General features: G+C 58.9%; 5 protein-coding genes across 12 annotated transcripts; 4 read left to right on the top strand and 1 right to left on the bottom strand.

The window, feature by feature from the left end:
* Nucleotides 1–55,872: 55,872 nt before the first annotated feature.
* On the top strand, nucleotides 55,873–57,999 carry SYT8 (synaptotagmin 8; the record flags this gene model as incomplete). The annotated part of the gene is given in 9 exon segments (XM_082660143.1): nucleotides 55,873–55,966; nucleotides 56,082–56,248; nucleotides 56,636–56,728; nucleotides 56,853–57,020; nucleotides 57,089–57,256; nucleotides 57,341–57,446; nucleotides 57,541–57,674; nucleotides 57,776–57,914; nucleotides 57,917–57,999. Coding segments are annotated over 9 exon segments (1,152 nt in total).
* Nucleotides 58,000–60,722: 2,723 nt separating this feature from the next.
* On the top strand, nucleotides 60,723–61,940 carry TNNI2 (troponin I2, fast skeletal type). The gene is made up of 5 exons (XM_082660544.1): nucleotides 60,723–60,906; nucleotides 61,004–61,132; nucleotides 61,267–61,356; nucleotides 61,453–61,629; nucleotides 61,762–61,940. The coding sequence occupies exons 2-5, from the start codon at nucleotides 61,010–61,012 to the stop codon at nucleotides 61,855–61,857; spliced, it is 486 nt and encodes a 161-aa protein (XP_082516670.1). The 5' UTR covers nucleotides 60,723–60,906; nucleotides 61,004–61,009; the 3' UTR covers nucleotides 61,858–61,940.
* Nucleotides 61,941–70,049: 8,109 nt separating this feature from the next.
* Nucleotides 70,050–106,051, top strand: LSP1 (lymphocyte specific protein 1). Of its 4 annotated transcripts, none has more exons than XM_082659790.1 (11): nucleotides 70,050–70,142; nucleotides 95,906–96,043; nucleotides 97,068–97,235; nucleotides 98,936–99,134; nucleotides 99,464–99,553; nucleotides 99,799–99,842; nucleotides 100,011–100,092; nucleotides 100,807–100,941; nucleotides 101,280–101,357; nucleotides 101,508–101,610; nucleotides 105,616–106,051. In XM_082659790.1, exons 1-10 carry the CDS (start codon nucleotides 70,078–70,080, stop codon nucleotides 101,595–101,597), a joined length of 1,089 nt encoding a protein of 362 aa, XP_082515916.1. In that variant the 5' UTR covers nucleotides 70,050–70,077; the 3' UTR covers nucleotides 101,598–101,610; nucleotides 105,616–106,051. The 4 variants fall into 4 exon arrangements, with proteins under 4 accessions (XP_082515916.1, XP_082515917.1, XP_082515918.1 ...); XM_082659791.1 differs by lacking the exon at nucleotides 70,050–70,142 and adding an exon at nucleotides 82,566–83,051; XM_082659792.1 differs by lacking the exon at nucleotides 70,050–70,142 and adding an exon at nucleotides 87,864–87,983.
* Nucleotides 103,126–108,373, bottom strand: PRR33 (proline rich 33; the record flags this gene model as incomplete). Its single annotated transcript, XM_082660142.1, has 2 exons — nucleotides 108,322–108,373; nucleotides 103,126–104,490 (listed from the first exon to the last, which is right to left on the bottom strand). The coding sequence occupies exon 2, from the start codon at nucleotides 104,479–104,481 to the stop codon at nucleotides 103,126–103,128; it is 1,356 nt and encodes a 451-aa protein (XP_082516268.1). The 5' UTR covers nucleotides 104,482–104,490; nucleotides 108,322–108,373.
* Nucleotides 108,374–110,317: 1,944 nt separating this feature from the next.
* TNNT3 (troponin T3, fast skeletal type) lies at nucleotides 110,318–127,742 on the top strand. 5 transcript variants are annotated; one of them, XM_082659660.1, is made up of 16 exons: nucleotides 110,318–110,477; nucleotides 113,599–113,631; nucleotides 113,746–113,759; nucleotides 115,436–115,453; nucleotides 115,603–115,644; nucleotides 116,586–116,606; nucleotides 116,825–116,839; nucleotides 119,508–119,526; nucleotides 122,175–122,220; nucleotides 123,469–123,585; nucleotides 123,663–123,740; nucleotides 123,972–124,085; nucleotides 124,169–124,278; nucleotides 124,368–124,458; nucleotides 125,472–125,512; nucleotides 127,545–127,742. In XM_082659660.1, exons 2-16 carry the CDS (start codon nucleotides 113,615–113,617, stop codon nucleotides 127,597–127,599), a joined length of 798 nt encoding a protein of 265 aa, XP_082515786.1. In that variant the 5' UTR covers nucleotides 110,318–110,477; nucleotides 113,599–113,614; the 3' UTR covers nucleotides 127,600–127,742. The 5 variants fall into 5 exon arrangements, with proteins under 5 accessions (XP_082515786.1, XP_082515785.1, XP_082515787.1 ...); XM_082659659.1 differs by lacking the exon at nucleotides 125,472–125,512 and adding an exon at nucleotides 126,124–126,164 and having other exon boundaries at nucleotides 110,320–110,477; nucleotides 127,545–127,741; XM_082659661.1 differs by lacking the exons at nucleotides 116,586–116,606; nucleotides 125,472–125,512 and adding an exon at nucleotides 126,124–126,164 and having other exon boundaries at nucleotides 110,320–110,477; nucleotides 127,545–127,741.
* The last annotated feature ends 10,503 nt before the right edge of the window (nucleotides 127,743–138,245 follow it).

The following is a 138,245-nucleotide window of genomic DNA, read 5'->3' as shown; positions in this document are numbered from 1 at the left end:
GGATGGGGGGCGTCCATGCCCAGGCACAGGTGGAGGATGGGGGGGGTCCATGCCCGGGCACAGGTGGAGGATGGGTGGGTACATGCCCAGGCACAGGTGGAGGATGGGGGGGGTCCATGCCCGGGCACAGGTGGAGGATGGGTGGGTACATGCTTGGGCACAGGTGGAGGATGGGTGGGTACATGCTTGGGCACAGGTGGAGGATGGGTGGGTACATGCTTGGGCACAGGTGGAGGATGGGGGGGGTCCATGCCCAGGCACAGGTGGAGGATGTGGGGGGGCCCAGGCACAGGTGGAGGATGGGGGGGTACAGGCTTGGGCACAGGTACTCACATTTACCCCTGGTCCAGGGCCTAGGAACCCTTGGTGCCCTGAAGGGCAGGGACCTGGCATGGCTGAAGTGCTCTCGTCCACCCTGATGCCCGGACAGGGTCATTCAGTGCCTCCTTCCCTGGCCTCTGCCCCCTGCAGCTTAGTCCAGTTCTCCGCACGATGGAGAGAAACAGCTTCCAGGGCCCACAGTGGCTAAACGTTACCCTGGGAGTCCCCTCCCAGTGGGCTCCTGCTACGGCCCGCACCCCAGCCATGAGCATCCCCCAGTTCTGAGCCCAGCACGAGGCCTGGTTCTAGACCAGCAAGGAGCTGTGGGTGAGGCCTGGCTGCATGGGCAGGTGTCTTGGGGTGTCCAGATGGGCCCGTGCTACCAAGGATCGTGTGTGCATGAACGCTAGCTGGTTGACTGTGCTGAGCTTTGCGAAGTCCCAGATTCTGAGATGGAGACAGTACCCAGTGGTCTCTCAGGGCCTCAGTCCAGGCACTGGTGAAAAGGAGACCGGGGTCCCAGTGGCTCACAAGCCCTCTGGAGCAGGCATCCCAGCCCCAAGGGTTGAGCCCTGAGCCATGGCCTTCCTCCATCATGGTTTCTCTGGGGAGGGGGGATGGGGCGGGGGCTGGTAGCCACATGGGGCCCTTGGGACCCCAGGAGCCAACATGTTAGGGACCTGCCTGGGCAGAGTGCAGAGCCTGCTGTGGCCGGCGTCTGGAGTGGCGGCATGCTGACTCACCTCCCCCGTGTCCCCCCCTGACCCCGTTTGGTCAGGGACCCCTCCCCTCGTTCTCTAACAGAACCCACCTCACTCCCAGGTGCCAGCCTCTGAGCTGCACGCTGGGGACAAACAAGACAGAAGCAGACCTGCCTTCCTGGGGCAGCTAGACCCAAACCAAGTCCTCAAGCAGTGCATGGCCTGGTCACAGGCTATGGCTGATACTGAGGGGATGGCTGCGGTAAGGTGGCGACCACCATATGCCCTCCTGAACGGTGAATGGGAGCTGGACCGGGACGATGTGGGCCGCGGGTTGGGGGGGAAGAGGGCCTTTGGAGCTTGGGGAGCAGCATGTGCAAGGAGCCTGGGTGGGGGGCTTCCCTGGTGGCGCAGTGGTTAAGAATCCACCTGCCAGTGCACGGGACACGGGCTCGAGCCCTGGTCCAGGAGGATCCCACATGCCGCGGAGCAACTAAGCCCACGAGCCACAACTACTGAGCCCACGAGCCACAACTACTGAGCCCGTGAGCCACAACTACTGAGCCTGCGCTCTACAGCCTGAGAGCCACAACTACTGAGCCTGCAAGCCACAACTACTGAGCCCGTGAGCCACAACTACTGAGCCCATGAGCCACAACTACTGAGCCCGTGAGCCACAACTACTGAGCCCACGAGCCACAACTACTGAGCCCACGAGCCACAACTACTGAGCCCGCAAGCCACAACTACTGAGCCCGTGAGCCACAACTACTGAGCCTGCGCTCTAGAGCTTGTGAGCCACAACTACTGAGCCCATGAGCCACAACTACTGAGCCCGTGAGCCACAACTACTGAGCCCACGAGCCACAACTACTGAGCCCGTGAGCCACAACTACTGAGCCTGCGCTCTACAGCCTGCGAGCCACAGCTACTGAGCCCGTGAGCCACAACTACTGAGCCTGCAAGCCACAACTACTGAGCCTGCAAGCCACAACTACTGAGCCCGTGAGCCACAACTACTGAAGCCCGTGTGCCTAGAGCCCGTGCTCCACAACAAGAGAAGCCTCCACAGTGAGAAGCCCACGCACCGCAACTAAGAGTAGCCCCCGCTCGCCACAACTAGAGAAAAGCCCGCACGCAGCAGCAAAGACCCAACATAGCGGGGGGGGGGGGAAGCCTGGGTGGGATGGAGAGCAGTGAGCTCCAGGGATGCAGAGAAGCCCCCGATGGGAGGCGGGGAGAGTGGGGGTGTGGGCAGAGGGATGATGGGCTGTCTGGTCAGGCGGTGTTCCCAGTGGGAGCTCGGCCAGACTGTGGGAGGCCCCGGAGCAAGAGCCTTGCCTTCACTCACGGGGCAACGAGCACCCATGGAACAGTGGGAATCTGCCGTGCAGACCCCATGAGGCCGGCTCCCAGGACGGGCCTGAAGCCGTGAGAGCAGTGAGGACGTGCAAAGAGCAGAGGGCCCGGGAGTGACCTGACCACCAGCTCCTGCATGTGACAGTGGCCTGGGGGTTCTCCAGGCGGAGGGGATGGACCTGACTAGGATGGTGGCCTTAGGAATGGGACAAAGGGACTGACAACAGATACCGGGAGTGGTGGACGCAGGTGGGTGGGGAAGAGGGGGCAGGCTGCACGGACTGTTGCCCTGTCTGCTCCTCCTGAAAATAAGGGCACCCCTGGTTCTGGCGAGAGGCCCTGGGGAAGTGTTCCCTGTCAGTGTCCGGTGGCTGCCGTGACAGCCGCACAGACAGCACAGTCATTCCCCACCGCTCGCAAGACCTGACGTCTGAACTCAGCCACGATGGGCGAAAGTCAGAGTGTTGCAGGGCTGGTTCCTTCTGGAGAATCCAGGGGAGAATCTGTTCCTGCCTCTTCCAGCTTCTGGAGACGCCGCATCCTGGACTCGTGGTCCTTCCTCCATCCTCAGAGCCACTGGTGCAGCCTCTCCCTTCTCTCTCTTATAAAGACCCCCGTGATGACATTGGGCCCACCTGGGGACCCCAGGACCATGTCGCATCTCAAGATCTTCCGCTCGCTCACAACCTGCGGAGTCCCCTTTGCCGTGGAAGGTCACGCATTCACGGGTTTGGGGGACTGGGAGGGGGCGTTATTCTACCCCCCACACTGTCATTTGTTGAAAAGAGGAACATCGGGCTTCCCTGGTGGTCCAGTGGTTAAGACTCTGCACTCCCAATGCAGGGGGTGAGGGTTTGATCCCTGGTCTGTGAACCAAGATTCCACATGCCACGTGGTGGCCGAAAAAAAAAAAAAAGAAAGAAAGGAAGAGAGGAAGGAAGGAAGGAAGAAAGAAAGAAAACGGGAACGTTAAAGTGGTGACGAGGAGTTCAGTTTGGGGCCCAGAGGGTGTGCGGTGCCGGTGGGCTGGTCCTGCCAGGACAGGCGTCCCCAAGGCTCGTGGACATGTGGGGCAAGTTCAGAGCAAGGCCAGGAGAGGCGTGGAGCTGCGGCGGTCAGCCGGCGGGGGGGCTGGTGGAGCAGGATAGTGAGAGTAAGCGGGCAGGTGAGGGGGTGCGGGACGGATGCCCCGGAGAGGCTAAGTGGGATGGGCGGGTGGCTGGACCTGGGAGGCTTGCAGGACTGTGGGGCGGGTTGGTGCAGCTGGGGTGGTGGTCGCGCTGCTCTGCCCAGGTCTGCTGGGCCAGGCTGGGCCGGCCGGCTTGCTTGTTTTTCGGCGCCGGCTTTGTGAGTGTCGGGAAGAACTGTCTGCGGCTTCCCCGGAGCACTCTCGGGTCCTCCACGTGCCTGCAGAACGAAGGTGTGACTTGTGCCTTGGCTGGAGGCCGATGGAGCAGAGGCGCGCCACCCAAAGCTGCGTTCACATCCACCCCCAGATGTGGCCAGGGACCTGCGCCGGGCAGCTGACCTCCATCTACAGCCACGTGCTGGGCCAGCTGCTCCCAGGGAAGGCGCACTTCCCGACAAGAAGGGGGCCCAGGCTGTCTTGCCTCGATGCGCCCCAATCCACCCCAAGATGTCCTTAGAGCAGAGCAAGGGGCGTGCCCACATGGCTGTCCTCCTGAGGGCAGGGCCACGGTGACCCCGTCATGACCTCCCAGGTGTGGGTGCACAGGTGGGTGGGAGCCCATTGCAGTGGAGCCCAGGCATCGGCTCACCAGCCAGTCCCAGGGCCGGTCCTTCTTCCGGAACAGACCTGATCGCTCTTCCCGCAGCTCCCACCCACCCTCCGCCCACAGCCGGCAGTGCAGGGCCGGTTCCCAGGGGTGGGCAGGTGGCTGGCGGTCAATGCCCGCCTGCTCTCGGGACACCAGCTTCTCTGCAGCACCCAGCCCCTCCCAGGCAGCCTGACAGACGGGTCTGGGGCTGCAACACCCACTGTCTTTGGAGCAGTGACTCAGCAGAGCAGGGGAGGTGGGGTGGGGGGAGGCCTGTGTCCCGTGAACAATGCCCTGATTCTTCTGAGACCCGGCTTGGATTCTGTTGTAGCCAGTGCACGAGCTGAGGGGCGGGAGGGATGGGCCTCGGCCCACCTGGAGGCAAATACTGAGGCCTCGACTTTCAATCCTGGAGGGACCGGGAGCCACGGACTCAGACACCCCCGCCCCTCCCCCCCCCGACTCTGTGAGTGACCCAGGGCTGTCCCCTGCACTTCCCCCATTCCCTGCCAGCAGGGAGCATGGCCCTGGAGCAGACTTCTCCCCAGTGGCGAGCCCTCAGCCCTCTGGGGTGGGTTCTTCAGCTGCCCCATGCCTCAGTCTCTTGTCTGTAAGATGGGGTCGTGCTGTGGGATCTCTCCTGCAGGGAGAGAGCACAGGGGCAGGTGTGTGGGGCAGGGCAGCCAGTGCTCAGGTGCAGCCCGCCCCCTCTCTGTCCCCGCTGCAGAAGCCCCAGGGGCTTTGCCTTCTCTGGTCACAGACCCCCAGGCTGAAGGAAGGACCGCAGAGGCGGGAGGGGCGCGGGGCCTGGGCTGGAGTGCTCAGGGCCTCCGAGGCAGGGCTCCAGTGTCGTGGGGACTCCGCAGGGCCGAGAAGCAGAGGGGACTGGGTGCAGCCCGGTGGGGTCAGGGGGGAGAGGAGGGCAGAGGCTGGCATGGGGCTGGGAGGCAGTGGATGGGCTGGCCGAGGGGAAGAAAGAAGGGGCCAAGGACACCTCCAAGAAGACGCGGCCACAAGAGGAGCACGTCCGAGGGGCAGGCTGAGACGCTGCTGGGACCCCAGCGGGGGCTGAAGGGCAGCAGGTACAGGGTCTGGAAGCCGAGAGCAGGAGGTGGCCACCATGGAGCCGGCCGGTGGCCTGAGCGATGCTGTGATGCCTCCAGAGGGTGAGGCTGGGACCCTCCACCAGAGGCAGCCCTTGTGGCCCTGGGGACTTGCCGGGGGCAGCTCGAGTGGTCCGGTGGGGAGAGGAGATGCTGAGGTTGTGGTCCATCCCGGGGAGAGTGGCTACAAGGGAGGGGAGGGGGCAAAGGCCAGGAAGTGTCCTCTGGGAGAGCCTTTCAGGGACGACGGCCTCTCTACCGGCTTGGCCACAGGCAGCTGGAGGCCACTGCCCCCCAGAGCCTGCACCGAGTGCCCTCGGGGCCCCAGGCCTGCTAACCCAGGGCACATGACAGTGGCGGGAGGCTTTTTGCACGAGGATCGGCCCCGCCGGCAGCTTCCTTCCCTTTCTGGCTGGGGTTCTTGCTGTCTGTGTCAGGAGCCGCGGGAAGCTGCCTTGGCCTCAGGTTCCGTCCACTCCATCCCCAGGGGAGGCCGCCCCGCTTCTCAGTGCAGCTGCCCACCCAGCACACAGGCCCGGTCTCTCGGGTGGACAGAGGCTCTCGGAGGCCCTTCCAAAGCGGCCACTTCCCGTGGGTCCTGCAGCCCCTGCCAGGCCCCCCTGCCCTGCATGTGGTGCCCCTCCTCCCCCGGCTTAGACCACGTCAGGGGCAGCACCTCGGCCTGGGGCGTCCCCCTCCTGGGGTGCAGACAACACGTGGGCGCCCAGACACGGGAGCTGTTATTACCCTGGGGGCGGGGGGGCAGCAGGCCGGTGGTTTCCAGGGGGTGGGACTCCTGCTGACAACACGGGAAGCCTGGGGGCACGAGGGAGGGCCGTCAGGAGACCAAGCTGAGAATGGGGTCCCAGCACATGGCGGGGAGGTGCGGGGGTCCCAGAAGCATCTGCCTGCAGACTGGTGTCCAGCACCAGCAGCCCGCACATCGCTGCACCTGGCTTCACCCACAAGGCCTTCCTCACCCCGTCGGGGTGACAGTCTGGGTCGCCCCCCAGAAACTGTAGCCCCTCCTTCCCGTGTCCACGGGGAAAGAGCCCCCTCCTCTGTGGCCTGGACAGGGTCCCTGACGGGCAGAGGGCTTGGGTGCCCACTCCGAGCTCCCCGATGGCAGGATACTCTTCCAGCCCACCCTCCACCCCCTTCACCCCCACTCTCAACCGGCCAATGGCTCACATCTGGGCCGGCGAAGACCCCTCCCTCGGCTTCCAGGTCTGAGGCAGCAGAAACCCAAGCACACCATGGAGCCCTCAGATACACACTACTGACCCTCCCCCCGCCCCCCAGGAGAGGAAGCGTTACCCCAAGCCCCGGACAGAACTGCCAGGTGGTGAGCAGAGCCCAGGCTTCGAGCTCCAGCGAGACTGCCGCTGTGCCCCGTCCCGGCTCTGGGGGCTCTGCCCCACCTCTCTCCCACCTTCTTCCACCCCCTCCTGCCACTGAATCCCTTTATCCTCATGCTAGGTTGAATAGTATCCCCCAGGGAGATCCAGGTCTGTGAGGGTTAATTTCATGTGTCAACCTGACTGGGCCATGGGGATCCCAGATGTTCGGTCAAACACGAGTCTGGGCGTGTCTGGGAGGGTGTTTCTGGATGAGATGAACGTCCGAATTGGCGGACTCGGTAAAGCGGATGCTGGGACTTAGCCTCCATAATCACGGGATCAACACCTCATAAGACAGGAAGGTGGGGTACGGTAGCTAGACATCCTGTTGGTCCTGTTTCTCTGGAGAGCTCCCAGAACGTGTGGATATGTGACTTCACGTGGCAAAGGGACTTTGCGGATATAATTAAGGGAAGGATCTCAAGCTGGGACGATTCCCCTGGATTTTTGGGGTGGCCCCCAAATGTGGTCACGAGGGTCCTGACGAGAGGGAGGCAGGAGGGCCAGAGTCCGAGAGAGTCTGGAAGACGCGACGCTGCCACCTCTGAAGAGGGGCATCATCTCGCCTCGCTCCGAGAGGCGGAGCTGCGATTCCATTTCACAGGTGTTGGAAATTTCACCCTGCAGGCCTGCAAGCCCTGTACTTGCACGGCCTCGAGACCCAAGAAAGAGCCCGGAGTCAGCGACAGAGACAGCGACGGTTTAATGGACGGGGGATCTTCCACATCCGAAGTGGGGTCCTGGAGCGACACCCCACCGTGCGTGGCAGACGGCGGCGGGCAGGACGTGGTGGGGAGGTTACTGGCTGTGGGGGAGACTGACGTCAGTTTGGCTCATGGATTACAGGGAAACCAACAGAGGGGCGTGCCCCTCACTGCCCCTCAGATAAACTGTCATAGTGGAGATACCTCTGACCTGAAGATTGTAACAGTCATCACTAGCTGGGGCCAGGGGGCAAGTATGTAGGCATAGATTAGGCTCTATGACTAAGAGGGAAGGTGAGTCAGCTGAGTGGGGTGCAGGTGAGGTGGGGACCGGTCCAGCAGGGATGTACAGAGAGCAGCCACCTTGGGTGGCCTGACCGCACTCCAGGAGACAAGACAGCGGCTTGGACAGGTCGAGCGAGCAGCTATTAAGAAGTGGAGTCAGGCTTTTAACGCCAGGGTCTGGCTCCCAAGACTGAGCTTCCACCCACCACCCGAGGGGTACAGGCAGGATGGCCCCAGCAGTCTGCCTGGCCTCCCCGCCCTCCCCTCCCGCTGCAGGCCAGTGACAAAGGGGGGGCACCATCCCCCTCCTGCCACCGTCCCGCATCAGAAGCAGCCTCCCAGGGTCGGCGGGCCCTTCCCACGCCTTACTGGACAGACCCACGTTTTTGTTCTATCAGCCTTACACCCCTCGGTGATGGAGGCCAAGAACACTCAGAGGTTTGTTCAGAAAAGCAGAGTGTGGGTCAGCCGAGGTCACTGTAACAAAACCACAGCCCGGGCGGCTTAAACAGCAGACGTGTATGTCCCCCGTCCCGGAGGCTGGAATCTGAGACCCAGGTGTGGGCAGGGCTGGTCCTCCTGAGGCCTCTCTCCTCGGCGTGTAGACGGCCGTCTCCTCCCTGTGTCCTCACGGGGTCGTCCCTCCGTGTGTGTCTGTGTCGTGACCTCCTCTTCTTATAAGGACCCCAGTCCTGTGGGGTTAGGACCCACCCCAGTGACCTCATTTTACCGTCATCACCTCGTTAAAGGCCCAGCTCTGATACAGCCACATTCTGAGGTGCTGGGGGTCAGGACTTCAAAGTGTGAATTTGGGGGACACAGTTCAGCCGGTCGTAGGCAGCACCCCTCTGCTCTCCCTCCGTTTTCCCATCCCTCGACACCCCCTTCTGTCTTTCCGCAGCTTCTTCCCACGCTCACCTCCCTATTTCTAAATGAATGCCTTATTTCTCATAGCAGCTCTTTCTAAGTAGCGCGCTGCTCCGTGCTATTCCTGTCTCTGACATCTGCTGACTTCCCAGTACGGAAGACGGAGACGGCACGTGCTTCCTCAGCCCAGCGTTCATCCCTTCCCAGCCCCCTTTCTCCCAAACCCCTTCTCCGAGGCCCACCCTGGGCGGCCGGTGCCGTCTCCTTTGCTCCCTGGAGCCCCCAGACCCAGGGGCTTGTCAAGGGTGCATCTAACCCCTTTGGTCTCCGCCGGAGACTCCCCAATGACTCCCGGCGCACTTGGAAACAGGACCAAGTTCCACTTCGTTCTCCCCAGGCCTTAAGGCCCCACGCGGCCCATCCCTGCTGACCCCGCCCACCCCAGGGACCCTTCCCCAAGAAGCCCCTGTGCCTTCCCCTTGGGCCCTGTGGGTGCTGACACCCTGCCTCCCGCCCCGGTCTCCTGTCCTCAGGTCCTACCTCCAGTGTGCTGCTCTCCTAACCCTTAATGAGGTTGGTTTACCCTCAGCCCAAATCTACCGCCCACATTTCTTTTGAACCATCGGACACACCTCCACTGCCCCTGCTCCGTGACCTTTCAACAGGCTGCACCATTTTTTCACCATTTTATTTGGTGCACACGTGACCTGCAATGAACCACACGTCTTTAAAGTGCACACCTGAATGTTTCTATCCATGGCTGCCCCGTGGACACATCTCGGGGTCACAGGCAAGCTTACCCAGCGCAAAGGTTCCATTGCCCAGTGTCCCCCTGTTCCTCCACCCCCGCCAGTGCCAGGCATCCCTGGACCGGCTTCCTGGCCCTGCAGCCGAGCTCACGTCCCTGGAGGCTGGCAGGGCTGGAATCAGCAGGTGCCTGTCTTCGTCGGGTCTCTGTCACACGGCATCGTCACTTGGAGATTTAGCCACGCTCCTGCCTTAATCAAGGCGTGACGTTCCTGCTGCTGCTGTACGAGTCCCGCACGCTTAGTGGCTTGAAACAACCCAGATCTAGCATTTTATAATTCTGGAGGTCAGAGGCCTGAAACGGCTTTCACTGGGCCCGAATCCAGGTGTCGAGGGACCTCGCTCCCTCCGGGGACTCCCGGGGAACACCCGGGTCCTGACACTTAGCGGCTGCCAGAGACCCCCATTCCTTGGCTCGTGGCCCACCTGCAGAGCCAAAGCCACCGACAGCGGTGGTCAGTCCCCCGCCCTTCAGGGGCATCACACGCCCCCCAGACTCTCCTCTTCCCTCCCTCTCCCCCTTTGAAACACCTCGTGATGACCTTGCTCCCTCGGGTAATCCAGATAATCCCCCCATTTTAAGGTCAGCTGCCCAGTGAACCTAATTCCCCTTTGTAACCGAACCTAATCACGGGTTCCGGGGGTAGCACGTGTGCGTCTTTAGGGAGCATTGTTCTGCCCCCCACAATTGATCTCATTAGTTTTTAAAAAATTTTTATTGATTTTTATTGAATTTTTATTGATTATTTTTAAATTTTTATTGATTTTATTAATGTTTATTGAAACATAGTTGACTTACAGTGTTGTGTTAGTTTCAAGTGTACAGCAAAGTGATTCCGTTATACAAATCCTTTTCCATTATAGGTTATTACAAGATATTGAGAATAGTTCCTTGTGCTGTACAGTAGGTCTTTGTTGGTTATCTATTTTATATATAGTGGTGTGAATATTTTTTTAAATTAATTAATAAACATTTATTTTTGGCTGTGTTGGGTCTTCACTGCTGCGTGCGGGCTTTCTCTAGTTGTGGCGAGCAGGGGCTACTCTTCGTTGCGGTGCGCGGGCTTCTCATTGCCGTGTCTTCTCTTGTCGCGGAGCACGGGCTCTAGTCGCGCGGGCTTCAGTGGTTGTGGCACACGGGCTCAGTAGTTGTGGCTCACGGGCTCTAGAGCGCAGGCTTCAGTAGTTGTGGCGCACGGGCTTAGTTGCTCCGCAGCATGTGGGATCTTCCCAGACCAGGGCGGGAACCCATATCCCCTGCATTGGCAGGTGGATTCTTAACCACTGCACCACCAGGGAAGCCCAGTGTCTATATTTTAATACCAAACCCTAATTAATCTCTCCCCCATCCTTTCCCCTTTGGTAACCATAAGTTTGTTTTCCATGACTGTGAGTCTGTTTCTGTTTGGTAAATAAGTTCACTTGTTTCATTTTTTTAGATTCCACATATAAGAGATATCGTATATTTGTCTTTGTCTGACTTACTTCACTTAGTATAATAATCTCTAGGTCCATCCATGTTGCTGCAAATGGCATTATTTCACTCTTCTTTATGGCTGAGTAGTATTCCATTGTGTATATGTACCACATCTTCTTTATCCACTCATCTCCCGATGGACACTTAGTTTGCTTCCATGTCTTGACTGTTGTAAATAGTGCTGCTATTAAAATTGGGGTGCATATATCTTTTCAAATTAGAGTTTTGTCCAGATATATGCCCAGGAGTGGGATTGCTGGATCATATGGTAACTCTATTTATAGTTTTTAAAGGAACCTCCATACTGTTCTCCACAGTGGCTGCACAAAGTTACATTCCCACCAACCGTGTAGGAGGGTTCCTAGTTTTTATTGACGTGTACTGTCCCATAATGCACGTGTGCCACTACTTGTCTATTCATTTGCATGTTGATGGACATTTGGGTGGGCTCCAGCTTTGAGCCATTCCGCCTACAGCCGGCTGGAATGTTCGTGTGCAAGTCTTTGTGGGGATGTGCACTTTTGATCCTCCTGTGTAAATATCTAGGAGTGGGATTGCTGGGTCATATGGTAGAGGGGTGGGTATGTTTTAAGGATGTATCCAAACGGTGTTTGCAAAGTGCTTGTTTCATTTTCCACTCCCACTGGCAGTGCCTGAGGAGTCCCATGGCTCCATGCCCTCACCAGCACTTACTATGGTTGGCAGTCTTCATTTTAGCCATTCAAATAGGTGTTTGTGTTTTCTCACGTGGTTCTAATTTGCATTTCCCTGATGACTTAGGAACTAGGGCATCTTTTCATGTGCTCATTGACCATTTCTTCTCTGTGAGGTATTCATTCAAATCTTTTCCCTACGGGCTTCCCTGGTGGCGCAGTGGTTGAGAGTCCACCTGCCGATGCAGGGGACACGGGTTCGTGCCCCGGTCCGGGAAGATCCCACATGCCGCGGAGCGGCTAGGCCCATAAGCCATGGCCGCTGAGCCAGCACGTCCGGAGCCTGTGCTCCGCAACGAGAGAGGCCACGACAGTGAGAGGCCCACATAACGCAAAAAAAAAAAAAAAAAAAAAATCTTTTCCCCTTTTCTCTATTAGGTTGTCTTATTACTGAGTGGAAAGACTTCTTTATATATTCTAGATACAAGTCCTTTGTGTTTTTGCAAAAAACACATGCTTTGCAAATATTTTTTCCCTGCCTGTGGCTTGTCTTTTCATTTTTGGACAATGTCTTTCAAAGAGAAGTTTAAAAAACATTGATGAAGTCAAATTTATTGATTTTCTGTTTTTTAAAAGCTCTATTTAATAAATCTTTGCTAACCTCAAGGTCAGTAAGGTTTTCACCTATGCTTTTTTCCTACAAGTTTTACCATTTTCTCTCTTATTTTAGGTCTGTGACCCCTTTTGGATTAATTTTTGTTTACGATGTGAGGTAAGGTCGGTGTCCATCTTTAGGGTTATTCAGTTGTTCCAATACCTTTTGTTTACAAGAGAATCCATTCTCCATCGAATTGCCTTGTTGGCCATGTGTGTTTGGGTTTGGTTCTGGACATTATTCTGATCCATCTATCTGTCTATTTTTACACCAATACCACACAAGCTTGGTCTTTACTGCAGCTTTATAGTAAGTCAGGTGGGGTAAGCTGTTCATCAACATTCTTCTTTTTCAGAGTTATTTTAGTTATCTTTGGTCCTTTGCATTTTCATCTAAATTTTGGAATCGGCTTGTCATTTTCTACAAAAAAATTCTCCTGGAGTTTTGACTCAGATTGTGTTGAATCTATAGGCCACTTGGGGAACAACATAGATTTTTTTTTTCTATCCATGAACACTGTATGTCTCTCCATTTGTTCATTTTGTACTTTCTCTTAGTAATATTTTACAGTTTCAGAGTTCAAGTCTTAGGCATCTTTTGTCAAATTATATCTAAATAATTCCCATTTTTATTCCCTTGTAAATGGTGTTTTAAAAACTTTGGTTTCCAAGTGTTCACTACTAGAGAATGGAAATACAGTTGATTTTTGTCTAGTGACTTTCTGTCCTATGACCCTGCTAAATTCTCACATTAGTTCCAGTAACTCTTCTATAAGTTTTGTAGGATTTCCACAAGGATGGTCATGTCTTCCCCAGATAAAGCCAGTTTTATTTCCTTTCCAATCTGGATGCATTTTTCTCCTCTCGCTAACTGCACTGGCTGAAACCAGTGGTGATCAGCAGTGGTGAGAGCAGGCATCCTCACCTTCCTCCTGACCTCAGGAGAAAAGCATCCTCACCTTCCTCCTGACCTCAGGAGAAAAGCATTCAGTTTACATTTTTGGGCCACGCAGCTTGCGGGATCTTAGTCCTTGACCAGGGATTGAACCCAGCCACCGCAGTGAAAGAGCCAAGTCCTAACCACTGGACCACTAGGGAATTCCCTGTAAGTTTTTCATAGATGCCTTTTATGGAAATTCCATAATTCTGTGGTGGAAATTCCCTTTTATTCTGTTTTCTGGAAGCGTTTTATCAGGAATGGAAGTTGGATTTTGTGAAATGCCTCTTCTGCACTTTTGGAGACGGTTGTGTGATTTTTCCTGTTAGTCTGTTAATATGGTGAGTTAAACCCATTGATTTTATGTTTAAAGAATGTTTAAAGAACCTGGCATTCCTGGGATATACCCGACTTGGTCATAATATATTATCCTTTTTATATATTTTGGGATTTGATTTGCTAAACTTCTGTTAAGAATTTTGCTGTCATGTTCACGATCTGTTGTTTTCTTTTCTTCTAAAATCTTTGCCGGGTTTATGGTGTCAGGGCAACGCTGGCCTCAGAGGATGAGCCAGGAAGTGCTTTCTTCTCTTTAGTTCTCGTGTATAGTTGGTGTAGTATTAGTATTATTTCTTCTTTTAAGGTTTGGTAGAACCAGTGAAGACATCTGGTTCCAGAACTTTCTTTGAGGGAAGGTTTTAAACTACAGTTTCAATTTCTTTGACAGATAAGGGGCCATGAGGCATATCTGTCTCCTTCAGCGAGCTTTGGTGGTTGGTTCATTTCATCTTAGTGGCTGAACATATTGGCATAAAGTTGTTTGTTGTGTCCCCTTGTAAACAGATAGGGTAGGGGGTCCCTCAAGGAAAAGAACCAGATAGAGCTTTTTGACATAAGAGAAGCCATTTTTGGCCTTAGCCTGGCCACAGTGCTTGCCCCTGAACAGGTCTCAGTAATACTTAATGGTCTTAAGGGAACAAAAGAACAAACTGTAATCAGAGAATAGAAGTAGCAACAGCAAAGATAGTGTACCAGTTGCAAAGACTGCCGGTTCTGTTTCAATGGTGACAATTAGCCTGCAACCACCAGACCTACCGGAATCTAAGGGGTGAAGATGAATGACCTTTTCTGACCCTCCTGACTTCAATCAAATGAACCCTGGACTCTGTGGGGAGACACTGCTTTGGAGAAGGTCACCAGTGTTCCCCTTACTTGCAGCAAGAAATAAACCCTTCCTTTCCGGATCTGTGGCTTGGCTGTGTCTTTTGGCTCAACACTCACCAACAGGCAAACACAGTTTTTCAGGTACTTATTATTCTTTTCATTTGTGGAGGATCCCTTGTAATCACTGCTCATTCCTGATATTCCTGATAATTTGTACCGTCTCTCCTTTTCTGGATCAATATGCCTAGAGAGAATTTTATCCATTTTTAAAAAAATCTTCTAAAAATATCAGCTTGGGTCTCATTGATTTTCTGTTTCGTATTTCATAGATTTCTGCTCTTTTTTTGGTTCTTCTTTTCTTCTGCTTACTTTAAATTTAACATGTTTTTCTTTTTCTATGTTTTTTTTTTTTTTTTTTTTTTTTTTTTTGCAGTACACGGGCCTCTCACTGTTGTGGCCTCTCCCATTGCAGAGCACAGGCTCCGGACGCGCAGGCTCAGCGGCCATGGCTCACGGGCCCAGCCGCTCCACGGCATGTGGGATCTTCCCAGACCGGGGCATGAACCCGCGTCCCCTGCATCGGCAGGTGGACTCTCAACCACTGCGCCACCAAGGAAGCCTCCTTTTCTTTCTTTCTTTTTTTTAAAAATTAAATTAAATTTATTTTTTTAAACAGCAGGGTCTTATTAGTTATCTACTTTATACATATTAGTGTATATATGTCAACCCCAATCTCCCAATTCATCATGCCATCCCCCCAACCACCACCACTTGTTTTCTTCTGATAACTGTTAACATGGTGTATACTTTCCCAGTCATTTACTTTTAACCTACTAGTGTCTTTATGTTTTAAACAAGTTTCTTATATGTAGTATATAGTTGAGTCTTGCTTTTCTTTTTTTAACCAGTCTGACAATGTCTACCTTTTAATTAAGATTTTTAGGTCATTTACATTTAATGTGATTATTGATATGGTTGAATTTAAGTCTATCATCTTGCTATTGGTTTCCTATTTGTCCCGTATGTTCTTTGTTCTTTCTCTCTCTCTCTCTCTTTTTTTTTTTTCAGTTGATTCCATTTTATTTCCTTCAGTGGTTTCTTAGTTATAACTCTTTGTTTTGTTATTTTGCTGGTGAATTCAGGACTTATAGTGCATATCTTTAACTTTTCTCTGTCTACCTGCAAGTAACATTATGCTACTTCATGTAGAGTGTAAGAGCTTCACAATAGTATACTTCTCCTTGCCCCTCCCAGCTTTAGTGCTACGGTTACACATTTTACTTAGATCACATTATAGACCTTACAATACATTGTTCCAGCTTTTGCTTTGAACAACCAATTCCCTTTTAAAGATAGTTTTAATAGAAGTTTTTCTTTTTTGTTTATCTCCATGTATATCATCTCTGGTACACGTCATTGCTTTGTGTAGATCCAGATTTCCATCTGGTGTTACATTCTTCCTGCCTGAAGGATGTCCTTTAAGAATTTCTTAACGTGCAGGTCTCTGCTTAGTAATCCTTTCAGCTCTTTGATGTCTGAAAATGTTTTTCCTTTGCCTTCGTTTTAAAATAAATTCTTGCTGAATATAGAAATTCAGGTTTACAGCTTCTTTCAGAACTTGCTCTCTTGTATTCTAAATTGAATTGCCTCTGATAATGTCTACTGTCATTCTTATTTTATTCCTCTATAGGCAACATGCCTTTTTTTTTTTTTAACAGATGCTTTAAAAAATTTCCCTCTATTGCTGATTGCTGGCTTTAAGCAATTTAAGCATGATGTATCTTGGTGCAGTTTGTTTGTGTTTATTTGCTTGGGGGTCATTACAATGTCTGAATCTGTGGATTTATGAAATTTGGAAACATTCCAGTCGGTATTTCTTCAGATAATCTTTGTGTCCTCCCTCCTTGGCGGATTCTGATTCTGTGCTCGTTGTCCTGCTCGGAGTTTTCTCACAGCTCAGGGATGCTGTGCCTTTTTTTATTTTTCAGTCTTTTCTCTCTCTGACTTTCATTTGGATACTCAGTTCACTAATCTGCCGTTGATCTTATTCAGTGTGATTTTTGTCTCGGACACTGTCGTTTCATCTCTAGACATCTTTGGACCTTTTCCACGCCTCCCCATCTCTCTTTAATGTGCTTGTGCTTCGCTTTATACCTTCTTGAACGTATGGGATACGATTATAATAGCTGTTTTACTCTCCTACCTACAAATTCTTCCATTTTGTCATCGACGAGTCTGTATCTCTGGACTGATTTTTCTCCTCACTATGGACAACAGTTTCCTGCTTATTTGCACTCTGGTCATTTCTGATTGGATGCTGGGCATTGTGACTCTTGCCTCGTTGAGCGACGGATACTTTGTATTCCTACAAGGATTTTTGAGCTTCCTTCTGGGAACCGGTTGTGTTTGATTCTCTTGGGTCTTGGTGGAAAGACTTGTTAGGCAGAGCCAAAGCAGCATTTAGTCTAGAGCTAATTTTGCCCACTATTGAAGTAAGACCTCTCTGGGCACTACTGAATTCCCTTAATTCTTAATTCCTTAATTCTTAATTCTGGGCAGTACTGTGAATTATGAGGTGGCTCCGCTCCGGCTGGGGCGAACACCACCTCTGCCTGGTATCGTGTGAGCTCTGAGGTTTGCTCCATTTCCTTTGGGTTGGTTCTTTCCCCATTTGGGGGTGGTTTCCCTAAATGCATACACCGATCATAGTTAAAAACTTGAGAGAGATCCTTGCAGGCCTCTGGGGCTCTCCCCACGCTGCTGTCTCCTCTCTGGTACTTTGCTGTATGAACTTCAGCTGTTCTGACTCCCCTGACTCCACACGCATCTCCTCAGTGAGGTTGCCAGGCTCCACCCGGGTCCCATCACCACTGCAGCCTGGAAACTCTCTGCAGACGTTTGGCTGTTGCAACTCTTAGATCATCTGTCCGTCCCCATCAAGGACCCCAGCCTTGCACTGACAGATGCCCAACACCTGAAAAAATTTTGTTTCATATATTGTTTTCTATTTTTGTTTGTTTCACATTGGAGGGTAATCTGGTGCCTGCTACTCCATTGTGGCGGGAAGCAGGAGTCTCCCAGATGGGGGGTTGTTCTGTTTCTCTTTCCATTCTTTCTATTTCCTTAGAAAGTTTTGAAGTTTAGGCCAGAACTCTTTCCAGAGCAGGGAAGCCAGTTTTTGCTTCCTTTTGTCTTGGGATCTAATTGAGATGAGAAATGGAATATTGCCGGCCATATTGGTAAACAACGGGTGTCACAGTCATCAGCGATTGCAGCCCTCCAACATGGGCTGCTGAGCCCTGAGGAAACTCAGGATGTGAAAACACAGGATACTGGCCCCAGGTAGCTGAGGTACACATCAAAGGAATGATTTCAGTGGGCCCAGACTCTTGCACCTTCCCATACATAGAAAAGCCCTAAACTCCTTAACTTGGGATATCTGGTTTTCTTTAATTAACAATTACCTTTTGATGTTCAGACTACCTGCCCTTTGTTGCAAAACTTCTATATAACCTACCCTCACCCCCACCCCATCACCTCCTTGGACAAGTTCTTTCAGGGTTACCTTTTTTTTCTTTTGGCCGCACCTGCACTGCAGGATCTTAGTTCCCTGACCAGGGATCAAACCTGTGCCCCCTGCAGTGGAAGTGCAGAGTCTTAACCAATGGACCGCTAAGTTAGTCCCTTCTCAGGGTTCCTTGTGGTGCTGCCTCCTGGGCTTGAAGTCCTAAAAATTCCCGCTGAATAAAACATAACTCTCAACTTTTAGGCTGTGAGGGTTTTTTTTGTTTTTGTTTTTTTGTTTTTTTTTGGTACACGGGCCTCTCACTGCTGTGGCCTCTCCCATTGTGGAGCACAGGCTCCGGACGCGCATGCTCAGCGGCCATGGCTCACGGGCCCAGCCACTCCGTGGCATGTGGAATCTTCCCAGACCGGGGCACGAACCCGTGTCCCCTGCATCGGCAGGCGGATTCTCAACCACTGCGCCACCAGGGAAGCCCTGTGAGTTATTTTTTAATTGACAGAGATTTATAGCAAAACAACACAGAGAGATGAGTTTTTATAGATTAAATAGAAGGAAAATGGTTCTAGCAGATGGACATCGTGTTTCTGAGAAACAGGAGGAAGTTTGCCCGTGGCTTTCCTTGTGTTTGGAGAGGATTTCAACCTGCCAGTGGGCAGCCCCAGTTGTACATGCTGCATCCTCAGGACCTCAGCTCACCTGACTTGTCCTGCATGGGGTCATCCCCCCAACACACACGCCAGGACACCCCTGAGCCTCGGGGAAGATGACAGTCGGGGAGTCACACCCTGCCCTTGAGCACTAGATCCGAACTAGTTTGAAAGCCCCAGAACCAGAGCAGGATTCCAGGGCCCCTGGTACCTGCAGCAGCTTGGCTGGGCTGGGCATCTGCTTCCAATACAGGTGGCCTGGAGATGTAGGCAACCTCACCTGGGTCAAAGCCCCCCCCACCCCACCCCCCCGCCCCAGCTGTGTCTGGAAAATCGTTAAGTATGGACATAGGCTGAATGGAAAAATAGAGCAAGGGCATCAACTCACCTGGCCTGCAGGTGCTGAGGGTCCGCATTCCTCCCAGATCTCACTTAGGAATCTGGGGGAAGTGATGGAACACACAGCCCCTGCTGGGAGCGGTCATACTCTGGATCTATTTTGTGTGTTTTGAGTGAGACCTGCTGAGGGACTAGGAGTGGGTCTGAGGGGAGGAAGGGTCGAGGTATGCTGGCCTGCACGCCTGAAATAGTGGGACTTCCATCTGCTGAGCCGGGAGATCTGGGGGTCGAGGGAGGAAAGGTTTGGTGGTTGGGGGCACTTCGGGCTTGGAGGGGGGCATCCGAGGGGAGACGTTGAGCAGAGAACTGGATTCGTGGGTCCAGTTCAGGAAAGAGATCGGAGCTGGACTTCCCAATTTGGGAGCTGGTGTATTCGTGAAATTTGAATTAGCTCCCTGCGGACGGAGGCTTGTTGACTTTAAAAATAGGCACAACCTAAAAGTTGAGAGTTATATTTTATTAGGCAGGAATTTTTAGGACTTCAAGCCCAGGAGGCAGCATCCCAAGTAACCCTGAGAGAACTGCTCCCAGGAAGTGAGGCGGGGAGCTAGGTTATACAGAAGGTTTGCAACTAAGGGCAGGTAATTGGAATGTCAAAAGATTACTGTTCATTAAAGAAAACCAGATATCCCAAGTTAAGGAATGTAGCGCTTTTCTATGTATGGGAAGATACAAGAGTCTGGGCTCACTGAAATCATTCCTTTGATGTGCACGTCAGCTCCCTGGGGCCAGTGTCCTGGGCTTTCTCATCCTGAGTCCCCTCAGGGTGCCCCGTGGGGAGTGGCTGCAGTCTGATGGCTGCTAGATGACAGGTATTCTTTCCTTCCTGAGTTCCCTCAGGGCTCACTGGCTCAGACATCCCTTGTTTACTGATATGGCAGGAAATATTCCACGGCTCAGGGTGCCCAGAGCAGAGGTGGAGGCCGAGTTAAGGTGGAACTTCAAAGCAGGGGAGACGGAGTGTTGGAGAAAATGGCGAGGGTACCATTAGTTCACAGCTTGCGGGGGCCGGGGGCAGGAATGAGGGTGTATCTCACCCCCCCAATTAAATTCCAGACGGATCCATGATTTAACAATAAAAAGTGGAACTGTTACCAAGTCCAAGCTCGCCCTGCTCGCCACACGACAGGCCCATCCATCAGGAGACGAGGTGTTGAGCGAGGAGTACATTATTCAGAAAGCTGGCAGACCGAGACCATGGCAGAATAACGTCCTAGAGACCATCTTACTGGGGTCTGGCTGCTAGTTTCTTTTATAGAACAGAAAGGACGTGGAGGTGAGGAAGTAAAGTAAAAAGGTCATCAGTCTTGCAAAGCACCTGGTTTGGCCAGCATCGGAGAGGGGATGCGTTACTTTCTTCTTTCTTGCAGCCATCCACAGGTGGGCGGGGTCAGGATGTTTCCCTGTGAGCTGAACAGAGGCACTTTAGTTTAACATCCAGGCAGAGGGGCAGGGTTCCCCGAGGCAGGCCATTATGGGTGAGTACAGCTGTAGACAGATACTAACAAAGGCAAAGGAGAAAGAAGGCTAAAGCCAAAGAAACAGTCCCAGCACGGGGTCAGACTGCGTTCTTCCCTGTTACGGAACTACAGAAGAACACAGCAGATGAGGCGTGACAGCGGAACAGAGTGGATCAGAGGCTCTGAAGCCACAGAGTCCAGATGCCCATCCTGGCTCACACAGGTGTGACCTCCGTCCCTCCTTTCCTCATCTATAAGGTGCAGTAAGGCAGAGCCACCTTGTAGAATAAAAGAGCTAATAGGTGTTAAGCCCTTACAATGGCCCAGCACTTATGACTCACTAGGTGGGAGTGAGCTGTCATTATTATCATTATTGTCTTTTGTTATTGTTGTTTTAGCATCTTAGAGTGGGGAAGGCCTTTCTAAGCATGACACTAAACCCAGAAGCCAAAACCCTGAAGGACGGATGAATTTGGTTACCTACATTTAAAAAAATATATATTTTTAATTAGTTAAAAATTTTTTTTGATTAGTTAAAAATGTTTTTGAATGTTTAATGAGGTAAAACGCCAATAGGCAAAGTCAAAAGTCCTCGGACAAACTGAATAAGTAACAATCACAGAGAAAGACTCATTTCTCTAACATATGAGGAGCTCCTGTAAATAATAATTTAAAAAAAGAACACAACAGAAGCACAGGCAACTGAGAGCAGGAGAAATTCAGAGGAGAGGAAGTACAGTTGACCCTTGAACAATGAGGGAGTTGGGGTGCTGACCCCCGTGCAGTGGAAAATCCATGCATCGTATTTTATTCCCCTAATGAGTAGAATTAACTACTAATAACCTAATGTTGACCGGAAGCCTTACCGATAACATGGTCAGTCCCATATGGCAGGGATGGGGTGAAGAGTTTTCATTGTGTGCCCTTTTTAATTTACACCCATGTGAACCTATTACTTAGTCAGAAACAATAAATTAAAATCTAAGTAAGTTTCAAGAAACTCCACTAACAGCTACGATGGAAAACAGTATGGAGATGTCTCTAAAAATAGAGCTACTGTATAATCCAGCAATTCCACTCCTGGGTATTTATCTGAAGAAAATGAAAACACTAATTTGAAAAGGTATATGCACCCCTAAGTTCACTGCAGCATTATTTAGTGTCCATTGATAGATGAATGGATGAAGATGTGGCATGCACACACACACACACACACACACACACACGACAGAATACTATTCAGCCATAAAAAGAATGAAATCTTGCCATTTTCAACCACATGGATGGACTTGGAGGGCGTTATGCTAAGTTAAATAAGTCAGACAGAAAAAGACATACTGTAGGATTGCACTTATATGTGTGTTACCAAGTCCAAGCTCGCTCTGCTTGCCCCACGACAGGACCATGAATCGGGAGATGAGGTGTTGAGACAAGGAATACGACTTTATTCGGAAAGCCGGCAGACGGAGGAGATCGTGGACTAAAGTCTCCAAATAACCATCTTATCCGGGGTCTGGATGCCAGTCTGTTTCACAGAACAGAGAGGGGGAGGAGGTGAGGAAGTAAAGTAAAAAGGCCACTTATCTTGCAAAACATCTCCCCTGGCCAGCATCAGGGAGGGGATGTGTTAATTTCTTCCTCTCTGCAGCCATTCACAGGTGGGCAGGGTCAGATTGTCTCCCTGTGAGCTGAACAGAGGCACTTTAGTTTAACATTCAGGCAGAGGGGCAGGGTTCCCCGAGGCAGGCCATTATGGACGATTGGAATAATAAAAGCAAGGAAAAGCAAAGGTTAAAGTAAAAGAAAGAGATCCAAAGAGAAGTCAGATTTTGCCCTTCCCTGTTACAAGTGGGCTCTAAAAAACAAGACAAACGAACAAACCAGAAACAGAGGCATAGATACAGAGAACAAACAGGTGGCAGCCAGAGGGGGTGGGGCGGGGCCGGGAGAGGAATAGGCGGGAGATTAAAAGGCACAAAATAAGTGAGTCGAGGGCAGGGCTTTGTCCCACCTGACAGCAAGTTCACCCTGAAACTGCAAAGGGAGATACCATGTAACAGATATCTTTTATTTTTATCCAAAGCAGACAGCACACACAGCTGGTGTCTTAATATCTGCTGGTTCTATTTGCTGTCTCCCCGACTAGAATGGAGTCGGCGTTTTGTTTGGGTTTATTCACTGCTGAATCCCAGAGCCTCAGAGAGCTCACCTAGAAGATGCTACCAAGTATCACCTTGAATGAGGCATCGTCCCAAACTCCGTTTCATATATGACCTTACTTTTTAATAGAGCTTCTAATACGTCATCCTTACACTCTTGCTTTAAACGTGAGTTGGTCAGGAAAATTTGTCACATGTTTTAGGATGTGATTTGCTAACATGTTTATTTAGGATTTTTGCATTCAAATATGATTGGCCTGTAATTTCTTTTTCTCGACTGTCATCTGATTTAGGTATTGAAGTTACACTAGTCTCATAAAATAAACTTTAAAACCAACTTACTTTCATAGTCACATGTGTGTAAGGTTGGAACAGTTTGGTCTTTTATTCCCCACCTCTCACCTTCTTAGGGTTAAGTTATAACTTATTCTTTTTTTTTTTTTTTGCGGTACGCGGGCCTCTCACTGTTGTGGCCTCTCCCGTTGCGGAGCACAGGCTCCGGACGCGCAGGCTCAGCGGCCATGGCTCACGGGCCCAGCCGCTCCGCGGCATGTGGGATCTTCCCGGACCGGGGCACAAACCCGTGTCCCCTGCATCGGCAGGCGGACTTTCAACCATTGCGCCACCAGGGAAGCCCATACGTTATAACTTCTGATTTAACTGCTTCAGTGCTGTCGAGACAGATTGTCTTCTTCTTCTTGAGTCAGATTTGAGGCAGGAGATAGATGGGCCCCAGGCTGGGCAGCTGGAGTTTGTCCCCTGTGGACAGATAATGCAAGATGACGAGGAGGCGGAGCTGAGTCCTGCCCGGATAAGAGATAAAAGACCACATGTTCCTCATTCTCAAGGTCAAGGAGACCTTCCCGACTACATATGTGCAGAGAGGCTCCTCGGAGGTCAAAAAGAGAGTGATGTCAACCCACCCACAGGCCTCTGCGCCAGAATCGTCTTGGCCAGGAGATGTGCACACGTGGGAGGACCCTGAGATAAACCAAATACGGACTCAGAACCAGACAAAGCAAGATGATTGGCCAGAGGAAACCCGGAAGAAATGGCCCATAAGCGTGATTCAAACCACCACAAGGGTGCGACTCTCTCTCTCTGAGCCTGCCCTTGTGTCTATCCACATGCACTCTTTTTAATCCTAATAAACACTTTACTTGTTTCACAACTTTCCGTCTCTCTGTGGAAATTCATTTCTACACCGCTGACGGGCCAGGGCCTTGTCACTGCCCGCTGGTCCCTGGTGGTCTAGTGGCCCGGATTCAGCGATCTCACTGCCGTGGCCTGACTTCAGTCTCTGGCCGGGAAACCGAAACCCTGCTTCAAGCCGCTGCAGGCCGAGGCCACCCGAGATGAGTTTGACGTGATCTTTTGCTATGAACTTGATCATTTCAAATACAATTTCAAAGGACTTGGCCTGCAGTCGTTTGTAGCGTTCTCACATTATTTCTGAAACTTCGGGTGCATTCCTATTTGTAATTGTAGATTTCATGACCGGTATTGTAGATCTATTCCCTCTTTCTGTCTTCCTCTCTCTGATCTTGTGAGCACTTCTAACACATCTTTGTTTTCAATTTCATTAATTTCTACGGTATTTTTAGAATTTCTTTTCCTTCAGATTTAGGGGAGGGTCACCGTGCTCTTCCTCCTGACTTCATAAATTACACGATTACCTCCTGGATTTCAGTCTCGGTTCCTTTCCAATGGAGAGCTTTTGGTTTTCTTATAAGCACTGCTTTAGCAGCAATGCCGTCCTCCAACTCTGGCCTGTGGTGTCTTCTGTTTTCATCATTGCTCAGTTCCAAATTCTATCTAATTTCTATTATGACTTATTCTCAGCCCTCCAGCTAGTTTAGGATGTCTTTTATCTTTTAGGCTTAAAAACGCATGTTAGGTTATCTTGGTGGTGTTGTGGTTTTTAACCTACTTGCAATATGGTCAGAGAGTGGGGTCAGTATGACACAAATTCATCCTTTACGGACTTAAACGCAGTCAGGTGTCACAGACGTGAGCCTGAGGAAAAGGATGGTTCTCTGACTGTCAGATACAGGGAACTACGTCATTCTGTTGCATCAGACTTCCTAACCTGTCTTTAAATCATCTGCAGTTTGGGTTTCAGAAATTGCACGTAGCTCTCTGCCGAAAGCAATGATAATTCTGGACAAAATATTTAAAAAAAAAACTCTGTGGAGGGACTTGGGAACAGTCACAAGCAAGCAGAAGCGTGGTGGGGTTCGAGGTATGGGACAGACACGGCGGCGGGGGGCTTGGTCCCTCGGGTCCGCCAGTCAGTGCCAAGCAGGGAAGCTGGGGTGCAAGGAGGAAGTTCAAATCTTGGTGGATTCAGGTGTCAAAGGCTGGTTTGGGGGTGAAGGGGGAGACCCCAGATAGGAGGGAGCCCCAGAGAGGGGACCCCAAAATTCACACAAAACTCACCCCGACCCCTAAACCGGGCATGTGCAGGAGACAATCCAGGTGACTGCTTGAAGCTGGAAGGTGAGAGTTGAGCAGAGCTTTCAAAGGTTGATCCCAAAGAGATGGCGGAGCTTAGACTTCGAATCTCACTGCAGGAGAGAAGCTAGATACCCCGTGGGGCTTCCATCAAAACCCCAGAAGGACCATGGCTTCAGAGCAGACTGTGCCCCCAGAATAGGGATCTGCCCTAAGATGGAGGCCCGGGATGAAATGAACAGTTCTAACGAAGTGTGAGGTGAGTCTCTGCAAGTTCAAGGCGGCCACCTAGCAATTAACGGCCCTGCTAGCGGGAAAGTCAATGCCGGGCACGAAGGACACCTTTACACTCACAAATCTGACAAATTGAAAGAAGTGGGCCAGGGCTTCCCTGGTGGCACAGTGGTTAAGAATCCGCCTGCCAATGCAGGGGACGTGGGTTCGAGCCCTGGTCCGGGAAGATCCCACATGCCGCGGAGCAACTAAGCCCGTGTGCCACAACTGCTGAGCCTGTGCTCTAGAGCTTGCGTGCCACAACTACTGAGCCCACATGCTGCAACTACTGAAGCCCTCGCGCCTAGAGCCCGTGCTCCGCAACAAGAGAAGCCACCGCCATGAGAAGCCCGCGCACCACAACGAAGAGTAGCCCCTGCTCGCCACAACTAGAGAAAGCCCGCGCGCAGCAATGAAGACCCAACACAGCCAAAAATATAAATAAATAAATTTATTAAAAAAAAAACAAAAACGTTAAGAAGTGGACCAGCGCCTAAAAGCTAACTCAAACTCAACTGAGCTGACACAGGTCATCCGAAAACCCCCATAACTATTAAAGAAAATGAATTTGCAACTTAAAAGCTCCCAACAAAGAAACCTCCATGCCAGAAGGATTAGCCTCAATGTTACATAATCTCTTCCACAATATTGAAGAGGGCGGGACACTTCCCACTCATTTTGTGAAGCCAGCCCATCCCAATACAAAAACCAAGGACAGTGCATGTAAGTCCCCAAACTCTCCAAAGATTTGTCTCACAGAGTATATCATCTGAACCCAGGGGAAATTAGAAATCAACTTTTAAAAGATATCCAGAGAAGCCCCCAAAATATTTGGCAAAAAAAAAAAAAAAAAAAGAAAGAAAGAAAAGAAAAGAAACCACAAGAGAAATTTGAAAACATTTGATCTGAATAAAGATGAAAACTCAGCGCACCAAAAATCTGTGGAAGGCAGTAAATGCTGTGCTTAGAAGGAGATGTGCAGCTTCAAAGGATTATATTAGTAAAGAAGAGCGACTTCCCTGGCGGTCCAGTGGTTAGGACTCCGTGCTTTCACTGCTGAGGGCCCAGGTTCGATCCCTAGTCGGGGAACTAAGATCCCACAAGCTGCACGGCCAAGCCGAAAAAAAAGGAAAAAAAAAAAAGAGAGAAAGAAAGGTTTAATATTAGGCATTTAGGGTTCCACCTACCGAAGCTGAAAGAAAGAACCAATGAAGCTAAGTTTAGTAGAACTAAAACTAAGGGCGGAAATCGATAAAATAAAAGGCAGAAAAATAAGAGGGAGTAATTGAGAAATGGGTAAAACTGCAGCTAAATTAGTCAAGAAAAGAGAGAGAGAACACGTTACCAAGAGCTGGGATCTGGGAGGGGGCGTTGAGAGACCACCCTACATGGGTCTTCCCTCCTTGTGTTTTCCTTTTTCTCCTTCTTATCTTTTGGCTGCACAGCGAGAACGTGGAGTCCTGACCACTGGACCACCAGGGAATTCCCACAGGCCCTCCCTCCTCGGCACACTTGGTTCCAGACCATCTTTCTAAGAGCATCTGTAAAGCAAACAGCCTTGGAAGACAGTGCCTCCCTGTGGGGCAGGCGGCAGATCGTCCAGAATGACACAGATAACGTCTCCCTGGCCACAGCGGGGCTGGGCTTGGTAGCAGCCCCGTATAAAACACTGGGGTTTCCTAAGCTTAGGGGCCTCAGCTGGGACACACACCCTCTGGGTGTATGAAACAGTGGCAGGCAGGAAGGTGAAATCTGCCGGAGGAAATTAAAAACCTAAATGAGTGGAGAGAGAGACCATCTATCATGTTCAGTAGCTAAAAGTGTCGGTGTTGTTCAGATGTTCTCTTCAAACTCATCTACAGATTTAAGACAATTCCAATAAAAATAGCAGCAGGATTCCAAAACACGTGGAGAAAAACAGGAGTTAGAAGAGCCAAAATCACTTTGGAAAAGATCAGAGTCGGAGGAGTCTTACCACCCGGCGCCCAGACCCGCTCTGCGGCCCCAGCGATTGAGGCCACGTGGAGTTAGTTGGTGGACACGCCGGCTCCAGGGTCAGTGGGTTGGGAGGGTACGTCCAGAACAGACCTGCTCGGAGATGGTCGACTGAGTTCTGACAAAGACACAGAGTAAAGTCAGTGGAGAAAGGATCGTCTTTTCAACTAATGGTACTGGAAACACCAGACATCACCTTCTTTTTTTTGGCCACACGGCTTTCGGGATCTTAGATTCCTGACCAGGGATCGAACCCCGGGCCCCCTGAAGTGGAAGCACTGAGTCCTAACCACTGGACCACCAGGGACGTCCCCAGACATCACCTTCAGTCAAAGCAAATCAACAGCCTGGAGCCGCACCTCAACGTACACAACAATTAACTCAAAGTGCTCATGGACCGAAATGTAAAATGTGGCAAATGAAACTTTTCAAAGACAGCACAGGAGGGAGACCCGCATGAACTGGAGTTAGGCGGAGCTCTTAGATCTGAGAGTCAAAGCGTACTTTGTAAATGAAAGAATGCTTGTGCTGGACGTCAGTACGATGAAAACTTTGCTCTTCAAAAGACAGGGTTAAGAAAAAGAACCAACCAGCTGTGGACTTGGAGAAACTTTGCAGATCACGTATCCGACAGCGGATTTGTATCTAGAGTCCCCGAAAGCGCTCACGACTAAGTAAGAAAAAAACCCTGCTTCACCAAAGATACACGGGCCCGAGGACGCTCAACACCATTCCTGTCCTGAAGACCCAAGTTAAACCCCAGTGAGTTACCCCTGCACACCTGTGAGAGCAGGTGGAATAAAGCAATTATAAAACAGACGATGCCAAGTGCACTGGGAGCTCTCACGTGTTGCCAACGAGCCTGGACGCTCCGAGGCATCTGGAGTGAGATGAAAGCTCAGGTTCCCACAACAACCTGGACGGGAATGTTTACAGCAGCGTTTGTCATGTCATGGCCGTGAAATACTGTAAACCACCCAAATGTCCTTCAACATGTGAACGGATACTGAGATAAGCCCACAATGGGACCATCCACGGCACACAAGGAACCAGCTAGCGATCCGTAGATGAGCCTCGGATGCATGGGGCTGAGTGAGCAAACAGACGCAAACGCCTACATGTGCTGCACGATTCCATGAATAGAACATTCTGGAAGCGACAAACTCTGGGCCCGAAACCAGATCAGTGGTTGCCAGGGGTTAGGGGTGGAGGGTTGATGACACACAGGACGCTGGTGAGAGAGTTGTTCTGTCTCTTGATTTTGGTGGTGGTTAAATAACTCTTGGCAAAACTCATAGAACTGTACACAAAAAAGTGCAATTGGCCGTCTGTAAAATGTTAAATGCATTAAAATATAATATGTGTTCTCTACAATGTTTCCTGTTAGTCGGTCTCTCAACGGCCTTAAACCCCAATCTCTCTCTCCTACATGATGTGTTATCAGCAAATGTTCTACTTCTACTCTGTTCATTTATCCCTACAGATTAGTTATTTATTATTTTGAGATTTGCTTAGTTGTACCCCAATGTTCACCAGTTAAGTCACTCACCGTTTCTTCTTGCGTTTCCTCATTCCCGTGCGTCTCCACTGCGTCGCCCTCGTCACCGCGTCCATCTCGCGTGGACATCTGTCTCATTCCTGATCTGGGACCGTTATGAACACTGCCTCAATGGCCATTCACGAACTCAGGTGGTGTGATGCATGTTTACGTGAACCACCCAGGTCCTTGTAGTCAGGAGTGGAATTGCTAGATGGCCACGAGAAACATGGAAGTTCACTTTTCCCAGATAACGTCGAACTGGTTCTCAGGTGTCGTACCAGTTTCCATGGGAACAGCAGAGCAGGAGGGCTCTGATCTGCAGCCCCGACAAAGCTGGGTCCAGTCAGGCATCTAAATGCTAATAGCCTCTCCGGGACGTTGAAAGGGCAAGTCGGTGGGATTTTCTAACACAACTTGATCGAGGTATGATCCACATACCATACAATGCGCACTTCAGTGGTGCTTGATATATTGACAGAGTTGGGTGACTGTCACACGGCTCCAGGTACGTCCGGAATGCTGTCATCCCCCAGATCCCTTAGCTGTGACCCCCGTACCCCATCCCGCAGCCCCCGCCAAGCACTAATTTTGGACTCCATACCTTGGCCTATTCTGGACATTTCACATAAATGGACTCACACGAGACAAAGTCCTTGGTGACTGGTTCCTTTCACTGAGCGTGATGTTTCCAAGGTACATCCGCGTTGTTGTGTGTGGCAGTACTTAGTTATTTTGGTTACCATTGTCGGGATATGACACGTCTTGTTTATACATTCATCAGTTGGTGGACACTTAGGTTGTTTTCACCCTGCGGTTATTACGAGTTACACCTGCTATGAACACTCGTGTGTGCTTTTTGTGTGTGGACGCACGTTTTCATGTCTTGGGAATAGACCTAGGAGTAGAATTACTGGGTCATAAGGTCATTCTATGCTTAATCTTTTGAGGAATATTCCCACCAGCAGTCCACGAACATCCCGATTTCTTCACAGCCTCGCTAACGCTTGTTATTGTCTGACTTTTTGATTCTAGGCACCCTCGTAGGTGTGATGTCATATCTCTCTGTGGTTTGGGTTTGTGTTTGCCCGATGGCTGATGGGGTTGACCATCTTTTCATGTGCTTGTTGGCCATGTGTACGTCTTCTTTGGAGAACTGTCTACCCATCCCTGCAGTTTTAATTTGCATTCCTTGGTTATATATGAGGTAGAATATCTTTTTCACGCGTCTACTGGCCATTTGCGTGTCCACGCTGGTGAAATGGCTGTTTAAATATTTCGCCAATTTTTCTGTTGCATTGTCTGTTTTATTTTCTCAGTGATTTGCAGGCATGGATCATTTATTCTGTATACAACACGTTGGTATTTCATATGTCTTCCAAACGTATTCTCCCAATTTGTGACTTTTCCTTGAACTTTTTATGGTGTCTTTCGATGAACAGAACGTCGAGAGTTAACTATTGAACACATTTAAATGTAGTCAAATATGTTGATTCTATTTTCCTTTCAGATATGGTTTAAGATGCCTTTTCCTACCTTAGGTCATGAGAATATTCTCCTAGTGTTTCTTCTAAATGTCTTAGGATCGGTCCACATAACTAACATTGTGTGTTTCTTTTCGTCCACACGGGTGCCCTGTTGCTCCAACATCGAATTCTAAGGGACTGACCTTTGGTGCCAGCATTGCCACGTGCCAGTGGTCCAGACCCATCCGGATTGCTCCCTGGGGTTTGCATTCCATTCTATTCTTACTAGTTATCACTTAGCACACACAGTGAATACCATCCTCTCTCAATTGTTACAGTTCTGTGCTGCCCTGATGGCTGGTTGGGGAACTCTCCCGACTTCTTATTCTTCCAGAGTGTCTTACTCTTCTTGGCCCTTTGCATTTTTGTAACAAATGTTAGTGTCAGTTTATCAATTTCCACAAAACACCAGTGAAAATTTTGATCAAGATTGCATTTGATTTATAGACCATCTGGGGGATGATGGACATCTTTAGAATATTAAGGATGTAAAACAGATAGAGGTACCTTCATTCAGTCATTCATTTATTATTGTGAAATTCGCAGAAGGATGCATAAGCACATATCCACAGTTTAATAAATTACTGGAAAGCAAACATCCACGTAACCCCTGTGCAGGTCAAGAAACAGAATATTATTCCCTCTCCAGAGAGCTCTCACGTGTCCCTCCTCAATCCTAGTCTCTCCTGCTCACCTAGGAACCACTAGCTATGGGTGTGTTATCAGTTTTGATGTCAGTCCAACACTGTATGTGCCGAAATCTTGGCAAACATCCAAGTATCCCTCAATAGTAAAATGGATAAATAAATGTGGACATTCGTACAATGGATACAACATGGCAATGAAAATGGATGGATTACAGACGCAAACGGCATTATGGAAGATGCAAACAGGCATGCGTAGGTGCAGGACGTGTGATCTGTGTAGATGATGTATGTACGTGCACACACATGTATGCACATGTGCGCATATGACGTGTGCACGCGCATGCCCACGGTTATCTATTCATTGTATACGTGGACCCAGATGTGCACGTGCACATATAGGCATTCATGTATTTTGTACACATGCATGTGCATGTACACACGGGTGTATGTGTGTATATCTGTGCGCAGAGAGGCACATGTGTCTCGTGTGCCTGCATGCACATGTATGTGTGCACGTACACACGCACGTGTGTGCATTCATGTGTGTACACGTGTGTATGTGCACTGCATTGTGTATGTGTCTCTATTGATGGACACGTATGCTTGTGTGAATGTACATGCGTGTATACATGCATGCATGCGTGTGTGCCTAATGCATGCCTGTGCACGCATAGTGTATGCATGTGTGTATTGAAGTATACATGTATGTACACACCCATAAATGCACGTATATATGAAATAATCAATACTTGACAAAGTCTGATGTACACAGGTGGTAATTTTTTTAAAAAAAATTATCTGGCCCCAGCCTCCACCTTCTGCGAGTCCAATTACACACATTTTTTTTTTAAAATTTATTTATTTATTTTGGCTGCGCCGGCTCTTAGTTTTGGCATGTGGGATGTAGTTTCCCGACCAGGGATTGAACTTGGGCCCCTGCATTGGGAGCATGGAGTCTTACCCAACGGACCACCAGGGAAGTCCCCCCACAGATGGTAATTTAACAACGCCACCCGGCTTTCCCAAGTGGATGCACAAACTAACACACTCCCAGCCACGTGTGAGCATTTCTGAGGTTCCACATCCTTCCCAACACGTGGCATTTTCAGACTTAAATGATCGCCAGTCTGATGAGTGTGTGATAATTTATTACTGTAGTTGACATTTGCATTTCCCCCACTGGCGATGAGCACCTTTTCACGTGTTTTTTGGGAATCTGGATGTGCTATTTTGTGAAGTCAACAGTCTTTTTCAGAGTTACACGTGTGGAAAATACCTTCCCCAGCTGCATGCATTCTTTTTTCAGTGTCTATGGGAAATTATTGTATCAACTTCACTGAGATAGAATTAAAGACAATAAAATGAACATATTTTAAGTGTACAGTACAATTAGTTTTAGAAATGTATACACTCGTTGAACCCTGACTGCATTGGGACATAAAACGTCCCCATTTCTCTCTAAAATTCTTCATCTGTTGACGGACACCAAGGTCGCTTCTACGTCTTGGCTATCGTGGTTAGAGCTGCTGTCAACATGGGGTGCAGACGGCCTTTTGATGCCCCATTTTCATTTCCTTTGGATATATACTCAGAAGTGGACTTGCTGGGCCATATGGCCCTTTTATTCTTAATTTTTGGAGGGACATCCGTACTGTTTTTCCTAGTGGCTGCATCCATCTACATTCCCATATACATTGGGAATGTATAACGCTCTTATGTTCCTTTCTTTTAAATATTTGATCTTCCATTTTACTAATTCTCTTTTAAGCCGTGCCTAATGTATATTGCATCCATCTAACTACCACTGAGGTCTTTGTATTTCTAATTCTAGAATTTCCGTTCCATGCTTTTTTGCAATTTTTCTGCCAAATTCCTCTGTCTGGTTGTTTGATTTCTTAAAAATCATAATCAAGTTTCTATTAAAGAGATGCCTGACAATTCCGGCATCTGAGTCTTCTGCTGGTCTGTTCCTCTTGTCTATTTTTCGCCCCGTTTTGGTTCTCATGCTTCTCTAGGCTTGCTTGGTCCTGATTTAGGACCAGACCTGTTATATAAAAATCCCAGGAGATGATCAGAAGCTCTGAAGGATGTTATCACCCTCCAGAGAGGGTTTCCTTCATCATCTATCAGGTGATGGGGCTAAGAGGATGGTTGTAATTCACTCTAGAATAGAGTTGACTTAAAGTGGGTCTCAGTCTACGAGGCAGGTGGCTTTCGGCTCCCCTTTCCCCATGCGTGTGGCGCTCCGGGGTCCCAGCTCTGACCCTCGTGGTGCACTCAGTCCCTCCAGCCGTGGGAGACACAAAACTCCCCTCCCTTCCTCCAACTCTCAGCTGCTGAGATTGCTTTAGGAACGTGTAATCTCCCGAAGATTCTGGCCCCAGCACTCTTATCTTCTCTCTGAATCTTACACAAATAAATCCCGGCAGCCCTGTTAAACCTCCATTGTCTTCAAAAACTCTGTTTTGCTCTTTTGATGTTTTCTCTGGTTGTTGTCATCAGGAGAGGTCAAGCGGTGTAGTCCGTCATTCCCAGAAGCTGGATTCCTCCTCCCTTTTTTATGATCTGGGAACTACTGTTATTTTCTAGAAAGCTCAGCACTGTTTTAAAGGCTCATTGTTGAGCACGTCTGGCTGCTTTTACGGGGCAGATAGCGGGGCTTTCTATTCTCCGTGCTGCTGTAAATTACGTCTCCGCTTACTTTCTTAACCGCTTCCTGGAAGAATGTAGAAAAGATGTTTACACAGTGCCAGATCCTTCAGGAAAAGAGCAGTCACGGAGACGTGCCGTCGCGAGGGGTGTGGGTCTGTCTCGGTGAAGGATGGCATGTGTGCCAGGTGCCCCTGGGGCCATTAAAAGTAAAATTCTCCCTTTTCACGTTGACCAGACTGAGTCTGAACACAGCCCCGCCCTCTGCATGGGGTCTCCGAGAGGACACATGTCCCCCACCTGGGGATCTTCTCCAGCCTGGAAACTGGGGGACATGAGCCTGCCGGCTGTGAGTGGCACCCGAGTGGGAGGGGCAGGGGTCCCGGGTGCGGAGTGAGGAACCCTGACAGCTGAGCTCAGGGCCTGCAGACCCTGTGGTGCTGACGTGTCAGCTAAGGGCAAACACACGACGTGGAGCTCGTGGGAAGCGTCAGTGGGGACTCACGAGGCAAGCTCCCGGGACCGTGGAGCGAGGCCGTGCTGCCTGCCGCCCAGAGCTACATGCCTTTGGGTCAACAGCTCCTGCACATACCTGGGCCCTGCCCGCCATCCGTGCCCACGATGAGCTCAGTTCTGTGCATAGCAACTTGGAGGTGGTACTCCGAGACCAAGCCCAAGCGGGACCACGGTGCGCACATACGGTAAGTGACCAGCTAGTCCAGAGCCCCGAGTCCCCGGCCACAGGGCCCTCCCCCGCCGCGCCTATGGCCACAGGAGGGTCCCTTGGGACCAGGTGCAGGAAGGAAGAAGGCTCTGCGCTTAGTGTCCCGACAGGCTGTTCCACACGCAGGTGCGAGTCAAGAAGGATGGTGGCTGCGTCGCACCCGGTCTCAGGCGGCCTTGAAAGATGTTGGAGAAGGAAAGGCACCCCGATGGGTGGGGCTGAGCGCCGTGCACCTGACTGCCCACCTGTGTGGAAGGGGAAGTGGCCCAAGCTGAGAAAATACAGACTTCTGGGCAGGGACCAGTGGCTGGGCTCTCTGGTCGGGGGCCTGTAGGAAACGCACTGAAGGTGGGAGATGGGGAGAGTCTCACGTAGCAGAGCCTCCAGCTGGGGAGCCCCAAGGGGAGGATGCGGGGCAGGGCCCGTGAGCACGGGGTCCACCGGCCATGTCACACACCATGCCACACGGAGCACGGGGATGGTCCTCTGAAGGCATCACGGAAGCACCACATGGAGACGACGTGACGGAGGAAAGGGCTGTCATCCTTCGGCATTAGTGACGCACACCCAGTCCACCTCTACACTGCTCCCCGCAAAGAAGGACACTTGGGTCCAGGAGAAAGCGTGGGAGCGTGGCTTAGTCAGGGGCCTCTAGAGAAGCAGAACCAGTAGCTATAGACAGACCCGAGGAGATTTATGATAGGCACTGACTCAGGCCATCGTGGAGCCCCATGTGCAGGATGGGGAGCTAGGGCAGCTGGTGGTGGCACTCGGTCCACGTCCGAAGGCCTGAGAATGAGAAGGGCCAGTGTCCTAGGGCAGAAGACGACGGAGGCTCTCACTCAAGCAAGGAGCACATTCCCTTGTCCTATTCAGGCTCTCCGTGGGCTGGATGATGACCTCCTGCTTCGAGAAGGGCATGTATGAGGCCACCCGTCAAACGCTAATCTGGGAACGCCCTCACAGACCCCCGAAACCCGTGTGGTACCAGCAATCTGGGCCTCCCTCGGCCAGTCGAGCTGACGTGTGAAGCTGACTGTCACAGAGCAGAGGCAGCCGCTGGCCGTCACCCCCCAGGACACCCTGGGGGCCGTGTGCTTCCTGGCCCCACTGCCCTGGGCCCAGCACAGATGGAGGTTCCGGTCCCCGAAGGAGGCACGCTCTCCCAGGCACATCATTTGACCTCGCTGTATGACCTTCCCGTGCCGCCCGCCATGCCCAGCCCCACCTCCCACCCTCTGCAGCTGATGTGGTAAGGTGACTCAGTTCTGGCCAGCGGTTGCAAGCCCGTGTCCAGCAGCTTCTGGAACCTTCCCTGAGAGACAGCAGTTGTTTGGCCTTTGTCCTCTTCTTCCTTCCTCCATTCATCTGATGCTCCCTTCATCCAGAGCACGGCAACGGGCATCCTTGCCCACAATGTGAGGGCCACGGGCTGGGGACGATGGAGTGGTGAGCTGAGCGGATGCTGCCGTGTCTTAAGGAGAAACTCACTCCTAGTGCCAGCCAGAGACCCCCCCACTCACACCTGACCCTAACCTGTACCTGTGCCCTGGACTCAGGATGGGTGCCGCAGCCTGCCAGAGGCCCAGTGACATCGGCCAATGGAGCCCGTATCCCGCCTGAATGCTTTCACGCTTGCGTTGGTGAACTCAGGTGGCCAGAACAAAGTCCCACAGCCTGAAGCTTTAACCACATTCACTGTCACCCAGTCCTGGAGCAAAACCTCCTCTTCTTACAAGGACCCCAGTCACACTAGGTTAGGACCCACCCTGGTGACCTCACTTTTACCTTAATAACCTCTTTAAGGGCCCGACTCCAAAGGGTCACGATCTGGGAAGCTGGGGGTCAGGACTGCAGCGTGTGACTGTGGGGGACATAGACCAGCCCATCACATGGCGCGCAGCACACAGGCAGGTCCTCTACAGCCCGGGGCACGTGCAGAAGGACGCAGTGAGAAGGCTCGGCCAGGCCGGCCTACTGGAGGGCTGCAGCCGGCAGGAGGACGTCAGGGAGGGGTCCGACTCTAAGCCTCGGGCGGCCCCCGCCCCTGTCCACCCCCCAGCACTGGCCCGGCTGCGGGAAGAGGAGACCACAGAGCAGAAAAGGTGCTGCTGTTGAGTGCCGAGTGGAACCAGGGAGGCGTGGAGGTGGCCCGCGGGTGGCAACCATGCCAGGCGGCCAGGGGAGCCTCTGGGCACCTGCACTAGCCCCCCGCCCCAGCTTCTGGGAACAGAGACCTCCTTTCCCTGCAAGAAACAACCCCTCCTCCTCCGCTGCAGCCATCTCGGTGGGCCTGCGGAGCTCCCCCTACACGGGCCTTGAAGGAAGGATGGCAGGAAGGCCCCGGCGGGAGTGTCCACTTGTCCCCTGGCCAGGAATCCGCGTCCCCCGTCCAGCCTGGGCCTGGTCCTTCGGCTCCTTCTTGGCTTCTGCCCGCTACCCCTGCTCCTCCCCTGAAAACTCCTCTCCTTTTTCTTGGCTCGGGGTGGCCAGGGACCACCTGTTATTTGTCACTGGAGAGCCTCACCCGATGCCTGGGTCCTGCGATGATTACGCTGGAATTTCCTGAGGGCAGTGGGGCAGGGAAGGCGCTGACGCCTGGGGCTGCGGGCCAGTGGCCAGGCTGGGAGGCGTGGGCACAGGTGGCCTGGGCCTCAGCGAGCCCTGTCACCTCCTGGACGGCCAGCGCTTGGGGCAGCCCAGGACAGCCTTCCTCGTCGTGCGCGGTGCGGTGTCCCAGGAGAGAGGCCCAAACCCCACCGCGTGCGCTGCCTTCGGCGGGAAGGGCCCCGCAGTCCGCAGCAGTGTCTCCATCCACGAGCGGATCCGGAGTGTGTACCGTCCGGGCGCACTGAGGACCCGGGGCCTTCCAGAGGATAAGCCATCATCTGAAACGGCTGAGCTGCCCAAGCCGCGAGCGTGTTACTCCGTTATCAGTGACCTTTGTGTGACGCGGCCCTTGTCCCCCTGGGTGGGGACCAGCCACTGATCTCCGGGTCCGGGCACCGAAAGGGAGCAGCTGCAGAGCCACGTGGGTGCTTCCAGGACAGAGCTGCCTGGACGGGAGTTTCAGGAGGCAGCGGAGGACAGCTCCAAACTGCCCGGACATGTACAAGGTGGCGTGTGTCAGCCCACGCTCGACGCCCTCCCTGTGGGAGCAGGAAACTGGAGGTGCCCCACGGGTCCCCAAGTGGGGTCTGGTGGGACAAACCCTGGGGTGGCCGCTGGATGGTACGGGGTCCTGCGCGGGGGAGGAGGGGGCCCACAGGGCGAGGCTGGTCTGCAGGGCCGGAGTCGGGGGAAATGCAGGGGCAGACGGGGTGAGGACCTGGGTCGATTTTTTCAGAAAGGGTCTGGACGTGAATAAAGACATTTTAAACAGGTGGGAGAGTAAATCAAAGCTAACAAAAAAGGTAACCCAAGGGCACAGAGGAGACCACCCTGCGGAGCCTCCCGTGCCCTACAGCTGGGACTTCAAAATCACAGAAATGAGCCATGGAGTGTGAAACCCAGTGGGGTCAAAATGAAGGAACCAGCCGAAAGGGGAGAAGATGAAACAGAGAACTGACCGCATATGCGGAGGCGGTGACTTAAGCACCCGGAGGACTTTATTTCAATCCACTTTAAAGGACAGTCATCTGAAGACAACTGTCAAATGTGGTGGACTGTGTGTGTGTGTTTACATTTATATGCTGTGTGTGTGTGTAATTGTGTAAAATGCCCTTAGGAAACAGATTTTCAAGTTGGCAGATATAAATATACAATTGAAGGAGTCAAGAAAAAGGCTTGAAATTCTGCACTGGAATTGGAAATATCGGTCAGGGTATTCTTTATTTTTAAAAATTCCTACTTCCTAAGTCAGACACAGAAGGACAAATCCTGCACCATTTCACCTGAATAAGGTTCCTAGTGTAGTTCAATCCATAGAGACAGACAGTAACAGACAGTAGGATGGTGGGGCCTGGAGCTGGGGAGGGGGAGGGGGGATGAGAGTTTAAGGGGGACAGAGTGTCAGTTTGGGAAACGGAAAGTTCTGGAAGTGGGTGGTGTGATGGTTGCACAACAGTGGGAAGACACTTAATGCCACTGAACTGCGTACTTAAGGATGGCCAAGGCTCTGAATTTTCTATGTATTTTATTACAATAAAAATAATTGAAAAAATATGAATGTCCTCATTCTGTCCACTGAAAAGCCTGGAAGCAATGACCACACCAGCAGCAATGAGCACCCCAGAACCCAAAGTGGGACCCCTGAATACCCACTACAGTCCCTCCAGGAAGGAGCCCAGGATTCCTGGAGAAAAGGCTGGCACGGGGGCTCATATAAGGTGAATGGAGAGCCTCGGGTCCTGCTGAATGCATGGAAACGATCAAATCCTGCCGCATCGTTGCAAAATGACGCACTGGCGAACTTGGTCCAAGATTTGACCCCTTGGGCACTGGTCGGGATGGTAAGTGCAATGAGCTGAAATGCATCTCAGCCCGCACACCTGGTGTGACCCCATGAGTCCTGCTGTGACACAACCGACTCCCTCCCCTCAGCGTGGGTGGGGGTCTGTGACTAGCTTCTGACCTGCAGGCGAGGGCAAAGGTGCAGGGTTTTCGGAAGTGACGGGTCCTCTGAGTTAGTCAAGGGCAGCTTCTCCGGGTGGGTCTGACCTGATCAGGAAGGCCCTTTCTAAGAAGGTGGGGGCCTTCCCTGGAGTTAGAGGCTCAAGGGCGCAGACATGGGAGTGAACCCTGCTACGACCTGAGTGGGGCCTTCTCCAGCCTAGCCTCTGGATAAGCGCACCGCCCAGCACACGCCTCGGCCCGGTGAGGCCCCAGGCAGAGGACCTGGCCCAGTCACGGGTTACGCCAGGACTGCTGACCACAGAAATGCGAGGTCATAACGGCGTGCGATTTAAAACCTTGAAGCTTCTGGTGACTGTCACTCAGCGATGAAAACTACTACATGCGTGAAACGCATTTAAATACGTTCAAACTCATGAGTTCATAGGGTATACATGCATGTGCGTATGCATATATATGCATGTGCGCACCTGTATGTGTCTGTATGTACAATAATGAGTTCATAGGGTATACATGCATGTGCGTATGCATATATATGCATGTGCGCACCTGTATGTGTCTGTATGTACAATAATCAGTATCTCTGGACCTTTTCTGCCTTCCCTGTTTCAAATATGTGATGTGGGGAAATGTATCTTCATAGAAGAATTCTTACAAATAGTTGCTGGAGAAACGCTGGGCTTAGAAAACGGCCGCTTTGCAGCCCCTGATGAAAGAATGGATCCAGGCCTTCGATACTCAGGCTGGGGAGATTTTATCCCCCAGAGCACAGTTGGCAGCGCCTGGAGACAGTTTTGATCGAGGTGGAGGGGGTACCACTGGCATTTGGGGGAGCGGGGGTACTGATGGACGTCAAGGGAACAGCAAAGATGTGTCTGTGGTGGGCTGACCCTTCCTGCCCCTGCCCCCTGTTGTTCATGCCTTCATGCAACCCCACCACCTCACCGGAAGGGGACCCACGCCTTCTTCTTACAGAGAGTGGCTAAGGGGCGGGGTGTTACTCCTGGGACCGGGCCTCGCCACTGAAGATGCTGGGGTCACTCCCTCCTGCTGGCCTTGCAGAAGCACCATGTGGGAACAGCCCGTGGCGGGGCCCACGTGACGGGGACCCTGGGTGCCCAGAGGAGGTGAGGACCTCCTTCTATAACCACGGAGAAGTGAACTCTGCTCACCTGAGCGAGCTTGGAGGCACACCCTCCCCAGTCGGATCTTCAGATGAGAGTGCGGAACCCACACCCAGGTCGAGCCGAACCACAGCTCCCGTGAGAGAATAACAACTGTGTGTTCTTTTCAGTCTGTGGTGACTCGTTTCAGCACAGAAAATGCACACACTGGCCCCAAAGGCCAGCACTGCCAAGGCTGAGCAGCTGATCTCAATTATTTTTTTCTGTAAAGGGCCAGGTAGTAAATATTTTTGGCTTTTCTATCATCACACAACAAATGACTATGGACTTAGCAGCCGAAACCATACCCATCGACCAGCTTGTGGTTCGGAAGGACTGAGGTTCGGTTGGGTTCTGCCAGGTTCTCTGCTTAGGGCCTCATAGGCTGAGCTCAAGGAGGGCTCCCTCCTGCGGGCTGTGGGGGTGAATCCACCTCAGGGCACATCCCAGTGGTTGGCAGAGTTGTTCCTTGTGGCTGCAGGACTGAGGTCCCGTTTTCTGACCGAGTGTCAGCCAGGGGTCCTTTCAGCTTCTTCCACGGATCCCCCTCTGTCTCAGCCATGGAGAAACCTCCTTCCCGTCAACCTCTTGCTTTGACTTTCTCCGAATTCCCCTCTGATACCAGCTGACACACGTGGGATTAAATTGGGCCCACTTGGGTCATCCCTCTATTTTAAAGTCAAATGATAAGACCCTTAATTACATCCTCAAAAGTCCTTTTTGCCGGTAACATTACACAAGCACAGGAGGGATCTCTTATGTTACTCACAGTTCCTGGAATTAGGGCAGAAAATCTGGCCAGGAGTGGGATTCCTTAGAATCAGGCCCACCATAGCCAACGTGAAAGAAGCCATGGACAGTCTGTGAACAAACGGTCGTGGCTGTGTTTCAGTAAAACTTTATTTACAAAAACAGATGGCAGACTGGATTCCACCTGTGGCTACCGTTGTTTGCCAACCCCAGTCTAGCAAAGGTCACCAGTGGCTGCTAAGACCATGGGGACAGCTGACGGGGAGATGGACGGAGCTCTGGCTCACCACGCGCCGCCCTCCGATCAGTTTCACAGACGAGACACGCCGGCCACCGCACGCCTCCAGCGCCGGTGCAGCAGGATGTCTACCTTCGAAGTGGCCTTGCCCATAGATTTGACCTCAAACGGATCAGGGCTAACAAGAAATACAGAGCGTGGAAAAACACTACGGTGTGATCCATGAAATCCGGAATATTGGAAATTCCCTAAAACAGACGGCCTTGCTCCTTCACAAATAACTGCAAGAATGAAGGAGGGGATACTTCTGGATGAAAGGGGGGCTTTGGAGACACGGCAATAATGCCTGTGTGAGTTCTGTGTGGATTTTGACTTGAAGAAATCACCTGTGAAATCCATTTATGAGACTATTGGGAAAATTTGGACTTGTCCGCAGATTTGATGATATGAAAGAGTTATCGATGTATTTTTAAGTGTGATGACGCTATGGGGCCTTTTTTAGAAAAGAGTTCTTACCTTTCAGAGACATGAGAAGGGATGGGGCCCACAGACATTGAAGGATGAAGTGTTTATGGGTGAAATAATAGGGTGTCTGAGGTTTGCTTAAAAGTATCTGGAGAGTGAGGTAGGTGGGCGTCAAAGACACAAGCCTGGCCGTTGGTGGTCATTGTCAGGTCCGGGCAAGCGTTATAATGTTCTCTATGCTTTCGTACGTGTGTGGAATTCTCCCAACAAAGGCTTCTGATTGCAGCACAAGGTTTCCTAATGGACAGGCTGGTGGGTGGTGGGGAGCTCCTCGGAGCTGTGTGGGAGCCGGGACCCCTCTTGTCAAGGGACCCCAGGGGAAGGGGCCTTGATGCGGGGGTCAAGGGACCCCATGGACTTGCTGCGGGGGCCAGGCGCCAGGCGGCGGCCAGAGCTCCCCAGACACTTGTGGTGTAGCTGAGTGTTTACGAGTGTTTATGAGCGTGTGTCTCGGGACCATCGGTAGCCGTGACATCCTTCCCCTCCGTGTGACCCTGAGGGGCACTGTCCATGTTCCCAGAGGCCCAGTGGGCCTTGAAGCTTGCCACGGGACACGGGGGCTCAGAGCAGGGCTGAGAGCGAGACCATGCCTACACCAGGGGCAGCTTGAGGGAATGAGAGCAGACCAGGCAAGCCAGGACAAGAATTGGTGAGCAGTGCTTACCGTGGGGGCCTGCGGTCAGTGTCTACCTCCCTCACTGGCCTCCACCCAAGTACCATGTAGCAGGACCTGCCTCTGCTTCCGGTGGGGTCAGAGGCGGGGTCGCCCACCGACCACATCCCGGGTTGCAGGTGGCTCCGGCATCCTCTGCTCTCCCAGGGGCTTGCCCGCACACTCAAGAGATCTTGTCAGCTCCCAGCTGGGTCCCCTTTGGTGCAGAGCCCTCACCCAGCTCAGGTTGAGAGCCTGGACTGTGGGCAGAGCTGCCGTGGCCCGTAGATGCCAAGTCCCTCATCCCCTGTCTCGTGCTGTCCCCTCCAGGGATGGGGACTTGGTATTTCCTCTACCTTGTCCCTTGCTGAGCAGGCCAGGGTCCCAGGCTGGTCAGTGGTGCTCCCAAACCTCCTGGCTGGACCTCAGGGCCCCACATCCTGCATTCCCAGCCCTGCACACTCTCTGGAGGCTCTGCCTGCTCCAGCCTCAGTCCTCTAGAGGGACTTGGCGAGTCCTGCAGCTGTGGCTAGGTTGACCTCCGTGTTCCCCAGTGTTGGACACCTTCAGCTGATGAGGCCCAGATATTTTTACCCAACAAACTTGTGGGGGATCTGGGGCTTGAGGGGCCCCATTCCAGGTGTTGGAAGGCTTCTGGGAGAATTGCTTGTCAATGGTTACTTACATATGGACACCCCCACCCCAGACCATCAGAATCCTTGTGCACAAGCTCCCATGCCCCACCCTCAAGATGGACTCAGTGAGAAGGAAGGAGGGAGGGAAGGAGGAAAGGAGGAAAGGGAAGAATGGCAAAATGGATGGATGGATGGATGATGGACAGATGGATGACGGATGGAGGATGGATGGATGGATGGATGGATAGATGGATGGATGATGGATGGATGGAGGATGGATGGAGGATGGATGGAGGATGGATGGTTGGAGGATGGATGGATGGATGATGGATGGATGGAGGATGGAGGATGGAGGATGGATGGATGGATGGAGGATGGATGGAGGATGGATGAAGGATGGATGGATGGATGATGGATTGATGGATGGTTGGAGGATGGATGGATGGATGATGGATGGAGGATGGATGGATGATGGATGGATGGAGGATGGATGGATGGATGGATGGATGGATGGATGGATGATGGATGGATGGAGGATGGAGGATGGAGGATGGATGGATGATGGATGGAGGATGGATGGATGGATGGATGGAGGATGGAGGATGGAGGATGGATGGATGGATGGAGGATGGATGGAGGATGGATGAAGGATGGATGGATGGATGATGGATGGAGGATGGATGGATGATGGATGGATGGAGGATGGATGGAGGATGGATGGATGGAGGATGGATGGATGATGGATGGAGGATGGATGGATGGATGGATGATGGATGGATGGATGGATGGATGATGGATGGAGGATGGATGGAGGATGGATGGAAGATGGATGGATGGAGGATAGATGGATGTGTGGATGATGGATGGATGGAGGAATGGGTGAATGCATGGATGGATGGGTGAATGGCGGGATGGGTCGGTGGATGGATGAATAGATAGATGGGAAGGTGGGTAGGTGGGTGGGCGGGTGGATAGATGGAAGATGGTTGGAGGGATAGATACACACATGCATACAGAGAGTGTGGGGTGGGTGACTGATTGTTAAGGACCGACAGAGGATGGAGGAGATAACAGACATGAATACATAGGCAGACACAGCCCAGGGGTGTGGTGAATGTGCACCGGTAGGAACAGCCACTAAAGCTCCCACGACCATTCTCAGTTCTTCCCATGTGGTAACTCGTTCAGTTCCCAGCAGCCCTCAGAGGGGGCCTCTGCTATTCTTCCCAGTTACAGAGGAGGAAAGCGGGATGTGGAATGGCTACCCAGCTAGCTCAGGGTCACAGGCTATGGGGTGAGGAACCCGTACCAAGTGCTTCCAGGCACCGAGCTGAGACCCACAGAAGCACAGGGGTCACGCAGGCCCCCAGAGGTCAGATGGAGCCACAGACACGGGGATGGGGTCAGCCTGGGACAGACCCACAGTGCACAGAAGTAGCCCAACACACGTGGGAGCAGTCGGGGAGCCCACAGAGGGGCCCTGAAAATCAGGGCCCCCGGTGGGGGGCCCACACACGCAGACCATAGACCCCAGGTAGGTCAGTTCCCAGGATCCCAGGGCAGTGACTGAGCGGGTCTGTGGAGGTGCTCATTGGGGAACCTTTCCGGCCCCAGGCCCCTTGTCGTCTATCTCTGCCCACACCTAGGCCAGTGGGAGGTGGCCGAGAATGACCAGGGCTTCTGGTCCCCAAGAGCCGACTGAGCTGACCAGCAGCAGGTAACAAGTCTCACCTGAAAACCTCTGAAGCTAGCAGCCCCCAGCCCCCACTCCCACCCTCCCAGGTCTAGGAGCCACAGCCCTGGGCCCCTGCAGGGCGGGCGGGGTCTGAGGTCGGCCCCAAGCCCTCTCCGGGGGTCGGGCCTGAGCCTCAGGGCGGGGCGGGGCAGGGCTGGGGGGGGCGCGCCTGTGTTCCTGTACTTAGGTACCCTGTTTCCCAAACCTGCAGCCTCACCAGGAACCATCCCTGCTCCAGCTAATGCCACACCACTCCGTCCTGGGGCCACAGCCCTGCTGGATGTGTACTTCCTGCCTCTGTGCTGAGCATGTGAGGGTCCTTCTGCCAGGAATGCCCACCCCCCTCCCTAGGATGCCCACCAACTCCACCCCCAACTCCTTTCCCCCGGCACAGGGTAGGCCTCTCCTCCCTCCCGTGGGCAATCGGCACCCCTAGCCCAGCGCCCCTGACCCCACCTCTATCTGCGCCCCCAGGAGAGGACAAGCTGCCCTGTGGGGTGGGTCTGCTTAGATCCTGGGAGGCCCTTTCCCCAAGGTCAGGGTCAGTGTGGAGGCCCTTTTCCCTGTCTGGGTCCAGTCTAGGAGAGGGCAGCGAGGAGGGAGAGGCCCAAGGGGCGGGCATGGAAGGCTGCCCTGGAGGGGGCAGCACCCCTCCCCAGGCCAGGGACGCTCCAGGCCCTCAGCCTTCAGTGCAGTGGGCACAGGCCCTGTGGTCACAGGCAGAGAGCTAGGCCGCTGGGCCGGGTGGGGCTGGGCAGAGGGTGCCCGGCGGAGAAGCGTGCCCAGCCTCTGCCCCGCGCTGCTGGGCAAGGCTGGCTCTGGACCAGGGCTGGCCGCATCGGGCCCCACGTGCCCTGCTTGGGGCCCAGGGCCGTGGCCCAGTGGTTGGTTAAGAGCAGAGAGGGAGGCAGCCAGCCCCCAGCCCCCAGCCTGAGCCCTGCAGGGAAATGCTGGGCAGCCCGGCCAGTGTCCACTCGTGCCCAGGGCTGGGGCAGCACCTGCGGAGGACCCTGTGTGTGACAGCCCAGCAGGGCAGTGAGGGTGCTTGGGAGCCAGTGGCCACTGTGGAGCAAGACTCCCTCCCCCATGGCAGGTGTGGCTGAGACAGTGCGGGGCAGAGGGACACGCGGCCCCAGGCGTGCGGGGTCCCCAGGGGTGCTGATGTGGCCTCCTGAGAGCTCCTGGAGAGAGGGAGCGTGCATGTGTGTGCATGCGTGTGTTACGTGCATGCACGTGTGTACATGCATGTGCATGTGTGCCGGCGTGTGCACTCGCCCGCGCCCGCAGGTGCGGGGAGTCACCCTCACAGCCCGCCGGGAACCTGCAGGCTCCGAGGGCCCCGCCTGGGTGCGTGACGGCAGCTTCATGACCGGGGGAAGGGGGACCGTTCCGCCCCCCCAGGCCTGGTCCACAGGCAGCCCAAGGCCCACGCTCCCCTCCCACCTGGCCCCGCAGTTGCCCAGGCGCCCACCCGCACCTTTGTCCTCACAGCTCCTCCAGCCCCACCCATTGCTCTACCTCAGCCCTGACCCCGCGTCCCCAAGGCTGTGGGCTGATGGCCTTTGTACCCTGTTGGAAGGTCCTGGCTGCTCCCCAGCCTGTCCTGGGGCCCAGGTGCCGGGTGATGTCCTTGTGCATCCCCGGTTCCCTTCTCCTCTGTCCCGGCCACACAGCGACTCCACTGGTGGCCTTTGAGGCCTTGGTGTGACCCTCTGAGTGAGCGTCTGGGGTACGATCTGAGGTCAGGGAGCTAAAGCTCTTTCCCAGGTGATTGTGGGTCTCCCGGGGCCCCAGCAAGCCCTGGCCAGAGCTTGTCTGGGGAGGCGGGGGCCCCAGGGTGGAGAGCTGCTCGCAACGGGCCTCAGTTCGGGGGCTTCTGCGCAGACCAGGCCCTCAGGGTGGGGGGCCTTTTAGCCAGTAAGAGGGTCGCATCCTGGCGATTCTGTGGGGAGGGGCCCAGGATGGAGGGCCTTGAGCAGTTGGGGTCCCAGGACTGGCCTCTGGGAGAAGGGGGGTCAGACCTTGGACCGCGCGTGGAGGGGGCCCAACACGAGGCCTGTGTACGGAAGGGGGCGCCCAAACGCCTGTCAGGGCAGCTGGCAAGGGGCTGGGCAGGAGGCAGGCGGGTGGAGCCAGGCGGCGGGAGGGAGCCCGGGGTCCCCGGAGCAGGAGGTCAGGCCTCCTCCAGGAGCGGCCAGCGGACAGCAGGGGGAGCTTGGGACTGGCTGATCTTGGCTCTGACGGACCACCCGGCCACCTCGGCCCGGGCCTGCCACTCTGGCCTCCCAGGCGAAGTCGCTGATGGGCCGTTCAGTCCTCTCAGGCCACTCGTGGCCCTGGGGGTGACCGCCTAGAAGGCCGAGAAAGGCCCACGAGAGGGCACCTGCAGGGAACGGATCCTAGGTGGTCCAGGGCGTAACTCAGTCACCTGTAGAAGGACAGGGGGCCTGGTCAGGGCCCTGCAGAGACCAGCTGCACTCGGGAAGAGAGGGCAGGGACCTCACAGCAGCCTCACGGGCCCCTCAAACCCAAGTGGGGACGGGAGGGGCGTGCAGTAGGCTTCCGGGTGGCCGCGAGCCCCCAGACCTGGATCGGATGGCCTCTCTGGAGCTGCGGGGGGACTGGGGTGGGAGCAGGGGACCGCTGGGCGGCCCAGCTGTGCCCTAATTCTCTGTTGTGAGTCATCATGACATGGTGGGGTCCCCACAGAGAGATGTCCAGTTACCTCAGGCTCGGGGTCCCCTAGCCGCCGTGCCCATGTGGCAGGTGCCTCCCAGCGGCCCAGGGACCCGAGACGTGACCAAGAAGAGGGCCACTGGCTACAGAGCTGTCCCTGGCAGTGACGCATCCGCACACCCTCCTGGGCCCCATCTGCACTCACAGACCATGGCCCAGGCCCTGGTGTCCGGGCCTGTGGTGCCCACCAGGCCGGGTTCAGTGTGGCCCACCCGCCAGCCAACATGCAGGGAAGCCTCGGATGCCCCCACCAACCCCCAGGCCTGCTTGAAAGGGGCTCCCGTGCATCTTGCCAGAAAGCCCGGTGGGCCCAGGGCAGCCCTGGGGAGCCTGCGGAGGGGCGGGGTTGGAGGGCTGGCAGCTGGTCCCTGAGCTCCAAGTGAGCGGCCCCACGGAGAGCAGAACTGGCCTGGACTGCAGGGATCGGGGGAGCCAGGGGCCCTTCAACCCGGGGGGACGCCCGGACCTCTGGATCCTGAGAGAGGGGACCCTGCCCGGAAGGCCCTCCCAGAGAATACCCCAGCCCCCCACCTGGAGAGCCTGGACAGCCCCCCTCACAGGCGGAGAGCCTGCATGCCTTCCATCCCACCCTCGAGAGCCTGGACTGGGCCCCTCGCACGGGGCCCTAGAGGGCAGGGCTCAGGTCCTGGCACCCACAGGGACTTCTGGGAAGCTGTGGTGCTCCCTGACCCCCAGGAACCCCCTGGGCAGGAAGTGGTCACATCCTGATACGAGGTGGGGGACAGTGGAGCCAGCCCCAGCCAGAGTCTGACGGGGAAGGGGCGCTGGAGCCAGGGGCCCTTCCCCCGGGGCTTTCATAGAACCGAGGTGGCGAGGTAGTCAGCCAGCCCCCGGCGGGGGTCATGGCAGGGGGACAGGGGTCTGCAGCCACCAGAGGTGGCATTCCCCTCTGCCCGCCTCTGCTCCCCACTCTGGCCTGGGACCCTGGGACCCTGGGACCCTGCCCCAAGCTGATGTGGACTGTCTCGCAGCCAGGATGCCCCCACCCTTCCTGGCCGGGCAGCCGGCGGGTGGGCTGCAGGGCCGCCTGGGCAGGATCCGCCAGGCGCGGTGGAGGGGTCTGGAATGTGCAGTCCGCCGTTGGCAGCCTGTCCGGGACACGCACCGTGTAGGGAAGGCTTTGATCGCCGGCTCCCAAACCGAGGGTCCCCAGTCTCCCCTCTACATGTGCGACCCCGCCCCGGGTCATTCCCCAGCCCTGCCCCCACTTGCCGCTAGTGCCAGCAATCCCGGGGTTTGCGTTGGCTTTCAGCCAAACCCCGGAATGTGCCTCCTGGCTGCACGGCAGCTGTTCCTGGAACTGGGGTGACAAAGCGCAGACTGTCTTGGAGACGTGGGCGGACAGGGTTCAGCCTGCCCAGAGCCACGCATGAATAGGGCACAGAGACGCCGGGGCGAGGATGGATGGGCTCGCAGAGGCCCAGACACCCGTGAACGGGCACCGGGAGTCCAAAGACGCAGTGGAACTTGGAACTGGCCACGGGGGGCCCGAGACCTGGGCCGCGGGCCTACATGAGGTGTGGGATGTAAACCACCAAGGGTCTCTGCTGCTAAGATCCCCAATGAATGGAGAACAGAGCCCCAAAACTCAGACTCGAGGGCACACATGACTCAGGCACTCAGGAGTGGGGTGCAGGCTGCAAGGCCCAGAAAACCAGGTGAGCGCTGACATTCACAGTCAAAGGGCATCCCGGGGACTTGGAAGCGGGGGGCACGAGGCATCGGCTGTCCATCGTCACAGGTGTGCAAGGACCCAGAGCCTTCCACGAACGGGGTTCACATCCTTCAGAGGCTCCAGGGATCGGGGAGACTTCAGACGCCCAAGGAAGGGGTCTAGGACCCTTGGAACTTGCATGGCAAGGAGCAGCCTGCCTGGAGTCCCACGTGAGCCCAGTGGAGACGCCGGGGCGAGGACGGAGAGACTCACAGAGGCCCAGACACCCATGAACGGGCACCGCGCATCCAAAGATGCGGTGGAACTGGGAACCGGCCACCAGGGGCCCGAGACCTGCGATGTGGGCCTACGTGAGAGGCAGGCGGTGGGGTTCAGGCAGCTCAAGACCGTGATGAATGGGATTCAGGCAACTAGAGAAGAGAACGTGGGAACCGGAGGGTGCCCGTAGCCCGACACTCTGAAGGGTGGGGTACGCCGATGCCTGGAGGTTGGGGGGGTGGACCGCACAGAGGCCCTGGAAACTGGGGGGCAGGGTACCCGTCAGGTTGACAGCTGGAGTCCTTGTTACCGTGGTGACCAGAGGAGTGGGGTACAGGCTGCCCAGATACTCAGAAAACCGTGGGCCAGGACCTTACAACGGAGCCACGGGTTCCTGGGGCCTGAGGCTTTACGGGGAAAGGGTACAGACTGCAGCTAGACCCAGAGGGTGGGGGGCGAGCGGTCTGGACTCAAAACAGACGAAAGCGGGGACTCCAGAGCTGAGGGTGGTGGGTGCCTGGCCCCGTCTATTCAGATGAATGAGGTTAGAGTCGTCGGCCTCAGGGGAGCTGGGTGCAGAGACAGGGAGTTACCAGCCCCCCTGAGGATCTGCATACACAGAATTCGGGGGGTGGGGTACCAGCGGCACCAGCTGAGATTCCGAGACTGGGCTCCCAGACCCTCACGTGGAGGAGTGGGACTCAGCTCGTCTCATGGGGCTGGGCTGTCTCGGCCAGGGTTCCAGTGCCTGGGACCCCTGGCCCCCAGAAACTCAGATGCTGTGTCCACGTTGCCCTGACGCCCAGACAAGTGGGGGGCCAGGCCCCCAGTTTCTCAGTCAGATGGGCATAGATCATCAGGGTGACAGAAGGCAAAGACTGGATGACGAGGAAGCCACCCTCATTCTCCAGGGAATGGGGTACACGCCCCAGGGCCCCACGAGCAGAGCCTGCAAGGACTCGGTCACTGAGGTGCCCCTAGGCATCTTAAGGGGTTGTGGACTGGGCAATTCAACCCCCGAGCAGAGTGGGGTATGGGGCCTCAGACACTCCACTAGTGGGTCAGAGGACCCCGACACTCCAAATATTGGGGTCCAGGATCCAGACATTCACACTAATGGGTACAGAACCCAGACACTCCAACTATTGGGGTACTGGACCCAGGCACTTAGACTAATGGGGGTACAGGACACAGTCCAATTATTGGGGTATAGGACCCAGACACTTAGACTAATGGGAGGTATAGGACCTAGACACACTAATGGGTATAGGACCCAGACATTGCAATTAATGGGGTACAGGACTCAGACACTCCAACTATTGGAGTACAGGACCCTGACACTCAAACTACTGGGGTACAGGACCCAGACACTCACACTAATGGGTACAGGACCCAGATACTCCAACAATTGGGGTGCTGGACCCAGACACTCCAACTATTGGGGTACAGGACCCAGATACTCCACTAGTGGGGTACAGGACCCACACACCCAGACTCATCGGGTAGGACCCAGACATGTGTTGGGTGGGGGTCCAGCTCTTGGGAAGCATAGGTACAGCCCCAGACACCTGGCCGTAGGGCTGCAGGCGCCCAGCTTGGGAATGAATAGCACATAGAGCCAGAGACAAGGATGAACGGGACACACACGGGGGTGGGGGGGGGCCGGGAGGGGTGGATGGGGCACAGGACCTCCAAAACCACAGCAGCGAGGCCGCGGGCCCTGACCTGGCACTCAGGCCTATGTGAGACGTGTCGGGGGGCATTCAGCACCCAGGAGCCCCACAAATGGGTACAGACTTTCCAGGAACCAGGTGACCACAGAACAGAGTCCTGGTGTCCAGACTAGCGGGGAGCATGCCCCCGGCACCTGGGGTACGAGGCGAGAGGCTGCCGGAAGTTCAGATGGTCAGGTGTGTCTCCAGGTATCCGCAGGAGTGGGGAAGAGATGCTCTGACAGCAGGGGTGCCCCGATGAATAGATACCCCAAGAGAAGGTGAATGGGGCCCCAAAGGTGCAGAGGAACCAGGTCCTGGCCAGCAGGGTCCCAGAGGCCCTTGGGAGAGGCAGTCAAAGCGGGGAGGGTGCAAGCGGCCCCAGGAGGGACCCTGAGGCCTGGGTCACGGAGAACCCCAGGTCTCTGACGTGAGTGCTGGTGAATGGATTACACACTACACGTGCAGCCAGACGATGGGGAATGTGTTCCCCCAGTCTCCAGGCGAATGGGGTATAATTCACGCAGATACTCCGAGAAGAGGGAATTGCATCCCATGGAGATCCAGACTCACAGCCGCCAGGCAGACCTTCGGAAGATGGAGAGAAGCTCAGGGAACCAGCACTGCGATGCCGACACTCGGAGGAGGGTGCTCACGCGGGTGACAGGGCGCAGGCTCCTCAGAGGTTCACATGATGCGTACAGGTCCCCCAGCACGCCAACGATGGGGCACAGGTGCTCGGATGAAGAGGGTACGGTGAGCCTGAACCAAGGATGACTGGGGCACGCACAGGCTGGGACCCGGTGAGCGGGCATGGGGTGCCCCAGTCCTCGGAGACTGTGGCAAGCCGAGCGCCCGCTCCCGTCCTTGGCCCGGGCCCCGCTGCACGGGGCACCCCAGCTGAGCGGGAGGCGGCAGCCGGGTCAGCGCGGGCAGGGTGCATGCGTGCCGTCCCAGCACGTCTCACGGTTCCTTGCCAGCAGCTCCCGGCTCCCCCAAGCCGGCGACTGCCATGATTTCCAACCTCAAACATTCCCCAAGCAACCTCAAAGGAAGCATCCCTGTCCAGGAGCCCCGCCAGGGTCTCCATGTGACTCTTGGCTGCCAAGCCGCCGTCTCGGGGGCCGCAGGGCTGGCCTGGGGCTGCCAGCTCTGTTTGGTTTTCCCCTTCCTGCCCTGGAACCTCAGACGCCCGTCTCGCCACGGAGGCGCCCGGATCTGGGGAAAGGCACAAAGGCCCTACACAGTCAGGCTGGGGAGAGTCGCATGCAGGGCAAACGCGCTGCGGGCTGGATCCCGCCACCCGTGCGCCCCCATCACGCCCACCCACGCACCTCGCTCCCGCAGCACGGGAGCCTGCATGCCCGCTGCCCTGCCACAGGCCTCCTCTGCGCCCCAGAACTGTTTAGCTGCCTCTTCTAAACCCCCACCTCTGGGTGGGATGAGCAGAGGGACCCAGGCCCTTTTTAGGGGAACACGTGTCCCCAGAGCCACGTGTGACCAGCATGCACGCACGTCCCACCTGTCACGTCCCCAAAGCAGCCTCCACCTGGGCTGAGTCTCCCGGAGTCCTGCCCGACGAGCCCTGCGGGCTGGGTAAGCGTTAACCCTCTCCTCGGCGGGCCGTCCGTTGATAGTGGGTTTGGAGAGACACCCTGACCTGGGTGGGCCACTCAGAGCTGGGCCCCTCCAAACCCAGATGTCCCTGTGGCTCGGAACACCCCGCCTTGGGGTGTAGAACCTTCACGAACCGAGTCCAGCCCCACCTCCCTCCCTCTGCTTCACCCAAAGGTCAGCTCAGATGGGCCGGTACCTCCTCTGCTAAGGCCTCTAGGAGGGCTCCAGACGCCCCAGTCCCAGGGGACCCCTGCAGGGGGCCCCGGGCCGAGATGCCGGGGGCTTCGGTCTCGGGAGGGGCCCTCCTCCCAAGGGAGTTCCCCGACTCCTGATGGCCCGAAGCCCTGCCCCCCCTCCCCCCACCAAGGAGAGTTTCTCGGGTCACTAGAGGCCAAGCTCCGAGCACGGGATCCAGTGCCCAGTGTCCGAGAGGAAGGCCTGGAGGCCAGGGTGGGGGCACAGGAAGTGCAGGCATCAGGTGAGAGTGTGTGACACCTGCGGGGGGCTGCCACCCCCAACACTTGGGGGCATCTTGCTCTTTCAGAGGGAGGCCCCAAGAAACTTGGTCCTATCAAAGCATAAAAAATTCCAGTTAGACCAAAGGGGGAAGGGGTCAGTCAGCACAGCTTTGATAGGTGCCCAGCTGACAGGGAAGGCCCTCCCCCTGGGAGAGCTGGCATTCCTGACTCTGGGAGGGTGCAGGGTGGAATCCAGCATAACCCCGGCAGGTCGGTCGGAGGGCCAGGGCCCGGAGTGAGCAGGGAGGGCTTCCTGGAGAGGTGGAGCTCACTCAGGTCTCCAAGGCCAAGTAGGATGGGCAGGGGGTGGGAGGGGGTGAGAAGGAGGCCGTCCTGCCCAAAGCAGAGAGTGGAGCAGCTGGGAGGGAGCCCCGGAGGAGGTGGCTGGGGACTGGGGCTCCATTTAGGAAGGTTGCCTGTCCCCCTTTCCTGGGAAAAGCAGCCTTAGCACCTGGAGGTTTTCCCCCAGCTGGCCCACAGAAAGTAGACCCCAGGAGGGACCTCCTGCCTTCTGAGGGGTGGCCCAGGCCAGGAGAGCTTCCAGAGGCATGGCACGGGGACAGGGAGAACCGGTCAGCCCTCACAGGACCTGGAGGGCTGCCCCTGGGGCACCTGCCTGCCGGGGGCGGGGGCAGGGTGGGGGGCTCCTGCAAGTTTCCCCCAGGAGCCGGGGCCTGGAGGCTGGACGGTGGCGTAGCTGGGGCCAGTGGAGCAGACGGCGCCACCTGGTGGCTGTGTGCCTGCTGGAACCCTCACCACCACGGGGACAGGGCAGTCCTGAGGGACCCCGCACCTCCCCAGGCTTCAGGGCCCCCCACTGCTTGTGGCTGGTGTGCCTAGGGATCCAGGGTCCTCTCGGGTCAGCTCCCAGGCACCCCGTGTTTCTGGGGCTCAACCTTCACCAGGCTGGCCTGGGAATCCCGCCAAGCCAGCAGCACCAAATTCCTGTGACCCGATGCCCACCGCACCCCGGCCAAGGCCAAGAACAGGACACTAACCGAGCAGGGGTGCGGGGAGAGGCACACACATGCCCACAGAGGCGTGCGCACGCAGCCGCACGCAGGTGCAGGTGTGCACACGTGCGTGCACACACAGATGGAAGTTCTGTGAAGACAAATGACAACTGACCCCACATTCTCAACCGTAAGAACCTCGACTGAAGCTGTTTTCATTCCAGAGCACACCTAGACTGACATTTCAACAAATGAAGATGGGCTTCCAATCCCACAAGGGCAGCCGGGCCTCTCTGCCCTGACCACTGGGCTGCTCCAGGGACCCCTGCGCACCGTCGGTTCTCAGGCCAGCCCATGCCACCAGCCACCACCAGGGGCGCTCTACCCGCTGACCTGGGAGTGTCCTTGGGAGGAGGGTGGGCAGTGGCCAGAGGGGCGGCTGAGACACCTGTGAGTCCCCTGAGTGCACCCCACCGCACCACAGGGGCCTCGCCCGGTGGCCCCCCAGGCAGAACCCGCTCCATAACTTGTGGGGCCCCGGCAGGAAACGTACAGCCTCTAGTTCCAAATGGTTAGAACTGTAAGTCGGCTGCAGCAGGCAGTAGAGCAGGCCGGGCCCTCCTTCTGATCCAGGGCCGGTGCACAGGCCGCCTGCCGTCCCTTCACTGCGTGTGTGGACGCCCCCGGCCTGGCCTCTGCCCTGCTGCGAGCCTCAGATGGCTTTTCCTCCAAAGACCTCACGGGGACAAGACACGCGCGTTTGCGAGGGAAGGGGAGGCCAAGCTGGGGCCTGGGCCCCCCGCTTTGAGCTGTGGTCCCTCCTGCAGACAGGTTGGCTTGGTGCTGGCAGTGGGGCATTGATGCTGTGCGCATGGGGGCTGGGGTGGGGGCTCTGAGATCACGGTCCCTCCCCACGCTGGCATGCGGGTGGGCAGGGAGCGCAGAGGGGCAGGAATCGGGTTCCGGTGCCTGGTTATTCCTGGACTGGGGCCCGGGCTTGGTCCTTGTGACCTGGCTGCCCGCGCTCCTGGGAGGAAGGGCGGCTGGGGGAGGCTGAGTCACGGAGACTAGCCGTGGGCCCGGGGTCCCAGCATGCAGGCCGAGCGGGTCCTTGCCAGGCGCGCTCCTCCGGGGGCCCCGGGGTGCAGCGGAGCCGGCCCACCCTCCTTCCCACCCCGAGCAGGCAGGCGGAGCTCTGAAGGGCAGCAGGGCAGGTAGTAGGCAGGAATGTTCTGGCCGCTCCCAGCTACACCCAGCCCTGCCTGCCCCCACCTCACCGTCCTCCCCTGGCGCCAGGAATGCACCTTCAGCCCGGACTGGCTTGCACGGAGTTCCCGCAGGCAGCCGACCCCCACTCCCCAACCCTCCCGTCCCCCATGACCCTAGCAGAGCCCCTACCCCTCAGGGCCTCCATCCCCAGGCTCCCAGTTGCTCCAGGGCCGGGACCCCACATGTAAACACTCTCCACCTATGTCAGTGGCAAACCATGGGGGGCCCGAGGTCAGGGTGGGGGTGCCGGGATGGGACCCCAGCGGCGACCCCCAGGAGGGCCCGGGGCCCAGGGAGAGAGGTCAGGAGGGAGGGGGCTTCCTGGAGGGAGAGGCCCTGCGGGAAGGAGTCGGAGGTCTCCTCCACGAGGCCTGGCCCGCCTGGCTGGGCGCTAGGGGACGTGGTAGGAGGCCAGGCCTGCAGCAGCTCAGCCCGCACCTTGGCCAAGGCCCAGCGCCCCCCTACCGTCGGTGCCGTTCGGAGCCCTCGCCCCGGCCGCCCCGGGCTGCCTCCTTGCCCAGGCAGACTGAGCTGGCCTCTGCTGGGCAGATGGGACGGTAGGCAGGGGCCCAAGGGGCCACCCTCACAAGTGACCTGGCTGCCCCGGCCGTTTGCTCCAGGCCAGCAGTGAGAGGAGATGAGTCGCCCCCCAGGCCCCCACAGCGCCCGGGCCCCAGCGGGCTCCACGGCTCTCCCCGGGCGCATTCCGGACCTGGTCGCCCAGATCCCCTGTGAGTTTTGGGACCTCTGGAAGGGGAGTGGGGATGGCCTGGCTGGGCAGGGGGCAGCCGCTGTCCATGGATGCCCCTCAGGCCCATCTCTGTTCTCTCCCCCCCCCGCCCCCAGGGCTCCGCTGGGCGCTCATAGCCGCTGCGGTCGTGGCTGGCGTCCTCGTTGTTTCCTGCCTGCTCTGTGCCATCTGCTGCTGCTGTCGCGGCCGCCACAGGAAGGAGCCCAGAGACGAGGAGGCCGTGGGCCTGGGCAGTGCCCGCAGCACCATCAACACGCACCTGGTGAGAAGCGGGCACCCAGCTGGGCCAGTGCCGGCAGGCAGCCCAAGGTCCAGGCTCGGGGGCGAGCTCAGCCCCCAGCATGGTCTGGTCTGCCCAGAGCGGAGGCGGGGGGGGGGGGGGGCGCCTGGCTGGCGAGGCGATGAACAAGGTGAGGGAGGGCGTGGGCTGCGAGAGCCACAGCAGTTCTGGAGGAGGGCAGTGGCAGAGAGGTGGACTCGGGGCAGTTTCGGCCGGTCCCGCGGAGCTGAGCTGGGATGTGAGCCCTTCTGGCGCCCTGGCCTGGAAGTTTGACCCATCATGGACCCGCTGCCTGGGACGCCGGGGCTCTGACGGGGGCACGGTCCCAGAGCACCTGTCGCCAGCCCCTGTGATACCACCCGGGTGCAGCCAGATGTGGATAAGGAGGAGCCTGGCCCTGGGGCGCCCCAGCAGTGGGAGTGCCTGCAGCTGTCCGTGGAGTACGACTTTGGAAGCCAGGAGGTGAGGGGCCCCGAGGACGTGCGGGATTTTGGAGGGGCGATGGGGGAAGGGTTGGCACTGGGTGCTGGGTGGTGCGGGGCTGACCAGGAAGGGGGCCCTGGCTGAAACACCCCCTGGCTCCTAGATCAAGGTGGGCCTCAGGCAGGCAGCGGACCTGAGGCCCCGGGGCCCAGGCGGCACGGCGGACCCCTACGCCCGCGTCAGCCTGTCCCCTGAGGCCGGGTGCAGGCACGAGACGAAGGTGCACCGTGGTACCCTCTGCCCCACGTTCGAAGAGACCTGCTCCTTCCACGTGAGTCGGGGCTGGGTGGCCAGGGGCCTGGGCCGGGCAGTGGGGGCCGCTCACACCCCTCCCCGCAGGTCGCCCCCGTGGAGCTGCCCCGGACCGCCCTGCGGGTGCAGGTTCTAGACTACAAGCTCTTCTCCCAGCACGGGCTGCTGGGCGCGCTCAGCCTGCCGCTGGGCACCGTGGATCCGCAGCCCGTCCTGGAGCTCTGGCACCCTCTGGGCCCGCCCAGCACTGCCGAGGTGAGCCTGCTGACCCCCGGGCTCCAGTCCCTCCCTGCCCGGTGTGCCCGGCAGGGAAGCTGAGGCCCTTCTTGCTGCCCGCAGCCCGAGCAGTTGGGGGAGGTGTGCTTCTCGCTCCAGTACGTGCCCGGCTCGGGCCGGCTGACCGTGGTCGTGCTGGAGGCCCGAGGCCTGAGCCCGGTTCTGGCAGGCAAGAGCCGGACCTGCCCCTCCACATGGATGGAGGGAACCCTGTGCTCAGCCCTCAGACCTGGGACGCCCTATGACTCCTTTCACTTGCCCAGAGCCCTACGTGAAGGTCCAGCTTGTGCTGAGCCAGAGGAAGTGGAAGAAGAGAAAGACATCTGCCAGGAAGGGCATGGCCACCCCTTACTTCAACAAGACCTTCACCTTCCTTGTGCCTTTCAGCCAGATCCAGGTGGGCTGCCTGGAGGAGGGGGCAGGTGGAACCTCGCTCAGGGCCAAACTGACGTCTATCTTTCTCCCCCTCCCACTGCACCTCTGCCTGCCTCTACCCAGAGCGTGGCTCTGGTGCTGGCCGTCTGGACCTGGGGCCCTCAGTTCCAGGCCAAGCCCGTGAGCAAGGTTCTGCTGGGCGCCCGGGCCTCTGGTCAACCCCCACAGCACTGGGCAGACATGCTGGCCCATGCCCGTCGTCCCAGCACCGCCTGCAGCCGGCCAGGGAGGTGGACCAGGCCCTGGCCTTGCAGCCCCACCTGCGCCTGCCCTTGCCTGGCTCCTGAAAGCAGCCCCGGCCCTCGGTCTCCCTGGGCTGGGCCACGGGCCCCGTGCAGGCTGCCCTGGGGACCCACCATAATAAACGCCTTCTCCCCCATGGCTGTGCGTCCTTCCCGAGCCCCGTGGACACAGCAGGGTCAGGGGCTCCATCGACATCGCCAAGGACAAGGAGAGGGTCTCCTCTCCAGGCTCAGCCAGGCCCTGAGGGCTCTGACCCATGCCTGACCCCTGAGTGAGGGTGAAGGGGCCCTTCCTGGCCCAAGGGGGACGATACTGGGAGATGCGAAGCCCTCCCCGTCGGTAGCAGCTGGAGAGTGAGGGATGGGCCCCTGGGGACACAGTGGGCAAGTGGGAGATATCTGGGGGACGGTGACAGTGGACAGAGGGGAACCCAATCCCAGGGACCGCCCCAGCACCCGAGGGGCCCCAAACCCTCCAGATGGTGACTGCAGGGCGTCCCCTTCGCGAGCAGCAGGGGGCAGTAGATGCCTTCAGAAGCCGCCCCAGGCCTTTGGGGGCTCAGCCTGGCCCGGAAAGCAGCTCTAATCCCCGCACATCTGGACGGCTTTAGCTCTCCCTGACCCTCCCCATGGCCCGAGAAGCCGGCAGGGCTGGGGCCATGCACCCCCAGCTCAGAGGGTGCCAAGTCATGGTTATCCGGATGCCTCTGCTGGGTGGGGGCCCGGGCAGGGGGCGCAGGCCTGGACTGGGGTGAGAAGGGCAGTGCCGGGCCTGCCTGGGGCAGCCAGGCGGGCCCCAGGCCCCCTCGGGTCAGGGAGAGGTTCCCAGGTGGGTGGCGCCGAAATCCTGGGTTTGAAGGATGTGTTCCGAGCTGTGCAGGGAGCTGGCCCGCGGGCAGGGCGGCCCAGGCAAGGCTGCACGTCCGTCCAGGCACCCCCCCATCCTGCTCCTGGGTGGGAAGCTGGGATCACGCCCATGGAGGGAAGCCCTGCCCCAGAGACCCTGGCCACTGCCGCAGGCCCCAGAGGCCGTGTTTGGGGGTCCGGCCTTGCCCCGGGCCAGCTTGGGGACAGGAGGACATGGCCAGCTCATGCCCGAGACGCCTGCTGGGTTGGGGGGGGCAATAAGGAGCGGAGTGCGAGGCTGCTGCTGTTCCCCGGGGGGCCCGGAGCCCTGGGGAAGCCGAGGAAAGCAGTGTGGATCCGGACTCAGAACAGGTGGGGCTGGGCCGGAGTGACGCCTTGGCTGACCCCTGAGCTGTGCGCCACGGCTGGCGAGGCCGTCGTCCTGTCCTCAGGCTCCTTGTAAGATACAAGGGAGGCATCTCGAAGTCATCACTGAGCCCTAAATAGACCAACCCAACCTCAGCACCGCCCCCCCCCCCACAACCAAGACTTCTTGGCCTGGATGGCAGCACGAGGCTGGGCCGGGCCAGGCAGCCTGGGCAGGTGGGGAGGTCCCTGTGCCCCCATTGGTCTGAGGAGGGCTCCATGCCCTTTCTGAGCAGGGGCCCAGCCTGGGGGAGGCCATTTATACCCCTCCCCCTGGGCCCACCAGCCCAACTCGCCGCTGCCGGCCTGACCCCACTCCCAGCGCTGCTGTCCGGACGCGAGGTGAGGCCGGCCGGAGGCCGGGACAGGCACTGCTGGAGCTCGCTTGCAGGAAGACTTCCCGGGGCGGGGGCCTGGGGGCCAGGGCCGCCGCCAGCAGCCTCTCTGGGGGTCTTCCACGGAGCAGGGGGCGAGAGGGAGATGCCTCCGGAGGCAGGCTGGGGTGGCGAAGGGGCCCCGGGCAGCACCCCGACGGCCAGGCCTCACTGCTGGGACACGGGAAGGGGTTTTACGGATTGAGGGACCCCAGGCCCAACTGGCGGGTCGTTTCTTATATGCACTTGGGGCAGAAGCTGAAAGAGCAGAGCTAAAAATAACTGGTCGCTCCCGGGGCACCTGCGGTGGCCGGACCGCCCCTCCCTCGGGGACAGCTGCAGCGACTGCAGGCCCGCCTGGGACATTTTGGGAACACTTTCCTCTCACTCCTCCCCTCCCCTGGGGAATTCCAAGAAGCGTCCCCCAAGGAGGTGGGGGTTGGGCGGGGCTGCGGGGGGGGTTAGTGTGTGGGGCGAGGTGCTGCACCCCCAGAGCTGGGGTCCTGGGCCGGGGCCCTAACACCCCTCCCCTTTCCCTCCCACAGGCTCTAAGCCCAGGACCTCAAGATGGGCGAGTAAGTGTAGCCCCCCAAGCCCAGTGCCCCTGCTGCCCACCCCACTCCCCACTGGGCGAGGGTCTCTGCATCTCTCCGCCAGGCCACCTCCCGCCCGCCCCCATCACACAGCCCCATGGCAGGGCCCTAACCTCTCTTCTCTCTCCCTCCCCCCACCTGCCCCCCTGGGACAGTGAAGAGGTGAGTACCTGCTTGGGGGTGAAACACGGAGGGGGTGGGACCCCCCAACTCAGGAGAGGGCAGAGGTCGGAGTTCCAAGGCCCAGGGAGGCCGCCCAGCCCTCCCCCTTCTGTGAAAATGCCTCACCGCACACCCACCTCCCCCAACGGAGACACTGACAAATAGAGGAAGTGGCTGCCTGGTGCCCCAATGCTCCCCGAGCAGGGGAAGTGCGGCTGTGGCCTGCTCACCGGGGACTCGCTTCTTCTTTCTGATGGCTGCATCCCCTCCCCCGCCTCCTGGGCCCCGCCAGCATCCCCCTGCCTCAGAAGCACAGCCCCTTCTCCCGACCCCAGTCCTCCCAACCCGAAGGGCCACCGGGGCAAAGGGTCACCGTGCAGCGCCGTGTCCTGGGCGCAGCCTCCCCACCAGGCCCAGGCCCAGCCGCCCCTCGGGCAGGACCCCCTGGCTGGACGGCTGAGCCCCGCCGACCCCGACTCTCCCTCCTGCATCTTCTCCCTGCCCTGCAGAAGCGCAACAGAGCCATCACGGCCCGCAGACAGCACCTGAAGGTAGGTGCGGGCCTGGGGAGGGCCGCCCCGGCGTCTGCAGGCTGGCGTGCCGCAGCCCCTCACCCCCGCCTCCCCCCCGCCCCTCCAAACCCCCCAGAGCGTCATGCTCCAGATCGCGGCCACGGAGCTGGAGAAGGAGGAGAGCCGCCGGGAGACGGAGAAGCAGAGCTACCTGACCGAGCACTGCCCGCCGCTGCACGTTCCCGGCTCCATGGCCGAGGTGCAGGTACCCAGCCCCACCCCGCCCGCCCGCCCGCCCAGCAGCCCCTGCCCACCGCCCCGTCTCCCCCTCGGTCCAGAGGGCAGGCAGGGTGGTCAGGGCGGGCGGAGGCCACCCCCCACCCACGGCGCCCCCCCCAGGAGCTCTGCCAACAGCTGCACGCCAAGATCAACGTGGCCGAGGAGGAGAAGTACGACATGGAGGTGAAAGTGCAGAAGAGCACCAAGGAGGTGAGAGGCCGGGGGGCGGGCATGGTGCGGGGGCGCCCCGACCGCGAGGCCTCGGCCCCCGCCGCCTCCCGCCCAGCCTTGCTGCCCGCCCCGCAGCTGGAGGACATGAACCAGAAGCTGTTCGACCTGCGAGGCAAGTTCAAGCGGCCCCCGCTGAGAAGGGTGCGCATGTCGGCCGACGCCATGCTCAAGGCGCTGCTGGGCTCCAAGCACAAGGTGTGCATGGACCTCAGGGCCAACCTCAAGCAGGTCAAGAAGGAGGAAACCGAGAAGGTAGGCGGGTCCCCACCGCGCGCCCCGCCTGCCGGGCCGGCTCAGACCCCGGACGGGTCTGCCAGGCGGGGACTGGGAGGCGAAGTGAGGCTGGAGGCGGTGGGCCTGAGCCCTCTCCCGGTGCCCCTGCAGGAGCGGGACCTGCGTGACGTGGGAGACTGGAGGAAGAACATCGAGGAAAAGTCGGGCATGGAGGGCCGCAAGAAGATGTTCGAGTCCGAGTCCTAGGCCGCCGCCGCCGCTCCCGCCCGAGGCCCTCCGAGCCGGGCTCAGCTCCTGTCAATAAAGGATTCCAATCCCCCGACTGCTCTGCTGTGCTCGGGTCCGGCCCTGCCCCAGCCTCTCTGCCCACGGGCCGCCGTGCGAAGGCCTCTGAGACCGGGGAGCCTGGGCTGGGGCTGGAGGAGCCGCACACGGGCTTCGGGGGACTTCGGCTGGACTGGGAGGGCCACTGCCGGGGCAGGGACCCCACCCGCCCGCCTGCCGCCTGCGGCTGCTTGGTGATGTTGGTGTCAGACCCTGTAAGCTTGGACACAGGTGCCCGGGGCCATGGCAGAGCCAGTTCCCTAGATGACCATTGGTCCATTGTCACTGTCACCATGAAGGTCCCCACAGGGCCCAGAGACCCGGTCCCTGTGGCACAAGTCCAGGCAGGGGCCTCGTGGGCCTGTGTCCCGTGCCCTGTGGGCAGCCCCTTCCTCCCAGGCTGCTCCTCCCCAGACCCCCGCCCCCGCCACCAGGGGGCACGCGGGGCAGTCCTGGATCAGCTGGCCCTCCGGGGAGTCTTGAGCTCATGGGGCAGGGGTACGCCGGGTAGGGTCCGTGCTCCCACTGGAGACTGATGACAGGCCCAGCTGGTCTGACACCGGACCCAGTGAGAGGGCTAGCTTCTCCCTTCTGCACAGCCCCCGGCCCTGGCCCACGCCACACATCAAGGGACGATGTGGCCGACAGGCCCAGACACAAATGTCACAGCAAGGCCGCCGTCAGCCTCCTCTGTGAGGGATGGTGCCGTGGCCCGCCAAGGTCCTGCGCTCAGATCCTTGGTGGGGAGCCCGGAGAGGCCAGGCTGCCGCCACTGATGGAGCGGCCGTCCACCCTGCCCTTGCCCTCAGAGGCCCCAGCGATTGATGTGCCGGGGCCGGAGCCTTGAGCCTCAAGGGACAGACGTCAGCCTGCCCCGCCGGCCTTGGCCAGTGTACTGTTCCCCGGCCCCACGGCAGCCCAGGGCTCAGCTCCGTCCTGCGAGCAGCTCCCCACAGGCCCTGGCTGGGCTCGTCAGGCCCTCGGGCCCAGGCCTGGTGCCTTGGCTGCCTTTCCCGCTCGTGGATGCGGGGTAGAGGGGACCCCTCGACGTTCCAGGCTGAGGCTCAGCCCGTGCGGAGTCCAGAGCAGGCAGGGCAGCCAGTGAATTCAAGGAGCGAGTGGGTTTTGGCAGCGAGAGCTGCCGGTGATAGAGGCAGTACCTGCCTCGGACCCGGCAAAGTGAACCGGGCAGCTGCGCAGGGGCCGCGCCCGCCGGGAAAGGGAGCGCGAATCTATGCCCAGGGCCACGGCGGGTGCAGAGATCCCAGGGATGCGGTTCCCACAGGCAGGACCCAACTCGGTCAGATGTGGAAAATGGTCTTCTTTTCAAAAGGCAAGGGAATGTCAAACACAGAAGTCCAGACAGTGATCCCCCGGGGTGGGGGCCAAGCCGGGGACAGGTGGGGTGGAAACACGGAAGCAGAAGTAGGTTTGGGGGATGATGTTGTAATTCTTGGGCAGAACAGTGGATTTATGGGTGCTTGTTCCATTTTCCAATGAATGAGTGAAGTGAAAGAGGGCCGTGAAGAATGAGTGAATGAGTGAAGTGAAAGAGGGCCGTGCAGAGCAAACCAAGGCAGTAAGCACCTGGCCAGCGCCGCTCGGCCTGGCTCCACGCCCCTCTGCGCCCCTCTGCCACTGCCCTTGCTGGGTGACCTCGGTGTCCCTGCAGCCGTGTGGACGTGGGGCTGAATGGAGCAATTCTGGGCAAGTGCATAGTCCAGCACCTTCTAGAAAGATCTCTGCAGGGTAGAGAACGGTGGAGGCTGGCGGTGGGAGAGGGGAGAGGGGCCACTGTCATCTCCTGGGGTGGGTGGAAGGTGGTGGTGGATGGAGAGAGATTCGAGAGGCGGAGCCCCCAGGACTTGGTGGACGAGGGAGAAGGGGCACCCAGGCCTGTGCTGAAGGGGAGAGGGCGGAGGGCTGTTCTCCAGGACAGGAGCCTGGGGCAGGTGAGGGGCTGGCTTTGGGCTGAGACTTTGGGGGGCTGGGGAATGTGGCAGTTCCCAGGCACAAACAGCTGGGTGCAGGGGTCCGGGCTGGAGATGGGGTCTGGGCGTCCTCAGACGTGAGTACTGGGTGACATCCCTGACAATGGACGGAGCGAGACAGCAACCCCTGGAGGGCGCGAGCTGGACGCAGGGCAGCAGAAGGAGGGCAGCAAAGGTGCAGGGGACACGGCCCGCTCCGTGGGTGATGCTGGAGGTCAGGGAGGGAACGCAGACACAGGAAGCCCCGGGGCACATGGCTCGGCTGGACAGCGGTGGCAGGCGACGCTGGCGGGCATGCTCCTGCGTGGTGCGGGGCATATGCGGGACTGTGCCCTCAACTCTCCCCCCGGCCTGCCCCTGCGAGTGCGCCCGGGCCCCCGGGCCTTGGTCCCTACACTGTCCTCCAGGAAGGGACCAGGTCTCCGGGAGGAATGGCTGACCACAGGGACAGCCGGTGCACAGAGAGCCTGCACCCTCTCGGTGAGCCAGAAAGGAAGTGGGCAGAACAAACAAAAAACAAAGTCACCGAGGGGAGCCGGTCACAAGGACACAGACTGGCCGGTGAGACGACCGTGGTGTTTCACATCTGCTAGACTGAGGTTGGTGTCTGCACTGTGGTCAGGGGAGAGGGCGGCTCCAGTTTCAGAAAACAGGCCATGAGGGCCTTAGGAGTAGAGGAGGGGAGAGAGTGAGAGGCAGCGACAGCAGGTGACGGAGTTAAAGATGCTCTTTGCGTTCATCTTGAAACTTTTCTGTCAGTTTGAAATCATTTCCCCAGATTAAACTTTTCTTTAAACGTCAAAACAAGAACACTTTTTAAAAAAAATTAATTAAATTTTGGCTGCGTTGGGTCTTTGTTGCTGCACGCGGGCTTTCTCTAGTTGTTTTGAGCGGGGGCTACTCTTCGATGCGGTGCGTGGGCTTCTCATTGCGGTGGCTTCTCTTGTTGCGGAGCACGGGCTCTAGGCGCACGGGCTTCAGTAGTTGTGGCTCGCGGGCTCTAGAGTGCAGACTCAGTAGTTGTGGCGCACGGGCTTAGTTGCTCCACGGCATGTGGGATCTTCCTGGACCAGGGCTCGAACCCGTGTCCCCTGCATTGGCAGGTGGATTCTTAACCACTGCGCCACTAGGGAAGCCCCTAAACAAGAACACTCTTAAGCAACCGCAAAATAGATGAAGCAAAATCAACAAAGATGAATCGCCCAGACTTCTGAAGATGGAGATGTGGGCGGATGAGCCCAGAGAGCTTGGGAGACCGGGCGGGGCCCGTGGGCTGACAGGGCAGCGGGCTTGATGGACGTGGGAGACCCAGACAGGGGTCTCGGGAGGGCTCTGCACACGCCCTTCTTCAGCAGGTTGGGTGAGTGCAGTGGGCCAGAGAGACGGGGCAGGGTGGGCGGTGCCAGCCTGGGGGGGGGGGTTGGGCGGAGCCGAGGGTCCACTTGGAAGTGGGTGGAGCCGTAAGGACTAGTATGGGTTGTGGTCCCCCTGGGTTTCCTGCACCTGTGGGACAGGCCTCCCCTCCTCCTCACCTGTACCCCCACCTGGCCAGGGGGAAGCCAGCGTGGCCTGGAGGACACAGAGCTTCTCCGTGGGCATCCACCTGCAGGGCTTCATGGCGCCCCACCCTCTCTCCAGCTTCGCCCGTGACCACCTGTCCACACCTGTCCCCTTTGGTCCCCAAGCACCAGCTCCATCCAGGCCCAGATCTGCTCCCCCTGCCCCTTAACCAGCAAGCCACAGGCCTCGCTGTCACCCTCCTCCTCACAGCAGCTGGACCTCGGTTTACCTGACAATAAAATGGGTGTGCATGTGAGTATACCCGGCTCACAGGATGGACAGGTGAGGAGGGAGCTCTGGCCCCTTCTGGGAGTCCTCCAGCTGCCCCCAACCTCTCTGCCATGCCACACCCGCCTCAGCGCCAGTTCTGGAAGCGTCTCCTGGGCTCTCCCTCGGCTGCCCCCTCCCCACCTCCTCAAAGAAGCCTTCTGTGAGCCCTCAGCCCCGAGAGTCTGGCACATGGTCCAGGCCATGGTAACCCTGTGTAGAGGGCAGGTAGCCCTCAGGCGGGGCAGGAGTTTGCGTGCCCACTGTCCACGTTGGGTCCCAGGGCTCCTCTCACATCTGGCCCTACCTCCTGACCACCCCCATCACCAAAGTCCTTGCTGGACTCCCAGCTTTCATCCTCTGTCGTCCTTGGCGGGGGGGGGGTGCCCGTAGGAAGACCTTCTGGACAGCTTCTCCCTGCTGTGCCCACGGGGTCATCGTGGACCCTCCACCTGGGCCCCCTCCTCATGGTTTCTCCTGCTTCCGGAGCCCACTCCCTGACTCCCTGGGGAATTTCTGGCAATTCCAGGCTCACTGCAGCTGCCCGCTTCCAGGGAGACCCGGCCCGTGAGGGGGGTCTCAGCCGCGCCCCTCTGCCTGACCCCCAGACCCCATCAGGTGACACGAGTGTGCACAGACACCTTTATCTGCTCCCCTGTCTCTTTCGCTGTCCCCTGTCCCCGGTGGCTCCTGTAACCCACCTGCCGCCCCGGACTCTCACCTTACCTCGTCTCAGTGAATCTGCTCAGCACAGCCACTCCTGGCTGCCTGTCATCGTCCTCCCGGGCCTCCCTCCGACCTGTCTGTCCCCCGCCCACCCCGCAGACTCCCTGCCCTGCCCCTGTCTGTCCCCAGGTACCTCCGGCCCCAGGACCCAGCTTGCCTGATGGGGAGCGTGGAGGGAGCTGCACCAGCAGACCCTGCAGCTCCCCCCCAGGGCACACACGCAGCGTGTGTGCACACGCGCACTGGCTGACCGGCCTGGGAAGCCTGAGCGCAGGAATGAGGGCCAAGCCCCAGCGGGAGACCCTGGGCCTCCCTGCAGCCTGCGGACCCGCTGGCCGTCTCCCTCCCCGCATCTCTGCTCTCTGCCCACACCCACACGAACGGCCCTGGCCACCTCTGCTTGGGTTTCCACAGCACCTCAGCCCTGGACGTCCGTGTCCACACCCTCTCGTGCCCCTGACCTTCTTCTGCTTCGCACTTGTGCTTAATGATGGCGCCCCGGCTGGACCCCTAGCTCATCTGGGCACCCCATCTTCTCGCTCCCTGGCCTCTGTACCTCGTGGTGGCAGGAGCTGGCTGGCTGCCCACCACACTGCCCACCTTTTCCTACTGGGCACACACTTTGAGGACAGATGAGGCCATAGACCCACCCCCCCAGCCTCCCTCATGGTCTCCCCGCCCCTCCCCTGCCAGCTGGGACTCTGAGGTCCTCGGAGGGAGGAGCCTGGGGTCACAGCACAAATGTGGACCACCTTCCCGCCCACCGTGGCCTGGACTGGGCTGGTGCTAAGCCCCCGAGGTGTAGGATTGTTTGTTACAGCAGCTTCTTCCTTCCCTGACTAGCATATCCCTGTATCAGTGTCCAGGGCACCCATAAAACAGCACCGCAGCCGGGGCGGCTCTAACAGCAGCGTTCACTGTCCCCAGTCCTGGAGGCTGGAATCCCAGACCCAGGTGTGGGCAGGGCTGGTCCTCCTGAGGCCTCTATCCTCGGCGTGTAGACAGCCGTCTTCTCCCTGTGTCCTGTGTCTGTGTCCTGACCTCATCTTCCTATAAGGACCCCAGTCCTATGGGACTAGGGCCCCACCCTGGTGACCTCATGTAACCTGATCATCTGCAAAGTCCTTATTTTGTGATAAGCTCACGGGTCCTGGGGGTCAGGACCGGAACATGTGAAATTTTGGGGGCCACAATTCAGCTCACAGACCTCCCAGGCCCCCTCTCTCTCCAGCCGCACCCCCCACCCTGTTGTCTTCAGAGCCTCAACATTTCTCTCCTGGATCAAGACGCCCTTCTCCTCATCCATCCTGCTTCTCCCACTGTCCCCCCTCCAACCCACGGAGCCCCCAGTGGGCTCCTAAACGGTGCTCCTGTGGCCTCTGCCACCCCTCGGCCCTGGAAGGCCGCTTTCCGACCCTCGGCGACATGCCCTCCTCCCACTGGCAGCCGGCCTCAGACCCGTGCTGGCCGACTTGTGCCTGCAGCGCTCCAGATAGACCAGACTGACCACTTCTCCCATCCCCTCCCAGCATCTAGTCACCCGGTGTCACTTTGTCACTTGAGCGTGTGGTCCTGACACTGGTCTCCCTTGGGACCCGTCCCACCTGGGCCTTGGAGGCCACCTGGTCCATGGACCCAGCCGCCCCTGGACGTTCCTCCTTGATGTCCCACAGGCAAGGCAGAGTCAGTGCGTCCCGTGTCTGTCCCCGTCTGCCTCGCCCAGACCTCCTCGGGGTCTGGGCTCAGCGTCTCCGGGGCCAGAAGCCTGCCTGGCGCCCACCCCACCCTCCTGCAGAGCCTGTTGCGTCCAGGCTTCGGAATAGCTCGCTGTTTGCCTCGGTCATTCACTGTGTCACTGGACACTGCACCGGGCTTGGGAGAGAGAGGGGGGACTACAAGGGGTCTCTGCCCTCCCAACAGCCCCCTAGTTTGAGTGAACGATGCCAATGGAACAGATGATGGCATGTCTGCTTCTTGGGTGGACTCTTAGTTCTTCTGAGGAAGTCCGGCTCTGCTTAACCTGCCAGCAGGGCACAAAGGCCCCCAAACCTGGACACTGGGTACCCAGGGATGCCTCTTGCTGACCTTGGAGGGAGGAGTGAGAAGGGCGGGTCCAGGGCGCTTTTGTTTGAAGGTGTGAGAGCTTCTAGATACACACACACAAATGGGATCAGTGGGGGCGCAGAGGCTGGAGGGATGGGAAGAGGCCCTGGGATCTGGAGAGGAGCTGAGTGCTGGGGAGAGCAGAGTCTCAGAGCAGGAGCTGGAGCTTGAGAGGGGAGGGGACGGGGCCCAGATGGCAAGACGGGAGATGAGGGCAAGGGGGGGAGGCCTGGATGACCATGGAGGGCCCCCAGATCCCCAGAGCATCCTCGGGCATGGCCGCCATGCGCTCCCACCTCCCACGCGTGGAGAACGGGGTGTCTCCCGCTCTTAGGCCCCAGGAAGTGTCAGATGGGGCGGCTCCAACGTCTCCCAGTCTTGGAGGTGCCACGGGAGCTCCTCTTGGGCTCTGAGGGAGAACCTGCTCTGGGCCCCTCCCCCAGCCTCTGGTGGTTTCCTGGGGACCTTTGGTTTGTAGACGCGCCACCCCCATCTCGCTTTCGTCTTCACATGGCGTCTCCCGGCGGGCAAGCCTGCCTGCAAATTTCCCCTTTTTATAAGGACGCCAGTCACCTTGGATGAGGACCCACCCTAATGACCTCATCCTAACTGATTATATCTGCAATGACCCTATTTCCAAATAAAGTCCCATTCTGAGGTGCTGGCCACGAGGACTCCAACCTATGAATTTGGCGGACACAGTTCAGCCCTTAACAGGAGGGATGAGTTGTTTCTGGGCCTTCGAGGGTGGGGATGGGCAGAGCGGAGAGAGGGCATGCTTTGGAGGACCCCGGGGTCTGGTGAATGCTTGGCAGGCGAGGGCCAGTTCCGAGCCCCCTGAGCGTGGGAGGTGGCAGAGTCCAGGGGCAGCAGAGACACTGGGGACCCCAACAGTTCAGGAAAGTAAAGAAAACGGCAAGAGAAGACGTGGGGCCTGCAGACGGGGCAGCTCATGCTGGGCCCCAGAAATCGCCTGGAGAGCACAGACCAGTGAGGGGTGAGCCAGGCGATGGCCCGAGGCTCTGGGGTAAGTGTCCGAGCTCTGGGCACACACCCAGAGCATCTCCCTCCAGAGAGGTCACCATGCCTAACGTGGAGGCTCGGGGACCAGGACGGCGCCCTGTGCTTGGGGCCACCAGCCACGCACAGGCGGGCTTCGGGGCCAGGGCTGCCGGGGGCCCAGGGAGTCCCAGCCCCTGCACCCCTGCACCCACGTCTGCCTCCACCCGGTCCCTCTGTGCCCTCCAGGCCCCTGCAACTTGCTTAACGTTTCCTGACGGCTGTTTTTTTTTTCTCCTCTCCTCTTACAGCAACAGATTAAAAAACAACACCCCAACCCAAGCTCCGATATGCTCCAAACCTCAACCTGCCGCCAGAAGGGGGAAGTGAAACCCGGCTGGGGGTGAGGGGAGGCTCCGGGGCAGCCGCCCCAGGAAGCGCTGAGAGCTGCAGCACACACGCACAGCAGGGACCAGCCAGAAGCCAGCCCCAGCCCATGGCCATGGCGGAAGCTCCCAGCCACCCTGGCTCCGAGGAGCTGCTGGTGGAGGAAGGCACAGGGTAAGGCCCGGGCCGGGCCGCGTGAGCGCTGTGGGCCCAAGAAACCTTGGCCGGTACACGTTGCCGGTGGGGAGGGGGGATGCTTAACTCGGAGGTCAATGGCACCCTTGGGGCTCAGGGGAGGCACACAGGCTGCAGGGGACCCCGTCTCACCCAGGGCAGGAAGACGCCTCTTCTGTCTGCCTCTGCAGCTGGGCCTCACTGGGAGAGTCCGGGTTCCCCACCAGCTAGTGGGATGCTGACCCAGGACCAGGAAGCCTGGACGCCTGGTACAGGTCCAGGATGCGGCCTGGACACCCGGGGAAGAAACCAGGCCGTGGGCGGGCAGTGCCGAAGCCGTGTGGCCAGGAGGTGGGGAGGCCCCAGGCCCGGAAGCCTGGCCTCGGGATCCTCAAAGCCTGTGCCGGAGGCCTGGCCGGGCCCCCTCCCCCAGGCTGCCCCCTCCCGGTGCTGTTGGAGGCCGAGGTTGCCGCAGGTTCTGAGCGCCAGGCAGGCGCCGTTGGTCGGTGGTGGGATGTGAGGGGACACGAGCCGAGGCTGTGCGGCTTGCCAGCGAGAAGGCCCAGACGTGTGGCCGCAGCCAGAGCTGGGCAGAGGAGCTATGTGACCCAGGCTCCCTCAGGAGGCTCACTCCCCGCGGCCCCCCACCCCCACCCGGGCCTGTGCAGGGGCAGAGGAGGAGGGTCCCTGGCTGGGGGAGGGCTGCTGAGGGCAGGCATCCACGCTGAGCCACACCGTGGGGGTCCGACTGCCCCAGGGGGCAGGTGCCAGAGAAATGGAGTGGTCAGGGCTTCGGGAGGGACACGTGTTCTGACAGTCAGGGGTGGGAGCTGTGTGGAGAGAGACCACCAGCCCAGGAGGAAGGGGGCAGGGGCTGCGGCTTCTGCCCCCGCAAGCCGAAGGGAAGGAGCAGGGGCTCCAGGCTGGGGGACACGAGCAGCCACAGCACGGGGCTGGAGCCGCCCAGGGCCGGCCCCCGCTTGCCCCAGAGCTGCTGCTGGCGGAGGGGGTCCCACTAGGACCCCCGCTGAGCCCCCGAAGGCAGGGCTCCCCACAGCCTCAGGGTTGACTTGCAAAGTGGATCCAAGCCCAGCTCTTCTGCGTGATTCTGTGATGCTGCCTCTATCGATAACGAGAGGACAGAAATGTGTGCAGGGCGTGCGTGCGTGCGTGCGTGTGTGTGTGTGCGTGCGTGCGTGTGTGTGGAGGAAGATTGTCTTCTCCATGCTGAATACCACGGGGACCTGGTGTGGGGGCTTCAGGGGGCCGAGCCCTGGGGGAGTGGAGAGGCTGGGCAGCTGGGATCCGGCAGGGGGCTGTTGTTGTGGGGGAAGGGCATGCTAGACGGGACCCATTGCTCGCTTGCCGCCAAGGAGGGGAGGGGGGCACGGCCCAGGCTCTGTGCCCTGAAGACAGCCCCATCCTTCTAGGGAGGCAGGTCGCTCCACACACAGCAGGTGACTGGGGAACAGCTGTGTCCCCGCTCAGAAACGGCTCCGTACGTCAGCGCTGTCCGGCCCTGGGCGCCTCCAGCCACCTCATGCCCATAGAAGGGCACGGCTTGAGCGGCCTGGCAGGGCCTGGCCCTCCTTGGCCCCCTCCTTGACCCCCTTCCCAGCTGTCGTGCATGCCGAGGAGAGGGAGGCGGCGGTGGAGGGCACGGCCGCCAGCCCAGGTCGCGGCGGCGCGCTGATGCCTGTCCCCGGGCCTCGGGCTGCACCTGTGCGGGGTCCATCGGGGGCTCGGTTGGAGAACCGGCTGGACGCACCCCCAGGCCCTTGGAGCCTGGGCGCCCCAGCGACATCACCCCCACGGGGGTGGGTGTGCCGCTGACATTTCAGAGTGAAACTGAGACCCAGGGTGGGTGGGGTTCTCGTTTCACAAGGTGACTAAGGGAAGCAGGGATTTTCCTGTCCGAGGTGAGGGAGAAAGTCCCCGACGCCTAGGCAGGGGACTGAGGCTGGGAAGCCCCGCCCAGGGGCCCCCAGGACAGCCAGGGTCTGCTGGGGTCGGAGCCGAGCAGGTGAGACCTGCCCCCCTGCCCCCCTGCCCCCCATGTGCTGCCCATGGGGGCTTTCAGGTCTGTGGATCCAGGGCAGGCCGTGCCCCTCCAACTGGCCAACTTGGGCCATCCCCTCAGACTGCCCCAGACCCCTCGGGGGCCCCATGTGCACCCCAACCCTCCCCAAGGCCAGACGGAACCACGCTGGGCCCTTCCCCTGTCTGCACCCAGGCAGGACTCCTGCTGCCGCCTGGAGATAGGCTTGTAAGCCCCCTGGGCCGCCCCCTGCCGCAGCCCAGCCCCTCCCTGGTTGGCCCGGATGACAGGGTGGTCTCCAGGCCCCTGCCCCTGCCACGTGCTCTTTCTCTGAAAAGCCATCAGGCCACGTTTTCCCATGCGTGGAACCACTCACCATGGAGCGCTGAGAATCCGTGCCCCAGGGCGGCCACTGCAGCCGCCCGGCCTCGCCTCCCCTCCCCCGCCACCCGGCCTCGCCTCCCCCGCCACCTGGCCTCCCCGCCACCTGGCCTCCCCCGCCACCTGGCCTTCCCAGCTCGACCCAGCTCGACCCAGCTCTGGAAGGTGCCGGCATCATCGCAGACTTTGCACAGGCCCTTCCTCAACCTACCTGGCCGCCCCACCCCCTCTGCAGACTTCCCTCCCCTCCCCCGGGTGGTCGCTACCCCAGGCTCCCTTCGCATCTGCCACTGCCCGTGGTGGGGGCCGGCGTGGAGCATGGTCTGTCCTCTCCAGCACCCGCCCCGGGTAGGCTGGGCTGCTCTGGCCCTGGATGACCCTGAGTGGGGCGGGATGGGGGGAGCAGGTGTCTCCCTGCCCCAATCGCTGCCTGTCGCTGCCTCAATCACTCCTCTGCGTGCTGAACTAAGGGGGCAGGCAGGGTGGGGACAACTTGCAGGGCCACCCTGGGCAGGGTCCCTTTCCCGGCCATCTGTCCCTGCAGACCCTCTCGGCCTTGCCCTCTGGGCTGCAGGGTCTTCAGGAGAGAGGCCACAGGTCCCCACGGGGCTGCGGGCAGCTGGCAGCTGGAGGGAGGGGCTGAGCCAGCCGGGAGGCCTTGCTTGCCTCGGTCCCCCTGAGGGAGCTGGCGGTGGGAGGAGCCTGTGGCATGTGAGGGGCAGAAACCCACGGGTGGGAACCCCCCCACTCAGCCAGGTACCTGGTGGCCCTCCCTCCCTCTTGCCCTCTCCGCAGGACCGGCACCACCTGGTACAGCCGGGCACACGGCCCTGGAGGAGCGGGCAGTGCCAAAAGCCACTCAGGAGGATGGTGGAGCCGGGCGGCATGAGGCCCCGGCCCCGGCAGCGGGCTGATGGGGTGGAGGGATTGGGGGCCGCACGCTGGGGCTCCTTCCCCAGCCCTGCCCAGGGCCCAGACCCAGAGGCAGCAGTCAGAGCTTGGTCAGGCCTTGGGACCCCTGGGTGGACCTGGTCTCCTCCGCCCCACGTCAGGGGTCTCGGACGCCTGGAAATTTCCCAGGACGGGGGGAGGCCTAGGTCAGCCCAGATGATGGATGCCTTCCTCCTGCGCCCACCTCCTGCCTCCATCTGGACACTTCCCATTCCCTCCTTGGGTGGGGAAGAGGGAGAGGACCTTGACACACATTTGGGGAAGTCGCTGCACGGCCCACCCTGCTGATCTGGGAAGCCGGAAACCCTTCCCTGCATGCCCGCCCCCTTCCTGGTCCCCAGTTCTCTCCTCATAAACAACCCCGGAGCCACCGGGGCAGAGCCAGGAGGGTCTCCGGTCCAGAACGGGCGGGCCCCCCAGGGTGGCACTGTGGGTTTGGGCATTGCTGCCCTCCCTCCGCGACCCCCCCTCCCCCGCCTGCCTCTGCCTCAGTATCCCTCAGAGGGTGCCAGAGCAATGGGCCAGCCCTCAGTGGGGAAGATGAGGGTCCTGAGAGCAGCAAGAGGCCCCTGGAGCTGGCAGGCGTGGGGCCGTGAGTGTTGCCTTTGCTCTCCTGGGCTCTGAGTTCCAGGTGCAGGCGGTAGGAGACGGGTGGGCACAGAGCCCCAGGGCACACGGCACCGGCTGCTGCACCTGGCCTAGTACTTTCTGGGGCGACTGCGCCTTGGCCCTTAGGCCTCAGTTTCCCCATGTACACGGTCAGAGTCACAGTACTCAGCAGTCACTCAGCCACGCCAGCCTCGCCAAGCTCTGCAAGCCAAGGTCCTCGCTGTACAGCCAGGGAGGCAGGTGCCAGGGCCTCCCTTTCCAGGGGCAGAAGCTGAGGCTTAAGGGTTGAGCCTGCTGCCAGCATGTGTTTCCTAACGCGGCTTCCCTGCAGCGGCTCCTTGGGGAGCCCAGGCCCCCTGCGACCCGGCTAGGACTCAGGGTGACCCAGGGGTGTCTGGGCTGCCCCTCGTAGGTGCTCAATAACCCCACCACTGCTGGTCCCTGAGGTTCCCATGAAGACGAGGGCCACCCCGAATAGGGCACAGCTCAGAAGACACCCCTAGGGACCTCCTCCAAAGCAGAAAGGGGACTTAGCTTGGCCATAATGAGCTGGTCCTCTCCAGAGCCACCTGGAAAGGAGCCCTCAGCTTCTCTCTCAGGCCCCAGCCCTGAGCCCTTTGCATCTGGGGATCCTCTTTCTAGGGGTGCCCTGGGCCATAAGACAACCAGTGAGGGGAGTCCCCAAAACTCCCCAAACCCTGAGTGCAACCGAGGCAGACAGAGTCAGACCCTCTCTGCCGATGATGAATTGAGACTTAGAGGGGAAAGCACAGGCTGGGGGTGCAGGGCCAGGGGATGTTCAGCCAAACGGGAATCCAGGCCCGTGGTTGGGAAGCCAGCCCAGCCCCTGCCCCTTCCCCCATACCCATGAGCCTGAAGGGAGGGGGCTGGGGCCTGTGCGGGTGTGGAGTTTATAGGAGATAAGAGGATTGAGAAAATCAGGCCTCCTAACACTGCCCAGCCAGCACAGCCCTGCAGTGCCAGACACAGGCAGATAAGGGGGGGTGGGGGTGGGCGGTGTCGGTGGCGGGAGAGGAAAGCCCCGGCCCTTTCCCGGGGTCAGGCCAGTCTGTCCAAACTCCATCAGCTAACTGTCTCCAAGCCGGGAAGGTGGGAGTTGGTGGGTTAGCAGGGGGAGCACTGTCTGGTCTCACTGGCTGGCAGGGAGGGGCTGTCTGGGAACCTAGGAACTGAGTCCACCTCACCCCGTAGGAGTGGGAGGACCTCGGGGCTCTGGCCTCAGAGCCTGGAGCAGGGCCAGCTCTGGGGGTGGGCATTTGCAGAGGTCAGCAAGGACAGCCGGCAGAGGGTGGGGGTGACAGTAACTGGGGGGTAGTAGTGGTGGGTACAGCCTCGGCTTCCCCACTACCCCAGGAGCTGTTGGTGAGGACAAGAGGCTCACTGCCCTGCTCTATGCCTGGCAGGTGGCATCACAGATGCTGTTCCTTCCTGCTCCCAGGGAAAAGCACAAACCCCTCACTCTGAAGGTGTCTGTACCCCCTCCTCCCTAGGGAGAGGAAACTGCTTTGTTGATGGTTTCCCTTCTGAGGTCCCAAGGCTGCCAGCTCACCCTCTCCTCCTCTCTCAGTTGCCTCCCTTCGAAAGATAAATGGGACATGGGACAGATGCACCTAGCTAGTTGATTCTAGAGGAATCTGGAAAGAAACCTTCAGCCCTTCCCCAAATCCCAGCTTCATCTCTATACCCACCACTACACCACCCTGGCTCCTCTCCCTTTGCTGGACCTAGGCACATATAAGACAGATGAGTACTCAGAAACACCACTCTACTTGGAGTCACCCAGGAGCCACTGAAACCACCAGCCCTGACCCCTCTTCTGCACCCCACCCCCCATGGGCTCTCACTGCTTAATGCACCTTTCTTTGGGATACAGCTCTATAAGCGTGGACTCGTGTGTGTGTGTGTGTGTGTGTGTGTGTGTGTGTGTGTGTGTGTTGAGAACATCTGAACAAGAGGGCAGATCCCTCCCTCTCCAGCCTCTATTTAAGTTCTATTGTGGTACTCAGCCTACTGGGGAGAGGGTATGCTCTCTTATGTTCTTCAGCCACAAGCTTATGGGCCATGTCTTAGTCACAGAAGAAAGAAAAAAGGCTCGACAAGAGAGAAAAGTGTGAATGAAAGAAAAGGTAGATGAAGAAAGGTAGGAAGCAGGAACAACTGGATGATGGATGGATGAATGGATGGATAATAGGTGGATGGAGGGATGGATGGATGGGTGGATTGATGAGTGAGTAGATGGATGGATGATGGGTAGAGGGACAGATGGGTGGATGAATGGGTGGACGGATGGATGGTTGGATAGATGGGTGAATGGATGGGTGGATGGATGAATGGATGGTTGGACAGACTAATAATGGCTGAATTGATGAGTGATTGCATAGATAAATTGTTAGTAGATGGATGGGTGGATGGATGAGTGGGTGGATGGATGAGTGACTGGATGGATAGATGGAAGAGGGAATAGATGCATGGAAGGATGAAGGGTAGAGGGATAGGTGGATGGATGGAGAGGTGGATGGGTGGATGAATGGATGAGTGGATGGATGGAAGGATGAAGCATGGATGGATAGGTAGATGGATGGATGGAGGGATTGATGGATGAGTAAATGGGTGAATGAGTGAATGGATGGAGGGACGGATGGGTGAGTGAATGGATGGGTAGATGGATGGATGAATGAATGGTGGGAAGATGGATGCATGGGTGGGAGGGTGGATGTTTGAACAGATGGGTGGATGGATGGATAGGTGGATGGATGAGTAGATGGAGGGAAGGATGGATGGATGCATGGTGGGCAAATGGATGAATAGGTGGGTGGATAGATGAGTGGATGGATGAATAGGTGGATGGATGAGTGAATGGATGGATGGATGGATGGATGGGTGATGGGACAGATGAGTGATGGGTAGATGGATGGGTGGATGAATGGATATAGGTTGGTGGATGGATGGATGGATGATGGACGGATGGATAGGTAGATGGATGAGTGAATTAATGGATGGAAGGATGAAGGGTGGATGAATAGATGGATGATGGGTAGATGGTTGGATGAATGAATGGATGGATGGAAGGATGGACGGACAGATGGATGGATGGATGGATGAGTGAATGAACGGGTGAATGGATGGGTGGGTGGATGAGTGGATAGATGAGTGTATAGATGAATGTTGGGTAGAATAATGGGTACAGAATGAAGGGATGGTTGGATGGATAGATGATGGGTGGATGGATGAGAAGACAGGTGAATGGATGGATGAATGAATGGATGGATGGATGGATTATGGATGAATGAATGTGTGGATGGACGGGTGAATATATGGATGATGGATGGATGGATGGATGAGGGGTGGATTAGTGGATGGCTGAATGGGTGGATGAATGGATGAGTGAATGGTTGGATGGATGGATGGGTGGATGGACGGGTGATTGGATAGATGAATTTTGGGTAAATGGATGGGTGGATGGATAGGTGAGTGGATGGATGGATGTATAACGGGCAGATGGATGGATAGACGGATGGGTGATGTATGCATGGATGAGTGAATGAATGGATTGATAAATGTATGAATGGAGGGATGTTTGGATGGATAATGTGTGAATTGATTGGTGGATGGGTTGATGGACGGATGGATGGATTGGTGGTTGGATGGATGAGTGAATGGATGAGTGGATGGATGGGTGGATGGATGGATAATGGGTAGATAGAAGGGTGGATGGGTGGATGGATGGGTAGATGGATGGATGGATGTGTAATGGGTGGATGGATGGATTGATGGATGGATGGGTGGATGAATGAAGGGATGGGTAGATGGAGAATTATGGGTGGATGGATGGGTAGATGAGTGGATAGATGGATGGACGAGTGAACGGTTGGATGGGTGGATGGATGGATAGATGGAGGGATGAGTGAATAGATGGACTGATGAATGATGGGTGGCTGAATGGGTGGATCGATGAGTGGATGGATGACTGTATGGGTGGGTGGATGCATGAATGAGTGAATAAAGGAATGAATGGATGGATGGATGATGGATGAGTGGATGAGTGGATGGCTGGATGGGTGGATGGATGGATGGGTGGATGGATGGTTGGGTGGATGGACGGGTGATTGGATAGATGAATTTTGGGTAAATGGATGGGTTGATGGATAGGTGAATGGATGGATGGATGTGTAATGGGCAGATGGGTGGGTGATGTATGTGTGTATGTATGTATGGATGGGTGAATGAATGGATTGATAAATGTATGAATGGAGAGATGTTTGGATGGATAATGTGTGAATTGATTGGTGGATGGGTGGATGGATGGATGGATGGATGGATGGATGGATTGGTGGTTGGATGGACAGATGGATGAGTGAATGGATGGATGGATGGATGGATGGATGGATGGATAATGAGTGGATAGATGGGGGGATGGGTGGTTGGATGGGTGGGTGGGTGGATGGATGGATGGATATGTAGTGGGTGGATGGATGGATGGGTGGATGGATGGATGCATGAATAGTTGGATAGATGGAGGTTGAGTGAATGAACAGATGGATGATGGGTGGATAAATGGGTGGATATATGGGTAGATGAGTGAATAGATGGATAGATGGATGGATAGATGAATGATGGGTGGATGAATGGGTGGATGGATGCGTGAATGAATGAACGGGTAGATGGACAGATGGATGGATGAATTGGTGTATGGACACACGGAGTGGAATTATGAATTGGTGGATGGGTAGATAAATGTAATGTTACAGATAAACGACTGGACAGATGAATATAGATGTAATTGGATAACGGGTAGAGTTTTAGATGAACAGATAGGCAAATATAGAAAGAGACAGAAGAATAAGAAGACAGATACTGAGTAAATAGATGTATGGCTTGGTGCTGGATGAACTATTGAAGAGATAAATTGGTGAAGAGTCAGACCTAAATCAGGGATTTTTCACTCACTGTTCTCTTTTCCTAGAACACTTTCTCCCATCGATGTGTGGAGCTACTCCACTCAAGTGTCTTTACAAGTAAGGAAAGGCTTATTCCTCCCCATGAGGCTTTCTTTGACTCTCATATATAAAATGTCACCCCCCCTCCATAACTCCATATCCTCTTACCCTGAATTCCATCTTCTATAGCATTTACCGCCATCTGATACATTGCAATATATATTTCCTTGTTTATTTATTTTTTATTCCCACTAAATGTCATTTTGTGAGAACAGGAACTTTGCTAATTCTAAACAACTCCAGCACCTAAAAAGTGAATACAGTCAGCATTCAATAAGTTTGTGGAAAAATATATGGATAAGTGGAAAAATATATAAAGATAAATTTAGAGATGAATGACTAGGTGGTTGTTTGGATGAGATGTGGATGAATGAATAGATGAATGAAAATAACAGTAACTAACATTTATTGGCAATTTACTATGTTCCAACTACTGTTTTAAGTATTAACTCATTTGGATGGCCTTATGGGCAAAATAATGGACAACTATGTATATGGCAGGACAAACATATACGTATTCATGCACAATTGGATGTCTGACTTGCTAGGTGGCAAGACGGTTAGACATATGGATGGATGAATAGGCAGATATACGAATGGATCTATGAACGGGAAGGATAAATAGTAAAATATTTAGGTAAATGGGAGGACAGTAGAATATTTGGAGAGATAGAAGAATGTATTAAAGAATGAACAAATAGTTCACCAGTTGCATATATGGGCAGATAGATATACACATTGATGAATACATAGATAATAGTAATTAACATATTGAGTAGATATTATGTTCAGCATAGGTGGATGACTAGCTAAATGCTTCTTTTAAGTGTTTTACATGTTTTACATGTATTAAGGCATTTAAATAAATGGATGGATGGATGGGTATGTACATGGATGGATGAATGGAGGGATAGATGAGTGGGTGGGTGGGTGGACACTTGCTCAATGAAGAAATGTAAAGAAATAGGGATGGACGTGAGTTTACACGCATTGGATGGATTGAATGAATTGATGGAAGAATGTATTGCTTACATGGACAACTGAATGGATAGATATATTGAGAAATCGATGGATTCATAGACGATACAAGGAAAAACAGATAGCTGTATAGAGAGGACAGATGGAGAGCATGGATGGATGGATGGATGGAGGATGGATGGACAGATGCAGGATGGACTGATGATGGATGGAGGATGGATGGATGGGTGGATGGATGGATGGATGGACTTACGGAGTATGGATGGATGGACGATGGATAGAGGATGGATCAATAGATGATGGGTGGAGGATGGATGGAGGATGGGTGGATGGTGGATAAATGGATGGATGGATGGATGGATGGACAAATAATGGTACAGTTGACATCAAATACTCTGCCCTATTGTCCGCGTTGGGACATGCCCTAATTGGGAAACTGAGTCCTGACCACCGCATTTAAAGATCTTTTCTTGCTACCTCCCACCCATCAGTCTGATGAATAATCGTGCAACACTATTTAAGTTCTAGTGACAGGAAACCCCTGCCACCCCAAGGCAGCCCTCTACCCTGTGGGAATATTTTTCCTTCTTTTGAACCAAAATATAATTTGGCACATTTCATGCCTGGCTGCCTGTGACTGGGATTCCAGCAGTAAGAGCAGGAGGCAGGGGGAGACGGGCAGGTTGGGATGGAAGGGAAACACACGCTTACTTTCCCTGGGTGATCTGGCTCCGCTCGAGGCCTGGCCCCGTCGCCCTCCCTCCTCCCACCAGAATCCTGAGGTCTCCGCAGCTCCGGCTGGAGGCTGGGGATGGGCAATGGGCACAGCTGTTCTCTGCGGCACACCCCACATTCTCTGGCTCCTCTGGGTTGTGCGGGGGGAGGGGCAGGCTGTGGGCCACGGGACACGGCCTGTTACGTGGGGGGGCGTCTGAGCCGGACGTCCCGACCTCCACAAAGTCTTCACCAGACAGCCACCACCTGAGCCACTGGGACCTATGTGCCACGTGGAATTCTTCTGACGCCGCTGCCCCCTCCAACACCCAGGGATTCACCCACGTGTCCACCTGCTTGCCGGTCCGAGCCTAACCTGACCCTTTGTCCACTCACACATATGCAGGTGCTCACTGGCCCTGACCGCCTGGCACAGCCAGAGGGCAGACTAGCTGGGGAAGCAAGAGGGCCATTGCTCTGCGTGCGGCCGTGGGGTGGAGGGAGGTGGCCGGGCCAGTGCTGTGGTGGCCAGCTGTGGGTAGACGGGCTTGGTTCCGGCTGTGCCGGGCCCTTGCTCTCCGACCTCGGGTACTAGTCTGAGCCTCGGTTTCCCCATCTGGGACACAGGTACGGTGGCGTCTGCCTGTCAGGGTGGTCGTGGGCGTTGGCGAGCCTGGTGAGCTCCTGGATGTGAGATGGCTCGGCCCGGAGCTGGCCCTCGGCGAGTCCCGGCGAGTCCCAGCGAGCGAGCCCGAGTCTGGTCCCTCCCTGGTCCGGCCACTCGCCTCGCGTGTGCTCCAGTGAGTCACGGCGACTCAGCCCAACCGGAGAAACAGTGGGCTGGGCTGCTCCTCCTGGGGCCTTGGCCAGAGCCCGGGGGCAAGGGGGGCCGCTGGCCAGGCCACCACACCGACCTCGTGCCACTGGCCACTTCTGGGGAGCATGGCTCTCCCATCCCGACGGGAGAGGCTGTGTTGGCCTCTGCCTTGTGGGGTGTCGCTGCTCCGACCTTCCAGTGCCGTCTGGCAGGGGACGGGGGAGGGCAGCAGCCTCCCCACTGGGGAGCAGACAGGATTCCTGGGGTGCCCCGGCCTCCCCCGTGAGGTGATAACAGGAGCAGAGGGCTGGAAAGAAACAAAGGGAAAATGGAGAACGGGAGGGAGGGGAGAGGAGGGAGGGGGAGGAGGGAGAAGAGGAAGGGAGGGGAGAGGAAGGGAGGGGGAGGGAAGGAGGGAGACAGAGATAGAGACAGAGAGACACCAGAGGGAAAAGAAAGGAGAGAGGGGCTGAGTGTGGGACCAGGGAGGCCGGGGGGCAACGGAGGAAGGAGCACGGGCCCCGGGCCGGGCTGGGCAGGGCCGTGGAGAGGGCCAGAGGGCAGCTAGGCCAGGGCTGGGCAAGGGGAGAGGCGGGCAGGGATGGGGAAGCAGATGTGGGGGACCAGGCACCAGTGAGCGATGGAGATGGGATGCAGGAGGGAGGAGCCTGCAAGGCAGGGAGCGGCCGCCAAGGTGGCCAGGGCAGGGGAGGGGGGAGGCGGGAGAGGAGGAGGGAGGGAGGCTGCCGCCTGCCCATCACAGGCCTCTGAGGTCCTGCTAAGCCCCCAGGCTGCTGGGCTGCGAGGGTTTTCTCTCTGACATTTTTACTAGTCTCAGAAGGAGGGGGAGGTGGAGGTGGAGAAGACCGAGGGGGGCGGGGGAGGGGGCTGGGGGGAACCAACGGGAAGCAGCTGCTAGGCGTCCTGGAGCGGGAGAGGGGCCGCGAGACCCAGAGTCCGCGAGGCCGCAGAGGCAGGGACAGAGGGGCACTCGGACAGCCCGGGGGCAGCCAGTGGGGAGCTGGCCCAGGGGACCCCCAGGGGCCAGAGGGGCCAGGACAGACAGGCGGAGGGTCACAGACCAACAGACACAGAGAGGAGGCAGGGGAGGGGGTGTCAGAGCCAGAGACCAGCCAGCCAGCCAGAGGGAGAGACAGAGCAAGAAGGAGGGAAAGGGGGAAGGAGAGAGAGAGGGGGGAGAGGGTCCCAGTGGCAGGGGGAGTGGAGGGGGCAGGGCAGCCGCAGAGGGCCGCAGGCAGGAGCCTTTGAAGAAGCAGCCGCAGCGTCCCGTCTCCAGGGCTGGGGTCAGGCCAGGTCGCCGGCCAGGCGGGCGGCCGCATCATGAGCAGCTCTGCGCTCCTGAGAAGGAATTCTAGCAAACAGGGCCTGGAGAGCCTCCTGAGGTAGGTCCCTCCGCCCAGGCTGGGGCGCGGAGGGCAGGGCAGGGTGCCCGCGCTGGTGCCACCCACGGAGGACTGGCACCGCGGAGCCTGGGCCGCCTGGGCGTGGGGCTCCCCAGCCTCCCCCAGGAGCCTGGCCCCAGCCCGGCAGCTCTGCGGCCCCTGTGCCGCGGGCAGGGTGTGGGGTGCACCAGGCTGTGGGCCTGGCGTGCGCACGTGCGTGTGGGTGCGTGCGCGCGGGCCCGTCCCTTCCTCTGCGCCCCCAACATCGCGTCCTCTTCTCCCAACTGCACCGCCGGGCCTCAGGCAGTGGCCACTCTCTGCTCGAAGACCCTTCCCCGGGCCCTGGGTCTCCGCGCAGGCTGCACTCCCCGGCTGAAGAGCGTGGCCCCAGCGTGGCCTCCGAGGCCTCCTCTGGTCCTGCAGGCCCTCGGGGACTGTCCAGTCACCCCTTACTTTACAGATGATGAAACTGGACTTAGTACCACATTCACCACCCCGGCCCTTCGGGCACCGGCCCAGCGCGGAAGGGGCCGCGGGCCACGTGAGTTCTTGGGCCTCAGAGCCGGATCTTCCCGAGCTGGAATCCTGGCTCCTGCATCCTCGGGCCATGGGCCAGTGCCCAGTCCTCTCTGGGCCTCAGTTTCCTCCTCTGTAAGGTCGGGGTGTGGTGGCCCTGCCTCGCAGAGTCCTGGAAAGAGAGCAGAAGCAAAGTGCCGCAGGTGGGCTCAGAGCCGCTGCGCACTGTGGGCGGCTCCCTGCCTCCCTCTGAGCCGCCTGCAATGCCCTTCCTCCTCCTCCACCCTTCCAGGCATCTAAGGCCCAGCGGAAATGCTGCCTCCTGCGTGCAGCCCGCCTCGGCTTCTCCTGAGCTTGGAGGACTGCCCTCTTCCGCCAGGCCTGCGGGCCTGCTCCCTGCCCCCTTGGACGGCATGGCACAGGCTGGGCAGGCTGCCAGCTCCTGGAGGGCACCGGCATCCCTCAGCATTCCCAGTCCACCCCAGCTCTGACTCTGGGATGAGGGGGTCAAGGTGTGCAGGTGGGCTTAGCAGCCTCTGAGGGGAGTTGAGAACAGCCCCGGGCCCCGTCAGCAGGGTCTCTGCAGTCACGGAGGGATGGCTCTCTCCCTGCCCCACCCTGGCCTGGCCTTAGGGCTGCGACCCCAGGGTGGGGCCCAGAGAGAGGGTTGGAGGGGGCCCTGCTGGGCGTGCTCCCTTGGGGCCCCGCTCTGCCCGTGGAGAAGGCAGGCCCCCCTGGGTCTCCTGGGCTTCACACCTGCCCAATCCACGTGTCTCAGGCGGGACCTCCCGTTCCTGTCAGTTGGGATGTGTCCTCCCAGGAGTCACTGCTGTCCCCCTGTCCCCAGTCTGTGGTCCAGGAACAGAGGAGTGCCTGCTGGGTCAGTCCCCGGGGCTCCCCAGCGCCACGTAACAAATGGGGAAACTGAAGCCATGGGAGCGTGTTGCCCAGCCCACTGTGGGGGGTGGTGGTGCAGGGAGAGCCCCAGGGCCTGGCTGTGTGCACAAGCATCTGTTGTCACAAGCATCCGTCCAGGTATGGCTTTGGCTCAGCTCCCAGACCTGGTGCCAGGTTGCTGACCTGGGTGAGCGGGGGGCGAGCTGGAGGCGCCAGCGGGGCTCAGAGGGTGCAGCTGGACTGAGGGTGGGGGCAGGTGGGCACGAGCCCCGAGGACCCAGGCAGGTGGCCAGCCAGGGCAGGGACGGGAGGAAACCTCCCTCTGAGCTCCCCGGGGACTCCCGCTGTGGAGGGTGGGGCGGGGGGGGGGAGCACGCAAGGGTCCCTCGTGAAGAGTCGTGGAGTGCGTCTGTCCGTCCGGCCACGCTGAGCAAGCCCCCTGCACGTGGTCATGCTCCCGACGACGTGCACAGACCCGCACACGCTCCAGGCCCCTGACCCAGCGGCCGGCGGGGCTACACATCACACACCACACACAGATGTGACTTCCTGCCACCCTCTCTCCCGAATCTAATGGGCCTGCCGGCCGACAGGCCCCTTGTCCCTGATGGGCAACAGAAAACAAGACTCGGAGAGGCTATGAGTCGCCCCGGGTCCCCTTGGGAGTGGGGAAGCTGTCCCCCTCGCCCCCTGCCTCACCCCAGTCCCTCACCTCGAACGCCTGGGCGCAGGGGAAGGGGGCCAGCAGAGGGGGCGCCGTCCCCTCCGTGACAAGCGCCGCGAGGGTTTGCTGACACCAGCAGTGGCTGGGGTGTAGACTGAATCCAGTTTAAGTGGATTAAAAGCGGCCCTATGGGCCCGTAGGGAAATCGCCTCCCCGCCCCGCCCGCACCCCTCACCCAAGCGGCTCACGCTGGGCTGCGGCGTGTGGCCACCGGGTGCTGAGCGGAGCCGGTAGGCGGGCAGGGTCGGAGCCCAGGGCTGACCCCTCCCCAGCCCCCGTGCCCCCAAGCCCAGCTCTGGCTGTGAGTCACTCCCGGACCCCTCCAGCCACCCTGGGGGATCCAAGCCTCTCCCCAGGCCCCCCCCCCCAGTGTTAGGGGCCGTCGGAGGGCAGCGAGGGGACCCTGGGTCCATTCACTCCCAGAGGACGCTGGACTCGGGGCCACCTGCCAGGTCACACGGTCCTCAAGGGCCTGGCTTTTTAAGGTAGGGGCTGAGCTGGCACAGTGCAAGGGGCTCCTGGTCCCCCAGGGGAAGCTCTGGGCGCCAGAGGAGCCCCCAGCCCCCGGCTCCCAGCACACATCCACCTCGGACACGTTGGTGATCTCCATGCCTGGCTCTCCCACCCTGGCCAGCCTGTCCCAGGAGGCCTCTAGGGAGCCCAAGTGGCAAGAGGGCGAGGGATGGGGCCGGCTGCGTTCTGGGCTGGCCCACGGGGACTGGGGGAAGCCAGGCCAGAAACTACGGTGTCAGAGGGGCGTGGCTGCTTTGGGCCCACCCAAGGGCCCGCATCCGGGGGTGGGGTGGCTCCTGCCCTGGTCAGGCCGGGTGCCCGGTGGGCGGTGCTGCCACGGGTCCGGGTGGTCTGTCGTTCAGAGCGGGTACTGCCCTGGGAGCCCGGGCGAGCCAGCAGCAGGGGGTACAGGGACTAAGTGGCCCAGCCCCTTGGGCAGGGTGTCAGGGCCGGAGCCCAGAGCGCTGAGGTTCAGGCCAGGCTCCAGCCCCGACCCGCAAACCAGAGTGGGAGAGAGCGGCAAGTGAGTGGCGGCCAGCGCGCACCGGGCACCTGGGGGCTGGCGCCCCTGTCCCTGCCAGAGCCTCGAGACGGCGCCCCACGGCTCCTGGGCCCTGAGGGACAGCTGGACAGGGTGTGGGCCCCAGGAGCGGCTCAGCACAGGTGGGTGGCCAGGGGCTGACCCACTGCAGGTGGGCGCTGGGTGGCACCAGACCCCGGCCCACCCCAGGAGGCGAGGGTGCCGGGCACATGAGGGACGGCTGCTGCCCATGACGGGCGGGGAGGTCCTGAGGCTTGTGGAGGTGAGGCTGCGGCTGGGGTGTGCCCTGTGGACCCTGAGGCTCTCCCGCCGGGATGTGTCCTTCCCGGTGGTGGGTGGAAGAAGTGGGGGGAAGACAGAGTGGAGAGGGCAAGGGGCAGCGGGGCCCCTGTGAAGACAGAAAGGGGACGTGTGGGGACAGGACGGGATGAGGGCAGGGGACAGGACAGTGGTCAAAAGGAGGGAGAGGCAGCAAAGGAGGGGCTGGACGAGGCAGGAGATGGGGATGCTCGAGGGGTCCTGGGATGAAGGAAGGGGCCCCCGGGGGCCGGGTGGAGTGGGCACCCAGTACGGGGGGATGGGGAGGGCAGCAGTGACCACCGCCTGCGGTGACCCTCCCGGGAAGGTGGGTGAGGGCAGGCAGGTGAGAGAAGGGAAGGCGGGGAGAAAAGGGAAGAGAAGGAGAGGAAAACCCAGTGAGGAGAGGGGAGGAGGCAGGGGGGCCCAGAGGCGGCACCCCATTCCTGGGCTGGGCCCTCCTGGATGGTGACCCAGGGGCTGCGGGGTTGGGACCCTGCCTGTGCCTCCTTGGGGTGGGGTCCCCCAGTGAGACGCTGCATCTCTGAGCCTCAGTTTCCTTGCCCGTGGAGGGTCACTTTGTCCCTTTAATGGGGTCGTTCCGGCCGAGCCCCTAGCTCTTGGCCAAGACTTTGGGGACAGAGGACCGGGGTCTGGTGGGACATCCAGAAGCGTGGCGCCCCACAGAGCCGCTGAGGCTGAGCCCACGCCCCCACCTGTGCGGGCGGGGAGGCCGGGGTGTTGGCCCCGCCCTGGGGGACAGGCAACAGGGTCTGCAGAATCACAAGACACACAGCCAGGGGTGGCATGACAGAGTGAATTAGGGCCGGTCCAATGGCAAAGCCCCTGCACCCCCAGAATGATCACTCCCAAGGGGTCAGGGATGAAGGAGCACCTTGAAGGAAGGGCTGGGGGCTGCGTGTTGGGGGCTCCGGTGGCACAAATGGTGTGGAGGCATCAGGGAGAGGGTCCCGCTGCTCCGTGCACGTGGGGACCCAGGGATCTCGGGGAGGGCGGAGCCAGGAGCAGACGGACAGGTGGTCAGATGCCAGGCTGCACCTCCTGCCCAGGTGGGCAGACAGGTTTGGACGACCTGCAGACCCCGGGACTCGGCGGAGGAAGAGAACCCCTTTGGTGCCGACCGCGGGGAGAGCCACGTGCGGGGCCTTGGGGAGTGGGAGGTGGACCCGGGGCTCCGCACAGGAGGAGGGGGAGGGGGTGGCAGAGGCTCCAGCCAGTGCCAGCCACCGGTCGCGTGTCCTGGAGCGTGCCAGGGCCTGGCCCCGTGAGCGCTCTGAGGGCTGTGCCAGGCAGTCCCAGCTGGGCTCGGCAGCGTCCGGCTCTCCTGGAGGGCCGTCCGGCGCCAGGAGGAGACTGCGCCGGGCCCGGGGATGCGGCTGGAGCTGGTGCTGTGCGGTCAGCCCCCGGGTCCCATCCCCCGGAGGTCGGCCCGGGTGATGCAGTGTGTAGGCGTAGGGGTGGGCAGGGCGACTCACTGGTGTGAGGATGGGGCGGGGGTGCCTAGGGAGGTCTCCTGGGCTGCCGCGGCATTTGGCCCAGGCCCCCGCGGCGCTGTGGTCAGTGACTCGGAGGGGAAAGGAAAGACCCGTGTGCGTGGGGCACAGGGCAGAGGGGGGAGCGGCAAGCGCAGGGCCAGCGCCGGCCACAGGCATGCCGGCCACCCCCAGCCCAGAGGGGCAGGCTGGTCTGAGCAAATGGGGGCAGAGATGCAGAAGAGCCAATGCCAGGAGGCCGACCATGGAGCCCATCACAAGAGGTAGGCCATCCAGGCAGAGGGAGGCGACAGGCTGGGCAGCGGGACATTCAGCTCTGCTGTGGACCCCACGCTGGGGACCGAGCCTTGACGACCCGGGGGAAGCCTGAGGTAGAGGGGCTCAGGGGCCGCGTGCCCACTTTCCAGGCTCGGCGGGGTCTTCGGGGCCCAAGGCGTGGGGCTCTGTAGGGCTGAGCTGCGAGAGGGGGTAAAGCCCCACGAGGAGGGTCACAGACTCCTTAGGCAGGGCCGTTTGCCAGTGCGTGGGCGCCTGGGTGGCAGTGAACTCCGGCTGGGCATCTTTCCCATCTGGCTGTTTGTGGGGGGGGGTGCTGGGGGTCCACCCGACCAGCCTGGACGACTTTGGGGCCAGTGGTGTGACGGGCAGGCCTGCCCTGCTGTCGCCCCCACCAGCATCAGAGCCTGGTCCCCCGGGGGCCGCGTGGGTCCCGAGGCGGCCGCTGCGTCCCAGGTCTGGGGAGGAGGCAGCAAGAACCCAGGCGTCCGGCACTGCACAGTGGGCAGCAGCGACTGAAGCAGGGATGGGGGCCCAGCCAGAGGGCAGGGTGGGGTCTTGCATGGGGCGTGCAGCGAGTGGGCCGCACCGGGGAACGGGGCTGGCACAGGTCTGGGACCGGGCAGGTCTGCGGCAGGATGTAGAGCCGGAGTCCATGGGAACAGAGGCCCCTCCCACACCACCCTGTCCTGCAGGTGGGGAGGCAGGAGACGGGCACACCGGTCTGGGAGGTACCGGGACTGTGGGTCACACAGTAGAGGGTGGGCTTCACTTCTGGACCCCGGGGGAGGATGGGAAGAGAGAGGCGGGGCTGTGGTGGGGGTCCCGGCTCTGTGTGCTGTGCCCCGTCCATGCCCGCCTCCCTTGGCCGCGATGCCCCTCGTCGTGTCTTCTAGCGGCCACCTTCCTCTCTCCCAGGGCCTCCTCCCACTGTGGCCCCTTGTCCCTCCAGGCTGGATGCAGGCACAGGGGCCCCCTCACCTGAGAGGGCCTCTTGCCAGTGACTGCCCCCAAAATAAAGCTTGCTATAGGGGTCCTCTTCTGGGGCCCTTGAGCCACAGTGTGGGGTCAGCACTGGTTTTCCTGGCGGCCTCTAAGATCTGTAAGGGCAGAGGAAATGGCACCCATCTCTGGGTCCCTAGCACCTGGCAAAGCAAAGTGCTGGCAAAGAAAGGGAGGGGGAGGGAACGGGGGTGGGGAGAGGGAAGGGCATGGGGAGACAGAGGCCCTGGGGATGGAGGAACGCGAGAACACAGGTCATCCCAGGCAGGCTGAGGGGAGCTGTCTGCGCTGGCTGGGAGGCTGTGGAGCAGGTGTCGGGTGTCGGGGTGTCGTCCGGGGTAGCCCGGCCCAGGGAGGGAGGCTGGGGCGGTGACGGTGGGGGGCTGTGGTCCCCCGTCTCCCCTTACCAGGGGAGACCTCAGGCCCTGCAGCATCATCTCCCGCTTTCTTGTCAGCTCTAAGGTGGGGTGCCAGCCGGCCGAGAACCGGGCGGTGGAACTGCCCCAGCTGAGTGGGGTCTGGAGCCGGCAGACGTGGCCCCCAGGGGCCAGTGGGGTGAAGGCCCAGAGGAGACGGGGACGGGGGCTTGGCCCGAGGGTCCCTGGTGGCTGGAGGGCCGAGGCAGAGGCAGCCTCCCCAGTTTGCCCCGGGGCTGGCTGGAAAGTCGTGCAGGAGGGGGTCGTCGCCTTTGGGGGCTCTGGGCAGGGCAGTTGGGGTTCCCCCGAATGAGACGCCCCCCAAGAATTGCCCCACTGGGAGAAGACGAAGGGGTGTTGGGCACGGAGGCCACACTGTGATGCGCAGATTCGGCCCGTCTGCTGTGAGACGGGGCGGTGCCCCCTAGGGGCGGGAGGCAGTGCCGGCGGCGGGGTGGGGTCTGGGCTGACGCACTGCTGATGAACAGGCCCCACCCACAGGCTGCTCTGGCCGCTGCCCCAGGGCTACCGGCCCAGGTCCCAGAGCCCTCCCCTCCCTCGGGGCTGGGGAGCAGCTGCGGCCCTGGGGGGGCAGGACGCTCTGCCCTTCATCTCTGGGCCGCCCTAGGGTGCTGTAGCCTCGGGGCGCGTGAGCCCCTGTAGGGCTGGCCTCTCTCCTGCTAGCTTCCGGCTCCCAGAGGCCGTGGCGGTGCCACCTCCCCCGAGCTCCGCCCGGTGCCCTGGAGACACAGCCGCCCTGGCCCACGCCCTTCGGGGTGCCGTCCTCTCTGCGGTTGTGGGGAAAGCCAGCTTTGCAGGTAGATGTCCCCTCATCCAGGGAGGCTTCCCGCACGTGACCTGCTCACGTGGCCAAGAGGGACATGGGGCGGGGTGCGGGCCGGGCCTCCCCTGCTGGGACTGCAGCCTCCTTCTTGGGGACACAGGTCTGCCGGCAGTGCCAGCCGTGGGGAAGCGGGAGCTGGGCCCGCCTCGGGGGGTGGTCTCAGTTTTACTCCCTGCCCAGTGGGTCAGCACCCCTTTTAACGGCTGGGGAGCTTGAGGCTGGGCCTGAGGTCTCCCCCTGCAGAGGAGGGTCAGGGAGACAGTACAGAGCCACAGCCTGGCTCGCCCGGCCTCTCCTCCCTGGAGCGCCTGGACTGCTTCCCAGGCCCAGCAGCGGCCCCTCCCCGGGCAGCCTGGGCCCCCCCTCCTGCCGGGGTGACTGACAGCCATCCCTCCTGCCCCTCCACGCCCCGTCCCTGCGGGCCTCATCGGGTCACCCCGAGGATGGCAACGGGCTCCCCACCTCAGGTCCCCTCCAATCACCCTCCCCCCTGCTCGGAAACTTTGGTCTCCCCCAGACCCACAGCTTAGCCTCTGCACCCCATCTTCCCGGGTCCTTCTCTGCCCCTGAGTCCTGCCCCACAGGACTCTGGAAGAGCTGGCACTCCCACACCCCCAGCAGAGGGGGACCCCGAGGCCCCCAGTGGAGGCTGACCCTGTGACCGCCCCCCTGGACAGCAGGCCCTGGGGGTGCCCTGCAGGGCGGGGAGGGGCCGGAGCAAGGGAAACCAGAGGGAACTTCTGGCCTAGAGCCCCTAGGGGCTTGGTGCCCCCCAGCCTTTCCCTCTCGGGGTCCCCATGGCTCCCTTAGAGGTTATTCATCCCCAGGTGAGCCGGGCCCCTCCCCACCTGCCGTTCCTTCCTACTGACTATCTCCCCGAGGTCTCCACGCACCCCGCACGTCCAAGCTCAACTCAGTGACCGCCCCCCCACAAGGCGGACCCCTCCCAGGTGCCCACCTCTCCCCTCCTGTCCCTTTGCCCCTGCAGCACCCAGGCTGCAGCTTCCCCCCCTAACTGCCCCCCGCCCCCAGCCGGCATCTCCCCCTTCTCCACGTCCCAGCTGGGCCTCCCTCCCAAATGCTGATCTGACGGCACCTGTGCTGGCATGGGCTCGCCCGGGGACACCCCACGGGGGAGGCGGGGCACCACTGGGAGCTCTCCCGCCCGCTGGCCCTGCCTCTGCTCTTGCCCTCAGCCTCTGAGGCTCATCTTTCAGACTCAAGTTCAAGTTTGATTCCTGAGCTTCCCTGGACAGTGGGGTGGGGCTTGCCCTGTGGGGTGTCTCCCTGGCATAAGACACCCAGTGGGGTACAGACACGCCCAGGAAGGCACTGCTGAAGGGGGGTGGGCCGGGAGGGGGGCTGGACCAGTGCCAGGGCAGTCGGGAGGGCAGGGGGGCGGTGGCCAGGTTCCCAGCAGCCGCGGCTCCCGTGCCCACACCCTCTGCCACCCCGCCCGCTGCCCACCTGCTTGCTCGGGGCCATCTCTGTGCCTGGCTCACCCCTCACAGCTGCCTCACTGCACAGATGAGTGACAGCCAGCATCCCGGTGCCCGCCGTAGACCCTCCCCCGGGCTGCCTGGGCGGGACCCACGCTGCCCACCAGTGAGGGGCACCCCTTGAGTTGTGGGGTGCGGGTGCTGCCCAGGCACCACTGCCCTCTCCTGAGCTCCCGGCGGGGCCCAGTCTCTGCGCTCGGGGGCTGCTCTAAGCTGAGGTGGTGGGGGGTGCGTGCTGTCCCCCAGCCCCGGCAGCCAGGCTGGGTGGCCTCTCTGGGGCTCGGGTCCCCCCACACCCCGTCCCTTCATGCGTGGGCTCTGTGGTCACTTGAGGCGCCGGTTGCTCTGCAGATGTCCACCTTGGCGTACAAGACCCCAGGGCGGGGGCACGGGAGGGGACTGGACACCTTGATGGTCACAAGGAGACAGGGGCCCCCTGCTCCGGCTGGGTGACCAGCCCAGCTCCCCAGGCCTCCCAGCCAGCTCCTGCCCGTGGTATCCAGGGGACAATGGCCAGGAGGGTGCCCTGCAGGTCTCAAGGGGAAGTTCCCCACTTCTGGCCTGGCCCGCAGGCCGGTCCTCCCTTGGGCTCCGGCCCCCCAGCTGAGCCCCGAAGCTCTTTCCAGAAGGCTGAAAAGCTTTCAGCGTCGAGAAGCAGGTGGGGTGGCCGTGAGCTGCCTGCAGGGGGCAGAGTCGAGACGGGACCGAAGCCTGATGCCCCCTCTGGAACCGCCACAGGGCAGGGGAGGAAGGAGGTTGGGACCGCGGGGAGGGCCAGACCGGGCCCAGGACTGGCACCATCGAAGCCTTGGTGGAGACTGGGGGGCTGCGGAGGAAGGAGAGGAGGGGCCCAGTAGGCGGTAGACGCGTTCAGCAGGGCTAGCCCCTGAGCTTGGGGAGCCCAACTGAGGACGGGGGGCCATAGCCGGCCCGTTGGGGTCTGTGCGCACTCGTGTACCTGGTGGGGCGAGGCGCCACGCTGGAGCGTGACGGGGTGGGGGGCTGCAGAGCCCATTCAGCAGCCCCTGGGGCTGAACCCTGGGCGCGCCCGGAGCCAGAGCAGACGCAGGAAAGAGATAATTGCATTTGTGCAGGAACACCAAATCCCTCGCAGCTGCGCACGGGCTGAGCCAGGGCCACGGGCGGGCCGGCCAGCCGACGCCAGCATCCTGACAGCTCCGCCGAGCGTGCCAAGGGGTCTGGGCCGCCGGCCGGGGGCGCCTTTCCCAGGCCAGAGGCCCCCACCCCACCCCAGGAGAGCCGCCCCCCTCTCAGTTCCCAGAACGAAACCCAGCTGTGGAACAGTGAGGGGGTGAGGTCATGGGAGGGGCCAGGAGGGGCCGCATTACTCACATCCTGGGGCAGGCGGGCGGGAAGGGAGGAGGCCCAGAGGAAAGGGGCTGAGCCGGCTCCGTCCTTGGGCCGCCGGGTCAGGGGCTGGGGGCCAGCGCAGCCTCTCCCAGTGTGGGGCTGTGGCGAGACCCCTACCCTGCTACCCTGCTCCGGCCCCCCTGAGCTCCCTGCCCCGAGGGCTCGGGGGTCACATGCAGACGGCGGGGAGCAGGGGTGGCCCTCGGAGGGGCCAGCTCCTCAGGAGCAATGTTCTCAGAAAACATGCCTTGGCCTCTGGCCAGGCGCGTTGTCAGGACGACAGCAGGAAAACACTAAACAGTGCTGGGGCCCCCTGGACGGCCCGGGGCCTGGGCTGCCACCTTGCCCTCACCTTGCTCCCCTGCCCGACTCTGTCAGCACATGGACGTCCGTGTGCACACGTGTGTGCACAAGTGTGCCTGGTGGGGGGCATTGGGACCCGTGCGTGGAGTGTGGGTGTGTGCGCCCACGTGGGCCTGAGTGGGGCTCAGGAGAAAGTGCGTACGTACACGTGTGCATTCCTGCCACGTGTGCGTGTGTGTGTGTGTTGGTGTGTGTGTGTGCGTGTGTGTGTGTGTGCCAGGCCCACTGTGCATTGCGCGGTTGAGTGCAGGCCTGCGTGGGGCTTTGCTGGCCGGGACACATCGCCCTACCAGTGGGCTGACCAGGCCGTGTGGCCTCTGCACTCAGCTGTGCCAGGGAAGGGTCCCCGGGGCTTGGGGGAGGGGCCTGGGGGGCAGGAGCTATCGTCCTGAGAGAGGCCCCACCTGGCCCACCACACATCCCACTGGGGCCCGTGTACACACCCCCACATGTTGGCTAAAAAAATCCCAAATGCCCAACACAGCCATCGGCGTGTGCAGCTTGGACATGGCAGTGAAAGGGGTGCAGTGCTGGTCTCACCCCTTGGAGGAATCCCCCCGGGCGCCCCCAGGAGAGGCTGTGGGCACCTTCTGTCCCCCCACTGCCCTGCTAGGCTTCTGCCCTCCGTCTGGAGGGGCTGTTGGTGCTCATGTGGGGAGGAGCCCTGGACCCTAGGTCCCCAACATCCCCGAGATCACCCCAGCCTCTTCCTCCCCAGACAGGACGTGGCCCCCAGCCCCCAGCCGAGGGCCTGGAGCAGGACGCTGATGGGAGCCAGGTGTGGGGGATTAAGTGGCTCCCTGGGGCCCGGGTGGGGAGGGGGTGGGAGTCAAAGTCGCTTCTGAGGAGCGGCACGGGGCGGGGGGCGGACTGGGGGTGCCGAGGGCTGAGCAGGCGGTTCGGTTTGCGTGGCTGGGGTCCCGTGTGGCTGCCGCGGGGGGAGTGGGCCTCGAGCTGGGGCTATGGAGGGGCCTGGCTTTTGTCTGGGAGGCTCCGAGGAGACCTAGGAGAGATTAGATCATGTGCTGGCACGGCTGCCGAGACCACAGAGCCGGCCCACCCTGGCCAGGGGACGGGGGCCCTGAAGGAGCGGGCTGCGGGGTCAGGCGGGGGACACGGCAGGAAGGGGCTGAGACCCCAGCTCGGGGCAGTGAGCGCTGTGGAACGGAGACCCAGGACCCCGCTCCCGGGCTCTGGGGGAGTGGGGTGGCAGGCCGTGCCAGCTGGCCGAGGCCTGCGGTGCCCACCAGGTGCCAACAGCCTGAGATCTGCTGGGCCGGGGCTAGGGTCGTCTGGCCCCGGACCCCCAGTCTCAGGCCGACCTTGTGTGGACCCGAGGGAGGAACCCCAGGAAGTGTGGGAGTGAGGTCCCCTGCGCCTGCCTCTGCGTGGGCCTGTTTCCCCATTGACAGCACAGCCCGGAGAGACGCTGCACGGGGGCCGGGGGCGGGGGCGGTGTTGGGTGAGCTGAGAGCCCTTTTCGGGTCCTCCAGCAGGGCCGCCGTCTCCCACAGCACGGTGCTCCTGTGGGGCAGGAAGGATCGCCCCTGCTGGGATGGTCACGTTAGGGGCGTGGCTGCCTAGCTGGGCCGCCTGGGCCTGACCTCAGCCCAGGCCACCAGCGCCCAAGTGGCCGAGGCTACAGCCGCTTGACTCAGGTAGAACAAACGAGTGACCCCAGCTGTCCAGCGGCCACAGCCAGCTCTCCGCACCTCAGCCGGCTCTTCCTGTAGCCTCCGGGCCCTGCCTGGGGCCAAAGCTACACTAGCCAGTGTCCTGGCTCCCATGAGGTCCAGGGATCCAGCCTGCTGGAAGGGGATGGAGGGTCTGGTCCCATCCTTGGGGTTTCCCCAGGCCTGTCTGACCCAGGGGCCCCCACATCACCGGGAGGCACGTGGGCGCCCAGAGACCAACAGCACCCTGGGACCTCCCCCAACCCGAGCACCCCTTCCCGACCACCCTTCAAGATCTCTGTTCTAAAGATGGGGAAACTGAGGCCTAGAGAGGCCTTGCTGGGGCCTGCTCGGACGGGGGAAGTGGGGTACGGGCCCCGGTGTTGACTCTTTCTCCGTGTCCCTCAGGCTCGCCACTCAGTGGAGCGTGGAAGGAGAGGAGGGTGCCGCCCGGGGGCAGTGCGAGCAGGAGAGGGCCTGGCAGCTTCGGGCCCAGGATGAGGGCGAAGGAGGCCAGTCCCTGGAGCAGCTAGAGCAGGAGAAGCTGTAAGCCGACACTGCCAGCTCACTTGTCCTGCGCCCCTGGGCAGAGGGCTGCCGCGGGGTCAGGCCCTGGGCTGGAGGCCCCAGAGCAGCTGAGACAAGGAGGGAGGGGCCCAGCCCTGGAACCCGGGCCGGGGGTGGGGGTGCCCTTAGGGTGTCGGTCGTCACAGCCCCAGGTGCCAGCGGAGTTTGCCGGACACCTGGCCGGAGACGTGTCGAGCCGCCCCCTACCGGCCAGCCTCCCGGGGTCCCGACTCCGGCCCTGGTCACCCTGCGTGGTCCCCCTTGCTTGGACCGACTCCGAGCGCAGCTGTGGGGCCCTGGCCCCCGAGCCCCTTGCCCTAGTCCTTGCCGTCTGTGACTCACTGAGGCCACATCCAACTTGGCGGGCCGAGGGCCGGCTTGTTCCCTCGCGGGGCCCGGGAGGCCTCTGTAGCTGGGCTGGGCTGTTTTTGCAATAACGCTCCCCCTCCCCCAGGCCCTGTTTTGTTCCATTTTCTCCGAGTCAGCAGCTCTGGGTGGAGTGGGGTGCTGTAGCGGTCAAGGCCCCTCGGGCCAGGTCCCCAGCCTAGCAGGCAGGGACTGGGGGCAGGCAGGGACCACCGGAGCACAGGCCCGCCGTGGGGGACAGGGTGCAGGGCTCAGGCGGGACAGCAGAGGGAAACTCGGCACCCACCCGCGGGGGCCGTAGGTAGCGGGGGAGACACAGCCCAGCATTCGGGGAGCCCCAGGCTGAGCGGGGAGACGTGGCCCTGTTCTTGGGGAGCCCTGGCTTAATAGGGCGTGGCCCAGTCTTGGCCTCAGGTAGCTGCAGTCTGTGGGGGAGGCACAGTCCTGCCCTCAGGGATTCTCTGACAATGGGGGGGCCTCGGCCCGGCCGTGGGGTGCTGCCCCTGGGGCAGATGGGGTCTCCCGCACTTGGAGCCCAGGGTGTGAGAGAGGGAGGCGCTGTGGACGGGGTGGGGGTGGGGGGTCGGCCCCCTGCCCCGCATCTGGCCCAGCCCTGAGAACGTGCCTGCTCTTCCAGCCTCAGCCCGAAGCCCTCGGAGGGCCCTGAACTGGACGAGGACGAGGGTTTCGGCGACTGGTCCCAGAAGCCGGAGGAGCGGCGGCAGCACCGCGGGGCTGGGGAGACCGTGGACGGTGGGGCCCCCCCTCAGGGCGAGAGTCCGGAGGGGGGGCAGGAAGAGGACAGGCAAGTGGGGGTCAGAGCGTGGAGGAGGGGTGCTCTGTCCAAGCCCCCAACGTGTGTCCGAGCGACTCCCTCCGCTCCCGCCACCCCAGTGGCCCCCCAAAATGCCCCCGTGGCCGTAGGGGGGGAAGGAGGAAGAGAACGAGACAGGAGGGCGGCGGTGGGGGTGCTGGTGCCGCGGGTGGGACGGGAGGAATCTCGTTGCTGGGCTCCCCAGGGCCCCGGCCCGTCCAGACCAGCTGCGGCCGCCGGGCGGTTACTCCATCAGCACATCTGCAGCCCACTGACGTCAGGGAGGCCCTGCGCCCCCGCCGCCGCCCCTTCCTCCCCCGGGGCAGCGAGCTCCATTCCCACGGAGGGGAGCAGGTATTTCCAGATGTGCGGCCGCCAGTCGGCCTGGGGGGACAAGCTTTCCAGATGTGCAGGCGCTCTGAACCAGGGCAGGCAGGGGGAGGGGCCCTGGGCTGGGGTCTGCTCTGGGGCCTCACCCGCCCCCACCCCGGGGGTCTGAGCCGCTCTCAGCACCCCACAGGCCGGGGTCAGGGGCCCAGCTCCGCTCGGGAGCTCCAGGCTTGGGGCCCTGTGGCCTCGAGGGTCGCCGGAGCCCCTCTTGGCCACCTCCCGTCCCCTCCAAGGCCCCTGAAGCAGCCCCGAGCTCTCGCTAAGACCCCTCCTGTCACTCCACCACCCCTTCCCATCCGCGCTCAGAGCCAGCTGCCTGGCCGGGGCCCTGCTCCTGGCGTGGCCCTCTGCCCACGGCCGCCCTCCAGGCCTCAGTTTCCCCCATTTGTCTCTGGGGGTCAGAGCACACTCTGCGTTTCTGAGCTGGGGGCGGGGGGCGGGGGCAGCAGGGTGGCCCGTCCACTGGCGCTGGGATGGCTGCAGCCCTGCCGATCCTGTTCCCTTTGTCCCCAACTGGCCGCCCAACAGCAGGGGGCACTCTAGCTCTTCTGTGGACCCTCCTGCTCTCGCCAGGCCTCCCTGCCCCCCGCACCTGCCTGGCCTCCTGTAGCCCAGCTGAACGGGCCCTCTGTGAGCCTGCCGCTGGCTCGGACCCCGGCCCACCTTGGGCGGTGGTCTGCGTCTTGGCTGGCACGAACACCGAGGGGCCTGAAATCATGGAAAATGCGAGAATTTCCCATCTTCTTCTCCAGGGTCAGTCCCGCTCCAATGCAGAGTCGCGCAGGCTGCCAGCGGCTGGCCTCCCCTGCCCCGCACAGCCAGCCTGGTCTGCCCTGCTCCTCGCGGCTGCGGCCCTCTCTGTGACCCCAGCCCTTGCCTTGTCCCTCAGTTGACCAGCCCCCAGACAAGCCTCAGACCCCACCTAGCTCCCACCTGCCGCCCAGGCCCGCTCGCCCCAACCCGGAGCAGGCCGGGAGCAGGGGGCCCAGGCGGCCCCGGCCCCAGGAGGCCAGCCAGCAGGGACACCAACAGGCGAGACACGGGCCAGGGCTGGTCCTGAGGGCCTGGAGCCCGGGCCTAGCCTCAGTGGGCACTGGTCGCATGGCCCTGGCGACAGAGGGCAGGCTCTGAGGCCTTGGGCTCACCTCCCCAAAGAGGCCGGGGTCTTGAGATTCCTGGGCGCTTAACTGGTCTGACTGCCCATCTTACAGATGGGGAAACTGAGGCTTGGAAACGGGAAGGGACTCGAAGTGATCAAGTGACCTTCGACCTGTTGGATTGCCTCCCCCTCCCCGCCACAGGCCCCGCCAGCACGCCTTTGGGAGCCAGGGTGGCGACGAGCTGACCCCAGCCGGGGTCTGTCTGGAGGAGCTGCGTCTGAGCCCCGACTCAGAGCCCCAGGAGGGGCCGGGAACAGAGGACACAGAGCCCAACGGCCCCGAGGGAGCCGTCCAGGGAAGCCCAGGGCTGGCAGAGACCGAGGAGGCAGAGGATGAGCAGGTGCCGGTGGCTTCCCAAAGGGTCTGGGCACACCCCGGCCCCCGGGCTGCATCTGTCTCTGCTACCTGCATGCTCTGCGGGCTTCGTGGGATGGGCCCAGAGGGAGCCAGCACCCCTGCAGTCTCAGAGGGCGGTGGGGTTGGTAACCCTGCCTGATGGAACGCCAGCTCCTGCTGCCGAGAACTCCAGAACCAGAGAATGGCAGGGCGGGAAAGGACCTGAGGCCCAGGGAGGGGAAGGTGTTTCCTTCAACCAGTCCTGGGTGGGGCAGGAGGGGTGCAAAGGGGGCGATCATTCAGACCCCGTAACGGCAGACGTTCTGTTCCCAGCACCAGAGATGCCAGCAGCGCAGGACGCCCAGCCCCTTGGTCTTGGAGGGGACGGACCCGGGCTCGCCTCCCCTGAGCCCCAGCACCAAAGTAGGTTAAGCCCCAAAGCCTAGTCCTCTGTCCCGGACTCATGACCAATGACAGTCCCAGAGAGGCAGCCACAGGGCAGCTCCAGGACAGGAGCACGGCCTCCTTCTCTGCCAGGCTGGCTCTCAGCAGAGCCTTGTGAAACGCATAAACCGGGCAATGGGACTGGCGGGTGGGAGCAGCTGGGAGGGGTGGGCTGGGGGCCTTGCTCTGGCTTCGGAGGCTCAGTCTCCTCCCGCCCTCCACAGCTCAGCGACAGAACTGAGTCCCTGCACCGCTCCATTCAGAAGAGGTACGTCTGGTTGCTTCCCAGGCAGGACTCGGGGATCTCCAAGGGAGGGTTGAAGAGGGGACCCAGTAGGTGGAGATCTGGGGGCCCGAGAAAGCTCTGGCAGGAGCTCAGGGTGGGCTAGAAGCCGAGTGAGGGGGCCTGGGCCATGACCCTTCTCCTCTCCTCCAGTAACAGCATGAAGAAGTCCCAGCCAGCCCTGCCCATCTCCACGATTGAAGAGAGGCTGGAGCAGTACACGCAGGCCATCGAGGTGCGCACAGGCCCCTCCGCTTCTGCAGGGCCTCCTCCATTCATGCACCCATTTCTCCAGCCAACCAGTGTCTCTCCATCCAACCAACTCCTGTCCTTTCACCTGCACTCTTCCATCCAGCCAACACCCCTTCATCCAACCAACCCACTCCATCCAACCAGGGTCCCTCCATTGATCCTACACGCCCCCACATCCAACAACTAACACCCTTTTATTCAACTAACACTCTTCCATCCAACCAACACCCCTCCATCCAGTCAACACTCTTCCATCCAACCAACACCCCTCCATCCAGTCAACACTCTTCCATCCAACCAACACCCCTCCCTCCAACCAACACCCCTCCATCCACTTTCATCCAATTAGCTCCCCTCCATCCAGCCATCATTCCATCCAACCAACACCCTTCCGTTCAACCCCTGCTCCTCCGACCCTGTGCCAGGGGCAGCACGAGGACAGCCCCACATTTGTCTCGTATCTCACCCATCACCTGTGCTCTGCAGAGCAAGGGCGGTGTTTCACAAGTACACCGAGGGGAGGAAGACACGTTTTTCCAGAGCGCCTTCTTCCAGCCCTGCGTTGGATAAGAAGTCCTGGGGGAATGCAGCCATACAGAGGACGTCATCTGTGTGCCGGAGCGGCTCACACAGGCCTCTCTGATGTGTTCCATGTGGCTGTCCAGTAAAGTGGTCCTGGGCTCTGTCTCCTCTGCAGACCTCTGGCCGGACCCCAAAGCTAGCCCGCCAGCCGTCCATCGAGCTGCCCAGCATGGCCGTGGCGAGCACCAAGAGTCGCTGGGAGACGGGAGAGGTGCAGGCTCAGTCCTCCGCCAAGTCCCCCACCTGTAAGGTAGGCTCCTGTCCTGGGGCACGGCTGGGCTCCCTCTGGAAGGCTAGCGTGAGACTGTCCAGGCTGAAGTGTGGGCAGAGGGCACTGTGGTGCATGGGGGACGGGGTCTCCGCCAGGCTGGCTCCTGTGGAGGCCTGGGTGGGAAGGCTGCTGGGCCAGGTGAAGATGGACCATGTCACCTTCCCTTCCCGGCCTCTTCCCCTGGGCTGTCACCCAAGGAGGCAGGCGTGCGGGCCCCGGGGCCTTGGCCCTGCGAGGCCAGGCAGGAGAAGTGACCAGGGCTCCAAGCCCCCAAGTCAGGGCTCTGCCCCTGTGACGTGGCTGCCTTCTGCCCGCAGGATATTGTCGCTGGAGACCTGAGCAAGAGGAACCTCTGGGAGCAGAAAGGAGGCCCCAAGGCTTCGCCGATGCTCAAGGTAGAGTCGGAATGTGACTGATGCGGGAGGGCGGGTCCAGCGGGCGAGGGGAAGGGGAGCTGCCCTCAGCGCACCTGGGGAGGCTTCCAAGAGGCAGCGCCACCTCCCCCTGCGCCTCTCACCTTCGCTCTCCACCTCCTTCCCCGACAGAGCACCCCGTCTGCCAAGAGGTACAAGTTTGTGGCCACTGGACACGGGAAGTACGAGAAAGTGCTCGTGGACGAGGGCTCGGCGCCCTAGGCCGTCCTTTTCGGTGAGTCGGGGGCGGCGGCCAGAGCGCGACGTGTCGTGGGCAGAATTCGCCGCTCTGGGTGCGCGGTGGCAGGGACTGCGAGGTGACATGTGAGGGCTGAATGCCCGGCCTCAGAGCTGGCCACAGCCCGTCTCTGCTGGTCCTCCAGTCCACAGACCCGTGCCCCCTCCCACCCCACCATCCCCTGGTTCCTGCCCTGCTCCTGTAGCCCACAGGGAAGCGCAGGCTCCCTGCTGGGAGGAGGCCCCCATCTCCCAGCCGGGCTCCTCGGGCAGGTGAGCCCGGCCCGGCCACCACAGGGTGAGCGTGGCAGGAGGGGCTTGACACGGATCCCCGGGAGCTCAGGTTCCCACCGGGCAGTGGGCTGTGAGGGTTTCAAAGGAGCCAGAACCTCGTCCTCGCCCTCCTGCCCCAGTGAGGAGCCGCTCCCACCCCGGCACCTGGTGAGGAGTCAGAAAGGTGACCCGCTGCCATGGTTACGGTTACGCACACTTTTATTAGCGGCCTGGGTCCCGGGATCCGTTTACAACATCCATCATGTCCCCTCCTGACGGCTTCCTCCCTTCTGAGTCCTGCTCCGGGGGCTGCGGCTGGAGCTTCCCCCCAGCACCTCCGTGTCTGCCTCGTAGCACGGCTGCCCCGTCTGGGCCCCAGTGCTTGTCCCGAGTCAGACCCCAGCTGAGTGCAGACTGGGGGTCCCCATCGCTGCCCCCTCCGGGCCACCCCCCCCCCCGCCACTTGGCCAGGCTGACTTCGGACCTCCCTCCTCATCCAGCATCTAGGCTGAGACCCCAGCCCTCTGTCTCCCATCAGCGAGTCCCCCTCAAGCTCTGCACCCAGGCGGGGGGAGCAGAGGTGACAGTGAAGGGGCAGGGGTGTGGGGCCAGCTCCCGCTCGGGGCCTGGACCTGGCTCCCCGCACCCGTCGGGCCTCCGTCCTTGGGAGGCGCGGCTGCCAAGCCGCCGATGCAGCTAACGGAGCCCACGGTGCCTGCGACTGAGTCACCCCGACCACTCCCACTCTGCACGACAGCATAGCTCGTCCCCCCAACCTTTCTCGGCAGAAGGGCCGGGGCCCCAGAATCCTGCTCATCCTGTCAATCATCAGGGCTCGTCACCCAGAGCATGTGGGGCTCCGCTGGGCCCCGATCCCCGCCTGCAGCTTCCCTGGACCCAGGCAGGGTCTCGCTGGTGACCACCTCCTGCACTCCTGCCCCAAGCCCTGTGCGCACACTCAGGCCGGCCCTGCCCCGCAGGGTCACGCATGCAGCCCCAGCCTCAGAGCAGACTTGTGTACGGTCTGTCTCCCCAGAAGTTCACCCCAGAAGTCCCCACCCCCCACCCCAGTGCAGAGCCCTCCCTGCCCCTCCACACCGTCCAAACCCGCCGCCTCCCTAATCCCAGCTGCTCCCGGCCGCGTCCACCTCCCACCACGGTCCTTTGTGGCTGTGGCTTTCCAGCTGGACCCTCAGCCCCTCTTCTGTCCCCCCACGGTCCTGGGGTCCCCCCCGGCCATTCACTGGGGCCTCCAGCCAGCTGCCGAACGATTGAAGTTCTGGGGCTGGGGGCTCAGGGCCGGGATGGGGTAGCGCATGGGAGGGGGCTGGTCGGCCACCTCCTGCAGTTTCCGGGCGTTGAAGCGAGGCCAGCAAAGGAAGGGCAGGCGGCTGAGGCCAGGCGGGGCGCGCACCCCATCCTGGGGCCCCACCTGGCCGCCACGGGACTCTGCCACTGACATGCGGCACAGCACTGCGTCCCACATCCTGGAGGACCGTGAGGCGGGGGCCGGCCGGGTCGCCGAGTCAGTGGGGGCTGCCCCTCCCAGCCCCGCGTGCCCCGGGCTCGGCTCTGGCCCCGGGAAGGGGGCCTCTTCCAGCAGCTGCTTCTTGAGGCGTGTCCAGCCGCTGAGCTGGGGCTTGGGCGCGACTTTGGGGACAGGGCACGGGTGGGTGCCTGACGATGGGGCAGGGGATGAGGCCTCTCGGGGGCTGGAGACCTGCTCAGCCTCAGCGGCAGGGCCGGCCGGGGCGGGGTCCTCCCGGTGCCCGGCTTCGGGGGCCACAGAGGCCGGCCTGTAAGGCGAGGGTCCTGGTGAGCGGTAGGTGGGGGCAATGGACACCACCACCCGGCTGCTGGCCTCTCTGGGCCCTGAGGCCTGGAAGCCGGGGCCCGGCCTGAGCACAGAGGGCTCGCCGTGCCGAGGGCTGGCAGCCTGGGCCCTGGCGGGCAGTGAGTGGATGCGGACCACAGGCAGCAGGGGCTGAGCCCTGGGAGGGCGGATGGCTGTGCCCTGGGCCCGGTCGCCAGGCCCACCATCTGGGGCCACTGGGGAGGGCGCAGGGGTCCCGGCCTGAGGGGACGGTGCCCGGCGGAAGTGCACCTGGCTGTTGTGGGTGCCCCTCACGGTGGGGCCTGAGACCTGGGCAAAGCCGCAGGGGGACTGGGCGGGTTCTGGCACCGGGGCTGCGAGCCAGGGCCCCGTGGGCTTGGAGCGTGAAGCCAGGCTCCTGAGCTGGGTGAGGCTGATGGAGAACGTGGACCTCTGCAGGGGGGACGCCACGTGGCGGATGACGCGGGTGTGGGGGGAGCAGGGCAGGGTGGCCACCGCCCGCGGTGCCTCCGCGGGCCGCGGGGCCGGGGTCTCCTGGTCATGGCCGGCCTCGCTCACGGGGGATAAGGACGTGCGGATAGGCCCGGGCGGGGCAGGCGGCCCGGCCCTGCTCGTCCTCTTCCGGGCTGCCTTCCTCAGGAGCTTCTGCAGACGCAGGTTGTCCTTCCCGGGCTTGGGCAGCAGCGGTGGGGGGGGTCCCGGGGGCCCCGGGGGGCGCCGGCCAGCCATCTCAGGGGCCACGGAGGCAGCCGAGGTGAGCATCGCTGCACCCTAGGGCGGGCGGGAGGGACAGCCGTGGGCCCAACCCTCCTCCCTACAGGCCGCCTCCCTGCGGGAGGGCACACAGCCCCTAGTCACGCAGAGGACCCAGGCCCAGAGGGCCTGCAGCCTGACCGTCAGAAGCTCTGCTGCCTCAGCACGTGGCCCCTGCCACGCGCGCTCCAGGCATGAGCGTTTGCACGCCCATGGGGCGGCCCCACCATCATTCCGCTTTAGAAACGAGCCCACGGAGGCCCGAGGTGCTCTGTGGGTGACGGAGGAGGGCTGGGACCTGGCTCCGGGTGCCGCCCGTGTGCACAGTGGGGGCCGGGAGACGCACAGGCGGGCGCCAAGCGGGAGGCACGTGCTGGGCCAGCCGCCTGCGAGGGCAGGAAGAGTGCCCGCCCGCAAGCGTGAGGGCCGCCTTGCTGTCGCCGGCCTGACCACAGGCGCGTCCGCTGCGAGCCAGCGGAGAGGTGGCGGCCAGAGGCTCGGGAGGGCTGCGGCTGCATCATCAGAGGTAGACGGGGTGGGAGGTGGGAGCGGTTTTCGCTGAGCTACGCTAAACGGGATGTTCCCGCAGACGTCCCGGCGGGGTGGTCCTGGCCAAGCCGCCCGCCCTGGTTTCTGGGCGCCACGTGCTCCCGAGGACGTTGACAAATGGCGGCTGGGCCGAGCCAGGGCCGCCGGCATGGGGGAGGAGGGAGGCCTGGGGGCTGCTGCCATGAGGCCGGCTCTGTCAGGCAGGAGTGCGTCGTCTGCTCAGGGAGGGGCCCGAGGGGTCTGCTGGGGCTCGCTCTGGGCTGCTGCCCACCTCAGTGAGGGGGGGCCGGGACCCCAGGGTTAGCCTGGGGGCTGTCAGGCCAGCTGGCAAACAGGCAGTAGGCAGCGTCCCTCCACCCTGAATCCCGGCAGGGCCCAGGGCACCAGAGCGTGGTATCAGGAAGCAGGCTTCCAGGCCGGAGGTGGACACAGGGTCTCGGGGGCTGTCGCAGGGAGGCTGCTCCTCCAGGGCTGGGGGGAGCGGGGTGGGATGGGCAGGCCAGGGACCCCCAGAGAGAGGCTGCAGGCTCGGACAGGCAGAGCCACGGCCCCTCCTCGGACTGCAGCCTGATGCTCCCCCGACCTGTGTTTCAGCTTTCCCAAGACTGCAGCACCGCCGGCGGCACCTCCTGGCTCCCGACCCACGTGCCCAGGGGAGAGGCCGGCCAGATGAACGCCCCCCCGCCCCCCACTGGCCCCGCCGAAGAAGCTGCTTCTCATGGTCTGCCTGGCCCGCGAGCGCCCCCGACATCCGTCACCTCTTGCTCCTGGACCCTCCAACCTTTCCCTCTGACCCCCAGCTCTGCCCCTCACAGTTCCGGGAGGAAAGGAACTCTGGCTGTTGGTTGGCAAAAGGACCACCTCCAGAGAAGCTGCGAGCTCCCAGGGAAGGCGCAGCCGGTGCAGAGAGAGGCCACGTGCTGGGGCCTCCGTGTCCAAAGCCACCAACACCCACAACAGCACTGGGCCCCCCGCCCCGCCCCGCTTGCAGCCCTCCACTTTGTGCAGTAAACTCCCTTTGGTGTCTCCACGTGCTGGCTCTCTGGGGCTCACGGACGGGGGAGGGGCCGGGAGCAGGGCGCATTGGAAAGGCCATCCGCCCTGCACAGTGGCAGGGCCCAGGCCTCTGGCCTTCAGTTTTGGACACTGTCCTGTCCAGTGGCCTTCTGCGTGCTAGGCTCTGGGGTCTCTGAGGGTAGTCAGGGTGAATGTGATGGGTGGGGGCTCAGTCGTCCTCTTCCACTGTGGTACTTGCCCTTGACTGGCCCCTTATAAACTCTGCAGCCCCTGAAACACCGTGCACTTCTGGTCTGTGCCCCTAGACTGTGCACCCTTTGAGTACAAGCCCCACCTTGGGGTCATCCCTTCCCAGCACCCAGGAGGTGCTCAGTGAAGACCTGGTGGATGGACGGATGAGTGGATGATGGAGGATGGCTGGATGCAGGGATGGAGGAAAGGATGGATGGGAAGGTGATTGGATGGCTGGCTGGATGGGTGGATGGTCAGGTGGTTGGATAGATGGATGGAAAGATGGATGGATGACGGGATGGAGGCATGGATGGGTGGGTGGATGGTGGGATGGGTGGAAGGATGGATTGGTGTATAAATAGAAAGAGAGGTGTTGAATCCTTGGGTGATGGGTGGATAGTTAAAGAACAGGTGGATGGGTGGGTCTGCAGAAGGGATGAGAGGTCAATGGGCAGAAAAGTAGTTGTGCAGAGAGTAGATAGGAGAAGAGATGGAGAGGCAGTCAGATCAACGCCTGCTTCACGGAACGGTGGGTGGATGGCTGGTGGGCGGGTGGACACTTGGTGGGGGTGGATGGATGGGCGATGGACGGGGGGAAGGCAGGAGGGAAGGAGGGAGGGAGGGAAACAGACAGTGACGGCGAGGATGTACCTGTGAAAATGGAGGTGCAGTGGGTGGATGGACATGCGTGTGAAGGCGGGGACAGGGTGGGGCTCTCTTCCCGAGCCCACCCCCACGCCCGGCCTGTGCACAGGGCTAACATGAGGCCCTGCTGCCCTCGGAGTCAGGGGAGCCCCTTCGAAGAGCTGCCCTCTAGACCTTCGGCATTCGAGGCCTGGGTCTGCTCAGAACCTGTTCTCCAAAGTCTTCGTGGTCAAACTCCTGCTGCCTCCCAAGGGGAGCGTGAACATGGGCAGCCCGGAGGTGTTAGAAATCAGCTATGTCACACCTTTGCTGCCTGTGGCCCACTTCTGAGGGTGCCTCAGGGCTGTGCTCTGCCAGCTGGGGAGCTTCTCCCAGGGGACGCGCCCCTCCTGTCCACCTGGCTGGGTGGGACGTTAGCCGAGGGCAGCAGGCAGAGGCAGCCACGTGGCCCACTGGACGGCCAGAGGGGACCAGAGTGGACGGCACTGAGGGGCTAGTGGCGGGTAGGGTGGGCAGTGCCAGGAGAGCAGCCAGCCACTCAGCCCCTCTCGGGCTCCTTGGCACTCGGCCCCGCCTCGGGGACAAGGACCCAGGGTCTGTCTCCTCTGCGGTGGTGACGACCGGCCCCTGCCTTGCAGAACCTGGGGGTCAGGGCCTGCCCACCACAGAGGCGGAGAGGCTCAGGGGAGCCATTGCCCGGGTGCTGGCCCTCTGCCCTCCGTTCTGACTGCCTGAGAGGCCCCGCCAGGCACCCTTCTGCTCCCCTGCTGCAGGCACTGGGTGCCAGCCCCGCGCAGAGCAAAGCTATTACAACTCCCGCAGAAGCCCCCAGGGCGTGTGGGCGGCAGCAGCGCAGGCTGGGAAAGGGTCATCCCCGAAGTGGTGTGTCAGCGGCTTCTATCTGGGGCCTGGCAGCGCCCGAGCCCGTGGGCCGGGCTTACCGGGAGCTTGGCTGGCACTGGCGCAGGCACCCAGGTCAGCTCAGGGCTACCAGGCGAGGTTCGAGGTTCAGGGTCCCTGGGCCTCGCCACCCTCAACCGTGCACACTGCGGGCCAGGACCAAGACTGAGGGACCCCTGCCCTTCCCCACCACCCTGAGGGTGGTTGAGGTGACCCCTGCAGAAACCTAGAGGCAAATCTTTGGGGGGGCCGGGCCCCCACGGCCTCCCCACTGCTCCCTGGCTCAGCTCGGCTTTGCAGAATTGAGAAGCCCACCCCACTCCTACCGTCCCCGGGCGGAGGCTCTGCCCCAGGAGCCCTCAAATCCTTCCTGGGGTTGAGACCAGTCCCGTGCCTCCACCCCAGGTCTCCAGCCCCCTCCAGCCCCTCGGGGCGGCCCTGCCCTGCCTTGCCCCCTCTCCTCCCACCCTAGCCCGGCCTGGCCAGGTGGACCGGGGTGTGGATTACCTGTCGCAGGCCCTCGGCGGCCGGCAGCCCGTCCAGCAGTGCCCGCTCAAGGCTGTCCTGCGGCACCACGGGCCTGGCACCCCGAGGGGTAGGTTGCCGATACCCGAAATAAGATCTGCCCCATCCCTCTGACCTCAGCGCCCTCGCTCTGGCTCAGCTCGCTCATGGGACAGCGCCGGCCAGAGCCCGAGGCCACTGAGCAGACAGCCACCTTCCTCTGCTGGCCGAGTGGGGCCACTGCAGGGCCATGGAGCGCCCACCTGTGGGTGCAGCCCCCAAGAGCACCCCAGGCCCGTGGGAGGTGTGGCCGGCAGCTCCCAGGAGCGAGACACCCACCGTCGGCGGGGCCGGGTGCACACGGGGCTCCCCAGACTCAGTGCTGCCTGCTGTGCCTTCCCCACGCGCGCACCTGCCCCTCGGGGGGCGGGGGTGGTGTGTGACTCTAGCAGAGTGAGGGGCCCCAGCCTGAGAAGGGCTGTCAGCTCCCACCGTGAGGACGAGCTGGGCCGGGGCGGCCCCAGCAGCCGCTCGGGGGCCTTTTGCAGAAGTGGCTCTACTGCTGACCCCACTGGACAGAAAGTTGGTCAGAGTCAGCTGAGGGCCGGGCACGCGTGTGGCCCGTCAAACGCTCTCCCATCCGAGGACCTGGACAGGAGGAGGAATTCAGAGTTCCGACAGGGGAGGCGGGAGCGGCCCCAGCAGCTCTGGCCTTGGGGGGCTTCCTGCCCCCAGGAACTCTGGGGAGGGGCTCTGTCCTGCCCACTGGGGGCCCAGGGCTCTGGCTCCCCTTGCTGTGGCCGGTGGGCCCACCCTGCCTATCTCGGGTCCCCGTAGCCTTGTCTCCAATGTGTAGAAATTGGATGAGGTGCTGAGAGAAACCTTCCAGAAGGCTCTGGGGACCCAGAGTGGGGTGCAGAGCCAGGGGAAGCCCGGGCTGGGCTGTGAGAGCCGGTCGTCCAGACGCCCCCAAGCCTCCAGAAGGCAGGTGCTTCATCTGAGTCTCCTTGGGGCCAAGCCCTGTCCCGCCCTCCAGCCCACCAGCCATTGCTCCGGATCAGGCCAGCATCCGTGGCCCCCGCCATCCGTGACCGACCAGCCCCTCGCCTGGAGCCTTCCACGTCCGGAAGGAGGCTTGGGGCTGCTCTTTCCTACTCTGTGTCTCAGTTTCCCTGATTCGGGGGGGGGGGTGCGTAGGAGCTCGTGGCCTCACTGGCCAGCGTGGGGACCATGGAAAGCCCTGGGTGAGGTGTCTGCCGGTTGGATGGTGCCACCTGGAGTCCCGAGCAAAGAAAGACTGGGCTCCACGGGCGAACGGTGGAGCCCGCTGTGGGCAGCACCCTGAGCCTGGCCCGTGGCGAGAGAGAGGCCTGCAGGGTCAGGACCCCCACACGGTGAGCTCCCGGGCAGACCTCAGAGGTGTGGCCCCTAGCGTTGGGAGGCACCAGCCACTGGGGAGATGCCAGACCCTCCAGTCAGACTTGAGTTAGTATTTCTGTTGCCCATTTATGCTGTATGTCCTAACACCATCACGCAGAGAACCACTCGGTGGGGCTCGGACCTGCCGAGGGCCTGGCCGAAGGCTCACAGGGTCTTCTATCCTTGGGGGTCTCGGGGACCTCCTGCCGCTGCCTCTGATGGGGAGGCGGAGGGGCCTGGGGCCTGCGTAATGCAGCCTGGCCGGGCAGATGCCTTTCCTGGGCAGACACCTCGGAGGGAGGGGCAGCTCCCCCGGGGAAGATGGGGCCCCAGCTCTGGGGACCCCACACCAGCCTGGCCCAAGGAGAGCCCTCAGCTTCCTCCCTAGGGCCACCCAATGCCCTCCTTCACCCTCCTCCGCCCGTGAAGAATGTGCCCACTGTCAGAGAGTAAAAATAGAAGCTGACACTTCCTGGGGGAGGGGGGCGGCCCTCGTCTCCTTCCCCCCCATCCTCGCCTCCTTGCGCCCCCTCCTCTGTTCTTGCTATACTTGGTAAGGGGCCTCAAGGCACAGCCCCTTCCCGCCCGTCCCACGCACCCGGGCCACACAGCCCCTGGCCAATGGGCTGCCGGGAAAGATCGAATGTCACTATAACATGAGAGCATGCGGCGAGCGGGCAGTGCCTGAGCCGGTCCTGTCCGCAGGGAGCTCCTGCCCATCTCTCCAGACCCAGCCGCAGGTCAGTACGTCTGAGAGCAGCCCCGGGACCGGGCCGGCCTGCTGTGTGCCGGTGGGCCTGGGTGCGTCCTGGGGCCCCGGGTGCAGGACGCTGTGCCGCCCTAGCCTTTTGCCACTTTAAGCATGGCGTCCTGGAGACCCAGGAAGCCACCGCAGGGTCCCAACGGCCTGGCGTGCTGGCATCGCGGGGTGACGTTCTCTGAACATCAGAGGCAGAGGAAGCCCTTCCAGACCAGAGTACAGGGGCAGGGGAGGCCCAAGAAGGAGGACGGAGGGGGCTCCCCGGAAGGCCTGGGGGTGAGCGGGTGGTCCCAAGGCAGATGGCTAGACAACGGTGACAATTCGAGGTGAAGAAGCCGGGAAGGGGCGCTGCCCAGGGCTTCGAGGCCACCTGCTGCGGTGCGGCCACCCTCCCCGCCCTGGCGTTTCCACGGGGCTCTGCTAAGCTGAGGGGCGCCTTGGCCAGCTTCTCCCAGGAGGCTGGAGCCCTCGGCCCAGCGGCCACCGCCTCTAACGCCGCCGTCTGTAAAGACGACAGCTACGACGGTGGCTGGTGGGGTTCACCGCAGGAGTGGGTCTGGGGGAGGGGTGGCGGGGACCCCAGCAGCCCAGAGGCCAAGGCCTGGAGTGGATGGGGCCTGGGCTGGGGGGGGACAGAGGGAGGGGTGGGGAGCTGGGCGTCTGTCCTGTCTGCCCAAGGAAGACGTGTCCCACCTCAGCCTGGACGCGAGGAGCACGAACTCCCAGGAGGCCCCTCCTGTCCTTCCTGTGCCCCCTCGAACCAGGGCTCAGCTGACCCTCCTGACGTCATGGGATGGGGCGCCTTCACCGGGCAGCAGCCTCTCTGGTGCCCTCAATCATTCTGAGAGGAGATGGGATGTCGGGGGGGGGGCGAGGGTCAGGGAACAGGGTCAGGGCCCACAGCAAGCAAGCGGCAGGGCCTCCTGCCTCCCCGCCCCCATCTTGTCACTTGGGAAGGAAGGAAGGAGAGGGTGTCCCCAAGGAGCGGTGACCTCAGAGGCTGTTTTCACAATGGCCCCTCTGGGGGCAGGACATTAAATGGACAACTGGTTTCCTTCTCAGCTGTCGAAATGCCACCCTGCCCCCAAGCACACCGCACCCTGGGCCCCTCTCAGGGGGAGGGCGGGTGGGACAGAGCAGCCCGTGGTGTCAGCCCCAGGGCTTTGCTGGGAAGAAAAGGAGCCCAGAGCGGCCTCAGTTTCCCTCTTTAGAGGGTAGGACACCCTGCCTGGGTATGCGGGAGCCCGCCTGCACGGCCCCTGGGACTCTGGCCCAGAAGACAAGAGGCCCAGCCCCGGTGACAGGCGGGGGGTTGGCGGGGGCGGGGACGCAGGCCGAGACCTGAGCGGGGGCTGCCTTCCCAGTCCCCCCTCCCATCGTCTTGGGTTTCTGGGCAGAGGTGTCTTGGCTAATTCGGGTGCCTATTTCTGGACGTCTCAGCTGCCACTGGCTCCTTAAAAATAACCCACCCCTGGACTCAGGCCACGACCACCCCTTGTCAAGGCGGCTGACAGGTGTCGGGCCCTGCCAGGGGGAGAGGTGGGCACAGTAGGGCGAGGACAGTGGGCTGGGCGGGGCGGGGGCCCGACACCCAGGGGCAGGGCCCACCAGGAGGGTTTGGGCCGAGGGACCGTGAGACCCCAGCTGTAGACCGAGCGAGAGGCTGTAACCTAAGGGGGCAGCAGAGCCCCGGGAAGGGACCTCAGGATGCGAGAAAACGGCTCGGCTTCCTGGAGGGCTTAGCAGAGACCCATCCGTTGGTTAATTTTGCATGGAGCTTAAATTGCTCTGGGAAAATTAACATTCTTGACAGAGGCTTCGGAAAACTGTTCCCACCTTAGCAATGCGATGTAAACGCATTTTTAGATGATGAACTTGTGTTTTTCTTATACAAATCTCCCGGGGCGGGGGGCCATAACTATTGTCTTCAAGCTGTAGCAAGTTGTCATGAACTCTGTTTTTCGAAACCCGGGGCCAACATTCTGATGCAGCTGCTCCGAGCGTTCCCAGGCCCGGCTGCCTCAGGTCTGTGTGGTGGCCAGCTCACGGATAGACGGTCCCCGAGAGCGCTGGCCCGGCGCCGCCCACACCTGGACACATGCAGCCAGGCCCGGGTACAGGCTTCCCCGCAGACGTTGACACGTTCAAGGGCATCCACAGGGCCTGGGAAAGCAGGCTGAGGGAGGGACGGGGCCGTCCACTCAGTTCTTGGAGGCCATGTGCGCCTGGCACGGGCACCAGGCTGAGGGACCCCCACAGAGAAACAGCCCAGACCCCGTCCTCACGAGCCGGGGCTCAGTCTGCTGTCTGCTGGGGCAAGGGGGAGACGGGGGTGCGTGTGGGGGAACAGAATGTCTCGTGCACGCTTGTGATTCTGGAAGAGGGCTCTGCAGAGGGCCACAGGAGACCCCAGGGAATCCCTGGGCACCCCCATAAGAGGACACGGGGTCCTAACGGGAAAGCGTCAGTCAGAGAAGGGAGCCTGGGCTCACACCTGAGGAGGGGGCCTTGTGGGGATGGCGGGCGGAAAGGCCAGGGAAGGTCCAAGGTTCCCACTCGGAGGTGCCAAGCTCTGTAATTTGGGGGCTCCCTGGGAGCCCCCCCCATCTAGGCCCGAGAGCAGAGACCACCAAGAGGGAGGTTTTGAGGCCGCAGCAGCAGCACGGCTCCGCGGTGCAGAGCAGCCCGCGGGCCCCCGCCCCCGCCCCCCGCCGGCCTGGACGAGCTGCGTGCATCCTGGATGACCCTCCTCGGGGAATGCTATAGAGAGGATGTCTGCCCTGCCACGACCTTCCAGCATCCCGTCCAGCTCCGGGAGTCCAAGCTCCAGGCTGGAGCCAGGGCAGGAAGGGGGGCGGAATGGGATCAGATCAGGGGCGAAGAGGGCTGGGGGGCCTGGAGCCCTGGAGGAAGCCAGGCGGCCTGCTGGGGAGGCCCCGAGCGCAGGAGCCGCCCGCCCAAGGCCGGAGAGTTGGCCCAAGACCCCTGTTGATGGGCGTCCCCTTGCAGCCCCACTCCAAGGGCCCATCCCCCACCCATTCCAGCCCCTCTAGGTCAAGGCAATTCGTAATCCTCACCCCGGTCTCCCTCCACCCCTGCAGAAACCACCCACCCACCATGTCTGACGAGGAAGTGTGAGTACCCGCCCTGCCTCGGGACCCCTGGACCTCGGCTGTGCTCAGAGGTCAGAGGACCCCCCGCCGAGAGCTCCCACCCCCCTCACCCCCCTCCCCCTCTCTCCCCCACAGTGAACACGTCGAGGGTAAGTGTGGAAGCCAGACTGTCTCTGCATCAGCCTCTAGACAGAAAGTCCAGGTGGGGAGGGCCAGCCGCTGCTGGAGCCTCTCCCAGGGAGCCCCCGTTGGAAGCCACGTCCGATCGCCCCCTCTGTGAATGGGCTCCCACTCCTGCCCCTGCACCTCTTCTCAAAGGCCAGGGCCCGAGGCCCAGTCCCTGCACTGCAGGCTCGTCTGGGCAGCGGGGCCGCCCTCCCAGGATAGGACCTGGGCCTCCGCAGCCCAGACCCCTCCCCGGGAGCCACAGTCACCGCCAGAGCCTCTTCCTCCTCCCGGGCCCCTCTCTGGCCGGCCAGAGTGGCGTGGCAGTGGGCGACGGGGCAGGCGGGCGCCACCCTCCTCGCCTCCCAGGCTGGTCTCCGGCGCGCCCTCCAGCTGGCCCCTCTCCTTTGCTCTACCCCTGACAGAGGAGTAGAGAGGGACGGTAACCGAGGTAGCCCCGGAAGTCCCCCCGCCCCACATGTCCACTCTCGTCCCCAGGGGGCCTCCAGTCCCCCCCCACAGACTCACCAAGTAACTGTCCACCTTCCTCATCCTTAATCCCCACTTGCCATCACCCCTAACTGCCCACCTCGTTACTCGATTAACAGGAAGCACTCACTGATCCCTCATTAATACTTTTTGCATTGTTATGTGTTACTTATACATAATAACCTCATCCACGGTGTCCATGGTGTGTGAAGCTACCTGGGATTTGGTTGTGAAGACACTCACCCCGTTAATAGCAAGTCTGGGTGTGTGGGCCCTGCCTGCCTCTCCACAGCTCTGCCTCTCTCTGTCTCTGCCTTTGTCTCTGTCTCTGTGTCTCTCTCTGTTTCTCCCAGCATCCTCCCCTCCCCCCTCCCTCTGGGAGCAGGAACCTCCAGGCGGATCTGGAGACCCCTCCCTAGCCCAAGTCTGTGGGAGCCTCCTGGTGGGCCGTGCCCAGGCAGGCGTGGGAGCGGAGCCACGGCCCCTGGGAAGGGCGCGCACGGGTGGTTCTCAGGCCCGACGGGCGCTCGTGCGCGGCCGCTGGCACCCGCTCAACCGCGGGAAGGCTTTCCCGAACTCCACCAGGCAGGCTTCTCCTGTGGGGCGTTCTGGGCGCTAGGTTTTGAAAATATTTTGAAAACACTTGGCTGCCCTAACAACGTGAGCAAAACATTTCTTTTTCGGCTGAAAAGGTAGAAAGACTCCTTCTGAGAGGGAGCCGTGGCCCCGGGAGCCGCCCTTCGCCAGGGAAGGCGACGGGGCCGGGGGCACAGGTCCCCCGAGCTGGGTCCTCTAAGACCTGCCTTGGCCGCCCGCGTTCAGGCCCACGTCTCCTGGGCTTGTCCCATGACACCTTCAGAGTCAGACTTAGCGAGACCCTCCGGTGCACAGGCACCGCAGTCCAGAGCAGGCTCCCCGCGGATGCGGAAGGGGCTCGGAGACCCCCAGGGCCGGGAGGAGGTCACACTGCAGAGGCGAGGCCGAGGCCTGAGCTCTCTGAGGTCCTGCAGGCCCTTGAAGCAGGGCCAGCCTCCCCCGGTCCCTGGAGCGCCTGCTGCCCACCACCCTCCCCTGCACCTGGGACTGCCTCCCTTCCTCGCCCCCACCACGTGGCCCCTAACAGCTGTCCTGTTCCCTCTCTCCCTCCTGCACCCTCTGGCTCCCTCCTCAGAAGAGGCCCAGGAGGAAGGTAAGTGGGGTCCAGGACCCCAGCCCCTCGCCCACCCTCCAGCCCTCTGCCCCCCGACCTCAGTGACCCTGCGTGCCTCCCCCGCCTAAGGACGTGCAGTGTGCTCCTGGCCTAACCTCTCCTCTCTCCTCCTGCCACCGCACACCCAGCGCCCCCCTCGCCTGCAGAAGCCCATGAGGTCCACGAGGAAGGTACGAGGACACAGGGCTTCTGGCCACATGGGGCGCTCGGGGCTGGCTGGGACACGCAGCGGGGGGCGGGGGGGAACAGTCAGGCGCCAGCCAGCCAAGGGGCCCCCACATGTGGCCCCAGCGTAACCCATTAACCACGGCCAGTGCTTGACCAGATAGGGGGCCCCGAGGGCCCGCACCCCCAAACATGGGCAGGGTGGCAGACGGGGTCCTCCACCCCCTGGCCCAGGGAGGGCTGGTCAGTGGGGGGACTGCTGGACCAGATGTAGACCTAGCTGCCCCGGAGACAGCCCTGAAGCCAGCCTTCCACCCCAGGGTGGGTACCTCAGAGCCCCGCAGCGCCTGACCCCTCGGCAGGGCCGGGGACCCGGGCTGGATCTCGGTGAGCACAGGTCGATGGCGGGGCAGGCCCCGCGGTCAGCGCCCTGAGCCGGGCCCGTCAGCCCCCCGCCGGAGCCCTTGTCACTCCCCAGCCGTGCTTGGGTCCTTGGTCAGAGCAGCTGAGGGCTGGCGCCTGCTGCCCGAGCGCCCTGGCAGGCGTGTCCCCCACTCTCGGGCTGGTAGGAAGCTTCCTGGGTTACAGGCCCCCAGCCCCTGGTCCCACCCCGCCGGGTCACAGCCCTGCCCCTGCACGGAAGTCTTCTGGGGGCCTGAAGAAGGCGGGAAGAGGGGAGGCGGCAGAGGCAGGCAGGGTCCCGACAGCCCCGTGCCCAGCAGCGAAGTCCTGACAGGAGCAGAGAGCGGGGCGGGAAACTCCGAGGAGAGGCAGGGACGGGACCTGGGGGACGCTGCCCCGGGCCAGCACTGCCCTTGTCTCGCTCACTCCCTGCACCCTCCCCACCCCTCGGCCTCGGCCACTGACCCTCCCATGGCCACCGGCTGTCTCCATTAACCTTGGATCCTTTCTCCTTTGACCCCTGACCCACGCATGGCCTCCTTAGTCCATGAAGTTCATGAACCAGGTAGGTGCCATGACTTCAGTCTCGTGTGGGCGCATGTGCACACGTGGCCGTGTGCGGGTGTGAGCTGCCTCCTGGCCGCGAAGAATGAGAGGGGCCGCGTAACCTACTCACCGTGTGTTCCGCTCGCCCGCGGCTCCCCTCCCCTCAGCCTCTGCCCCAAGGTTCACAGCTGGTTCTCTCTCTTCCCCCCCTTTCCCCCCACGGTGTCGCTTTTGCAGAGGAAGTCCAGGAAGGTAGGTTCGCCCCCGACCCCAGTCCCCGTACCGGGGCCTGAGCCCCCACCACTTCTTCCTCCTTCCCTGCATGACTCTCGCTGCCATTCCTGCTGGGGACAGGGTGGGGACAGTCAGGCCTGGGGCGCTGGCTCAGGCGGGACTGGCTGCCGGGAAGCAGGCAGAGGGCCTTCAGGGCTGGGGGCACGAGGCCGTTCCCGGGTCGCCGGCAGGCAGATGGAGGCGGTCAGCCCGAGGTCAAGAGCAGAGCCGAGTGTAGGGCCTGAGACGGGTGTGGGCCTCGAGAGGGTTGTGCTGGGGTCCACTGGGACCCTCGGGATCCACCAGGGCTGGGTGGGGAAGAGCAGAGGAGGAGAGGCAGGGCAGGTGGCCTCCGCCCTGCCCCAGATAGCAGGGCAGAGAGGGGAAGTAAGGCGGGGGCTAAAGGAAGGGTGGAGAGGCAAGTGGGGTGAAGCAGAAAGTCAGGCTGAGGCTGAGGTGGGGATGTCGGGGACCCGGAACAGCTGGGGGCCTTGCGTGCAAACGAGCAATCAGTCAGGTCCCAGCATCCCACCCATCGCCTGGGCTGGAGCCAGACACACCCAGGCGCGAGGAGGCCCCCTGGGTGGGCCTGCCCTACCCGGGGTGGAGGTGACGGCGGTGCGGGCTCAAGTCAGCGCCCTAGTCGGGCAGCCCCTGCCTTCACACAATGTCTCAGGGGGCCACAGGGGGCCTCCCGGCTGGGCCAGAACCTGGAGCACAGCCCCCGAAGCGAGGCCACCTGTAAGAGAAAGGGATGTGCCGGCCCTGAGGGTCGGGCAGCGAATGCTGAGCCTTGCAGGAACCGGGGTGCAAGCAAGGGCTGTGGTGGTCACAAGGTCACCAGGTCACCCTGGAACCGGCCCTGAGGCCAACAGACAGACAGACAGACAGGGCTGGCGATGCCGGGCCGCTGCCCGCCTGCCTGCTGCCTGGGGAGCTTTGCTGCGTGGTACCTGGCCTCCCCCCACACCCTCCCCTGGCGTATGCTCCCAAAGCGCCGTCTCCCTCAGTCTCCCCAAGCTCATAGCCCCCCACCAGGTGCGGGGGGAAGTGACGTCAGGCCCGCCTGAAAACTGAGTCGTGCCAGGGGGCTGGGGGCGCTCTTTGTGGGAGTGGGGTTGGGTGCTAAGGAACCGTGCGATCTGTGAGCCGAGGGGGATGTGAGGGGAGACCCTGCCCAAGGCCCTCCCACCCCCAACAGGCCTGGGGCCAGACCAAGTGCAGGGGGCGTTGGCGGTTCAGACAGGCTGACGGCCAGGCGTCATTGCCACCAAAGGGCCCAGGGCAGGGACTGAAGGATGGGGCTAGGGTGCTGCCAGGCCCCCTGCAGATCCCGGGCTGCATCCAGGCCGGCCAGGACCTCCCCAGGGCCCGGGGAGGCAGGGAGGGTCAAATGAAGCAACCCCCACGTGAGGGCGGCTGGGTTAGCCCAGCCAGGTGGGGTCTCAGGTCTGAGGGCTGCAGCCCGGACAGGCCACCTGTCGTAAGCCCAGTCCTGTGAGATGGCCCAGCCAGGCTCTGCAAGAGAAGCCTCTTAAGGGGCTGGGACAGGCTCCCTTGGGAGTCAGGAGCCCCCGCCTTGGGGCCGAGCGGACGCAGGGCCCTTCGGGGCTCTGCGTGAGCACCCTCGTCTCCTTGGGCTGGGACTGACCAGGTCTGAGGCCCCAAGAAGCTTTATTAACCGAGTTGTTCCAGACCCCCTCGGGCTTCAGCCCAACCAAACCCAGGCGTTCGGTCCCCAGAACCGCTCACCCCCGGTGGAAAGACTCAAAGAAGCCGGCAGCCAGCACCCACAGGCCGTCAGCGGCCTCTCCAGCCACCGCCTCCTGGGGTGGGGCCGGGTCTCTCCTGGGGCATCCTGGCCGCACAGCTCCTCCAGCCCCTACCCAGACGCAAGTTCTCTGGCCTTCAGCTGGGGTCACAAACAGGGTCCAGGCCAACGCACACCCAGGGGAAGAGGGGTCGGGGTGTGCCCCCTGGCTGGCGTCTGCCCTGGGCCCTCACCCGTGCCCCTGCTCGCACCCCGACTCACCCCTGCTGCCCTGCCGCTTCCTCTTGCGTGTGCACTTTCCTGAAGATGCCGAGGAAGGGTGGGAGGGTGAGGCAGGTAAGGCCCCTGGCCGCACGCAGCCCGTCCGCACAGACCCGCAGACGCGCCTGCCCGCCTGTCTGTCCTCTTCTCCCAGCACCGGGGCCTCCGAAGGCCAGGTCTTGCAGCTTCGCTCTGCGTTTGCCTCGGGACTTAGCACTGCCTGACACCACGATGGGGCGGTCAGTGGGGAACGGCCAGCAGACCGGAGCCTGGGCAGGGGAATGCTCCCCCCACCCCCGGTCTTTGCCCCCCCTCCGCCCCCCCCACCGCCATCTCTGGTCTTTCTCTCCTGCCTCTGCCCCCTGAGGATGCTCTATGTCTGGGCTCCGTTTTCGCTTCTCCCGCCGGTGTCCTCGGCCCCGCACCCGAGCTCCTCTCCTCAGACCCCACAGGGACCTCCGTGGGCCCAGAGTGGGGGCAAGACCCCCTTTGCCCCTGGTGGGGTCTTTGCCTCCAGCCTGAGCCCCCAGGGACCCGGTGGCCGGAGTGCGCTATCCATCTCACTTGGTCTCTCTCCCCTCTCCCCTCTCCCCACGCCGGTGCCCTGCTGACCAGAGGAGAAGCCAAGACTCAAGTGAGTGTGGGGTGGGCAGGGATGGACGTCGGGCGGGTGGGGCGGGCAGGGTGAGGCCTGGAGCCCAGGCTTGGAGGAGAAGCCCGGGCGGGCAGGCTGGACGGGGCCCGAGGCCACCTGCGGAACCAGGTGCCCCAGGGCTGGGCTCCAGGCCCCCGAGGAAGCAGCAAAGTGCATCAGGCTCTGGAAACCCCACCCCCTGAGAGCAGCAGCTGCTTCTTTGCTCCTTGGTTTGGTGTTGAAGGTTCCAGATTTCTGCTGAGGCATCATGGGAATGGGGTCACTGGGGACAGCCCCCCCCACACACACAGGTGGGGGTCAGACCTCCCAGAGACGGGCAGAGACAGACTCTGGAAGTCCAGTCGGGCGTGGTTCTGCCCCGGATCATCCAGTGTTGGCAAGGAGGGCTTCCTGCAGGAGGAGACAATGGACGGAGGGAGGAAGGGGTGCAGGAAGTTGGGGAAGACAGGGCAGAGAGAGGGAGGCCCCACGCAGCTCCCTGTGCCCTCTCCGGCCCCCCTGTACCGGCCTGCTGCCCTCCATCTCCCAGGGCCCTAGATGTGAAATAGGCGTGAAAGTGGGGCGGTGGGAAGGAGGGTCTCACCCCTGAAATCCACTTGGGAACAAAACCTTGACCGCAGCCACGATCCCTCCCTTCACGGGGGCCTCGACCCTCTCTGGGGAACCATCTTCCTTGCTCGAAGGGACTTTCTTTCTCTTGTTTTGCCCACATGTCAGTGAGTGGTTCAGAGATGTTTTGTTTTAATCCGACTTTCCTGACTTTTCTGTTTCTGATAAGTACGTACGAAGCCACGGCACTTTGCACATGCTTCACCCCCCCATCCTTCAGAGGATTCATGCCTGCCTTTGCTCTGCACGGGATGGAATGTCAGCGCGTATGAGCGCACGCCAAGTGTTCGCTCCCACTTAGGGGAGCCTTACGGACTCTCCAAAGAAGACTGGAAATATGTGAACGTATAGCCAGCACATTTCCGTCCGTTACACTTTATTTTTCAGCAGTTTTAAAGAAAGCTGCCGGGTCACAAGATATTTTCTAGTTTTAAAAAAATGTTTGTGTTTTCATTATGAAAATAAAACACCTCATTAAAGAAAATTTGGAAAATACGTAAAAGTCCAATGAAAAAAAATCATCTATAACTCTCCCACCCCGCCTGCCAGACTGCGGAAAAGAGTAGAAAGGAATAAAAAGGCCTTATTTCTTCCTACTCTTTTTCCATGCATCGGGCTCGGAAAAAAAGACTGAAACTGAGCTGTTTTTCAAACATCGTCCTGTCTATACAGCCTTGAATTCTGCTTTTTTTAAAATGCAGTGCTGTTTCTAAGTATTTTTCCATGTTTTTACATAGTCTTCTTAAATATTTTGAATGGCCACATAATATTCCATCAATTGGACAAACCATAATTTTCCTAACCATTCCTCTATTGCAGGATATTAAGGCTTTCCCCAATATTTTACTATCATAAATAACGCTGGGTGGAAAGCATTTTCTGTCTTTCGGGTTATTTCCCTAGGCCTCATTCCCAGAATGGAATTACTGGGTCAAAGAGTAGGAACGTTCTTAAGGCTTTTGATATCGTCTGCCAAACGGCTTCCACGAGGGCCGCCAGCGCGGTCTCCACGCCGCATGCCCGGGGACCGCGACGTGCCTGCACACGGAGCCTCTGACGGATGGATGAGAAACGGCCTCTCTGGGTTGTTTTCCTTCGCATTCCTTTGATGGCCTTTCCCTCGTGTGTTGACTGGTGGTCTTTCTTCTTGGGGAGCTGCTAGCTTACGCTCTCTGCCCATTTATCTAACGGCGGGGAGTGTCTCTGTGTTTTCTTAATCATCAGTTTGCATAAGGATATAAGTCTTCTCTGTATTTGCTGAAAAGATTTTTCTAGTCTGGTTTTTCTTTCCCCCCTTTTGCGCTGTGTCTTTTTCCATGTCCATAAGTTTTTCATTTGCATGGAGTTCCCGAGCAGGACCTTCCGAGCTTAGAAAATCCTTTCCTGCGCCAGCATCCCGGTCCATATTCAGTTCCACTTTCTTCTTTTTTGAAGAAATTGTTGTTGTTCTTGTTGATTTAACTCTTTGCTCCATCTGAAATGTATTCAGGGGAGGGTGGAGAGCCTGGCTGTTACAGCCGGCCGGATTCAGGGAGAGGTCTCATTTCTTCTTCGCACTGCTTTCTGCCCGGCCCCCCTTCCTCTGGGTCCCCAGAAAGAAAGATCAAAGAGAGGCCAGAGAAACGCAAAGGGTCATCCGAGACAGCCGTTCCTGACCGCAGAGGCCAAAGGCCCTGGGAGGGTGTGCGGTGACCACCCTGCCCTCTGGTCTGACCTCGCCACATTTGTTTATTTGTTTGAGAAAGAAAGCTAGGCTACCCTTCCTGGACAGAGGGGGGCGAGACAGCTCTTGCGAGGTCCAGAAGTTGGCAAAACAGAGGGATGCTTGAAACCTCCTCGAAGGGTCAAGCCATTCTGGGGACAGTAGGTTATATGTGTGATAAGAGCAAAGGTCAGGCAGTGCATCCTCAGCCAGGTGCCAGGCTGAAGGCGGGAGGGCCAGGCCGGGTCGGGTCAGGCCAGCTGTCCCGGTGGGGTCCCCACTCGTCTCCACTCATGAGCCTCTCTCTCTTCTTCAGACTCACGGCTCCTAAGATCCCGGAAGGGGAGAAAGTAGACTTCGATGTAAGTTTCGGGGACCCAGAGCAACACACCCTCCCCGCAGCCCCCAGCTTCCAGGCTGCAGGCTAAGCCTGAGGAGGCCACCTCCTCTAGAGCAGCCAGAGCTCAGGCTCCCTGGTTCCACGCAATTCTGCTTTAATTCATTCCTGGACCGGAAGAAACTCCTCCAGTAATAGACACTTTTCTTCCCTCCTCCCCCCACCCATCCATCCATCTGTGCGTCCATCCATCTGTCCTTTTCTCCATCCGTCTGTATCCTTCATCCCTCCATTCATCAGTCCGTCCATCCGTCACTCACCCATCCATTTATCCACCCATCATCCATCCACTCAACCAGATACTCACCCACCGATCTACACATCCATGCTTTCCTCCACCCACCCACCCACCCACCTATCCATCCATCCTCTGCCCACCCAACCACCTATCCACCCATCCATCCATCCACTCAACCAGATACTCACCCACCGATCTATACATCCATGCTTTCCTCCACCCACCCACCCACCCACCCACCTATCCATCCATCCTCCGCCCACCCACCCACCTATCCATCCATCCTCTGCCCACCCAACCACCTATCCACCCATCCATCCATCCACTCAACCAGATACTCACCCACCGATCTATACATCCATGCTTTCCTCCACCCACCCACCCACCCACCCACCTATCCATCCATCCTCCGCCCACCCAACCATCTATCCATCCATCCATCCATCCATCCACTCAACCAGATACTCACCCAGTGATCTACACATCCATGCTTTCCTCCACCCACCTATCCATCCATCCTCCACCCACCCAACCATCTATCCACCCATCCATCCGTCTGTGCATCCACCCGTCTGTCCTTTCCTCCAACCATCTATAGCCTTCATCCATCCATTCATCTATCCGTCCATCCACTCATCTACCCACTCATCCACGTACCCACCCACCCACCCATCCACTCACCCATCCATTCCCCCACCCATCCATCTGTGTATCCAACAGGCTACCTCACTCCCCAATTTCCTCCCTGCCCGATCCACGCAGGGCACCTCTGGGCACGACAACGGGGCCATGTCAGGGCCAGTCCGTCCCAGGGGGGCTGACTGACCTCAGGGCCGCGCCTGGCCTGGACTCACCACGGGGAGGGCACCGCTCCTACCCTGTGGCTAAGGGAGCAGGCAGCCGCCAGCCCCCAGGAGGGCCAGGGAGCCCGGCGTTCCGGAGGAGGGCTGGGGGTGACAGGCCTGTTCCACACAGGACATCCAGAAGAAGCGGCAGAACAAAGACCTCATGGAGTTGCAGGCTCTCATCGACAGCCACTTCGAGGCCCGGAAGAAGGAGGAAGAGGAGCTGGTCGCGCTCAAGGAGAGAATCGTGAGTGCCGGCAGCCGTGGGCGGGCGTGGGCCCGGGGTGGCCAGGCCGCAGTGACCCGGCCCTCGTCCGGCTGCAGGAGAAGCGCCGTGCGGAGAGAGCTGAACAGCAGAGGATCCGGGCCGAGAAGGAGAGGGAGCGTCAGAACAGGCTGGCGGTGAGGCACCCCCCCAGCCCCCGGCCCCAGAAACGCCGGGCTCCCAGACCCCCCTTCTCCCGACGTTCCCCTTGACACCGGCCAAGGACCCGGGCCGGTGGCTAAGGTCCCCACGCCCTGCAGGACCCCCGCGAGAGGGCTGACCCGACCAGGACCTGGACCTTCCAGAAGGTTCCAAGCCCAGGCAGTCCTCGATGCCTGCCCTGAGGTCTTGGGGTGGGGTCTCCGCAGGAGGAGAAAGCCCGGCGGGAGGAAGAGGACGCCAAGAGGAAGGCCGAGGACGACCTGAAGAAGAAGAAGGCCCTGTCCTCCATGGGCGTCAACTACAGCAGCTACCTGGCCAAGGTGAGCACGGGGCCTGTGGCCCGGGGGTCCCCGCCACGCCCTCAGGCCGGCCGTGCTACGTCCCCACTGTCGTGTCCCCTCAGGCTGACCAGAAGAGAGGCAAGAAGCAGACGGCCCGGGAGATGAAGAAGAAAGTCCTGGCCGAGCGGCGGAAGCCCCTCAACATCGACCACCTCAGCGAGGAGAAGCTCACGTGAGGACGCCCCTCGGGGTGTGGGGGGGCCCGGCCCCAGCCTCCCGGGGCTGACCTGCCAACCTCCCTCTCTGCCGCTCCCTCCGCAGGGACAAGGCCAAGGAGCTCTGGGAAACCCTGTACCAGCTGGAGACCAACAAGTTTGAGTACGCGGAGAAGCTGAAGCGGCAGAAATACGACGTGAGCTAGGCTCCCGTGCCCTCGTCTGCCGGCGGGCACCCCCGGGCACCCCAGCCCCCCGGGCCCCGCCGAGGCCCCTGTCCTGCGGGGGCCCTGCCTGGGTGTCCTCCAGGCCAGTCTCCCCACATCGTTCTGGCTCCCAGGGCTGGCGGGAGGGAGCATTGGGGCAGAGTGCCCTCGGGGGGCTGGGGGGAGACCGTGGAAAGCCAGCAGTGTCCCAAGCCCACCAGGTTGGCACCAAGCTCCTCTGTGGTGGGGGTCCTCCCCAGTCCCCTCCCAGGCCCCCAAGCTCAGAGCTGGGGAGGGGGCTGGGACAGTGCCCCTCCCCCGGGGGCTGGGCGCCAGGAGTTGCCTGAGAGGGGCTCACGACTCAGGACGGCAGCCCTGGGTGGACACCATCCCTCGGAGTCTGGGCCTGGGGGTGGGGCTGGGGGCACCAGTCCTGGGGAAGGACCCGCTGCGTGAAGCACAGACCCTTCTGGCCTCCAGGGTCCCGGGGAAAGGACCTTCCACTCTCAGGGCACCTCTCCCAGCTTCCTCTACTGGCCCCTGAGATGGAGGGTGTGGGAGACCAGTACTGACAGACAGGCAAGTCCTGCCTCCTTCTCAGGATCCCGGTGCCCTTGGGCGAGTTGCCTGGTCTTCCTGCGCCTCGATTTCCCCACCTCTAACTGGAGCAGGACCACGCCCCTCCCAGGCCACCCCCAGGGGCCTGTGTATCGCTGCCGGCCTGCAGGCAGGACCAGGCGCGGGGGCATCACGGCTCTCTGCTGATACTCCCCTGGGAGGGCCGGCCTCGGAAATGGGCTTCAGAGAGAGCCCAGAGCGGCCCTACTCCTGTCCAGGAGGCTGAGCCAGGGCCGAACTGCTGCCTGATAGACTGTGCATGGCCCACGATGGGTCCCCGGGCGCTAAAAGAAACACACGAGCCCTGGCCCAGAATAGCCCAGCGCACGGTGGGTGCCGGAGCCTCAACTGCCCACCCAGCCCCCTAACCGTCTCGGTCTTTCTAGATCATGAACGTCCGGGCCAGAGTGGAGATGCTGGCCAAGTTGTAAGTAGCCGGGGTCCACCCTGGACCGGGCTCTGAGTGTTCATGCACGGTGGGCCTCTCGCATGGCGAAAACCTGGGTCGTTGCAGGTGTCGGCGGCAGGGGGCACGGAGACCCCGGAGGCCTTCCTCTTCTCCTCCCGCCTTCCTCCTCCCCCCTGCCTGCCACCTGGGGGCTGCTGAGGCTGACCTGCTGTCTCGGCTGGCAGCGGGGGCCGGGCCTTGCCTTCCCCCAGCCTCCCCCCGGGCAGTCGGCAGGAGAGAGCAGCTGGGCGGAGGACTGAGAGGCCGCAGGGCTCTGAGCTCGGGCCCACCAGGTAGGGGCTCTGCTTGCAAGCCTCGCCTCCGCCCCGTGCCCCCTGCCCCACATCCCGCAGAGTCTGGAAGGTAAGTGGCAGCTCCTGGGCTGCTGTGTGTCATAGCCCAGGTCTCCAGCTCGGGCCATCAAGAGTAGGTCGGAGGCACAAGCCCAAGGGTCCTCCAACCAAAGGAGCCGGGACGCAGTAAGAGCGCCGAGACCTGCCAGGGCCGCCGAGGGGCCCACAGGGCAGGAGGCCACTCCCCGGCCTGGCCCTGCTTGGACGTGGCAGGTAAGTCGCCTGTGTTGTTTGCAGATTACCAACCTCAGGAGCCGCATCGACCAGGCCCAGAAGCAGTGAGTAGCTCTGCCTGTCCCTTGCTCTGCACGGGACACACGGCCCCACGGGTCAGCTGCCACGGGCGCGCCAGGGCCCTGGCGATTTCAGCCTGTGTCGGTGGCAGCTGGCCTTCAGCAGGGTAGTAACAGGACTAGCCAGACGGCCACCTGGGCCAGCATGTCGGGACCCTGCACCCCTGGACCCACAGCCTCCTCTCAGCCCTAACCCCAGAGCCCAGAAGGATGGCAGGTTGGGGGAGGGCTGGCAGGAGCCCCCTGGGCAGCCTTCAGAGTGGCCTGGCGAAGCCAGACTGGGCTCCTGGACGTACCAGCAGCGTGTCACTTCAAAGGTGGCCTGGGACCAGGGATCAGGGGCCTGGGCTTTGTCACCCGCCCCTCCGTGGCCCTGGGTGAAATCACTGGTCCCTCAGGACGGTGACGCCTCGGGGTCCACGGGACCCTGTACGACAACTGCTGGGTAAGGCCCGGAGAGGGATTTTGTCCCGGAGCCTGGTGGCCCGGATGGGGCGCGCCCCAAGGTGGGCAGTGGGGCTGGTGAAGGAGACGCGCCCTCCTCCCTGCCTCCGTGCAGGGCAGGGGTTTTTGCAGGTCCCTTTGAGAGGGGGCCGTTTGGCCAGGTATGTGCATGAGCACGTGTGTGTGCGTGCGTGTGCATGGCTGGGAGGGCTCTCAGGCTGTGGGCACAGCCCCAGCGCCGGGCCTTCTCCTGAAGCCTTGGGAGCTGCAGGGCCCATTCCAGCCCGAAGCCCAAAAAAGAGCTCTGATCACCAGCCCATCCTAACTCGCCCCCAGCTCGCTCCCGGCTCACTGGCGTGCAGAGGGCTCAGCCAGATGCAGCGGGTTCCTAGGACCACCGTCCCTTGGGGTGGGACCTCCCGACCCCAGGGTCCAGTTCTAGCCAGTGGCTGATTCTGGAACAAGACCCTCCCTGCTGCCGAGTCCACCAGGCTGGGACTGCTGGCCTGGAGTGCAGGACCAGAATAGCCCACTGCCCCAGGAGGCTGTGACTCAGGGCGCAGAGACTCTTTTCAGGACAAAGTAGCTGGGAAGGTGGCAGCTTCCCACGCGGTCTGCTTGACGTAGGGCCCCAGAGTCTCCCTGCCGCCTGTGTCTCGAGCCCCTCGGGTGGGGGAGGGAGGGAGGGGGAGGGGGACCAGGCTCTCGCCAGCCCCCACTTAGCCTCACTGACTCCCTCTGCGCAAAGCCGCCCGAGCCTGGCTAGGCAGGTACAGGTGCGTCACTGCTGCTGGATTGGAGCTGGGGGACGCGCTGGGGCTTCCAGAGCCGGGCCGGGCAGAGCTGCCAGGGGCCAGGGGAGGGGTTGGCCAGGGTCCCGGATACCCTCATGCTCAAGACCACCTTGCTTCCCATTTGTAGCAGCAAGAAGGCCGGGACCACGGCCAAGGGCAAAGTCGGCGGGCGCTGGAAGTAAAGCAGCTGAAGAAGTTCCCAGAGGCAGAGACCCTCAGCCTGTGGGGCCCACGTGGAGGCATCCAGCTCCCGGGCACCTCCTGTGTCTCTGTCCGCGCTGCCCCCAACCTCTGGGGTCTGTAAATAAAGCTAGCAGACTCCCCTCGGACAGGTGTGCCCTGGCTCATGGATGGGGCCCTGGGGGGCGGTGGCCATTCTGCAGCTAGGGTGCCCGCAGGACCCTGGGCAGTCATCTTAGGGGGTCAGCTCAGGAGACCGCGGGGCCATGGCTCTACTGTGCCGTGAACGCTATGCCCCGGACACCCACCGGCTCTGCCAGTGGCTTCCACTTCTGTCAACGGGTTTTCACCCCTAGAACCTTCTGTCTCCATTCCGAGAGCCCACACACTGCTCAGTTCTCCACCCCAGCGCCCAGCCCCCCAGGTCAGCTCTGAAGCTGGTTTGGGGCGGTAGAGCTTGGCTTTTGCAGGGGGTCTGGGAGGCAGGCCCAGGGCACAGTGGGACACTTCACAAACGTCCCCCAGAGATGGGGCGGAAGGAGAGTCCAGAGCACGAGAGGTGCACACAGCCCCAGGAAAGGAGTGGAAAAGCACATTTCAGGGAGCAGACACAGCAAACACAGACCGTTCTTTCTATATTATCTGAGAATACAGTGCTCACTGTGTAATAAGTCTGAAAGTCCTGACCAAATAGAATTACGGAAAATATAAATCACAAAAATTGGATCAAGACATAGGAGCTCGCACAGCCAAGTATCCACAGAGGAAGTTGCCGGAGTCTGGACCCGCCCCCTAGGAAGGCTCTGCAGAGCGGTGGAAAGTAGGGAGCATCTCCGATCAGCCCGCCGTGGGGGCCGGGACCCCGACAACGAGGTCGCCCGCCCAGATGGCACATGGCACGCAACCCAACGCACACATCCGTGCCCCCTCACGTGCCCTCCCCCGCATATACATCCATAGATATGCGTGGACTGCGCCCCTCCCCACCCCCATGACAGGGCAGTTTGCAGTCGGTGTAAATACCCTGAGCACAGCCACTGTGCTTTCCTGCAGGGATTCGAAGATGAACACCTTCATGTAGTAAATGGTGGGGTCCGTTGACCCCCAGCACTGTCCCTCCACTCGCACAGAACTAACGGGACTCAAGCTGCCCTGGGGAGAGGTGGTCAGCACATGCGAGAAGCAGATTCAGCTCACCGAGATTGTACAGATTCAGAACAACGTGCGCTGAGTCACACATGGCGGAAGCCCAGGGAATGAACAAGTCCGGGATCTGAGTGGGAGATTTTCAAGCACGTCTCATAGTCACAGAGAGGTCAGGAGGATCTAAGTTGAGGGGGCAGGCATGTGAGGTTCAAAGAAAACAGTTAGACTCGACCGATGGAGGTTGATGGACCACGGTTCCTCCAATCTAGAGCGGCGTGTGAAACATTTCAGAAGCAGATTATAGAGGAGGATTCAGAGCAAGTCTCAGGCTCTAATGGGAATGTCCCAGCCAACGATCTGCGGCCCAGTCAGAACCAAGGGCAGGTAGCTTATTAGCGGACGTTTAGAAATGCAAAAACACACTGAATAGGTGAGGAGTCACAGAGGAAATTGGGATGGGACTTGGGAAGCACCTTGGAGCTGAGCGATAATGCGGGACCAGAGCAGAACCTGGTGCTGCTGACTCCAGACCTGCAGGGAAATGTCAGGGCCTGAAGGTTGGGGTTGGGGGAGACCCATATTTTTAATAAGTTACACATCACATTCAAGAAGTTAGAAAAGGAACAAAAAACTAAAACAGTAAGAGAAGCATGGAAATGAGTAAGGAAAAGAGAAGAAGACAGTAAAATAAAGAAACAAAATTGGCAGGGAAGGTCAACAGAGAAAAAAATTGGCTCTTCAAAAGGACTGATAAAACAGTCCAACATCTGGCATGAAAATCAGGTAGGAAGAGGAGAAGACATAAAGCACGTTGAAATGAAGAGAGAGCATGTGACAAAGGTGGCAGAGACTGAATTAGCAGTAAGAGCAGAGCATAGACAACTCTGTGACCATATATATGAAACCTAGATAAAGTGGCCAGTTTCCAGGGGAAACAGACTTTACCGCATTGAAGCATGAAACTCGAATACACTGACTTCATCTTAAAGATGTTGAACCAACAATTAAACAACTCCCCACCAAAAAATATGAAGATTTTGAAAATTACATCATGACCAAGGGGGTCCTCTCTAGTGCAAAAAGAGTTTTATATTAGACAACTGAATAATATGACGATTTATGACACATAAAGAGTTTAAAGGCTGGGGAAAAAAATTGGATGACACAGAACACAGTTTACGAATTCTTAGTCAATTAGGAATAAAAGGCAATTTCCGCAACCTGAGGAAGACATCTTCCAAAATCCTGCAGCAAATCATCTTAATAGTAAAAGGTTAGAAGGTTTTCTTGCCTACTAGTCCCTTAAAAGAAACTACCATTATTCACAATCAAATAACTGTCTATAAGGAAACCCAGGAAAATCTGCGATTCTAAGTTTTTAGAATTAAGAAGAGTGAGGATGTGTACATGTGAGCACAAGAGAGAAAAATTGAAAGGTAGGAGGCAATGTTCAAAGATGTCATTTACAAGAGAAACGTAAAAAAACAGGATAAGAACAAATCTAACAAAAGATGTGAAAGATAGTTAGAGTGATAATAAAATCCCTTTATTGAAAAGTATTACAGAAGAGCTACGTCACTGGAGATGTCACCATGTTCCACAAGATCTTTAAAATGTTTTTTCTCCCTAAATTAATCTGTGAATTCAGGGCAACTCACCCACATTCCAATATGGATTCCCATGTAAATTGACACTGATTCTAAAATTCCTGTGGAAGGAAATGGGGTCTGAATATCAGAAGACTGAGGTTGGGGAATCTGACCTACCAGCCACCCTCCCATGTGAAGCTGGGTTCCCTAAGCCGCTGGAATGTCTGCTCCCAGATGGACACAGAAAAGAGAGTGAAGCCTCCCACACAGGGGAACTTGATGGTGGGGGGGGCGGGCAGACATGGTGCCAGGAATAACCGGGGAAAGGATGGGATATGTTGACTGAAATAAAAATGTACAATGGGAGAGCTGTGAGTTTCAGTTTCATTTGGGGTCTTACTAAAGACTATAGCCTGGGAAACAGCATCGCAGTAGCTCTGAGGAACTGTTCCAAAGATGTAAGAGAGGGCAATCAGTATATACGTGATTTTGGTAAAGGGGTACGTACCATCAAGAGCACATCTTGGTAGAAGGTTGCTGCTGGTCACAAGGAACAGGTATCTCAGTTAATGATTTTAGTGTTTTTCTAAGTATGAGAAGATGCAAGAATCTGGGTTCATAAATTTTCTCCTGAAAATATCAAACTACCTGAGGGCCTGTTCTGCCTGTTTTCCCAGAGCACAGAGTGTCTCATTCCTGATCTTTGCCTTGAATTCCTTTCAGGGTGTGTTGTAGGTGGAACTGGGTGGTGGGCAACATTCTTTTACAGCTGAAACAGCTGCATATCCACTGAGAACAAAATAAAATAAGTGCTGTCCTCCTTCATACCATCCACCAAAAATCCACTCCTGGTCATCGAAAGACCTAAGTCTGAAAATGAAAACCTTCAAAATTTTAAGAAAAAACTATAGGAGAGTAATCAGAAAGCTCTCCTACCAGGGAAAATTTCTTAAATAAGGCATAACCCCCCCCCAAATCATAAAACATAAGACTGATAAATTCAACAAGAATAAAGTTTCAAAAATAAACTTCTCTGTATCGGAAGACACCATGAGTGAAAATGCAAGGCATCTCTTGGGAGGAGATATTTGTAACACACATCAGTGATGAAGAATTAGTATTCAGTGTATACTGTAGGCCCTATGCATCATGGAGTCAACCAACCTCGGACTGAAAGTGCTCAAAAAGGAAAATTCCAGGAAGTTCTCAAAAGCAAAACTAGCATCTGCCGCATGCCAGCAACTATTTATGTAGTATTTACAACTAGTTACACAGCGTTTATATTGTATTAGATATTATAGATAATGTAGAGATGGTTTGAAGTACACAGGAGGATGTGCTTAGGTTGCAAACACATCACTGTTTTATATAAGGGACTTAACCATCCCTGGATTTTGGTATCTGTGGAGTCCTGGGACCAATCCCCCTCAGACACGGAGGATGGATGTATAAGGAACTTTAGGATACCATTAGAAAGGCAAGCAATTGTGTAGAAAAATGGGCCAAGTTGGGAGTAATCAGCTCACAGAAAAGAGAACCTGAGTGATCATAGCAAATGGGAAATCAAATGTAAACTACCGCTGTTGCCAGTTCAGACCAACTAGGTGAACAGAACACAGATGTCAGTGAGGGGAAGGAAAGAATGCAGCTAATAAATGCAGAAGGAGGGAGAGAACGAGAAAATCTTCATTAATGTAATGCTTGACTCAGGCAAGGGTCATCACTGACATGACCAGATGAAAAATTAGTGGAGTACAGAATTATTCAGTAACACCCCTCTGATGACTTATGTTGACAGAAATACTCAAACAGTCTACAATAGGAATAGAAAAGAATTTTATGTGAGCCAAACTGAGGACTATAGCCCAGAAGATAGCCTCTCAGATAACGCTGAGGGACTGCTCCCAAGAAGCACGGTTTTCAGCACAGTTTTATGTATTTTTGGAACAAAGAACATCAAACAAGTCAGGGGTACATTCCTTCAAGTTTTCGAGAAAAAACAGATCAGCACGTACACAGTGAGTCAGCATGGCCTGGGCGCCTGGGAAGGGAGTCTTATCATCAAAGGAGGGCTAGCATTGGCATCCCAGGAAGGGAGGCATTTATCTTTATTTTTAACGTGGACATTCTTTACTTCTGGTCAATACGCTCTTTCCTTTAATGATTAAAGCAAACGTACAATGCATGTGTGCTAGGCTGTTTTTCTTAGCATAAAATTCAAGTTAAATCATGTATAAGCCAGAATGATGTCCCCAAACCTGAATATGCGAAAATTTCTTTCATTATTTCTCCCCTTTGATCATAAAGTCTCAATAGAAAGCATTGATGATCAACATATTTGTCCCTTGATGCCAGGGTGGTTGCTATCCGCCCTGGGTCCATCATGCCCTTTGGTGTTAGGCCTCCTCTGTTTGTTTATATGTGTGTAGAGATTTAGTTATCCACGTTGGGGGGAAACTAATCAGACACGGTAAACAAGCACAGAAGTACGCTAATGGGGACACAATTTATAGGCTATGCATTTGATCAGTTATGCTGAATGGTCACACAAACACTGTACATGTGCTTTTAGCAGTAGACTTAAAGCAGGCAGTGGTACATGTCACAAGTAGGTTGATAGTTAGGAAAAGAGCGATGAATACATGTTGTGAAAATAATAATCATCTGTAAAGCAGAGTGAAAAAATTACTAATGCCTGAAGAGAGCAACTAAACAGCTCATTTAAAGCGTCAGTTCTTCTTACATCTTGTAACCCACTTGCCTTTTGGGAAAGTCTTTCTAGACGAGTCTCAGCTTCTCCGGAGGTAAACACAACAAGTAGTGTGAGCAATAGCGCAAATCCCCCCCTGTTTAGCCAGCGGAACATCTAAGGCAGCCCTGTTATCTAATACGACTTGGGCTAAGGAGTTTGGGGATGTGTGTTGTGCCTCAGTGAGTTTTGCAGTCTCCTCAGCTATTTGACCAAGAGTGGCTGATAGATTTCCGATCACCTCTCTGTTTACATACATTCCTGCATTAGGAATTAGGTTTTCTGAGAGAATTGCCACCAGGTGTCTTGGTATCCTGCTAACATGGATCTGTTGACTCTGTAATGGGGAGAGAAAGGAGGTTCATTTATTTCCTTGTGTATTGACAATGGGGTAACCTAATGACACAGTACACATAAATCTATTTGCCAGCTGTTAAGTCATTTATGTGCCCATCCTTGGGAAGGTGGATCAGTTCCAATATCACACATGAAGACAAAACCTGGGGGAGTGAAAGTGATCCTCCCAGAGAGCTCTCATTGATAGCCTCATTAATTGGAAGTTTTGTTAACATGGTGTTAAACCATGGGTCATTTCTCTTGCACTCTTTCCAAAAGCCATCTGTACGGTATTTGACATAAGGGAGTTGCTGGCATAACTCACTTGTGCTTTCCTCTTTACGACATTTGTTAATTAAGTAAGGGACAGAGTGGGGGTGGGGGTGTCCTAGCATAAGTTGTGCTTGGTCTCTAAGGACAGAGGGTAGTACCAGACAAGAGATGGACACATTCGTATGTTGAAGAATTTGAACCTGAAAGGTTAGGTTTGGTGTAGGTAAGTGGTTACATTAGGAACGTCTGAGAAGTCGGTGACAGGTATTCTGAGGAGCCTGTATCAGTCTTGTATTGACCGAGGAATTTGATGACAGATCTAACAATGGGTTAGATCGCTGCCGGTAGCTATACCTTTTGTGACAACTTGACCAAAGAATTTTTTTTCCATCCTAAACAATGGGGAAAAAGTATAGTCAAAACAGTAACTTTCTATTTTGATAGGGAGACAAACATTTGAATAACAGTTCAATTGAACTAGTAGGATGGGTCTTACAGGCCTGGCCTGGATTCTTGGGTCGGCTGTGTCTCCACTGTTGTAATCGTCTTCCTGTTCTGTCTTGATGGTTGTTTTAAGGTTACTTTGAGGTCAGCAGTCCTCTCTATAGACGAGTCTGATGCAGAGGCCTTTTTTGAGTGGAAATATGAATTCCAGAGCCAATTCCCTTCAGTTTCACTGTGCATGAGCTAGTTAAGAGCACCTGATAAGGGTCCTTCCATCTAGGTTGAGATAGTCCTTTAAATGATGTCTTTTCCAGTCTGCACAGTCTCCTGGGTGCAGGTCATGCAGCATCTGATCTTCACCCAAAGATAATTTACTATGATCAGCTTCAGAAACAAGCTTAGAATATCCTCTTAATAATTCAATTGAACTCTACAATACTGTAACACAGTAACAAGGAGTCATCTAGGAAGTGAGTTTTAGGCAGAAAATACCAAACCTCAAAGACAATAGCACTAGAACTTAATATCCACAAAGGTATATTGTCTGAAACATAATTTTTCTCTCTACAATTATCCTTCTTTGCCTCAAATATAGCCAACTTGCAAAGTCTTGTTTGCAAAAATAAGTCTAGTTTCAATAAATTTGGCCTGATTAGTTACATAAGTGTAATTGAACATATAGGCTCTTTTATTTATTTTTTATTGAGGTATAGTTGATTTACAATATTATATTAGTTTCAGGTATATAACATAGTGATTCATCATTTTTATAGATTATACTCCATTTACAGTTATTACAAAACAGCGGCTGTATTTCCCTGTGCTGTGCAATATACCCTCGCCACTCATCTACTTTATACATAGTATTTCGTACTTCTGAATCCCATGCCCCTATCTTGCCCCTCCCCCTCCTTTCTCCCCACCTGTAACCACTAGTTTGTTCTCTAGCTCTCTAAGTCTGTTTTTGTCTTGTTATATACAGTCATTTGTTTTATTGTTTACCTTCCACATTATAAATGATAACATAGAATACTTGTCTTTCTCTGCCTGACTTATTTCACTAACCGTAATGTTCTCTAGGTTCATTCACATGTTGCAAATGGCAGAATTTCATTTTTTTAGGGCTGTAATATAATGGAGTAATAGTCCATTGTATATATATGCACCACATCTTCTTTATCCATTCATCCACTGGCGAGCACTTGGGTTGTTCCCATGTTGTGGCTTTTGTAAATAATGCTGCTATGAACGTTGGGGTGCATGTATCTTTTCAAATTAGTGTTTTTGTTTTCTTTGGATATATACCCAGAAGTGGAATTGCTGGATCATATGGTAGTTCTATTTTTAGTTTTTTGAGGAACCTCCATACTGTTCTCCATAGTGGCTGCACCAATTTACATTCCCACCAACGGTGTAGGAAGGTTCCCTTTTCTCCACATCCTTGCCCACATTTGTTATGGGCAAATGTTATGCCCACATTTGTTATGGCCTTTTTAATGACAACCATTGTGGCGGGAGTGAGGTGACATCTCACTGTGGGTTTGACTTGCATCTCTCTGTTGATTAACGACGTTGAGCATCTTTTCATGTGCCTGTTGGGCATCAGTATGTCTTCTTTGGAGTTACAGGCTCTTTTAAATTTGGCTGTGCTGTAACTATTCATAAAGAATCTCAAACTGGACTTTTAAAAGTCCTCTCATGGCCAGGAAAGCTATGCCAAGGACTTGCCATCAGATTCTGCCAGCAACGCCTAGAGACTTAGGTGGATTCCTCCCTTCGCAAGGTCCAAACATCTTGAGGTTCCTGCACCTGCCAGGAAGTGGCCTTCCTTATTCACCTGGAAAGGCTGCTGGGAACGTAAGAGTTTCCAAATTCTGGAGGGATCAGGTAGAGAGAAAAGATAAATGCTTCGATTCTGTTTACAAAGGTGTAATTTACTACATTGTTATAAGTCATAATAAGCCTAAGGGGAAAGGTTCCCTTACATCTGAAAAACAAAGATTAAAAGCTGGTAATATGTCAGACAAAAAGTCATAAAAATTAAAATCATACTTATCAGTTCATTCAACGCCATATTGTTTTTTTTTGTTCTGTTTAAGTCCAGGTTTTCCATTAGTTTGGGTGACCTTGCCTGATGATTGAGGACGTTAGTGACAGTGATAATTCCAAGAAGTTTGTGAGATGTTTTTGTTAAGACTCATGTGATTTGCCCAGTGAAGTGGGTGCCTTGATTATTGGAGATTGTGGAAGGTAAATCTCAAGTGGAAAACGCACTTTTTAACCATTTCTTTGTCACCATGAGGGCATAAGCCTTGCAGCAAGGGAAGGCTTTGATCCATCCCATAAAAAATGTGGTTTGCCAGGGAGATGGGAAGAACCAAGTGGCCTTCTCGGGTTTCCCACAGCCCTGACTGTTCATTTAATTTACAGCCATTGTTTACCCATCTTAATTTTTCCCACAGCCCTGGCTGTTCATTTAATTTACAGCCATTGTTTACCCATCTTAATTTCTCTGATTCAGGAGCAGACTGTTGCCGTGTTACTAGGACATCAGGATGGGAAAATCTGACGCCGAGGGATTAATTTTGTAGAAGCACAATGGACTTTATCTACATGTGCCATAAACTTTACAGATTCTGTTGTTCCCTTTGCAGGAAAGGGCATTTCCCTAATACTCGGGCTCAGCCTCTAGTGTGAGGCTCAGTTTTGATGTCAGCTAACACTTTATGTCAGGACATATAAGACTTCCAGGAATTTCATAGAATTTCTGGAACACATAATATATATTTATATAGACATAACATAAAGAAGGCTTAATGTTATCTTTTATTTGATAACACTTCCCATGTAACTTAATGTACCAGATAAGCCTAATTAGTTTAATATCTCTCTCAAATGCTTCACTTCCTTTTCCTGTAACAAAATGTATTTCCATTTTTCATACTTTTTTTTTTTACTGAAAACATACATCTTATTTTTTTCCTTCTTACTTTCATTGTCTGCTGAAATGTTTCCCTTTTTAAAGTCTCTTTAATTACATATATACTATAATTTTTAACCCTTAAAAAAACCTGAATCTCTAGCAAAAACAGAGAGGCAGCTCTGAACTGTCTGTCATACCAGCATTTCCTGATTGGCAAACTCATGAACATATTCTATAACCTCTAGAAACATACATTTTCTCACAGCATTATTTCCACCCTCACTGTGGTACAAGACATGTCACCAGTAAACCCAAACATCTTTAGTTTTTCTCTAATAAGAAGACAAAGTAGGTAAACTTAGACTTGCTTAGCAATTAAGGTCTTAGTATTTTTACCTTAATTGGAAATGATCTAGATATTCAATGAGTTCCCATCACTTAACTTAATTTAGCAAACGTAAAGTTTCAAGATACCAAAATGTGGAGAAACTGTTTTTAAGTAGACATACCATAAAGCATAATTATTCTTTTTTGTTCAATTAAAAACATTGAAGTAGGGTTGATTTACAGTGTTGTGCCGTTCTCTGCTGTACAACAAAGCGACTCAGTTATACACATGTAGACAGTCTTTTTAAAATATTCTTTTCTATTATGGCTAATGACAGGATACTGAATATAGTTCCCTGTGCTATGCAGTAGGACCTTGTTGTTTATCCATCCTATACATAGTATATAATCTGCTAATCCCAAATTCCCAATCCATCCCTCCCTCACCCCCTCCCCCTTGGCAACCACAAGTCTGTCCTCTATGTCTGTGAGTGTTTCTGTTTTGTAGATAAGTTCATTTGTGTCATATTTTAGATTCCACATATAAGTGATATCGTAGGGTATTTGTCTTTCTCTGTCTGACTTACTTCACTTAGTATGATCATCTCTAGGTCCATCCATGTTGCTGCGAATGGCATTATTTCACTCTTTTTTATGGCTGAGTAGTATTCCATTGTATATAAAAACATAATTATTCTTGAAGAGTTTACCTAAAAACATCTGTCCCATTGATCTCTATTTCATTACTTATGAAAATATCATCATACAGAGTTAGATTTCTTGTTGACAAATTCTGTAACTGAGATAAAAAAAATGTGTACCATTGGCTTGTAGTAAGCCTGGATACAATAAAAGTATTAT

Source organism: Grampus griseus (genome assembly GCF_964374135.1).
Source record: "Grampus griseus genome assembly, chromosome: 8".
NCBI lineage: Eukaryota > Metazoa > Chordata > Mammalia > Artiodactyla > Delphinidae > Grampus > Grampus griseus.
Note: the sequence above shows the minus strand (reverse complement) of the source record. Positions and strands in the feature narration are given on the sequence as shown.

Bases quoted from the DNA above. Each gene is read 5' to 3' on its own strand.
- TNNI2 (XM_082660544.1), top strand. From the start codon at position 61,010: ATGCTCCAGATCGCGGCCACGGAGCTGGAGAAGGAGGAGAGCCGCCGG. The intron at 61,133-61,266 runs GTACCCAGCCCC...CGCCCCCCCCAG, and splicing joins GCTCCATGGCCGAGGTGCAG to GAGCTCTGCCAACAGCTGCA. The intron at 61,357-61,452 runs GTGAGAGGCCGG...CCCGCCCCGCAG, and splicing joins TGCAGAAGAGCACCAAGGAG to CTGGAGGACATGAACCAGAA.
- LSP1 (XM_082659790.1), top strand. From the start codon at position 70,078: ATGGCCATGGCGGAAGCTCCCAGCCACCCTGGCTCCGAGGAGCTGCTG. The intron at 70,143-95,905 runs GTAAGGCCCGGG...CGTGTCCCTCAG, and splicing joins CTGGTGGAGGAAGGCACAGG to GCTCGCCACTCAGTGGAGCG. The intron at 101,358-101,507 runs GTAGAGTCGGAA...CTTCCCCGACAG, and splicing joins AGGCTTCGCCGATGCTCAAG to AGCACCCCGTCTGCCAAGAG.
- TNNT3 (XM_082659660.1), top strand. The intron at 123,586-123,662 runs GTGAGTGCCGGC...GTCCGGCTGCAG, and splicing joins TCGCGCTCAAGGAGAGAATC to GAGAAGCGCCGTGCGGAGAG. The intron at 125,513-127,544 runs GTAAGTAGCCGG...TCCCATTTGTAG, and splicing joins GTGGAGATGCTGGCCAAGTT to CAGCAAGAAGGCCGGGACCA.